At 50.5% G+C, this 120,970-nt stretch overlaps 3 protein-coding genes and 5 non-coding genes across 8 annotated transcripts; 5 read left to right on the forward strand and 3 right to left on the reverse strand.

The window, feature by feature from the left end:
• Positions 1–1,377: 1,377 nt before the first annotated feature.
• Positions 1,378–27,153, forward strand: DNAJC8 (DnaJ heat shock protein family (Hsp40) member C8). The gene is made up of 9 exons (XM_032944993.2): positions 1,378–1,524; positions 2,900–3,001; positions 4,132–4,188; positions 6,666–6,732; positions 11,527–11,621; positions 13,694–13,768; positions 14,773–14,864; positions 17,200–17,275; positions 23,311–27,153. The coding sequence occupies exons 1-9, from the start codon at positions 1,444–1,446 to the stop codon at positions 23,428–23,430; spliced, it is 765 nt and encodes a 254-aa protein (XP_032800884.1). The 5' UTR covers positions 1,378–1,443; the 3' UTR covers positions 23,431–27,153.
• Positions 27,154–35,052: 7,899 nt separating this feature from the next.
• Positions 35,053–73,591, forward strand: ZMPSTE24 (zinc metallopeptidase STE24). Its single transcript, XM_076054484.1, has 10 exons — positions 35,053–35,205; positions 38,723–38,872; positions 45,590–45,676; positions 48,470–48,586; positions 50,131–50,283; positions 51,258–51,399; positions 51,696–51,889; positions 67,966–68,061; positions 68,984–69,127; positions 72,387–73,591. The coding sequence occupies exons 1-10, from the start codon at positions 35,119–35,121 to the stop codon at positions 72,612–72,614; spliced, it is 1,398 nt and encodes a 465-aa protein (XP_075910599.1). The 5' UTR covers positions 35,053–35,118; the 3' UTR covers positions 72,615–73,591.
• Positions 73,592–74,452: 861 nt separating this feature from the next.
• On the forward strand, positions 74,453–108,187 carry LOC116956546 (uncharacterized). The gene is made up of 5 exons (XM_076054550.1): positions 74,453–74,458; positions 74,824–74,863; positions 96,513–97,545; positions 101,639–101,817; positions 104,313–108,187. Exons 1-5 carry the CDS (start codon positions 74,453–74,455, stop codon positions 104,363–104,365), a joined length of 1,311 nt encoding a protein of 436 aa, XP_075910665.1. The 3' UTR covers positions 104,366–108,187.
• TRNAG-UCC (transfer RNA glycine (anticodon UCC)) lies at positions 75,362–75,433 on the forward strand. The gene has a single exon. It is a non-coding gene; the product is annotated as a tRNA-Gly (tRNA).
• TRNAG-UCC (transfer RNA glycine (anticodon UCC)) lies at positions 75,814–75,885 on the reverse strand. The gene has a single exon. It is a non-coding gene; the product is annotated as a tRNA-Gly (tRNA).
• Positions 76,911–76,982, forward strand: TRNAG-UCC (transfer RNA glycine (anticodon UCC)). Its single transcript has one exon. It is a non-coding gene; the product is annotated as a tRNA-Gly (tRNA).
• TRNAG-UCC (transfer RNA glycine (anticodon UCC)) lies at positions 77,281–77,352 on the reverse strand. The gene has a single exon. It is a non-coding gene; the product is annotated as a tRNA-Gly (tRNA).
• On the reverse strand, positions 82,291–82,362 carry TRNAG-UCC (transfer RNA glycine (anticodon UCC)). Its single transcript has one exon. It is a non-coding gene; the product is annotated as a tRNA-Gly (tRNA).
• Positions 108,188–120,970: the final 12,783 nt, after the last annotated feature.

Genomic DNA, 120,970 nt, shown 5'->3' on the forward strand with positions numbered 1-120,970 from the left:
CCCCCCCCCTACCGTTCACTTGAATTGTCTTCTTCTTCTGGAAGATATGCTCGAGTTCAGAAATCGCCTCTCGGTAGAATCTTCTGTCACCCCAGACCAAGAACTCGCATTGTCTTTTACTTCTGGAAGATATGCCGTCGTTCAGAAACCCTCTCTCGGTAGAATCTTCCGTCACACCCCCCCCTACCGTTCACTTGAATTGTCTTCCTCTTCTAGGAGCTATGCTCCCGTTCAGAAACTCCATCTCGGTAGGATCTTCCGTCACCCCCCCCCCCCCACCAAGAACTCGCATTGTCTTCTACTTCTGGAAGATATGCCGGTGTTCAGAAACCCTCTCTCGGTAGAATCATCCGTCACCCCTCCCCCCTACCGTTCACTTGAATTGTCTTCCTCTTCTGGAAGATATGCTCGCGTTCAGAAACTCCATCTCGGTAGCATCTTCCGTCACCCCCCCTACCATGAACTCGCATTGTCTTCTTCTTCTGGAAGATATCCCGGCGTTCAGAAACCCTCTCTCGGTAGAATCTTCCGTCACACCCCCCCCCCCTACCGTTCACTTGAATTGTCTTCTTCTTCTGGAAGATATGCTCGAGTTCAGAAATCGCCTCTCGGTAGAATCTTCTGTCACCCCAGACCAAGTCTTTTACTTCTGGAAGATATGCCGTCGTTCAGAAACCCTCTCTCGGTAGAATCTTCCGTCACACCCCCCCCTACCGTTCACTTGAATTGTCTTCCTCTTCTAGGAGCTATGCTCCCGTTCAGAAACTCCATCTCGGTAGGATCTTCCGTCATCCCCCCCTACCATGAACTCGCATTGTCTTCATCTTCTGGAAGATATGCCGGCGTTCAGAAACCCTCTCTCGGTAGAATCTTCCATCACACCCCCCCCTACCGTTCACTTGAATTGTCTTCCCCTTCTGGAAGATATGCTCGCGTTCAGAAACTCCATCTCGGTAGAATCTTCCGTCACCCCCCCTACCATGAACTCGCATTGTCTTCATCTTCTGGAAGATATGCCGGCGTTCAGAAACCCTCTCTCGGTAGAATCTTCCGTCACCCCTCCCCCCTACCGTTCACTTGAATTGTCTTCCTCTTCTGGAAGATATGCTCCCGTTCAGAAACTCCATCTCGGTAGAATCTTCCGTCACCCCCCCCACCATGAACTCGCATTGTCTTCTTCTTCTGGAAGATCTCCCGGCGTTCAGAAACCCCCTCTCGGTAGACTCTTCCGTCACCCCCCCACCATGAACTCGCATTGTGTTCTTCTTCTTCTGGAAGATATCCCGGGGTTCAGAAACCCCCTCTCGGTAGACTCTTCCGTCACCCCCCCCACCATGGACACGCATTGTCTTCTTATTCTGGAAGATATCCCGGTGTTCAGAAACCCCCTCTCGGTAGAATCTTCCGTCTTCCGCGTCCCCCGTGGAAGCCGAGGCGGGCAACATGGAGGCGTCTTCGAGCGAGGCGCTGTTCAGCAACAGCGATAAGAGCGTGGAGGAAGCCTTCAACCAGTTCTACACAGAGGTGCGGGGCCCTCAGAGCGGCGTGCGGCGGCCGCTGCCATCGTCGAAGCCACCTTCGACTTTGGCGGCTGAGCGGCGGTTATCATTTTTTTCCCAGACGAACCAACTCCCGCCTCCCCCCCCCCGCACCACCACCCCTCCCCTACCGATACCCGCCCGCCGCCGGCGGTGAGCCCTGGCCGGCAGAGGAATTAGGAATGGCGGCGGGCTCCACCGATGAGCTAGGCCGCAAGCGTGATGTCTCTATGATTTTTATTCGGGGACAATTTGAATGCCCCCTTGCCACTAAAGCGAAGTGGAATTAAACGTGCGGTTTGAAATTGGAATCGTGCAAACGAGGTTGTGCAAATGTATTTAACGTTTTTTGTTTGCTAATTTGTTTTTAAAATGAATATATAATTGGCGGAACGTTTTAACGCGCTGAATGTATACGCTGCCCCGGGGGCTTTTATGCGGGATTCATCCAGCAGTGGATTGAGCTGTACGCGAAGCTTTGGGGAAGACGAACGTCGCACGGTCGTGAGCTCCTGGTGATGGTCAATGGGTGGAAACTGTTGTGGTTCGTAACGCTGCTGATGATGGCCAAGATGATGCTGTTCTGATGCTGTTGTGTGAGATGATGATAGTGGTGTAGATGATGATGGGAGTGTTGTGTATGATGATGATGGTGGTGGTGTAGATGATGATGGGAGTGTTGTGTATGATGATGGTGGTGTAGATGATGATGGGAGTGTTGTGTATGATGATGATGATGGTGGTGTAGATGATGGTGGTGGTGTAGATGATGGTGGTGGTGTAGATGATGATGGTGGTGGTGGTGTAGATGATGATGGTGGTGGTGGTGTAGATGATGATGGGAGTGTTGTGTATGATAATGGTGGTGTAGATGATGGGAGTGTTGTGTATGATGATGGTGGTGTAGATGATGATGGGAGTGTTGTGGATGATGATGGTGGTGTACATGATGATGGAAGTGTTGTGTATGATGATGATGGTGGTGTAGATAATGATGGGAGTGTTGTGTATGATGGTGGTGTAGATGATGATGGGAGTGTTGTGTATAATGGTGTGGATGATGTTGGTGATGTTGGTGATGATGGTGGTGCTGATGGTGCTGATGGTGATGTTGGTGATGATGATGGTGCTGATGGTGATGTTGGTGATGATGTTGGTGATGTTGCTTTTTGTGTTTAGTTTGTTGTCCTTCCCCCGCACCGCCGATTAGCACGGTTGGCTACGTACAGTGCGAACGAAGTTCAACGTACATGGACTACACTATACCACTACTATACACTACACTATACACTACACCATACACTACAATACACTATAGACTACATGAGTGATGATGATCAACATGATGCCTCCGTTTCCAGGTGAAACAAATCGAGAAACGCGACTCGGTGCTCACCCCCAAGCAGCAAATTGAGCGACTCACTCGCCCCGGCTCCACCTACATCAACCTCAACCCCTACGAGGTGAGCAAACCACCACAGTCAACTACCACAGTCAGCCTCCACAGTCAACTACCACAGTCAACCACTACCACCACAGTCAACCTCTACCACCACAGTTAACTACCACAGTCAACTACCACAGTCAACCACCACAGTGAACCACCACAGTCAACCACCACAGTCAACCACCACAGTTAACCACTACCACCACAGTCAACCACCACAGTCAACCACCACAGTCAACCTCCACAGTCAACCTCCACAGTCAACCACCACAGTAAACTACCACAGTAAACTACCACAGTCAACCACTACCACCACAGTCAACCACCACAGTCAGCCTCCACAGTCAACCACCACAGTCAACCTCCACAGTCAACCACCACAGTAAACTACCACAGTCAACCACCACAGTCAACCACTACCACCACAGTCAACTACCACAGTCAACCACCACAGTCAACCACTACCACCACAGTCAACTACCACAGTCATCTACCACAGTCAACCACCACAGTCAACCACTACCACCACAGTCAGCTACCACAGTCAACTACCACAGTCAACCACCACAGTCAACCACCACAGTGAACCACCACAGTCAACCACCACAGTCAACCACCACAGTCAACCACCACAGTCAACCACCAGAGTGAACCACCACAGTCAACTACCACAGTCAACTACCACAGTCAACCACCACAGTCAACCACCACAGTCAACCACCACAGTCAACCACCACAGTCAACCACCACAGTCAACCACTACCACCACAGTCAACCACCACAGTCAACCACCACAGTCAACCACCACAGTCAACCACTACCACCACAGTCAACCACCACAGTCAACCACCACAGTCAACCACCACAGTGAACCACCACAGTCAACCGCTGCCACTACAGTGAACCACACTAGTCAGTGATGTGCTGTGCATGAGTGCTGTGTTCCGTGAGAGACAGCTTTGAATTTACCTGCGTTGAACTTCTTTCGCACCGTGCGTAGCCCAACCGCGCTGATCGGAGGTGCGAGGGGATGACGACAAACACAACAACAACAACAAGGAGCAAGAGCCCTACACCAATGAGTTGTATTCAATGTTGTCTTGGTTTGTGATTGCTCCCCTGTGCTGTGTGCGTGTGCTGTCGCAGGTGCTACAGCTGGACCCGGAGGCCTCGGACACGGACATTAAGAAGCGATTCAGACAGGTGATGAGCCCACATCCTCCCGTTCATTCGGCCAGCTCCCAGCGCCGCGATGGCCCTAGCTCACCCAGTGCGTACGCTGCACATCCTTTGCACCGTACGTAGCCGACCTTGCTAATCGGAGGTGCGGCGTTGAGTCTACGGTGCAGCGTTGAGTCTGTGGTGCAGTGTTGAGTCTGTGGTGCAGTGTTGAGTCTATGGTGCAGTGTTGAGTTTATGGTGCAGTGTTGAGTCTATGGTGCAGTGTTGAGTCTATGGGCAGTGCTGAGTCTATGGTGCAGTGTTGAGTCTATGGTGCAGTGTTGAGTCTATGGTGTAGTGCTGAGTCTATGGTGCAGTGTTGAGTCTATGGGCAGTGCTGAGTCTATGGTGCAGTGTTGAGTCTGTGGTGCAGTGTTGAGTCTATGGTGCAGTGTTGAGTCTACGGTGCAGTGCTGAGTCTACGGTGCAGCGTTGAGTCTGTGGTGCAGTGTTGAGTCTATGGTGCAGTGCTGAGTCTATGGTGCAGTGTTGAGTCTATGGTGCAGTGCTGAGTCTATGGTGCAGTGTTGAATCTATGGTGCAGTGTGGAGTCTATGGTGCAGTGTTGAATCTCTGGTGCAGTGTTGAGTCTATGGTGCAGTGTTGAGTCTGCGGTGCAGTGTTGAGTCTACGGTGCAGTGTGGAGTCTATGGTGCAGTGTTGAGTCTATGGTGCAGTGCTGAGTCTATGGTGCAGTGTTGAGTCTATGGTGCAGTGTTGAGTCTATGGTGCAGTGTTGAGTCTATGGTGCAGTGTTGAGTCTATGGTGCAGTGTTGAGTCTACGGTGCAGTGTTGAGTCTACGGTGCAGTGTGGAGTCTATGGTGCAGTGTTGAGTCTATGGTGCAGTGCTGAGTCTATGGTGCAGTGTTGAGTCTATGGTGCAGTGTTGAGTCTATGGTGCAGTGTTGAGTCTATGGGCAGTGTTAAGTCTATGGGCAGTGTTGAGTCTATGGGCAGTGTTGAGTCTATGGGCAGTGCTGATTCTGTGGTGCAGTGTTGAGTCTATGGGCAGTGTTAAGTCTATGGGCAGTGCTGAGTCTATGGTGCAGTGTTGAGTCTATGAGCAGTGTTGAGTCTATGGGTAGTGTTGAGTCTATGGTGCAGTGTTGAGTCTGTGGGCAGTGTTAAGTCTATGTGCAGTGTTGAGTCTCTGAGCAGTGTTGAGTCTATGGGCAGTGTTGAGTATATGGGCAGTGTTGAGTCTATGGTGCAGTGTTGAGTCTATGGGCAGTGTTGAGTCTATGGTGCAGTGTTGAGTCTATGAGCAGTGTTGAGTCTATTGGCAGTGTTGAGTCTATGGTGCAGTGCTGAGTCTATGGGCAGTGCTGAGTCTATGGTGCAGTGTTGAGCCTATGGGCAGTGCTGAGTCTGTGGGTAGTGTAGAGTCTATGGTGCAGTGTTGAGTCTATGGGCAGTGTTGAGTCTATGGGCAGTGTTGAGTCTATGGTGCAGTGTTGACTCTATGGGCAGTGTTGAGTCTATGGGCAGTGTTGAGTCTATGGGCAGTGTTGAGTCTATGGGCAGTTTAGAGTCTATGGGCAGTTTAGAGTCTCTGGGCAGTGTGGAGTCTATGGTGCAGTGTTGGGTCTATGGGCAGTGTTGAGTCTGTGGGCAGTGTTGAGTCTATGGGCAATGTTGAGTCTATGGGCAGTGTTGAGTCTATGGGCAGTTTAGAGTCTATGGTGCAGTGTTGGGTCTATGGGCAGTGTTGGTCTATGGGCAGTGTTGAGTCTGTGGGCAGTGTTGAGTCTGTGGGTAGTGTTGAGTCTATGGGCAGTGTTGAGTCTATGGGTAGTGTTGAGTCTGTGGGCAGTGTTGAGTCTGTGGGTAGTGTTGAGTCTGTGGGCAGTGTTGAGTCTATGGGTAGTGTTGAGTCTATGACGCCTTTTAGCGTCATCTGGTTGAGCACCAATTGGATCGAGGCTCAAAAGAAAGCAGTCCCTTGGTGTGGACCAATCAGTTTCAAGGACAATGCATACATATATTATCATAGTATGTTTTTTTTGTATTTTGACTGCAGGTATTGTGGTTAATGCAGTGACATGAATCCTTGTAAAAAGGTTTCAGTTTTATTGCCAGAAAAAAGGGGAAAACCCCTATTATTATATTTTGGTACTGGCAAAGGAGGTCCACTGATGATCTATGGGCAGTGTTGAGTCTATGGGCAGTGCTGAGTCTATGGGGCAGTGCTGAGTCTATGGGGCAGTGCTGAGTCTATGGGGCAGTGTTGAGTCTATGGGGCAGTGCTGAGTCTATGGGGCAGTGCTGAGTCTATGGGGCAGTGCTGAGTCTATGGGGCAGTGCTGAGTCTCTGGGCAATGTTGAGTCAATGGGCATTGTGTTGAACTTATTTCGCACACCGTACGTAGCCCACCGTGCTAATTGGAGGTGCGAAAATAACTCGGAGGCTGCACGGGAGACGGCCGCGTGATGCTTTTATGTCGCTGTAATTTGCAGCTCTCAATCCTGGTTCACCCGGACAAGAACCAGGATGATGCAGAGAGGGCGCAGAAGGCGTTCGAAGGTGAGTGGCCCCCTCCCGGGCGGATGTGCCGTGACCGGTGCTCCCAAATGTAAACAAAAACTACCGACAATTTGCATTGATTTGGCCAGGTGAGGGCCCACTTCAGTTGCTATGTTTGCTCGTTTATCAGAGGTGACCTGGCCTATCGAGACCCATACTCACAGAGACCCACAGAGACCCACGGAGACCCTCAGAGACCCAAAGAGCCTCCCGGAGCCTCACGGAGACCCAGGAAGACCCACAGAGGCCCACAGAGGCCCACAGAGGCCCACAGACACCCACAGACACCCACAGACACCCACAGACACCCACAGACACCCACAGAGACCCACAGACACTCACAGAGACCCAGGGAGACCCTCAGAGACCCAAAGAGCCTCACAGAGTCCCACGGAGCCTCCCGGAGCCTCACGGAGACCCACAGAGGCCCACAGACACCCACAGATACCCACGGACACCCACAGACACCCACAGACACCCACAGAGGCCCACAGAGACCCACACTCATAGACCCATACTGAAACTAAACTTTTTATTTTACCAAATAAGGCCCACAGAACTGCTGTGTAGCTCTAGATCAGTGGTTCTTAACCTTGTTGGAGGTACCGAACCCCACCAGTTTCATATGCGCATTCACCGAACCCCTCTTTAGTGAAAAATAAAATGTGATTTTTTTCAAATTCAAGACATAGATATGTTTTTTACTGGTACACAAAATGAGCCGTGCATGAACATTACCTTGTTCAAAGAATAAAACCAACACAATGCATAAACTCACAACAAATTACATACCTGGAAATCAATGTGACTTCTGCTGTTGCCTTTGAGAGATCAGTTCAGATATGCGTGGCTTCACCTTGGCAAGTGCCACTCTCATGTCATTTTCACAGCAAAGTCTGTTCCTTTTCTTCGTTTTTATGTCCAGCATCCTCGAAAAGGATTGCTCACAAAGATATGTTGTAACAAATGGTATAAAAAAATCCAGGGCTTTCTTAGCAATAACTGGATACTTGTTCATTTGTCGACACCAAAACGTTGAGAGCGTTGTTGTTCTGAAGAGTTGCTGTTGAACCTGGCTCTGCTGAATTTCAATGATTTCGTCGAGGAATTCATCATTGACATCTGCTGTTTCAACAGCAAACGTGAACGGCTGTCTCACCCATGCTGGATATGACTCTCTTGTAGGGAAATATCCGTCGAGAGACTTTGCAAGCTCATCTAAGTGTGTGGCAATTGTTTGCTTCAGTTCCGTGGATACAGAAATATCTCCGATTCCAGACACATCTTCGATCTTACTTGCACAGTCGTCCAGAAGCGGGAAGTTTGCGAAGTTATTGTTCTCTGTTCGTCGTTTCCATAACGGTAGCTTTTTTTGAAAAGCCTTCAGGTGTTCTTCCGCTTCCATGATATTGACTCCACCACCCTGCATCTGCTGATTGAGATGATTGAGAGCTGCGAATATATCAGCCATGTACGCTAAAATGAGAATGAACTCAGGATTTTTGAAGCAATCTGCATGGCAGTGTTGGTGCTCTTGCAAAAACAGGGCTAATTCCACACGCATGGCAAAAACACGATTCAGCACCTGTCCCCGGGATAACCACCGAATATTAGAATGGAGCAGAAGTACCTCAAATTCAGAGCCCATTTCTTTACACAGCTCACTGAAGATGCGGTGCCTCAGAGCACTTTTTCGCACATAGTTCACACATTCCACCACAGTTTTTAATACTTCTGCCATTTTTGGAGGTAAGGTTTTTGTTGCCAACGCATGCCTGTGCAGAATACAATGCGTCACAATGATGTGTGGTGCATCGGCCTTTACTAGCGCACCAAAACCAGACTTTCTTCCCAGCATGACTGGAGCTCCGTCCGTACAAACTGCAGAAACCATATCCCATGAAAGATTGTTGTCTCTGAAGAAGTCATCCACAAGCTTCTTCACATCGGCTGCCTTCGTTGTTGTTGTAAGAGGCTTACAAAATAAAAACTCTTCTTTTATCATGTCGTCTTTCACATAGCGTACAAAAACAGCAAGCTGGCTTAGATCAGAAACGTCTGTGGTTTCGTCGAGTTGAAGGCTGAATTTTGCCGGGCTTGAAATCAGATCCGCGACTACTTGAGTCAAGATGTCTTTACTCATGTCTTCTATTCTGTCACTGACGGTGTCATTTGAAAGGGGAATTTGGGATAATTTACCTTCGGCCGCTGTTCCGAGTATCAGATTCGCCATCTTTAATGCAGCTGGTTTCACAAGTGTTTCACCAATGGTGTGTGGCTTGCCCTGCTTTGCGATCAGGTAAGCAACTTCGTACGATGCTGTCAGGATCGGTTTGTTAACAGGTACAAATCCAAGAGCAGGCAGAGTGGCCCTGTCATCGAATCTGGCTCTCTTCACCCTGAATTCAGCAAGTGTTGTGTTCTTGTATTCCCCGTCTCCATGCAGCTTCAAGAAGTGTTCCTTTAGTTTTGCCGGTGCAAGACTAGAGTTGCTCAACTTGGCGTTGCAAATCATGCAGATAGGACGCTCACTCCCATCACGTTCCGTGATACATGAGAATCCATGTTGTACATATTCGTCCGACCACTTTCTTCTTTTGCCCGACATAGTATGGATAAAATATTAAATAAATCACACGACGTACGACAACAACAGTCACACGTTGACTACTGAGTACGCACTAAATTCCCCGCAGCGCTGATTGGCCAAGCAGTGTAGCATGATCATCTGCAGCCAGTGATGGCCAAGCGGGCCATGTGTGTCATCACAAATTTACACAATAATTCAAGTGTGTCCGGACCTCCGTGGCGGGGGGCTCTGCCGAACCCCTGAGATCGACTCACCGAACCCCTGGGGTTCGATCGAACCCAGGTTAAGAACCACTGCTCTAGATGATTATCACAAATGAAAGCTCAACGAAGTGGCTTATCATCATCCAAATATACTCTAAACGCGTGGTGACTTTGATTCTAAATGTGGAGCGGACAAACCGGAGGACCTGGAGAAAAATCCTCGCGACCACGGGGAACGAGAGAGAGACGCAGACTCCAAATTTACAGCAGCAGGCGTCCTCAGGGTCGGGATCGCCCCCCCCACCCGGTCACGTCCCAGCAGCTGTTCACAGCTGCTGGGACGTCCTCACGCTGCCTTTTGTTAACATCCTGAAAGCTGCGATACAGCTGCGGAAAACGTGTCATCATCGCCGCTCTTTGTTGCGTAACTGCGTGTCTCCCTCCCCCTCCTCCCCCGTGTCTCCCTCCACCACCCCGTGTCTCCCTCCCCGTGTCTCCCTCCACCACCCCGTGTCTCCCTCCCCGTGTCTCCCTCCCCCTCCTCCCCGTGTCTCCCTCCACCACCCCGTGTCTCCCTCCACCTCCACCCCGTGTCTCCCTCCACCACCCCGTGTCTCCCTCCTCCACCCCGTGTCTCCCTCCACCACCCCGTGTCTCCCTCCCCGTGTCTCCCTCCCCCTCCTCCCCGTGTCTCCCTCCACCACCCCGTGTCTCCCTCCACCTCCACCCCGTGTCTCCCTCCACCACCCCGTGTCTCCCTCTACCTCCCCGTGTCTCCCTCCACCTCCCCGTGTCTCCCTCCACCACCCCGTGTCTCCCTCTACCTCCCTGTGTCTCCCTCCACCTCTCCGTGTCTCCCACCTCCCCGTGTCTCTCTCCCCATGTCTCTCCGTGTCTCCCTCCCCCTCCTCGTGTCTCCCCTCTCCTCCTCCCCGTGTCTCCCTCCACCTCCCCATGTCTCCTCCCCCACCCTGTGTCTCTTCCACCTCCCCGTGTCTCCTCCACCTCCCCGTGTCTCCTTCCACCTCCCCGTGTCTCCCTCCACCTCCCCATGTCTCCTCCCCCACCCTGTGTCTCTTCCACCTCCCCGTGTCTCCTCCACCTCCCCGTGTCTCCCTCCACCTCCCCGTGTCTCCCTCCACCTCCCCGTGTCTCCCTCCACCTCCCCGTGTCTCCCTCCATCTCCCCGTGTCTCCCTCCACCTCCCCATGTCTCCTCCCCCACCCTGTGTCTCTTCCACCTCCCCGTGTCTCCTCCACCTCCCCGTGTCTCCTTCCACCTCCCCGTGTCTCCCTCCACCTCCCCATGTCTCCTCCCCCACCCTGTGTCTCTTCCACCTCCCCGTGTCTCCTCCACCTCCCCGTGTCTCCCTCCACCTCCCCGTGTCTCCCTCCACCTCCCCGTGTCTCCCTCCACCTCCCCGTGTCTCCCTCCTCCCCGTGTTTCCTCCACCTCTCCGTGTCTCCCTCCACCTCCCCGTGTCTCCCTCCACCTCCCCGTGTCTCCCTCCACCTCCCCGTGTCTCCCTCCACCTCCCCGTGTCTCCCTCCACCTCCCCGTGTCTACCTCCACCACCCCGTGTCTCCCTCTACCTCCCCGTGTCTCCCTCCACCTCCCCGTGTCTCCCACCTCCCCATGTCTCTCTCCCCATGTCTCTCCGTGTCTCCCTCCCCCTCCTCGTGTCTCCCCTCACCTTCTCCTCTCCGTGTCTCCCTCCACCTCCCCGTGTCTCCCTCCACCTCCCCATGTCTCCTCCCCCACCCTGTGTCTCCTCCACCTCCCCGTGTCTCCCTCCACCTCCCCATGTCTCCTCCCCCACCCTGTGTCTCCTCCACCTCCCCGTGTCTCCCTCCACCTCCCCGTGTCTCCCTCCACCTCCCCGTGTCTCCCTCCACCTCCCCGTGTCTCCCTCCACCTCCCCGTGTCTCCCTCCACCTCCCCGTGTCTCTCTCCCCGCGTCTCTCCGTGTCTCCCTCCCCCACCCCTCCCGGCGTGTCTCAGCCGTGGACAAGGCCTACAAGTCGTTGCTCAACGAGGAGCACAAGACGAACGCCCTGGAGGTCATCACGGCGGCGCGGGAGCACGTGGAGCACAACGTGAGAGTCGCCATCACAGCCCCGGGCCGTGTCAGAAATGCCGAGCGGGAGGCTAACCGAGTTTCCTGGGTTTTGATTTCTGGAGTGGGTGTGTCTGTGTGGGTGTCTGTGTGGGTGTCTGTGTGGGTGTCTGGGGTCTCTGTGTGGGTGTCTGTGTGGGTGTCTGTGTGGGTGTCTTTGTGGGTGTCTGTGTGGGTGTCTGTGTGTGTGTCTGTGTGGGTGTCTGTGTGGGTGTCTGGGGTCTCTGTGTGGGTGTCTGTGTGGGTGTCTGTGTGTGTGTCTGGGGTCTCTGTGTGGGTGTCTGTGTGGGTGTCTGTGTGGGTGTATGTGTGGGTGTCTGTGTGTGTCTTTGGTCTCTCTGTGTCTGTGTGGGTGTCTGTCTAGGTGTCTGTGTGGGTGTCTGTGTGTGTGTCTGTGTGTGTGTCTGGGGTCTCTGTGTGGGTGTCTGTGTGGGTGTCTGTGTGGGTGTCTTTGTGGGTGTCTGTGTGGGTGTCTGTGTGTGTGTCTGTGTGGGTGTCTGTGTGGGTGTCTGTGTGTTTGTCTGGGGTCTCTGTGTGGGTGTCTGTGTGGGTGTCTGTGTGGGTGTCTGTGTGGGTGTCTGTGTGTGTGTCTGGGGTCTCTGTGTGGGTGTCTGTGTGGGTGTCTGTGTGTGTGTCTGGGGTCTCTGTGTGGGTGTCTGTGTGGGTGTCTGTGTGTGTCTTTGGTCTCTCTGTGTGTCTGTGTGGGTGTCTGTCTAGGTGTCTGTGTGGGTGTCTTGTGTGTCTGGGGTCTCTGTGTGGGTGTCTGTGTGTGTGTCTGTGTGTGTGTCTGGGGTCTCTGTGTGGGTGTCTGTGTGGGTGTCTGTGTGGGTGTCTGTGAAAGCATAGACCTACATAGAGACCCCGAGACTAGCATACACTTACATGGAGACCCTTAGACTAGCATAGACTTGCATAACGCTGTGTGGAAGCTACCTGGTCTGTCACTCCGCATGAAGCTTCGGGTCTTCTTGGCCACAGTCATGCACTCCCTTCTCTACGCTTTTGATGCATGGACCCCCCTAATGGAGCATCTTCGCCTGTTAGAAACATTCAGGGTGGCCTGCCTACGATCCTTCCTGGTTTAACTAGGCTGGGTAGTGTGAGGAGCTCACAGATCCTAGAAAGATCTGGACAAAGTCCCATCGGGGAGCTCCTCCGGCAGGCAAGGCTGCGTTATTTGGGTCATGTAGCCCGCATGCCCAGCCACCGCATGCCTAAACAGCTGAGTGGACTTGCCAATGACTGGTACCAGCGGTGTCAAGATCGGCCTCTGTGGAGGAGGCTTGTGAAGGACGCTACTGGGCAGTTGGAGGCAGTCGCCCTCCAACAACAACAGAGGGCGGAGGAGCGATGCTCACAACAACGAGCGGAGCGCCGGGTGGCTAAAGCACAGCAAGTTGGCACAATAGGGGGCACAGGTGGTGCACCAGCCAGTCATCTCAGTCAGTCGACCCGTGGCACCTGGGTCTGCCCCGTAACCTCCTGCCAGCGGGCGTTCGACACTTCACGTGGCCTCAGGTGCACATGGCCTGGCACAAGCGTCGTGGTGACATCACCGCCACTTAGTGGCGAATGGCGGTTGTTGTATCTGCGTGTGTGTCTATCTGTGTGTGTGTGTCTATTTGTGTGTGTGTGTCTATCTGTGTGTGTCTGTGTGTGTGTCTATCTGTGTGTGTGTCTGTGTGTGTGTGGGTGTGTGTCTGTGTGTGTATCTGTGTGTGTGTCTGCGTGTGTGTGGGTGCGTTTGTGTGGGTGTGTGTCTGTGTGTGTGTGTCTGTGTGTGTGTGTGTCTGTGTGTGTCTATCTGTGTGTGTGTCTATATGTATGTGTGTCTGTGTTTGTGTGTCTGTGTGTGTCTATCTGTGTGTGTGTCTGTGGGTGTGTTTCTGTCTGTGTGTGTGTGTCTATCTGTGTGTGTGTCTGTCTGTGTGTCTATCTGTATGTGTGTCTGTGTGTGTGTGTGTCTGTGTGTGTGTCTATCTGTGTGTGTGTGTCTATCTGTATGTGTATCTATCTGTATGTGTGTCTGTGTGTCTGCGTGGCCTTTCTCAGATCAAAGAGAAGAAGAAGCAGCTGAAGAAGCAGGGGAAGCCGCAGATCGTGGAGGAGGAACTCGACCCTGAAGCGGTGAGGGGCGAGGGTGGGGTAAGGGGGAGGAGGCGGAGTTTAACAGAGACTCATGTGGAGGAGGAGGATGGTGCTGTAGGGGTGTTAGGGTGTAGCTGTTGTTGCTGTAGGGGTGTGAGGGCGTAGCTGTTGTTGCTGTAGGGGTGTGAGGGTGTAGCTGTTGTTGCTGTAGGGGTGTGAGGGTGTAGCTGTTGTTGCTGTAGGGGTGTGAGGGTGTAGCTGTTGCTGTAGGGGTGTGAGGGTGTAGCTGTTGTTGCTGTAGTGGTGTGAGGGTGTAGCTGTTGCTGTAGGGGTGTGAGGGCGTAGCTGTTGTTGCTGTAGGGGTGTGAGGGTGTAGCTGTTGCTGTAGGGGTGTGAGGGTGTAGCTGTTGTTGCTGTAGTGGTGTGAGGGTGTAGCTGTTGCTGTAGGGGTGTGAGGGCGTAGCTGTTGTTGCTGTAGGGGTGTGAGGGTGTAGCTGTTGTTGCTGTAGTGGTGTGAGGGTGTAGCTGTTGTAGGGGTGTGAGGGTGTAGCTGTTGTTGCTGTAGGGGTGTGAGGGTGTAGCTGTTGTTGCTGTAGTGGTGTGAGGGTGTAGCTGTTGTAGGGGTGTGAGGGTGTAGCTGTTGTTGTTGTTGTAGTGGTGTGAGGGTGTAGCTGTTGTTGTTGTAGGGGTGTGAGGGTGTTGTTGTTGTAGTGGTGTGAGGGTGTAGCTGTTGTTGTTGTAGGGGTGTGAGGGTGTAGCTGTTGTTGCTGTAGTGGTGTGAGGGTGTAGCTGTTGTAGGGGTGTGAGGGTGTAGCTGTTGTTGCTGTAGGGGTGTGAGGGTGTAGCTGTTGTTGCTGTAGTGGTGTGAGGGTGTAGCTGTTGTAGGGGTGTGAGGGTGTAGCTGTTGTTGTTGTTGTAGTGGTGTGAGGGTGTAGCTGTTGTTGTTGTAGGGGTGTGAGGGTGTTGTTGTTGTAGTGGTGTGAGGGTGTAGCTGTTGTTGTTGTAGGGGTGTGAGGGTGTAGCTGTTGTTGTTGCTGTTGCAGTACAAGAAGGCGCTACACAAGCAGACCATGAAGCTGTTCGCTGACCTGGAGATCAAGAAACGGGAGAGGGCCACTCGTGACATGCACCAGAGGTGGGGGGGGGGCACGGGGGGTGTGACAGGGGTGAGAGACACACAGGGTGAGAGAGAGAGACACAGGGTGAGAGAGAGAGACACAGGGTGAGAGAGACACACAGGGTGAGAGAGAGACACAGGGTGAGAGAGACACACAGGGTGAGAGAGACACACAGGGTGAGAGAGACACACAGGGTGAGAGAGACACAGGGTGAGAGAGACACAGGGTGAGAGAGACACACAGGGTGAGAGAGACACAGGGTGAGAGAGACACACAGGGTGAGAGAGACACAGGGTGAGAGAGACACACAGGGTGAGAGACACACAGGGTGAGAGACACAGGGTGAGAGAGACACACAGGGTGAGAGAGACACACAGGGTGAGAGAGACACAGGGTGAGAGAGACACAGGGTGAGAGAGACACACAGGGTGAGGGAGACACAGGGTGAGAGACACACACAGGGGTAAGACACACAGGGTGAGGGAGACACACAGGGTGAGAGAGAGACACACAGGGTGAGAGAGACACAGGGTGAGAGAGACACACAGGGTGAGAGACACACACAGGGTGAGAGAGACACACAGGGGGAGAGACAGGGTGAGAGAGACACACAGGGTGAGACACACAGGGTGAGAGACACACAGGGGGTGAGACACAGGGTGAGAGAGACACACAGGGTGAGAGAGACACAGAGAGAGACACACAGGGTGAGACACACAGAGAGAGACACAGGGTGAGAGACACAGGGTGAGAGAGACACAGGGTGAGACACACAGGGTGAGAGAGACACAGGGTGAGAGAGACACAGGGTGAGAGAGACACAGAGAGAGAGTCACAGGGTGAGAGACACAGGGTGAGAGACACACAGGGGGAGACACGCAGGGTGAGACACACAGAGAGAGACAAACAGGGTGAGAGAGAGACACACAGGGTGAGAGAGAGACACAGGGTGAGAGAGAGACACACAGGGTGAGAGAGACACAGGGTGAGAGAGACACACAGGGTGAGAGACACAGGGTGAGAGACACACAGGGTGAGAGAGACACACAGGGTGAGAGAGACACAGGGTGAGAGAGACACAGGGTGAGAGAGACACAGGGTGAGAGAGACACAGGGTGAGACACACAGGGTGAGAGAGACACAGGGTGAGACAGAGACACACAGGGTGAGAGAGACACAGGGAGAGAGACACACAGGGTGAGAGAGACACAGGGTGAGAGAGACACACAGGGAGAGAGAGACACAGGGTGGGAGACACACAGGGTGAGAGACACAGGGTGGGAGACACACAGGGTGAGAGAGACACAGGGTGAGAGAGACACACAGGGAGAGAGACACACAGGGTGAGAGACACAGGGTGAGAGAGACACAGGGTGAGAGAGACACACAGGGAGAGAGACACAGGGTGAGAGAGACACAGGGTGAGAGACACACAGGGTGAGAGACACAGGGTGAGAGACACAGGGTGAGAGAGACACAGGGTGAGAGACACAGGGTGAGAGACACAGGGTGAGAGAGACACACAGGGTGAGAGAGACACACAGGGTGAGAGAGACACAGGGAGAGAGACACACAGGGAGAGAGACACACAGGGTGAGAGACACAGGGTGAGAGAGACACAGGGTGAGAGAGACACAGGGTGAGAGAGACACAGGGTGAGAGAGACACAGGGTGAGAGACACACAGGGTGAGAGACACAGGGTGAGAGACACAGGGTGAGAGAGACACAGGGTGAGAGACACAGGGTGAGAGACACAGGGTGAGAGAGACACACAGGGTGAGAGAGACACACAGGGTGAGAGAGACACAGGGAGAGAGACACACAGGGTGGGAGACACACAGGGTGAGAGAGACACAGGGTGAGAGAGACACACAGGGAGAGAGAGACACAGGGTGGGAGACACACAGGGTGAGAGAGACACAGGGTGGGAGACACACAGGGTGAGAGAGACACAGGGTGAGAGACACACAGGGTGAGAGAGACACACAGGGAGGGTGGGGGGCGGGTGGGACACCTCCGTCACTTGGCGTGGCCTCCAGGGTGCACCGAGCGTGGCACCGAGCACCGTGGCGACGTCACCGCCGCTGAGCTCGCGGCCAACAAAACAGTGGCGGGACGTTCGAACTTCGACCCTGGGCCTCCCCTAGGTCGACTCGGCCTCAAACGAATACCACGGTGCGGAGTGTGAACGTGGTGATGTCCGTACCCCCCTCCCCTGTGTGTCACAGCGCCGGTAGCCCTCCATAGCCGCCGCCGCCGCCGCCGCTAGCAAGCCCCTTGCCCCAACGGCGTGTTGGAGGCTACGCGGGGGAGCTTTGACCGCGCGTCACCACGTCTCTGTTGTGGCTCAGGAAGCGACAACGCGAAGAGGAAATCGAGCAGGAGGAGTCGGAGAAGAAGGAGAAGGAGTGGCAGAAGAATTTTGAGGTGCGTTGGGTTTGTGGACGGGAGTGAGTTTGTGGACGGGACTGCGAGGGAGTTTGTGAACAGGAGTTTTGAGTGAGTTTGTGGACGGGAGTGTGAGTGAGTTTGTGGATGGGAGTGAGTTTGTGGACGGGAGTGCGAGTGAGTTTGTGAACGGGAGTGCGAGTGAGTTTGTGAACAGAAGTTTTGAGTGAGTTTGTGAACGCGAGTGTGAGTGAGTTTGTGGATGGGAGTGTGAGTGAGTTTGTGGATGGGAGTGAGTTTGTGAACGGGAGTGCGAGTGAGTTTGTGAACAGAAGTTTTGAGTGAGTTTGTGAACGCGAGTGTGAGTGAGTTTGTGGATGGGAGTGTGAGTGAGTTTGTGGATGGGAGTGAGTTTGTGAACGGGAGTGCGAGTGAGTTTGTGAACGGGAGTGCGAGTGAGTTTGTGAATGGGAGTGCGAGTGAGTTTGTGGATGGGAGTGCGAGTGAGTTTGTGAATGGGAGTGCGAGTGAGTTTGTGAATGGGAGTGCGAGTGAGTTTGTGGATGGGAGTGCGATTGAGTTTGTGGATGGGAGTGCGAGTGAGTTTGTGAATGGGAGTGAGTGAGTGTGTGGATGGGAGTGCGAGTGAGTGTGTGGATGGGAGTGTGAGTGAGTTTGTGAACGGGACTGCGAGCGAGTTTGTGAATCGGAGTGTGAGTTTGTGAATGGGAGTGCGATTGAGTTTGTGGATGGGAGTGCGAGAGAGTTTGTGGATGGGAGTGAGTTTGTGAACGGGAGTGCGAGTGAGTTTGTGAATGGGAGTGCGAGTGAGTTTGTGGATGGGAGTGCGAGTGAGTTTGTGAATGGGAGTGCGAGTGAGTTTGTGAATGGGAGTGCGAGTGAGTTTGTGGATGGGAGTGCGATTGAGTTTGTGAATGGGAGTGCGAGTGAGTTTGTGAATGGGAGTGCGATTGAGTTTGTGAACGGGAGTGCGAGTGAGTTTGTGAACGGGAGTGCGAGTGAGTTTGTGAATGGGAGTGCGAGTGAGTTTGTGAACGGGAGTGCGAGTGAGTTTGTGAATGGGAGTGCGAGTGAGTTTGTGGATGGGAGTGCGAGTGAGTTTGTGAATGGGAGTGCGAGTGAGTTTGTGAATGGGAGTGCGAGTGAGTTTGTGGATGGGAGTGCGATTGAGTTTGTGAATGGGAGTGCGAGTGAGTTTGTGAATGGGAGTGTGAGTGAGTTTGTGAATGGGAGTGCGAGTGAGTTTGTGGATGGGAGTGCGAGTGAGTTTGTGGACGGGAGTGCGAGTGAGTTTGTGAATGGGAGTGCGAGTGAGTTTGTGGATGGGAGTGCGAGTGAGTTTGTGAATGGGAGTGCGAGTGAGTTTGTGAATGGGAGTGCGAGTGAATTTGTGGATGGGAGTGCGATTGAGTTTGTGGATGGGAGTGCGAGGGAGTTTGTGAATGGGAGTGCGAGTGAGTTTGTGAATGGGAGTGCGAGTGAGTTTGTGGATGGGAGTGCGAGTGAGTTTGTGAATGGGAGTGAGTGAGTGTGTGGATGGGAGTGCGAGTGAGTTTGTGGATGGGAGTGCGAGGGAGTTTGTGAATGGGAGTGAGTGAGTTTGTGGATGGGAGTGTGAGTGAGTTTGTGGATGGGAGTGAGTTTGTGAACGGGAGTGCAAGTGAGTTTGTGAACGGGAGTGCGAGTGAGTTTGTGAATGGGAGTGCGAGTGAGTTTGTGGATGGGAGTGCGATTGAGTTTGTGGATGGGAGTGCGATTGAGTTTGTGGATGGGAGTGCGAGGGAGTTTGTGAATGGGAGTGCGAGTGAGTTTGTGGATGGGAGTGAGTTTGTGAACGGGAGTGCGATTGAGTTTGTGGATGGGAGTGCGAGGGAGTTTGTGAATGGGAGTGCGAGTGAGTGTGTGGATGGGAGTGCGAGTGAGTTTGTGAATGGGACTGCGAGCGAGTTTGTGAATCGGAGTGTGAGTTTGTGAATGGGAGTGAAATGATGCAAGTGTGTGTTTGCGGGAGTGTGTGAGTTTGTGGGAAGAGACTCGTGAAGGCCGCTGCTGCTGCTACTGGTAAGTTGGAGGCAGTCGCCCTCTGAGAGAAAGATGAATTGGAGGGCAGAGGAACGACACTCACAACAACGAGCGGAACGCCGGGCGGCTAAAACGCAGCAAGTTGGCACAGTAGGGGGGTACAGCTGGTGGTGGTGCATCTGACGTTCGTCTCGGTCAGACGACCCACGGCACCATGATGAGTCTGTCCCGTGACCTGTCAGCCAGAGAGCCTTCGACACTTTCACATGGTAACCTCAAAGTGCACCTAGCCTAGCACAGGCGACGTGGTGACGTCGTCTGTGTGTGTGTCTGCGTGTGTATCTGTCTGAGTATGACGTCTCCTGGCCAAACCTGATCTGGTAGAGCCAGGAGATTTATTTTTTACCCTTGGGGTTCCTCCAGAAACAACAAAAATCCGCTACGTGTGGCCACGTGGAATGTTCGAACACTCACTGCGGAGGAGAGGCTGCCACTCCTCTGTCGGGAGCTGGACTGGTACCGCCTGGATCTCTGTGGCATTCAGGAGGTCCGGTGGACCGGCACTGGCTCCTGCCACCATGAGGGGTGGACAGTCCTCTACTCGGGGCAGCAGACTGCCAAACAACAGGGTGTGGCTCTTCTTTTGAACAAAAGAATGAAGTGGGCGTGGGAGCGTGGCGGTGAGGTGTGGGAAGCCGTAAGTCCCAGGCTACTTTGCACTCGCCTTTCCATCAACCGGAGGTGAGGAGTGGTGGTCGTGGCTACTTATGCCCCTACTGAAGACGAACACCCGTGGAGGGATGGAGGCAAGGCCGTTGAGTCAGATACCTTCTATGACCTGTCACAGGTGCTGGCTAAAGTTGCCCCTCGGGATAGAGTCATCTTGTTGGGTGACTTCAATGCCTGAGTTGGTCATGATGCTGGCACCTGGTCTGGAGTGATTGGAAGGCATGGGCCAGATCAGCTCAATAACAACGGTAGGAGGCTGCTAGATTTTTGTGCAGCCCATGGGCTTGTAATTACCAACACGCTGTTCCGGCATCGGCGCATCCACACAACATCATGGATACATGCCGGGTCCAAGCAAGAACATCTGCTGGACTACATAGTTACGGAACAACAGATGCAAGCCCATGTCCTTGACACCATGATCTACCGTGGAGCTGATCTGCCCTCTGACCATCGACTAGTCATCTGTAAGATGCGCCTGCAATTCTTCCGCTCCGGTGGTGGGTGTACACCCAGGACCCCATTCCAACATAAAGTGGCCTGGTCTCAGTTATCTGATGAAAGTTGCAAGCGAGAATTTCATCATCGCTTGCTGCTGGGGTTGGCATCGTCCCCCACTCCTCCTGATGTCGAGGGTAAATGGGCGAGGGTGGTGATCGCAGGTTGCTGAAGAGATGGAGTCTGCCTCAATGGCCCTTGATCACAAATCCCAATTTAACTCCATCAAAAAAGTAACCTGCAGCGCCACACCTGTTACAATCATTAGGGGAAAGAACGGTTATCCAATCTCCGACCCCCAGGAACAGGTTTGCAGATTTGCTGAGCATTTCTGTGATGTCCTAGGGGAGGGGGAATCCCTCAGCCTGGAAAACATCATGGGACAAAGTGGGGATGAGCCTGCTGAGGCTGCGGTTCCTTAAACATTGGAGGATGAATTCAACCCCTGTGAGTGGCTGGCTGAGGTGCCATCCGTTGAGGAAGTACTGAAGACGATCCAGAGTCTGAGACCAGGAAAGGCACCGGGCAGAGATGATCTCCCAAGCGAAATGCTGAGGGAGGGTGGCGTTTGTGCACAGACTGCCCTATATGACATCATAACAACGGTCTGGACCACTGGACGGGTTCCGCAGGATTGGAAGGATGCCCTGGTGGTCCCCCTCTTGAAGAAGGGGGACCGCACAGACTGTAACAACTACAGGGGAATCTCACTCCTCAGTGTGCTGGGAAAGGTCCTGGCAAGGATTATTCAACATCGCCTTGCTAGGCACACTGAGGAGAGGCTTGCGAAGCCCCAATGCGGTTTCAGGAAAGGGCGGTCCTGCACAGATGCCATATTTTCTGTCCGTCTGCTACAGCAGAGGTGTAGGGAATTCCAACAAGATCTACATCTCTGCTTTATTGACCTGGTCAAGGCCTATGATACCATCAGTAGGCCTGGGCTCTGGGTTGTTCTTCGTGCTTTCGGAGTCCCTGACTCTCTGCTCATTATCATTAAGGACCTTCATGATGGTGAGCGGGCCTGGGTAAAACTACGTGGCTGGGAGTCAGAGCCATTCCCTGTACACCTTGGGGTGCGACAGGGATGTCCTCTGGCTCCCACATTATTTAACATCTATTTCGACCACGTAGTTCGTGAAGCCTTCAGTAGCTGTGCTGGAGGAATTTCCATTCGGTACAGATACAATGGGAGGCTGATCGATGCCCGGGTGAGGTCAAGGGATGGCTCCCTATTGGTCAACCACGTTATGTATGCCGACAACCTGGTCATTGCAGCTCACTAAGAGGAGGAGTTGGAGGCGCTGCTGCTGAACCTGGAGTGTGCCACTAAGAGGTGGGGCCTTACCATCAGCCCCACCAAAACGAAGCACCTGCCTGGGTATGTTGTACCATTGGGCACTCCACCCCCACAACTCCCAATCGGTGTTGGGGCAGTTGTGGAGAGAGTGGAGAGTTTCCCATACCTCGGCAGTGTGCTCATAACCGGCTCCGGTTTAACATCTTCTTGGCCACAGTCATTCCCTCCCTTCTCTACGCTTGCGAAACGTGGACTCCCCTAATGGAACATCTTCGCCGGTTAGAAACATTTAGGCTGGCCGGCCTACGATCAATCCTGGGTTTAACCAGGCTGGATTGTGTGAGGAGCTAACAAATCCTCGAAAGATCTGGGCAAGGTCCCATCGGTGAGCTCCTCCGGCAGGCAAGGCTGCGTTGGCTGGGTCATGTAGCCCACATGCCCAGCCACCGCATGCCGAAACAGCTTTTGTTCGGCCGGATCGAGGGGACTAAATGGGCGCAGCACGGGCTAGAGAAGAGATGGAGTGATGTGGTACAGGAGGACGTGGAGCTGAGTGGATTTTCCGATGACTGATACCAGCGGTGTCAAGATCAGCCTCTGTGGAGGAGGCTCGTGAAGGACGCTCCTGGGCAGTTGGAGGCAGTCGCCCTCCAACAACAACGGAGGGCAGAGGAGTGACGCTCACAACAGCGAGCGGAGCGCCTGGTGGCTAAAGCACAGCAGGTTGGCACAGTAGGGGGCACAGGTGGTGCATCAGCCAGTCATCTCAGTCAGTCGACCCATGGCACCTGGGTCTGCCCCGTGACCTCCTGCCAGCGGGCGTTCGACACTTCACGTGGCCTCAAGGTGCACATAGCCTGGCACAAGCGTCGTGGTGACGTCTGTGTGTGTGTCTGTGGGGAGCGGTGGGTGTAGCGGTTAGCGCTACGAACCCGGCTACCCGAGTTCGACTCCCGCTCACGGCCACCACCAACGCCGGCAGTGACGATTATCTGATTGGGATCTGGGCCTCCCCTAGGTTTCTCGGCCTCAAATGAGTACCTGGTGTTGCGGTGTGTAGTGAACTGGGGATACAAAGGCGGCCGGGCGTGGTGCTGGCCACCCACCCCCTCGTGTGCCACAGCGCCGGTAGCCTTCACAGGTAGCGGTGCTGCTACTCACTAACGGCACTTGCCCCAGCGGTCTGATAAGGCTACACGGAGAATCTTTGTCTTTGTAGTGAGTGTGCATTTGTGCTTCTGAATTGTATGAGATAAAAAAATGTGTATTGATCATCTTCTTGCCTCACCCTCACCCTGACTCACCCTCACCCTGACTCACCCTCACCCTGACTCACCCTGCCTCACCCTGCCTCACCCTCACCCTGACTCACCCTGACTCACCCTCACCCTCACCCTGACTCACCCTCACCCTGACTCACCCTCACCCTGCCCCACCCTCACCCTGCCCCACCCTCACCCTGCCCCACCCTCACCCTGCCCCACCCTCACCCTGCCTGTGCGTGCAGGCGAGCCGTGACGGCCGCGTGGACAGCTGGCGGTCATTCCAGTCGCAGGGCAAGAAGAAGGCGTCCAAGGAGAAGAGATCCTTCCTGAAGCCCCCCAAGGTGAAGATGGAGAAGAGATGACGTGGACACGCGGTTACACACAGACACACACACACAGACACACACACACAGGCACACACACACAGACACACACACAGACACACACACAGACACACACACACAGGCACACACACACAGACACACACACACAGACACACACAGACACACACACACAGACACACACACAGGCACACACACAGACAAACAGATGTAGATACACACACACACATACACACACACATACGGAGAAGAGATCCTTCCTGAAGCCCCCCAAGGTGAAGATGGAGAAGAGATGACGTGGACACGCGGTTACACACAGATACACACACAGACACACACACAGGCACACACACACACACACAGGCACACAGACACACACACAGACACACACACAGGCACACAGACACACACAGACACACACAGACACACACACAGACACACGTAGATACACACACAGACACACATACGTAGATACACATACACACAGGCACACAGACTCACACAGACACACAGACGTAGATACACATACACACACATACGGAGAAGAGATCCTTCCTGAAGCCCCCCAAGGTGAAGATGGAGAAGAGATGACGGGCGGAGAGACACACACACACGCACACAGTATCACACTCACACAGTGTCACACGCACACAGTATCACACGCACACAGTATCACACGCACACAGTGTCACACTCACACAGTGTCACACAGTGTCACACGCACACAGTGTCAGTGTCACACAGTGTCACACAGTGTCACACTCACACAGTGTCACACAGTGTCACACTCACACAGTGTCACACAGTGTCACACTCACACAGTGTCACACGCACACACTGTCACACAGTATCACACGCACACAGTGTCACACAGTGTCACACTCACGCACAGTGTCACACGCACACAGTGTCACACAGTGTCACACTCACACAGTATCACACGCACACAGTGTCACACAGTATCACACTCACGCACAGTGTCACACTCACACAGTGTCACACGCACACAGTGTCACACTCACACAGTGTCACACGCACACTGTCAGTGTTACACTGTCACACTCACGCACAGTGTCACACGCACACAGTGTCACACAGTGTCACACGCACTCAGAACAACGTGGGTGGGTAAACTGAGCCCCCTAACAACTGGAGATGGAGGGCCCTCTAAATAAATAACCCCCCCTCTCAACTTTGCTCTGCCTCTCTCCCTCTATCTCTCACTCTCCCTATCTCTATCTCTCCCTATCTCTCTCCATATCTCCCTCTCTATCTCCCTCTCTCCCTGTATCTCCCTCCCTCTGTCTCCCTTTCTCCCTGGTATCTCCCTCCCTCTGTCTCCCTCCCTTTCTCCCTGGTATCTCCCTCACTCTCTCGCTCGCCTCATCCGTGCCTCCCCTGTAAAAAGTTCTAAATCCCGACTCCAATCGCAAGCTCGCTCGTTTGCAAGCCCGGGACACGGAATCAGCGTGCCAGAGTCTCCGCGCTGCGCTACCACGCAGGGCGTATGGCACCACGGTGGCTGGGAGATGTTGACTCCCTCGCCCGGTACGCAGGAGGTCGTTGATTCGATCCCGACCCAGACGCCCGTTGTATATTTTGAGTTTGCGTGTCTCTGTCATCATCATCATCACGGCGGCTCGGAGATGTTGGCTCCCCCCATGGATTTTTCTCCGGGTGCTCCGGTTTTTTTTTCTGCCCCCTCCACATTTAGGGTCGACATCGCGCGTGTCGAGAGCATTTGGCTGCCGCTATAATTGTCCACGCGATGATGATGATGATCCCACTTGGTTGAGCTGCTATCATTGGTGACGGTCGGGATCGCTTCTGAAAAAAGTGCCGCTACCGCAAAGCAGCCCAGTGGTTTGGGGGCCTTACCTGTTCAAATTAAAAACAAAAAACACGTTTTTTGTAGTTTAGTTAAAAACAAAAAAAATAGTTGAATGATGATGATGATTGATGAGACGCTCAAAAGTCAAAACCCGCTTTTGGGGAAAACTTGCTCGTGCCGATTGAATACGTTGACGATGAGGAACTTCCCCCCTCGCCTTCCCGGCCACCATCCCCCGGGAGGAAAGGGCCCCACCGCTCGCGGTATGCGCAACTGGGATTGGTCGTCGCGTGATGTGGAAACGGCTCGATTCCTTGGAAGCTGCTGCTTGTCGTCGTCGTCGTCTGTGTCGTCTGTTGCCGCATCGCCACTGGGCGCAGTTGGCTATGGTGCGGAAGAGGTTACGTACACACACGTACACACGCGTACACACACACGTACACGCACGCACGTGTACGCACACGCACACACAAACACGTACACAAGCACAATCGTACAACGACAAAGATCCCCCCCGCCCCGTATAGCCCGAACAGACCGTTGGGGCAAGTGCTGTTAGCGAGCTCACCTTCTGAAGGCCGGCACGGCACACGAGGTGGTGGGTGTCCCAACACCACGCCCGGCCGCCTTTTGTCTCCCCAGTGGCGATGCTCACTGCACACCGCCACACCAGGTAACTCATCGGAGTAGGCCGAGTCGACCTAGGGGGAGGACCGTGACCGGTTCAGATAAACGTCCACCGGCGTTGCCCCCGAGCGGGAATCGAACTCGGGTAGCCGGGTTCGTAGCGTAGCGCTAACCGCTCCGCCGCCGCTCCCCACGCACACACACACCCTGATACACCCACGCACCCTGATGCACCCACCCTGATACACCCACGCACCCTGCAAAAGATATAAATATTGGACGCTCTGCTGTTGTGTGGAAGTACCATGGAGATAGAACTTGTTGCCCACCCTGTTTGTCAAGATATAAACTAAACTGTTTTTAAACATTTTTTTTGGTTCATATTGCCAAGGGCTCCCACCACCGAGCTTGCGATGTAGTAGCGGCTCTTTTTAAAGAAGCGACCCTGGCCATCGCAAATGATAGCAGCTCAACCGCGAAGTGGGATCATCATCATCGCGTGGAAATGTAAAGCAGCAGCCAAATACTCTCTGAACGCGTTTTGCAGACGAGTGTATGCAATATATACTATATATGTTGCAGACGAGTGTACGTGTAATGACAACTTGACACGCTTGTCGTGAGATGGTTCCTTTATTGAAGACATTCACCCGAACAGGCGGAGACCCCACTGCAAGAGCCCCGAGTCTCCCGCGCCTCCCCTTCCGGAACATTCCCGCTCGCTAATCGCTCGCTCCACCAGCAGACTGTACCGCCCTCTTCCGTCACCTGGCCACGCTCCTATTCTCGATCATTCCAATAGCCACCAGTCTCTTCGTACTGCAAGCTGACTCCCCTGTCATTACCTCCCGTGGCCACCAGTCCCTTCGTACTGCAAGCGACTCCCCTGTCATTACCTCCCGTGGCCACCAGTCCCTTCGTACTGCAAGCTGACGCCCTTGTCATTACCTCCCGTGTCCACCAGTCCCTTTGTACTGCAGGCTGACTCCCCTGTCATTACCTCCCGTGGCCACCAGTCCCTTCGCACTGTAGGCTGACTCCTCTGTTATTTCCTTCCTTGGCCACCAGTCCCTTCATACTGCAAGTTGAATCCCCTGTCATTACCTCCCGTGGCCACCAGTCTCTTCGTACTGCAAGCTGGCTCCCCTGTTATTTCGTTGGCCACTAGTCCCTTAGCACTGCAGGCTGACTCCCCTGTCATTACCTCCTGTGGCCACCAGTTCACTCACACCACAGTCTCTACTGTCATATCCAAGATCTTACATATAAATGTAAATTTTTGACGACGTATGCCTTGCAATGCTTTTTAACTGACAAACTGTTGAGTTTGCGTTTCAACAAAGTACACAACACTCTAAGCCCCCCGGACGAAAGCGCGATATTTATTTTTCCCCTGTCAAACGTAAACGAATTCAACCACATGACTTAAAGCTTTCGTGACTGCAGGAATTCATACTCTTTGGGTATTTCGGTAAAGTCACGTGGTTAGAAAGAAAAAAATCACTACTTTTCGATCGCAACACAAGCAATCGTCTGTGTGACTTTACCGAAAGACCCAAAGAATATGAATTCAATCACACTTTACAAATTATCACGCTGATCGCGGTGGCAAAGCACGCATCTGCGCATGCACGGAAACGCTGAGCTTGCGGCGACGGGAGGGATGGTTCTCCTTCGTGTAAAAAAAGGCGAATAAGAAAAATCGAGCATTGTTACTGCTACACAACCACACGCCGAGGAAAATCCTGAACAGTGCGATGTCCTCTTCTCACCCCACCCCAATGTGTGCAGTTACTGCTATAGAGTCAGTATATACTACTATAGTCAGTAGATACTACTATAGTCAGTAGATACTACTGTAGACTCAGTATATACTGCTATAGAGTCAGTATATACTACTATAGTCAGTAGATACTACTATAGTCAGTAGATACTACTGTAGACTCAGTATATACTGCTATAGAGTCAGTATATACTACTATAGTCAGTAGATACTACTATAGTCAGTAGATACTACTGTAGAGTCAGTATATACTACTATAGTCAGTAGATACTACTGTAGACTCAGTATATACTACTATAGTCAGTATATACTACTATAGTCAGTAGATACTACTGTGGACTCAGTAGATACTACTGTAGACTCAGTAGATACTACTGTAGACTCAGTATATACTGCTATAGAGACAGTATATACTACTATAGTCAGTATATACTATAGTCAGTAGATACTACTGTAGACTCAGTATATACTAGTGTAGACTCAGTATATACTACTATAGTCAGTATATACTACTATAGTCAGTAGATACTACTGTAGACTCAGTATAGACTGCTATAGAGTCAGTATATACTACTATAGTCAGTAGATACTACTATAGTCAGTAGATACTACTGTAGACTCAGTATATACTACTATAGTCAGTATATACTACTATAGTCAGTAGATACTACTGTAGACTCAGTATAAACTGCTATAGAGTCAGTATAAACTGCTATAGAGTCAGTATATACTACTATAGTCAGTAGATACTACTATAGTCGGTAGATACTACTGTAGACTCAGTATATACTGCTATAGAGTCAGTATATACTACTATAGTCAGTAGATACTACTGTAGACTCAGTATATACTGCTATAGAGTCAGTATATACTGCTATAGAGTCAGTATATACTACTATAGTCAGTAGATACTACTGTAGACTCAGTATATACTACTGTAGACTCAGTATATACTACTATAGTCAGTATATACTACTATAGTCAGTAGATACTACTATAGTCAACCCGTGCAGCAGCATGGGTTGAAGAAAACCCTGAACATCGTGCATCTCGACAGGCCAGGGACCACACAGTCGCTGCAGCAGCAGCACAGGCTGAGGAAACCACAACATCAAACATGGCGTGCCAGAGGCAAGTTCGTCATGCTGCTGCATCGAGAGCAAAAATAAATAACCCAGACTGGAAAAGAGCAGCTTTAATTTACCAACCTGAGATCGATTTATCGTCAGTCCATGGTGATGTTAGGCTCTACAGTAAAACCTTGGATTGCGAGTAACTTTGGTCTGCGAGTGTTTTGCAAGGCGAGCAAACATTTAAATATTAATTTGATAAACGAGCGAGGGTCTTGCAATACGAGCAGTAGTACGTATACGCTTTGTACTGCCGTGCGTCACGTGATCACAACTGATATACGAGTGCTTTGGATTACAAACACGTTTCCGGAACGAATTATGCTCCTCACAGTCCAAGGTTTTACTGTATGTCAATTACTTGCGAAGAATGCGGTGCTAAAAAGTGGAAAGGAGAATCCAAGGGAATGTGCTGCTGTGATGGAAAAGTCAAAGTTTGTCTTGTGCAGACCCCCCCTGCCGCCCCGAGCCATTGAAATCCTTGGTATCTGGCCATAGCCCTGAATCTAAACACTTTGTGACCAACATCAGGGAGTACAATTCTTGCTTTCAAATGACTTAGTTTGGTGCAATAATGGAATATAGTGGACCCAAGATTTGTGTCCACCTTCAAAGTTCAAGGCCAGGTCTGTCATCGAATCGGATCCATTCAGCCACTGCCTGGCGAAGAGCACAAGTTTATTCAGATTATGAGACCTCCTTTGCCAGAAACAAGATATAGGAATAGGTTTTACCCTTTTAACTGGCACAAAAACTGACACCTTTATTCAAGGCATCATGTTTGCAATAACCACAACACAAGCAGTCAAAATGCAAACAAAAAAGACAACTCTGATAATATGCACTGTCCTTGAATTTAATTGGTCCACACCCGAGACAGCTTTAGGCTCTAAGAAAAGCTGTCTCGGGTGTGGACCAATCAAATTCAAGGACAGTGCATATTATCAGAGTTGTCTTTTTTGTTTGCATTTTGACTGCTTGTGTTGTGGTTATTGCAAACATGATGCCTTGAATAAAGGTGTCAGTTTTTGTGCCAGTTAAAAGGGTAAAACCTATTCCTACAAGTTTATTCAGATTTACTCATTGGTTCTTTTGTTAAAGTCACGTAGGTATAAAATAAACCACGACGTTTCTGGCACAACCCACAAGCATCCATCATCAGGTGGAAAAGCGGTTGACGGACGCTTGGTGTTGCGCCCCGGAACGTGATTTATTTTATTTTCTACCTACTGCGTGACTTTACCGAAAGAACCAAAGAGTATGGATTCCTGCAGTCACGAAAGCTTCAACGCTAGATTATTCAGATATGCTTCATGGGAGATGAAGGTCAGCAAGGCAACCAGCGATGCAGAAATGTGTTCCCAGTGCCAGATTAGAAATTGTCCTCCCCTCTCCAAGGGATGTTCCACCAACACAATTTATTGATTGCAAGTTGCAAACATGCAGCACAGCAAGTCACCTCCAATGATTACCAGGTTGTAATCTGTGTATCCAAGGTCCCAAGCGGGGAGCACGCACGGAGGTCCAATGCCCCAACTTGTGGTGAGGTTGCTGTTCTTATGGTGGGCGAGGAACATGGTAAGAGAGACATTGTGCTTCGATACCAAGACAACACCAAACGAATTCCTGAGACAAACAGAGGATATGATGCCCTACAATACCCCATGATACTGTGGCAAGGGCAAGATGGGTACCACTTCCAGATTCCTAAAATGGTCAAAGCAACGGGCCAAAATCATCCTCACAAAACCGTCTCCTCTAAGGACTTCTATTCCTTCATGATCATGGACAGAGAAGCAGGAAACCACACATTAACGTGCGTCAACCTCTTTCGCCAGTATGTTGTGGATGAGTCTGCCAAAATTGAGAGTGAGCACCTTCTTTACATTCAACTTGATAAAAAAAACGCCTGCGTGTAGAACAGTCTGCTCATCTCAGGGACGTTATCAATGCTGACTCAGATGCAAATGCTCAATGTCAGGAGATTATTCATTTTCCGCTTATCCTTCACACGTGGTCCAAGATGCAATGACCTATATCAGGTAATATGGCGGGTCCCGATCTCTTTATCACCATGATCGAATTGTTCACTATCCAGTTGAATTCTTCAATTATCTGCAGTTCCCTGGTGTTCCACCACACAACTTGTTACTAAAAATCGGGGCACCCGTCTTGCCATTGAGAAACTTGGACCCGCCTAGACTGTGCACCGGCACAAGGCGAATTGTGAAAGAATTACATTCAAATGTTATCAAAGCTACAATCATTACAGGCAAATCTCATGGTGAAGACGTCTTTCTCCATCGCATACCTATAATCCCAAATGACACCGTCTTTGAATTTAAGAGACTTCAATTCCCCGTCCACCTCAGCTTTGCGATGTCCATTAACAAGGTGCAAGGACGATCTTTAAAAGTGGTGGGACTGAATTTCGCAGCTCCGCGCCGTTCTCATGTGCAGCTTTATGTTGGATGCTCTCGTGTAGGCAATAAAAAAAAAACATTAACATTAAATTTTGAATTAAAGCTTTCGTGACTTGCAGGGATTCATATTCTTGGTTCTTTCGGTAAAGTCACCAGCACGTAGAAGGGAAACAATAAAATAATAAAAATATAAAACAATACAATTCTCACGACATTTCGACTACAACACAAGCAATCATCGTCAGGGTTGTGAAAACCACAGCAAGAACAATTTTTAAAAACCTGATGATGATTGCTTTGTGTTGCAGTCGAAACGTCGTGAGAATTTTATTGTTTTATATATTTATTATTTTATTGTTTCCCTTCTACGTGGTGGTGACTTTACCGAAAGAACCAAGAATATATATTTACATTACTTTGCACCAGCAGGCAAGGCCAGGAACATTATATTCTTGGTTCTTTCGGTAAAGTCACGTTGAATGGAAACAATAAAATAATAAAATATATATAAAACAATACAATTCTCACGACGTTTCGACTGCAAAACAAGCAATCATCATCAGGTGTGACGACTGCTTGTGTTGCAGTCGAAACGTGAGAATTTTGTTTTATATATATATTTGTATTATTTTATTGTTTCCCTTCAACGTGACTTTACCGAAAGAACCAAGAATATAAATCACTGCAGTCACCAAAGCTTTAAATCAAAACCAGGAACATTGTTTACAAAGAGGCTCTTTGAGAGGAGGGTGGGTGCCAGCTTCAGGTGGCAGTGTCGCGAAATCTGCCAGCACCAGACATCCGCTCCCTCCCCTTTCCAACCGTTCATCTCCCACCTTATTCTCCCCCCCCCAACCCCCAATATTTTAAGTTCTCTTCTCCGCAATTATTATTCAAACGTTCCCACGTGACTTTACCGAAAGAACCAGAGTTGGTTTCAGTTCAGTTTATTTTGGTATAGCCCTGTGAGCCATTCGGCTCTTGAATCGGGTGCAACCACAACAAACAAAAACACGAACACACGAACAAGAAAAACATCTTAACGTGACTACTATGTGACTGTGACTGTGCAAACAGAAAATCCATGGAAAAAAAAACAGCAAAAATATTCCTGAAAAAAGCACCGTACACCAACGCTGTGTGCAAAAAACTCCCAGTGGGATGCAAGTCAAACAACAAAAACCACAACTTAGATTAAGGCCGTCAGTCTAACTCCGTACTACAACGAAACAAACATGTCCAAACCAAAACAAACGTTTTCCAAATCACAAAAAAATAAAGCCGTAATTGCAACGTAACAGTGATCACAGGGACTGTGACCGAATTTTTTTACAATAAACTACGTAAATAATAACATGTAACACCAAATCCTAGAGCCGTAGCTGGCTGAATGAGTTACTCCACAACAAACAGAGGCATCAGTCGGAGAGTCCTGGCAGTCACGAAAGCTTCGAGTTAATTATTCTTCAGTTTTATTTGTTTGATTATCTTTTTTTAAGAGGCCCTATTTTGTCTTTCATTTGGAGAGCCTCTTGCTCTGGCTGGGAGCTGTCGCTCCCCTCCCACGGCGCGCTGCTTGACCCCCACGCCTGTCGGGTGCTTGCCGAGCCTCACCCACCCTGCCCACACAGTTGCATAGCGTGTTTAGTATTAGAGTTCATATTATATTCTCCTAAAAACCATAATATTCACACACAAACACTTGTTTTGTATTTGCGTATCTTTGCGTGCGTGTGTTTTTTAAGAGAAGACAAGTTTTTAAATATATTTCCCCCCCCGGGGCAAAGCCGGCTACATCCTGCTACGTTGATGAGGAAGGAATCCGTGGCAGAATTAATGACATAACGGGATGAATGATAAATTATGTTAATGAATTAGGCCCATACATGGAGTAATGGGGCGTGGCTTTGCCCATATAAGGAATAAAGGAACGGGAATCGACGTGTTTTTAAAGATCCAATGCTCGATTAAACTGGATGCGATGGATTTTTCACGATCCATGTTCGTGATTCTGTTTGAGAGGAGACCTGATGGCTCATTGGGGCATTCTGTCTACAGGAAACCCACTCACACAGATTCCTACTTGAAACCTGATTCCCACGACCACCCAGCCCAAAATAATTCTCTCATCAAAAGTTTATACCATAGGGCTCACTGCATTTCGGACCAACACCACCTGACCAGTGAATTAAAACATGTACACCTGGCCCTCAAAAGGAATGGTTACTCTGACCGTACCATCCGCCAAACTGCCTCTCCCTCCATACAGAAACAACCACTTGATACTCCGGTCAAAACCATCACACTTCCATATATAGCAGGCGTTACTAAAAAGATTTCCAAAATTCTAAACAAACACAAGATCCAGGTCCGGTTCAATACAGTACACAAAATTCGTGATCTGATCCCATCCGTGAAGGATGTCATTCCTGATTTACAGTACCCCGGGGTTTACAAATTGAGTTGTACCTGCGGTGATTGCTACATCGGTGAGACAAAGCGACATGTCTCTGACCGAATTCGCGAGCACAAATCAGATTTGAAACACGGCAAAATGAATTCTTCTGCCGTGGCTGATCACTGTTACAACGCTGTGGGTGATCACGATATAATTTTCTCCGATACCAAGGTTCTTTGCAAACCCACGGGCTTTTATCAGAGATTTGTTCACGAGGCAATTCAGATCTACAAACACAGACACAATTTCAACCGAGAGGATGGTTTCAAATTAAGCAACCATTGGAAAGATGTTCTAAATGGAACTAAACATTAAACTAATTTCAATGGTACAGTATATTTTTCAAGTAGTGGTACCCCAAACTTTCGCAGCTCTTATAAATTCCATTTTCACACCATCAATAGGTAAACTCCCCCCTTTCCCACCCCCCCCGCGCCAAACTGCAAGTCCACCGGCACGTACACCACCTCTTTCCTAAAATCCGCCAATCAAATGCTAATTTTTATGCTAATTTCTTTGTCAGAACACCTTGTTTGCTCGCACACAGTTTAAAGGTCCGATGTCTGAGCGTGGTTGTGTTTCGCTAAATTCTCCTGTTTGATGAGTACTAGGTGCCTCGGTGAATGTGTATGCTCTGACTTTAACATAGATATTTCTGTGACCAGTTACAAGCTAATCACTCAGCTATTTCAATGCTAAATTCTATGCTAATTCCTTTGTCAAGGGGTGCCTCTGCGGATGTGTACACTTTAACTTAGCTATTTCAATGAGCCATTTCAATGCTAAATTATATGCTAATTCCTTTGTCAAGGCACGTGGTCTTTTTCTTCTCACACAGCTTAAAGGTCGTGATCTAAGCGTGGCTTCTTCCACTCCAGCGCTGTCCTCCAGACAGTCTCGTCCCTTCACCTGATGAAGGCCGCTTGTGTTGTGGCCGAAACGTCGTGATTTTTCGTTATTTTATTTTCACCTAAGTGACTTTACCCAATAGAACCAAAGAGTATTCGGACAAAACTCCACCCATCCCGCGGGTACGGGGTTCTGATTGGCTCGCGATCTCCCTTAAACCACACCCCTCTTCTAATGCCTTCGCCACGCCCCCGTCTCATCATCACAATTTACTCAACGGCCACATCAGATTTGCTAGTGATCATCACGTGCTTCGAAGTGACCCCCGCCCATCTCGCGGGTACAGGGTTCTGATTGGCTCGCCTTATCCCTTAAACAACACCCCTCCCACAATACCTTCGCCTCTGTACCATTATCATAATTTATTCAACGCCCACATCGGATTGGCCAGTGATCAGCACGTAATCCATACATACCCCCCGCCCATCCCGCGGATGCGGGAGTTCTGATTGGCTCATCGTGGGCCCCGCCCCCTCCGACGCCCCCGCCCCCTCCGACGCCCCCGCCCCCCGTGGGGACCCGGGACACTCGCACCGTGGACCACAGCGATGGAGGCGGAGGCGGCGATCTTCGTCTCGGTGGTCGCCTTCTCGTGGCTCGCGTTCGCCTGGGAGGCGCTGCTCTACCGCCGCCAGGTGTCTGGGGAGTGCTGGCGGAGGCGGGCGGGGGGGGGACGGCGCTCCCTGTCGCACCACACACAGACACACACAGATACACAGACACACACACGAGGTGACACACACACAGACACACACACGAGGTGACACACACACAGACTCACACACACACGAGGTGACACACACACAGACTCACACACACACGAGGTGACACACACACAGACTCACACACACGAGGTGACACACACACAGACTCACACACACGAGGTGACACACACACAGACTCACACACACACGAGGTGACACACACACAGACACACACACACACACGAGGTGACACACACACAGACTCACACACACACGAGGTGACACACACAGACTCACACACACGGACTATGCACTGCTGTGTCCATAGTCTGGGGACCCACCCCGTGTGTGACCCCGCGTGTGTGTCTGTGTGTGTGAGTCTGTGTGTGAGTCTGTGTGTGAGTCTGTGTGTGAGTCTGTGTGTCTGTGTGTGTGTGAGTCTGTGTGTGAGTCTGTGTGTCTGTGTGTGTGTGAGTCTGTGTGTGAGTCTGTGTGTCTGTGTGTGTGTGAGTCTGTGTGTGTGTGTCTGTGTGTGTGTGTCTGTGTTTGTCTGTGTGTATCACCTCGCGTGTATGAGTCTGTGTGTCTGTGTGCGTCTGTGTGTATCTCCCTGTGTGTGTGTGTTTGTGTGTGTATCAGTTTAACAGCAGAGGTCTCACTCCGAATCAGTCGAGCGGCAATATCTTTTCATCGGTTGCGTAACGCTGTGTGGAAGCTACCTGGTCTGTCGCTCCGCACTAAGCTTCAGGTCTTCTCGGCCACGGCCATTCCCTCCCTTCTCTACGCTTGCGAAACGTGGACCCCCCTAATGGAACATCTTCGCCGGTTAGAAACATTTAGGCTGGCCTGCCTACGATCCATCCTGGGTTTAACCAGGCTGGATTGTGTGAGGAGCTCACAAATCCTTGAAAGATCTGGGCAAGGTCCCATCGGTGAGCTCCTCCGGCAGGCAAGGCTGCGATGGCTGGGTCATGTAGCCCGCATGCCCAGCCACCGCATGCCGAAACAGCTTTTGTTCGGCCGGATTGAGGGGGCTTAGCGGGCGCGGCACGGGCTAGAGAAGAGATGGAGTGATGTGGTACAGGAGGACGTGGAGCTGAGTGGACTTGCCGATGACTGGTACCAGCGGTGTCAAGATCCGTCTCTGTGGAGGAGGCTCGTGAAGGACGCTACTGGGCAGTTGGAGGCAGTCGCCCTCCAACAACAACGGAGGGCGGAGGAGCAACGCTCACAACAACGAGCGGAGCGCCGGGTGGCTAAAGCACAGCAGGTTGGCACAGTAGGGGGCACAGGTGGTGCATCAGCCAGTCATCTCAGTCAGTCGACCCGTGGCACCTGGGTCTGCCCCGTGACCTCCTGCCAGCGGGCGTTCGACACTTCACGTGGCCTCAGGGTGCACATAGCCTGGCACAAGCGTTGTGGTGACGTCACCGCCACTTAGTGGCGAATGGCGGTTGTTGTTGTATCACCTCGTGTGTGTGAGTCTGTGTGTTTGTGTGTATGTGTGTGTCTCCCTGTGTGTGTGAGTCTGTGTGTCTGTGTGTGTATCACCTCGTGTGTGTCTGTGTCTACCGGTGTGTCTGTGTCTCCCCGTGTGTCAACCCGTGTGTGCGTGTGTGTCCCTGGGAGTGGCTGGCTGAGGTGCGATCTGTTGAGAAAGAACTGAAGGCGATCCAGAGTCTGAGACCAGGAAAGGCACCGGGCAGAGATGATCTCCCAAGCAAACTGCTGAGGGAGGGTGGCGTTTGTGTGCCAACTGCCCTACATGACATCATAACAACAATCTGGACAACTGGACAGGTTCCACAGGATTAGAAGGATGCCCTGGTGGTCCCTCTCTTTAAGAAGGGGGACCGCACAGACTGTAACAACTACAGGGGCATCTCACTCCTCAGTGTGCCGGGAAAGATCCTGGAAAGGATTATTCAACATCGCCTTGCCAGAAACGCTGAGGAGAGGCTTGCGGAGCCCCAATGCGGTTTCAGGAAAGGGCGGTCCTGCACAGATGCCACATATTCTGTTTGCTACCGTAGGAGTGTAGGGAATTCCAACAAGATCTACATCTCTGCTTTATTGATCTAGTCAAGGCCTATGATATCAATATGCCTGGGCTCTGGGCTTCGTGCTTTTGGAGTCCCTTTATGCTCACAATGATTAAGGACCTTCATCATGGTGGGCAGGCCCGGGTAAAACTACGTGGCCGGGAATCAGAGTCATTCCTTGTTCACCTTGGGGTGCGACAGGCATGTCCTCTGGCTGCCACATTATTTAACATATTTTTTGACCACGTAGTTTAAGAGGAATCTCCATCTGGTACAGATACGATGGAAGGCTGATCGATGCCTGAGTGCGGTCAAAGGATGGCTCCCTATTGGTCAACCACGTTATATATGCTGATGATTTCGTGATTACTGCTCACTAGTTGGAGGTGTTGCTGCTGAACCTGGAACGTCCCACTAAGAGGTGGGGCCTTACCATCACCCCCACTAAAACTAAGCACCTGCCTGGGTATTTTGTACCATCAGACACCACCCCACAACTCCCAATTGGTGATGGGGCAGTTGTGGAGAGAGTGGGGAGTTTCCCATACCTGGGCAGTGTGCGGCAATATCTTTTCATCAGTTGCGTAACGCTGTGTGGAAGCTACCTGGTCTGTCGCTCCGCACGAAGCTTCAGGTCTTCTCGGCCAGTCATGCTCTCCCTTCTCTATGCTTGTGAAACGTGGACCCCCATAATGGAACATCTTCGCTGGTTAGAAGCATTTAGAGTGGTCTGCCTACGATCCATCCTGGGTTTAACCAGGCTGCATTGTGTGAGGAGCTCACAAATCCTTGAAAGATCTGGGCAAGGTCCCATCGGTGAGCTCCGGCAGGCAAGGCTGCGTTGGCTGGTTCATGTAGCCCGCATGCCCAACCACCGCATACCTAAAAAGCTTTTGTTCGGCTGGATAGAGGGGGCTAAACGGGTACAGCATAGGCTAGAGAAGAGATGTAATGATGTGATACAAGAGGACGTGGAGTTGAGTGGACTTGCCGATGACTGGTACCAGCGGTGTCAAGATCGTCCTCTGTGGAGGAGGCTCGTGAAGGACGCTACTGGGCAGTTGGAGGCAGTCGCCCTCCAGCAACAACGGAGGGCAGAGGAGCGATGCTCACAACAACGAGCGGAGTGCCGGGTGGTTAAAACACAGCAGGTTGGCACAGTAGGGGGCACAGGTGTTGCATCAGCCAGTCGTCTCAGTCGTTTCGGTTAGTCGACCCGTGGCACCTGCTGGGTCTGTCCCATGACCTACTGCCAGCGGGCGTTCGACATTTCACTTGGCCTGAAAGTGCACACAGCCTGACTCGAAGCGCCGTGGTGACGTCGCCGCCACTTAGTGGCGAACGGCGGTTGATGTTGTTGCGTCTCCCCCGGTATCTCGCCATGTCGCCCGGTGCGTCTCCCCCAGCGCCGTGTCCACCTGTCCACGCTCACGGTTCCACCGGAGTTGGTGGGCTCCTCGCTGACCCAGGAGACGCTGCTGAAGGCGCGGAGCTATCAGCTGGACAAGGGCTCCTTCGGCAGCGTCTCCAACCTCTACTCGCAGATAGAGTCCACCGTGAGGCTCTACACCACAACACCACACCAGACTATACTCCACTACACTAGACCACACTACACCAGACTATACACCATTACACTAGACCACACTAGACTAGACTATACTTTACTAGACTACACACCACTATGCTAGACTACACACCACTAGACTACACTAGACTCCAATAGACTATACACCACTACACTACACTATACACCACTACACTAGACCACACTACACCAGACTATACTCCACTACACTAGGCCACACTACACTAGACCACACTACACCAGACTATACTCAACTAGACTATACTCCACTACACTAGACCACACTACACTAGACCACACTACACTACACTATACTCCACTACACTAGACCACACTACACTAGACTATACTAGACTAGACTACACACCACTATGCTAGACTACACTAGACTCCACTAGACTATACACCACTACACTACACTTTACTCCACTACACTAGACCACACTACGCTAGACTATACTGAACTAGACTAGACTTTGCTAGACTATACTCCACTAGACCACACTGCGCTAGACTATACTCCACTAGACCACACTGCACTAGACTATACTCCACTAGACCACACTACGCTAGACTATACTCCACTAGACCACACTGCGCTAGACTATACTCCACTAGACCACACTACGCTAGGCTATACTCCACTAGACCATACTACGCTAGACTATACTCCACTACGCTAGACTATACTCCACTAGACCATACTACGCTAGACTATACTCCACTCCCAGCTGGACAAGGGCACCTTTGGCAGTCTCCAACCTGTACTCGCAGATAGTCCACCATGAGGCTCTACACCACTCGCTAGACCACACTAGACTACACGAGACTATACACCATCACACTAGACTATACACCATCACACTAGACAATACACCATCACACTAGACTATACACCATCACACCAGACAATACACCATCACACTAGACTATACACCATCACACGAGACAATACACCATCACACTAGACTATACACCATCACACCAGACAATACACCATCACACTAGACTATACACCATCACACTAGACAATACACCATCACACTAGACAATACACTATCACACTAGACCATACACCATCACACTAGACAATACACCATCACACTAGACAATACACCATCACACTAGACAATACACCATCACACTAGACTATACACCATCACACTAGACTATACACCATCACACGAGACAATACACCATCACACTAGACTATACACCATCACACCAGACAATACACCATCACACTAGACAATACACCATCACACTAGACTATACACCATCACACTAGACAATACACCATCACACTAGACAATACACCATCACACTAGACAATACACCATCACACTAGACTATACACCATCACACGAGACAATACACCATCACACTAGACAATACACCATCACACTAGACAATACACCATCACACTAGACTATACACCATCACACTAGACAATACACCATCACACTAGACAATACACCATCACACTAGACTATACACCATCACACTAGACTATACACCATCACACTAGACTATACACCATCACACTAGACAATACACCATCACACTAGACAATACACCATCACACTAGACTATACACCATCACACTAGACAATACACCATCACACTAGACCATACACCATCACACTAGACTATACACCATCACACTAGACTATACACCATCACACTAGACAATACACCATCACACTAGACTATACACCATCACACTAGACTATACACCATCACACTAGACTATACACCATCACACTAGACTATACACCATCACACTAGACTATACACCATCACACTAGACAATACACCATCACACTAGACAATACACCATCACACTAGACTATACACCATCACACTAGACAATACACCATCACACTAGACCATACACCATCACACTAGACTATACACCATCACACTAGACTATACACCATCACACTAGACAATACACCATCACACTAGACTATACACCATCACACTAGACTATACACCATCACACTAGATAATACACCATCACACTAGACTATACACCATCACACTAGACTATACACCATCACACTAGACTATACACCATCACACTAGACAATACACCATCACACTAGACTATACACCATCACACTAGACAATACACCATCACACTAGACAATACACCATCACACTAGACTATACACCATCACACTAGACTATACACCATCACACTAGACTATACACCATCACACTAGACAATACACCATCACACTAGACAATACACCATCACACTAGACTATACACCATCACACTAGACAATACACCATCACACTAGACCATACACCATCACACTAGACTATACACCATCACACTAGACTATATACCATCACACTAGACAATACACCATCACACTAGACTATACACCATCACACTAGACTATACACCATCACACTAGACAATACACCATCACACTAGACTATACACCATCACACTAGACTATACACCATCACACTAGACTATACACCATCACACTAGACAATACACCATCACATGAGACTATATACCATCACACTAGACAACACACCATCACACGAGACTATACACCATCACACCAGACTATACACCATCACACTAGACAATACACCATCACACTAGACAATACACCATCACACTAGACAATACACCATCACACGAGACTATACACCATCAAACTAGACTATACACCATCACACTAGACAATACACCATCACACTAGACAATACACCATCACACTAGACAATACACCATCACACTAGACAATACACCATCACACTAGACCATACACCATCAAACGAGACTATGCACCATTATACTAGACAATACACCGCGACACTATGCTATAATAATAACAATTTACACTTATGAAGCACGTGTCACCCAGAGGTTGCAAGGCGCTGCACAGAGCTAAAAGCAATTAACTAAATAACGAACGCAATTTTAAAACCTAACAATCACGAAGGCTCTTGATTTAACCACGGATACTGGCGTAGCAGAGAGATAGATGGTCCTCGTATGGTCGAGTGCCTTTCTGTAAATTGTAACCTGGTACTTGAAGATTCGCGAGCGGGATAGGAAGAGCAGATTTTCGCCACGATCGTTCCGCCTTGCGGACAGTTGTCTTCAGTGCATGAAGCTCGTCGTCATACCAGGGTGAGGAATTCACCACCCGAGATCCACAGCGTGATTTCAATCCAATTTACTTTTGATTTAAAGCTTTCGTGACTGCAGGGATTCATATTCTTGGTTCTTTCGGTAAAGTCACCACGTAGGAAAAAAAAACACGGCAAGAACATTTGAAAAAAGTGGCGGTTTTTAACGTTAGCACCACGGAGAGCGGTTTGACAGTCAACTGTCAGTCAACTGTCAACTGTCAGTCAACTGTCAGTCAACTGTCAGTCAACTGTCAACTGTCAGTCAACTGTCAACTGTCAGTCAACTGTCAAACTGCTCTCCGTGGTGTTAACGTTACAAACCGCCACTTTTTTCAAATTTTCTTGCTGTGCTTTTTTTCACACCTGATGATGATTGCTTGTGTTGCAGTCGAAACATCGTGATGATTTTATTGTTCAATATTTTTTTATTATTTTATTGTTTCCCTTCTACGTGGTGACTTTACCGAAAGAATCAAGAATAAGAGCAACATTGTCACGGGCTGGATAGCCTTCCATTCCAGAACTGGATGCCCTAGAACTAGATGCTCGAACAACTGGAAGGCCACAGGGTGGTCAATGAGCGATGGAGAACTGCAAGACCACCACTGTGGCCAGATGATCGGCCATTGCCCTCCACTAGACTATACTATACACCACTATGCTATACTATACACCACTAGACTATACTATACACCACTAGACTATACTATACACCACTATACTATACTATACACCACTAGACTATACTATACACCACTATACTATACACCACTAGACTATACCATACACCACTAGACTATACTATACACCACTATACTATACTATACACCACTAGACTATACTATACACGACTAGACTATACTATACACCACTAGACTATACTATACACCACTAGACTATACTATACACCACTAGACTATACTATACACCAATAGACAATACTATACACCACTAGACTATGCTATACACCACTATACTATACTATACACCACTAGACTATACTATACACCACTAGACTATACTATACACCACTATACTATACTATACACCACTAGACTATACTATACACCACTATACTATACTATACACCACTAGACTATACTATACACCACTAGACTATACTATACACCACTAGACTATACTATACACCACTAGACTATGCTATACACCACTAGACTATACTATACACCACTAGACTATACTATACACCACTAGACTATGCTATACACCACTAGACTATGCTATACACCACTATACTATACATCACTATACTATACTATACACCACTAGACTATACTATACACCACTAGACTCCACTATACACCACTAGACTACACTATACACCACTAGACTATACACCACTATACTATACTATACACCACTATACTATACTATACACCACTATACTATACTATACACCACTATACTATACTATACACCACTAGACTATACTATACACCACTATACTACACTATACACCACTAGACTATACTATACACCACTATACTATACTATACACCACTAGACTATACTATACACCACTATACTATACTATACACCACTAGACTATACCATACACCACTAGACAATACCATACACCACTAGACTATACTATACACCACTAGACTATACTATACACCACTAGACTATACTATACACCACTAGACTATACTATACACCACTAGACTATACTATACACCACTAGACTATACTATACACCACTAGACTATGCTATACACCACTATACTATGCTATACACCACTAGACTATACTATACACCACTAGACTATACTATACACCACTAGACTATACTATACACCAATAGACAATACTATACACCACTATACTATACTATACACCACTAGACTATTCTATACACCACTAGACTATACTATACACCACTAGACTATACTATACACCACTAGACTATACTATACACCACTAGACTATACTATACACCACTATACTATACTATACACCACTAGACTATACTATACACCACTAGACTATACTATACACCACTAGACTATACCATACACCACTAGACTATACTATACACCACTATACTATACACCACTAGACTATACTATACACCACTAGACTATACTATACACCAATAGACAATACTATACACCACTATACTATACTATACACCACTAGACTATTCTATACACCACTAGACTATACTATACACCACTAGACTATACTATACACCACTAGACTATACTATACACCACTAGACTATACTATACACCACTAGACTATACTATACACCACTATACTATACTATACACCACTAGACTATACTATACACCACTAGACTATACTATACACCACTAGACTATACCATACACCACTATACTATACTATACACCACTATACTATACTATACACCACTATACTATACACCACTAGACTATACTATACACCACTAGACTATACTATATACCACTATACTATACTTTACACCACTATACTATACACCACTATACTATACTATACACCACTAGACTATATACCATTATACTACACTATTCACCACTATACTATACACCACTATACTATACAACACTATACTATACTATACACCACTATACTACACTATACACCACTATACTATACACCACTAGACTACTATACACCACTATACTATACTATACACCACTATACTATACACCACTATACTATACTATACACCACTAGACTATACTATACACCACTAGACTATACACCACTATACTATACTATACACCACTAGACTATACTATACACCACTATACTATACACCACTAGACTACACTATACACCACTATACTACACTATACACCACTAGACTATACTATACATCACTAGACTATACTATACACCACTAGACTATACTATACACCACTAGACTATACTATACACCAATATACTATACTATACACCACTAGACTATACTATACACCACTAGACTATACTATACACCACTAGACTATACTATACACCACTAGACTATACACCACTAGACTATACTATACACCACTATACTATACACTACTATACTATACACCACTAGGCTATACACCACTAGACTATGCTATTCACTCCTACACTATACACCACTAGACTATACTATACACCACTATACTACACTATACTACACTAGACTATACTATACACCACTAGACTATATTATACACCACTAGACTACACTATACACCACTAGACTATACTATACACCACTATACTATACACCACTAGACTATACACCACTATACTATACACCACTATGCTATACACCACTATACTACTCCTACACTATACACCAATAGACATTACTATACACCACTATACTACACTATACACCACTATGCTCTAGATTATTAGACTATGCTAGACACCACCCACCCACCCTCTCGTGCGCCGTGCCACCCTTCACAGGTCCTGCTGCTACTGCTCACTGACAGCACTTGTCCCAGCGTCCTACAAAGGCTATCCGGGGGGCGGGGGGTATGTGCCTTTGTCTGTATGTGCGTTAGTTAATTCTCCTGCTGGGCGGAATCCCCTATCTGTGGAGCGTCACCGGGCACATCGTACAGAGGCTGGGCTACTCGGCCGACTACGAGGTAATGAAACATCAACAACAACAACAATCATTGGAAAGATTTGATAAACCATTTCAGGTCTTAATTGATTGTTCACGCTTACAGTGGCTTTCAGACAGCATACATTATAAAATAAACAAAAATAAAAATTCGTCTCCCCCCTCCTTTTCAGAATATAGATGGACTAGTCCGTCTAAATAAACTGCCAAATCGCTGCGCGTGGCGCTGACGTTTTTTTATAAATAAATAAATGCACCGTTTAAAAATAAATTAATGCAAACCAACACACCTGTAGACGACCGTTTGTGTTATGGTCGAAACGTCGTGAGAATTTTTATTGTTTTATATTTATTTTATTATTTTGTTGTTTCCCTTCAACGTGACTTTACCGAAAAAACTAAGAATATAATAACAACAACAACTCTTTGGTTTTTTCGGTAAAGTCACGTAGAAATAATAAATAATAATAAAATTACATAATAGCATACGACGTTTCGATTGCAACGCAAGCGATCATCGTCAGGCATAGAAGAGCTAAATTTAAGAGAGAGAGGAAACACAGAACCGCGGATATATATACAGACACCTAAGCGGAGGGAGTTAACACAGAGACACAAAGAGAGACACAACGTACGGAGCACAGAGAGACAGGGTCTCTGTGCCGACGCCCTAGGATGTAGGGGAGACAGAGAGAGAGATGGAGAAGCACATCAAATCGAACAAGATTTAGTAAGATTTGGAAACAACATAATGCAACACAGACGGTCGGTCAAAACACAATTAACGAATGGATCTGGCTGATTACGCTTTTTCAAAGATTGCTAAATTGTAGGTTAAGAGTGATGGAGTACAGATCGCAGACACATATATAGACATCTGAGCAGAGAGAGTTAGCACAGAGACACAAAGATAAAACAAAGATCCCCCATATAGCCTTAACAGACTGTAGGGGCAAGTGCTGTTAGCGAGCACCTATGAAGGCCGGAACGGTACACGAGGGGGTGGGTGGCCAGCACCACGCCCGACCGCCTTTGTCTCCCTAGTGGCGATGTTTACACACCGCACCAGGTACTCATTTGAGGCTGAGTCGACCTAGGGGAGGCCCGGGACCGGTTCAGATAATCGTCACTGGTGTTGGCCGTGAGCGGGAATCGAACCCGGGTCGCCAGGTTCATAGCGCAGCACGCTAACCGCTGCACTATCGCTCCCCACAGACACACACAGAGAGACACACAGAGAGACACACACATGGGACAATGGAAAAAAAACAGAGTAATTCCTGCAGTCACGAAAGCACCAAATCAACAACAACAACAACAACCACCACCACCGCAGCTGTTCGCCGCTAAAATATTTAACTGCTACCATTTTTATTTTGCCAGGCAAAGCCCGCACTTGAGCTCTCTATGTCAGAAGCGACTTTTTGCCATCACAAATTATAGCAGCTCAACGAAGTGGGCTCATCATCGTCGTCGTCATCATCATCACCACGTGGCGATTCACAGCAGCAGACAAATACTCTGAATGCGCAGCGACGACGCTTGATTCTGAACGTGGAGGGAAAAAAAACCTCAGGACCCGGAGGAAAATCCACGCAACCACAGGAGAGAGAGAGAGACGCAGACTCCAAATACACAGCAGCAGCAGCAGCAGGCATCGTCAGGGTCGGGGTCGAACCCACGACCTCCTGCACACCAGGCGAGGTAGTTAACATCTCATAGCCACCGTGATGATGATGATGAGAGAGAGACGCAGACTCCAAATCTACAGCAACAGCAGCAGGCATCGTCAGGGTCGGGATGGAACCCACGACCTCCTGCGCACCAGGCGAGGTAGTCAACATCTCATAGCCACCGTGATGATGATGATGAGAGAGAGAGACGCAGACTCCAAATCTACAGCAACAGCAGCAGGCATCGTCAGGGTCGGGATGGAACCCACGACCTCCTGCGCACCGGGCGAGGTAGTCAACATCTCCTAGCCACCGTGATGCCGCTACGTGGCGGTGACGACACCGCAGCGCCCTGTGCCAGGCTAGGTGCACTTTCAGGCCACGCGAAGTGTCGGAACGCCCGCCGGTAGGAGGTCACGAGACTGACCCAGGTTGCCGCAGTCTTTGTGTGTTCACAGGCGCTGCTGCTACTCGCTAACAGCACTTGCCCCTACAGTCTGTCTCAGGCTACACGGGGGACCTTTGTCTTTGTGTGTTCACAGGCTCTGCTGCTACTCGCTACTAACAGCACTTGCCCCTACAGCCTGTTACAGGCTACACGGGGGACCTTTGTCTTTGTGTGTTCACAGGCACTGCTGCTACTCGCTAACAGCACTTGCCCCTACAGCCTGTCACAGGCTACACGGGGGACCTTTGTCTTTGTGTGTTCACAGGCGCTGCTGCTACTCGCTAACAGCACTTGCCCCTGCAGTCTGCTTGAGGCTACACGGGGGACCTTTGTCTTTGGTGTGTTCACAGGCGCTGCTGATACTCGCTAACAGCACTTGCCCCTACAGTCTGTCTCAGGCTACACGGGGGACCTTTGTCTTTGTGTGTTCACAGGCGCTGCTGATACTCGCTAACAGCACTTGCCCCTGCAGTCTGTCTCAGGCTACACGGGGGACCTTTGTCTTTGTGTGTTCACAGGCGCTGCTGCTACTCGCTACTAACAGCACTTGCCCCTGCAGTCTGCTTGAGGCTACACGGGGGACCTTTGTCTTTGGTGTGTTCACAGGGCGCTGCTGATACTCGCTACTCACAGCACTTGCCCCTACAGTCTGTCACAGGCTACACGGGGGACCTTTGTCTCTGTGCCACCGCAGGTGTCACGGTCGTGTCTCTTCCTGCTGCTTGCGTCGCTCTTCTCCGCCGCCACGTCACTGCCCTGGTCCCTGTACGGCACCTTTGTGGTGGAGGAGCGTCACGGCTTCAACAAGCAGGTGGGATGGGGCTCTCACTGTCTTGCGATCGATTGATCGATTGATCGATCGATCGATTGATTGATTGATCGATCGCTCCCGTTAGATGCGCCATCTGCCTATTCGTACCGTTGTCTAGCTCCACCACCATCATCACCACCATCATCACCATCACCATCAGCATCATCACCATCATCACCATCAGCATCATCACCATCATCATCAACATCAACATCACCACCATCATCATCATCACCATCATCATCACCACCATCATCATCATCACCATCATCATCACCACCATCATCATCACCATCATCATCACCATCATCATCACCATCATCATCACAATCATCATCACCACCATCATCACCACCATCAACACCACCATCATCACCATCACCATCATCACCACCATCACCACCATCATCACCACCATCATCACCACCACCATCATCACCACCACCACCATCATCACCACCACCACCATCACCACCACCTCCACCATCACCACCATCATCACCATCGTCATCACCACCATCACCACCATCATCACCACCATCACCACCATCATCACCACCATCATCACCACCATCACCACCATCATCACCACCATCATCACCACCACCACCATCACCATCATCACCACCACCACCATCACCACCACCACCATCATCACCACCACCACCATCACCACCACCTCCACCATCACCACCATCATCACCATCATCACCACCACCACCATCGTCACCACCACCTCCACCATCACCACCATCGTCACCACCACCTCCACCACCACCATCATCGTCACCACCACCACCATCACCACCACCTCCACCACCACCACCACCTCCACCACCACCACCACCTCCACCACCACCACCACCACCACCTCCACCACCACCACCACCACCACCACCTCCACCATCACCACCATCACCACCATCACCACCATCACCACCACCACCACCATCACCACCACCACCACTACCACCATCACCACCACCATCATCACCACCTCCACCATCACCACCTCCACCTCCACCACCTCCACCACCACCACCATCACCACCACCACCACCATCACCACCACCACCACCATCACCACCACCACCACTACCACCACCACCATCATCACCACCTCCACCATCACCACCTCCACCACCACCACCTCCACCACCACCACCATCACCACCATCACCACCACCATCACCACCATCACCACCATCACCACCACCACCATAACCTGCTTCTTTAGTGCAGCGAGTCTATGGTCTCTGTTCTCTCCCTCTCCCTCCTTGTCCCTCCCTCCTTATTTTTGTTCAAATCAGAAGAAGCAAAATCGTGCTCGCCTATTTGCCCCTTGGCTTCGTTCGTCATCTCGGCTTTGTTTTGTTCTAAAAATTTGTGGCTTCGACGACCATTTAAAAAAAAAACCAAAAATAGAACACATTGACACATTTTCCATCCCTCCCTCCCTGTCCCTGCCTCCCTCTGCTCCCCCTCCCCGCTGTCCTTGTCCCTCCGTGTGCCTCTCTCCACACGGACGCACGGACACCACGCAGACTTTGGCGTTCTTCCTGAAGGATCAGCTGAAGAAGCTGGCGGTGATGCAGATGATCATGCTGCCCATCTCCTCGCTGCTGCTACACATCATCCAGCGGGGCGGGCCGCTCTTCTTCCTCTATGCCTGGGCCTTCACTCTGCTCGTCACACTCGTAAGCTCTCTGACGTTTCTGGGTGTGATGAGTCTGTGGGTCTCTGTGTGGTAAGTCTGTGAGTCTCTGTGTGATGAGTCTGTGGGAGTCTCCGTGTGAGCCACTGGTGACCGAGCTGACACCATTTGCTCACTTCACCTGAGAACCCGCTTGCATCACGGGCAGTTGCTGCAACCCGGGTTCGAACCCCCGGGTTCCCTCTCACTCACGCCCCCTGTCACCCACACATCTCTCACCCACAATCGAGGTTTTTTATTGGGTAAGGTCGCGTAAATATGTGAACGTTGTGTCGTCGTTAAACCCACGCCACCACCCGACACAGCCAACTAGTGAGGGGTTGTTACGTGAACAGAACGTGGCCAATTCGCCACTAGCACAGCACTCGTGTATAGTGTAGTGTATTTTGTAGTGTATAGTGTAGTGTATAGTGTAGTGTGTAGTGTATAGTGTAGTGTAGTGTGTAGTGTATAGTGTAGTGTCTAGTGGAGTGCATAGTATAATGTATAGTGGTAGTGTATAGTGTAGTGTATAGTGTAGTGGTAGTTTGTAGTGTATAGTGTAGTGTATAGTGTAGTGTATAGTGTAGTGGTAGTTTGTAGTGTATAGTGTAGTGTATAGTGTAGTGTATAGTGTAGTGTATAGTGGTAGTGTATAGTGTAGTGTAGTGTATAGTGTAGTGTATAGTGGTAGTATATAGTGTAGTGTACAGTGTAGTGTGTAGTGTAGTGTGTAGTGTAGTGTGTAGTGTATAGTGTAGTGTATAGTGTAGTGTATAGTAGTGTAGTGTATAGTGGTAGTATATAGTGTAGTGTACAGTGTAGTGTATAGTGTAGTGTATAGTGTAGTGTATAGTGTAGTGTACAGTGTAGTATATAGTGGTAGTATATAGTGTAGTGTACAGTGTAGTGTACAGTGTAGTATACTGGTGCAGCACGCCGGTGTGTCTCTCACCCCCTCCCCGCGTCTCCCCGCAGCTGCTGATCACGGTCTATGCGGACTACATCGCTCCGCTGTTCGACCGCTTCACGCCCCTCCCGGACGGCTCCCTCCGCCGTGAAATAGAGTCCATGGCGGCCGCCATCGCCTTCCCCCTCACCAAGATCTATGTCGTGGAAGGTGCCCCGCCCCCTCCCCGCGTGCCCCGCCCCCCTCCCCGCGTGCCTCCGCCCCCCTCCCCGCATGCCCCGCCCCCCTCCCCGCGTGCCCCGCCCCCCTCCCCGTATGCCCCGCCCCCTCCCCGCGTGCTCCCATAGGCCCCTCCCCTCCCACATCCCCCCCCCCTCCACACGTGGAATGGCTGCAACAGCAGTCACGTGGTGGCGATGACGAAGACGATGACGACGATCGTGACGACGACGACTGATTGGTCAATTGGTCATCCCCACCCCCCCACCCCCCGTGCCTCCCCCCAGGTTCCAAGCGGTCGTCACACAGCAACGCCTACTTCTACGGATTCTACAAAAACAAGAGGATCGTCCTGTTCGACACGCTGCTCGCAAAGGGGGTGGAGCCCCAGGGGGAGGGGGAGGAGCCCCAGGGTAAAGAGCTGCAGGGGGAGGAGCTCCAGGGGAAGGGGGAGGAGCCTAAGGAGAAGAAAGATGCCAAGGTGAGCATTTGTCTATGTACTTGTGTGTGGTGTATGTTGTAGTGTGTGTGTGTATGTTGTAGTGTGTGTGTGTATGTTGTAGTGTGTGTGTGTGTTGTAGTGTGTGTGTATGTTGTAGTGTGTGTGTATGTTGTAGTGTGTGTGTGTGTTGTAGTGTGTGTGTATGTTGTAGTGTGTGTGTATGTTGTAGTGTGTGTGTGTGTTGTAGTGTGTGTGTATGTTGTAGTGTGTGTGTGTATGTTGTAGTGTGTGTGTGTATGTTGTAGTGTGTGTGTATGTTGTAGTGTGTGTGTATGTTGTAGTGTGTGTATGTTGTAGTGTGTGTGTATGTTGTAGTGTGTGTTTGTTGTAGTGTGTGGTGTATGTTGTAGTGTGTGTGTATGTTGTAGTGTGTGTGTGTATGTTGTAGTGTGTGTGTGTATGTTGTAGTGTGTGTGTGTATGTTGTAGTGTGTGTGTGTATGTTGTGGTGTGTGTGTGTATGTTGTAGTGTGTGTGTATGTTGTAGTGTGTGTGTGTATGTTGTAGTGTGTGTGTGTATGTTGTAGTGTGTGTGTGTATGTTGTAGTGTGTGTGTATGTTGTAGTGTGTGTGTATGTTGTAGTGTGTGTGTATGTTGTAGTGTGTGTGTATGTTGTAGTGTGTGTGTGTATGTTGTAGTGTGTGTGTATGTTGTAGTGTGTGTGTATGTTGTAGTGTGTGTGTATGTTGTAGTGTGTGTGTATGTTGTAGTGTGTGTGTATGTTGTAGTGTGTGTGTATGGTGTAGTGTGTGTGTATGTTGTAGTGTGTGTATGTTGTAGTGTGTGTGTGTATGTTGTAGTGTATGTGGTGTATGTTGTAGTGTGTTTGTATGTTGTAGTGTGTGTGGTGTATGTTGTAGTGTGTGTGTATGTTGTAGTGTGTGTGTGTATGTTGTAGTGTGTGTGTATGGTGTAGTGTGTGTGTATGTTGTAGTGTGTGTATTTTGTAGTGTGTGTGTGTATGTTGTAGTGTGTGTGGTGTATGTTGTAGTGTGTGTGTATGTTGTAGTGTGTGTGGTGTATGTTGCAGTGTGTGTGTATGTTGTAGTGTGTGTGTATGTTGTAGTGTGTGTGTATGTTGTAGTGTGTGTGTATGTTGTAGTGTGTGTGTGTATGTTGTAGTGTGTGTGTATGTTGTAGTGTGTGTGTATGTTGTAGTGTGTGTGTATGTTGTAGTGTGTGTGTATGGTGTAGTGTGTGTGTATGTTGTAGTGTGTGTGTGTGTTGTACTGTGTGTGTATGTTGTAGTTTATGTGTATGTTGTAGTGTGTGTGTGTATGTTGTATTGTGTGTGCAAAACAACCCCCTACCTCCTCGCGGTGCCGGACGGGCAACTCTGTCGTGGACAGCGCTGTGGGGGGAGATCCAATTTTGATTGGCTCCTCCCCTCATGGCAAATGTGTCCACCACAGGGGCTAAACGGGGGCTCTGGACGGGTGCGAGGGGCTGGTAACCCCTCCACCTTCAATTAATTACCACGAAACTACGAATTCAACTGAAATATGTAACAACTAAGCTTGTGCCGGAGGCCCCGGGGGGCCAGGCGTCTATGACGTCTCCTGGCCAAACCCCAATTGGCGGAGCCAGGAGATTGAATACCTACCCTCGGGGCTACTCCAGAAACAACGAAAAGCCACTACGGTTGGCCACGTGGAATGTTCGAACGCTCACTGCAGAGGAGAGGCTGCCACTCCTCTGTCGGGAGCTGGACCGGTACCGCCTGGATCTATGCGGCATTCAGGAGGTCCGGTGGACCGGCTCTGGCTCCTGCCACCATGAGGGGTGGACAGTCCTCTACTCGGGGCAGCAGACTGCCAAACAACAGGGTGTGGGTCTTCTTTTGAACAAAAGAATGAAGGGGGCGTGGGAGCGTGGCGGTGAGGTGTGGGAAGCTGTAAGCCCCAGGCTACTTTGGGCTCGCCTTCCCATCAACCGGAGGCGAGGAATGGTGGTCGTGGTTACTTATGCCCCCACCGAAGATGAACATCCGTGGAGGGATGCAGGCAAAGCCGATGAGTCAGATGCCTTCTATGACCTCCTGTCACAGGTGCTGGCTAAAGTGGCCCCTCGGGATAGAGTCATCATGTTGGGTGACTTCAATGCCCGAGTTGGTCATGATACTGGCACCTGGTCTGGAGTGATTGGAGGGCATGGGCCAGATCAGCTCAATAACAACGGTAGGAGGCTGCTAGATTTTTGTGCAGCCCATGGGCTTGTAATTACCAACACGCTGTTCCGGCATCGGCGCATCCACACAACATCATGGATGCATGCCGGGTCCAAGCAAGAACATCTGCTGGATTACATAGTGACGGACCAGCGAATGCGAGCCCATGTCCTTGACACCAGGACCTACCGTGGAGCTGATCTGCCCTCTGACCATCGACTAGTCATCTGTAAGATGCGCCTGCCATTCTTCCACTCCGGTGGTGGGTGTACACCCAGGACCCCATTCCAACCTAAAGTGGCCTGGTCTCAGTTATCTGATGAAAGTTGCAAGCGAGAATTTCATCATCGCTTGCGGCTGGGATTGGCATCGTCCCCGACTCCTCCTGATGTCGAGGGTAAATGGGCGAGGTTTAGGACTGTGACTCATGCAGCTGCAATGGCTGCTTTGGGTACGCGGTCCAGACCTCCCCAGACACCCTGGATGACAGAGGAGTTGTTCACGATGGTTGAGAAAAAGCGACAGGCCCACTGTCATCGGCTACAGAATCCCACGTCAGAGAATGAGGAGGCTTACCGCAGCCTTCGCTCGGAGGTTCGGAGAGCCGTGAGGCGCTGCAAGGATGGGTGGTGGTCGCGGGTTGCTGAGGAGATGGAGTCTGCCTCAGTGGCCCGTGATCACAAATCTCTATTTAACTCCATCAAAAAAGTAACCTGCAGCGCCACACCTATTACCATCATTAGGGGAAAAAACGGTGATCCAATTTCCGACCCCCAGGAACAGGTTCGCAGATTTGCTGAGCATTTCTGTGAGATCCTGGGGGAGGGAAAATCCCTCAGCCAGGAAAACATCGTGGCACAAAGTGAGGATGACCCTGCTGAGGCTGCGGTGCCTCAAATATTGGATGAAGTCACCCCCTGTGAGTGGCTGGCTGAGGTGCCATCTGCTGAGGAAGTATTGAAGGCGATCCGGAGTCTGAGACCAGGAAAGGCAGCGGGCAGAGATGATCTCCCAAGCGAAATGCTGAGGGAGGGTGGCGTTTGTGCACAGACTGCCCTATATGACATCATAACAACAGTCTGGACCACTGGACGGGTTCCGCAGGATTGGAAGGATGCCCTGGTGGTCCCCCTTTTTAAGAAGGGGGACCGCACAGACTGTAACAACTACAGGGGCATCTCACTCCTCAGTGTGCCGGGAAAGGTCCTGGCAAGGATTATTCAGCATCGCCTTGCCAGGCACGCTGAGGATAGGCTTGCGGAGCCCCAATGCGGTTTCAGGAAAGGGCGGTCCTGCACAGATGCCATATTTTCTGTCCGTCTGCTACAGCAGAGGTGTAGGGAATTCCAACAAGACCTACATCTCTGCTTTATTGACCTGGTCAAGGCCTATGATACCATCAGTAGGCCTGGGCTCTGGGTCGTTCTTCGTGCTTTTGGAGTACCTGACCCTCTGCTCACGATCATTAAGGACCTTCATGATGGTGAGCGGGCCCGGGTAAAACTACGTGGCCGGGAGTCAGAGCCATTCCCTGTACACCTTGGGGTGCGACAGGGATGTCCTCTGGCTCCCACATTATTTAACATCTATTTTGACCACGTAGTTCGTGAAGCCTTCAATAGCTGTACCGGGGGAATCTCCATATGGTACAGATATAATGGGAGGCTAATCGATGCCCGGGTGCGGTCAAGGGATGGCTCCCTATTGCTCAACCACGTTATGTATGCTGATGACTTGGTAATAGCTGCTCAGTCAGAGGAGGAGTTGGAGACGCTGCTGCTGAGACTGGAGCGTGCCACTAAGAGGTGGGGCCTTACCATCAGCCCCACCAAAACTAAGCACCTGCCTGGGTATTTTGTACCATCGGACACTCCACCCCCACAACTCCCAATCGGTGATGGGGCAGTTGTGGAGAGAGTGGAGAGTTTCCCATACCTGGGCAGTGTGCTTATGACTGGCTCCAGTTTAACAGCAGAGGTCTCACTCCGAATCAGTCGAGCGGCAATATCTTTTCATCGGTTGCGTAACGCTGTGTGGAAGCTACCTGGTCTGTCGCTCCGCACTAAGCTTCAGGTCTTCTCGGCCACGGTCATTCCCTCCCTTCTCTACGCTTGCGAAACGTGGACCCCCCTAATGGAACATCTTCGCCGGTTAGAAACATTTAGGCTGGCCTGCCTCCGATCCATCCTCGGTTTAACCAGACTGGATTGTGTGAGGAGCTCACAAATCCTTGAAAGATCTGGGCAGGGTCGCATCGGTGAGCTCCTCCGGCAGGCAAGGCTGCGATGGCTGGGTCATGTAGCCCGCATGCCCAGCCACCGCATGCCGAAACAGCTTTTGTTTGGCCGGATTGAGGGGGCTAAGCGGGCGCGGCACGGGCTAGAGAAGAGATGGAGTGATGTGGTACAGGAGGACGTGGAGCTGAGTGGACTTGCCGATGACTGGTACCAGCGGTGTCAAGATCGGCCTCTGTGGAGGAGGCTCGTGAAGGATGCTACTGGGCAGTTGGAGGCAGTCGCCCTCCAACAACAACGGAGGGCGGAGGAGCGACGCTCACAACAGCGAGCGGAGCGCCGGGTGGCTAAAGCACAGCAGGTTGGCACAGTAGGGGGCACAGGTGGTGCATCAGCCAGTCATCTCAGTCAGTCGACCCGTGGCACCTGGGTCTGCCCCGTGACCTCCTGCCAGCGGGCGTTCGATACTTCACGTGGCCTCAGGGTGCACATAGCCTGGCACAAGCGTCGTGGTGACGTCACCGCCACTTAGTGGCGAATGGCGGTTGTTGTTGTTGTTGTGTGTGTATGGTGTAGTGTGTGTGTGTGTATGTTGTAGTGTGTGTGTATGTTGTAGTGTGTGTGTATGTTGTAGTGTGTGTGTATGTTGTAGTGTGTGTGTATGTTGTAGTGTGTGTGTATGTTGTAGTGTGTGTGTATGTTGTAGTGTGTGTGTATGTTGTAGTGTGTGTGTATTTTGTAGTGTGTGTGTATGGTGTAGTGTGTGTGTATGTTGTAGTGTGTGTGTATGTTGTAGTGTGTGTTTGTTGTAGTGTGTGTATGTTGTAGTGTGTGTATGTTGTAGTGTGTGTGTATGTTGTAGTGTGTGTGTATGTTGTAGTGTGTATGTTGTAGTGTGTGTGTATGTTGTAGTGTGTGTGTGTGTGTTGTAGTGTGTGTGTGTGTTGTAGTGTGTGTGTATGTTGTAGTGTGTGTGTATGTTGTAGTGTGTGTGTATGTTGTAGTGTGTGTATGTTGTAGTGTGTGTATGTTGTAGTGTGTGTATGTTGTAGTGTGTGTATGTTGTAGTGTGTGTGTATGTTGTAGTGTGTGTGTGTATGATGTTGTAGTGTGTGTGTGTATGATGTTGTAGTGTGTGTGTGTATGTTGTAGTGTGTGTGTATGTTGTAGTGTGTGTGTGTATGTTGTAGTGTGTGTGTATGTTGTAGTGTGTGTGTATGTTGTAGTGTGTGTGTATGTTGTAGTGTGTGTGTATGTTGTAGTGTGTGTGTATGTTGTAGTGTGTGTGTATGTTGTAGTGTGTGTGTATGTTGTAGTGTGTGTGTGTTGTAGTGTGTGTGTGTGTTGTAGTGTGTGTGTGTATGTTGTAGTGTGTGTGTGTATGTTGTAGTGTGTGTGTATGTTGTAGTGTGTGTGTATGTTGTAGTGTGTGTGTATGTTGTAGTGTGTGTGTGTATGTTGTAGTGTGTGTGTGTATGTTGTAGTGTGTGTCTATGTTGTAGTGTGTGTGTATGTTGTAGTGTGTGTGTATGTTGTAGTGTGTGTGTATGTTGTAGTGTGTGTGTATGTTGTAGTGTGTGTGTATGTTGTAGTTTGTGTGTGTATGTTGTAGTGTGTGTGTGTTTGTTGTAGTGTGTGTGTTTGTTGTAGTGCCGGACGGGCAACTCTGTCGTGGACAGTGCTGTGGGGGGGAGGTCTAATTTTGATTGGCTCCTCCCCTCATGGCATATGTGTCCACCACAGGGGCTAAACGGGGGCTCTGGACGGGTGCGAGGGGCTGGTAATCCCTCCACCTTCAATTAATTACCATGAAACCACGAGTTAAACTGAAATATGTAACAAATAAGCTTGTGCCGGAGGCCCCGGGGGGCCAGGCGTCTATGACGTCTCCTGGCCAAACCCCAATTGGTGGAGCCAGGAGATTGAATACCTACCTTCGGGGCTACTCCAGAAACAACGAAAAGCCACTACGGGTGGCCACGTGGAATGTTCGAACGCTCACTGCAGAGGAGAGGCTGCCACTCCTCTGTCGGGAGCTGGACCGGTACCGCCTGGATCTATGCGGCATTCAGGAGGTCCGGTGGACCGGCTCTGGCAGCAGACTGCCAAACAACAGGTTGTGGGTCTTCTTTTGAACAAAAGAATGAAGGGGGCGTGGGAGCGTGGCGGTGAGGTGTGGGAAGCTGTAAGCCCCAGGCTACTTTGGGCTCGCCTTCCCATCAACCGGATGCGAGGAATGGTGGTCGTGGTTGCTTATGCCCCCACCGAAGATGAACATCCGTGGAGGGATGCAGGCAAAGCCGATGAGTCAGATGCCTTCTATGACCTCCTGTCACAGGTGCTGGCTAAAGTGGCCCCTCGGGATAGAGTCATCATGTTGGGTGACTTCAATGCCTGAGTTGGTCATGATACTGGCACCTGGTCTGGAGTGATTGGAGGGCATGGGCCAGATCAGCTCAATAACAACGGTAGGAGGCTGCTAGATTTTTGTGCAGCCCATGGGCTTGTAATTACCAACACGCTGTTCTGGCATCGGCGCATCCACACAACATCATGGATGCATGCCGGGTCCAAGCAAGAACATCTGCTGGACTACATAGTGACAGACCAGCGAATGCGAGCCCATGTCCTTGACACCAGGACCTACCGTGGAGCTGATCTGCCCTCTGACCATCGACTAGTCATCTGTAAGATGTGCCTGCCATTCTTCCACTCCGGTGGTGGGTGTACACCCAGGACCCCATTCCAACATAAAGTGGCCTGGTCTCAGTTATCTGATGAAAGTTGCAAGCGAGAATTTCATCATCGCTTGCGGCTGGGATTGGCATCGTCCCCGACTCCTCCTGATGTCGAGGGTAAATGGGCGTGGTTTAGGACTGTGACTCATGCAGCTGCAATGGCTGCTTTGGGTACGCGGTCCAGACCTCCCCAGAGACCCTGGCTGACAGAGGAGGTGTTCAGGATGGTTGAGAAAAAGCGACAGGCCCACTGTCATCGGCTACAGAATCCCACGTCAGAGAATGAGGAGGCTTACCGCAGCCTTCGCTCGGAGGTTCGGAGAGCCGTGAGGCGCTGCAAGGATGGGTGGTGGTCGCGGGTTGCTGAGGAGATGGAATCTGCCTCAGTGGCCTGTGATCACAAATCTCTACTTAACTCCATCAATTAAGTAACCTACAGCGCCACACCTATTACCATCATTAGGGGAAAAAACGGTGATCCAATCTCCGACCCCCCGAACAGGTTTGCAGATTTGCTGAGCATTTCTGTGAGGTCCTGGGGGAGGGAAAATCCTTCAGCCAGGAAAACATCGTGGCACAAAGTGAGGATGACCCTGCTGAGGCTGCGGTGCCTCAAATATTGGAAGAAGTCACCCCCTGTGAGTGGCTGGCTGAGGTGCCATCTGTTGAGGAAGTACTGAAGGCGATCCGGAGTCTGAGACCAGGAAAGGCAGCAGGCAGAGATGATCTCCCAAGCGAAATGCTGAGGGAGGGTGGCGGTTTTGCACAGATTGCCCTATATTACATCATAACAACAGTCTGGACCACTGGACGAGTTCCGCAGGATTGGAAGGATGCCCTGGTGGGGTCCCCCTTTTTAAGAAGGGGGACCGCACAGACTGTAACAACTACAGGGGCATTTCACTCCTCAGTGTGCCGGGAAAGGTCCTGGCAAGGATTATTCAGCATCGCCTTGCCAGGCACGCTGAGGAGAGGCTTGCAGAGCCCCAATGCGGTTTCAGGATAGGGCGGTCCTGCACAGATGCCAGATTTTCTGTCCGTTTGCTACAGCAGAGGTGTAGGGAATTCCAACAAGACCTACATCTCTGCTTTATTGACCTGGTCAAGGCCTATGATACCATCAGTAGGCCTGGGCTCTGGGTCGTTCTTCGTGCTTTTGGAGTACCTGACCCTCTGCTCACGATCATTAAGGACCTTCATGATGGTGAGCGGGCCCGGGTAAAACTACGTGGCCGGGAGTCAGAGCCATTCCCTGTACACCTTGGGGTGCGACAGGGATGTCCTCTGGCTCCCACATTATTTAACATCTATTTTGACCACGTAGTTCGTGAAGCCTTCAATAGCTGTACCGGGGGATTCTCCATATGGTACAGATATAATGGGAGGCTGATCGATGCCCGGGTGCGGTCAAGGGATGGCTCCCTATTGCTCAACCACGTTATGTATGCTGATGATTTGGTAATAGCTGCTCAGTCAGAGGAGGAGTTGGAGACGCTGCTGCTGAGACTGGAGCGTGCCACTAAGAGGTGGGGCCTTACCATCAGCCCCACCATAACTAAGCACCTGCCTGGGTATTTTGTACCATCGGACACTCCACCCCCACAACTCCCGATCGGTGATGGGGCAGTTGTGGAGAGAGTGGAGAGTTTCCCATACCTGGGCAGTGTGCTTATGACTGGCTCCAGTTTAACAGCAGAGGTCTCACTCCGAATCAGTTGAACGGCAATATCTTTTCATCGGTTGCGTAACGCTGTGTGGAAGCTACCTGGTCTTTCGCTCCGCACTAAGCTTCAGGTCTTCTCGGCCACGGTCATTCCCTCCCTTCTCTACGCTTGCGAAACGTGGACACCCCTAATGGAACATCTTCGCCGGTTAGAAACATTTAGGCTGGCCTGCCTACGATCCATCCTGGGTTTAACCAGACTGGATTGTGTGAGGAGCTCACAAATCCTTGAAAGATCTGGGCAAGGTCCCATCGGTGAGCTCCTCCGGCGGGCAAGGCTGCGATGGCTGGGTCATGTAGCCCGCATGCCCAGCCACCGCATGCCGAAACAGCTTTTGTTCGGCCGGATTGAGGGGGCAAAGCGGGCGCGGCACGGGCTAGAGAAGAGATGGAGTGATGTGGTACAGGAGGACGTGGAGCTGAGTGGACTTGCCGATGACTGGTACCAGCGGTGTCAAGATCGGCCTCTGTGGAGGAGGCTCGTGAAGGATGCTATTGGGCAGTTGGAGGTAGTCGCCCTCCAACAACAACGGAGGGCTGAGGAGCGACGCTCACAACAACGAACGGAGCGCCGGGTGGCTAAAGCACAGCAGGTTGGCACAGTAGGGGGCACAGGTGGTGCATCAGCCAGTCATCTCAGTCAGTCGACCCGTGGCACCTGGGTCTGCCCCGTGACCTCCTGCCAGCGGGCGTTCGACACTTCACGTGGCCTCAGGGTGCACATAGCCTGGCACAAGCGTCGTGGCGACGTCACCGCCACTTAGTGGTGAATGGCGGTTGTTGTTGTTGTGTGTGTGTATGTTGTAGTGTGTGTGTATGTTGTAGTGTGTGTGTTTGTTGTAGTGTGTGTATGTTGTAGTGTGTGTGTAGTCGTGTGTGTTTGTTGCCGTGTGTGTGTATGTTGTAGTGTGTGTGTATGTTGTAGTGTGTGTGTGTATGTTGTAGTGTGTGTTTGTTGTAGTGTGTGTATGTTGTAGTGTGTGTATGTTGTAGTGTGTGTGTATGTTGTAGTGTGTGTGTATGTTGTAGTGTGTGTGTATGTTGTAGTGTGTATGTTGTAGTGTGTGTGTATGTTGTAGTGTGTGTGTGTGTGTTGTAGTGTGTGTGTGTGTTGTAGTGTGTGTGTATGTTGTAGTGTGTGTGTATGTTGTAGTGTGTGTATGTTGTAGTGTGTGTATGTTGTAGTGTGTGTATGTTGTAGTGTGTGTATGTTGTAGTGTGTGTGTATGTTGTAGTGTGTGTGTATGATGTTGTAGTGTGTGTGTGTATGATGTTGTAGTGTGTGTGTGTATGATGTTGTAGTGTGTGTGTGTATGTTGTAGTGTGTGTGTATGTTGTAGTGTGTGTGTGTATGTTGTAGTGTGTGTGTATGTTGTAGTGTGTGTGTATGTTGTAGTGTGTGTGTATGTTGTAGTGTGTGTGTATGTTGTAGTGTGTGTGTATGTTGTAGTGTGTGTGTATGTTGTAGTGTGTGTGTGTTGTAGTGTGTGTGTGTGTTGTAGTGTGTGTGTGTTGTAGTGTGTGTGTGTATGTTGTAGTGTGTGTGTGTATGTTGTAGTGTGTGTGTATGTTGTAGTGTGTGTGTATGTTGTAGTGTGTGTGTATGTTGTAGTGTGTGTGTATGTTGTAGTGTGTGTGTATGTTGTAGTGTGTGTGTATGTTGTAGTGTGTGTGTGTATGTTGTAGTGTGTGTCTATGTTGTTGTGTGTGTGTATGTTGTAGTGTGTGTGTATGTTGTAGTGTGTGTGTATGTTGTAGTGTGTGTGTATGTTGTAGTGTGTGTGTATGTTGTAGTTTGTGTGTGTATGTTGTAGTGTGTGTGTGTTTGTTGTAGTGTGTGTGTGTGTTTGTTGTAGTGCCGGACGGGCAACTCTGTCGTGGACAGTGCTGTGGGGGGGAGGTCCAATTTTGATTGGCTCCTCCCCTCATGGCATATGTGTCCACCACAGGGGCTAAACGGGGGCTCTGGACGGGTGCGAGGGGCTGGTAATCCCTCCACCTTCAATTAATTACCATGAAACCACGAGTTAAACTGAAATATGTAACAAATAAGCTTGTGCCGGAGTCCCCGGGGGGCCAGGCGTCTATGACGTCTCCTGGCCAAACCCCAATTGGTGGAGCCAGGAGATTGAATACCTACCTTCGGGGCTACTCCAGAAACAACGAAAAGCCACTACGGGTGGCCACGTGGAATGTTCGAACGCTCACTGCAGAGGAGAGGCTGCCACTCCTCTGTCGGGAGCTGGACCGGTACCGCCTGGATCTATGCGGCATTCAGGAGGTCCGGTGGACCGGCTCTGGCAGCAGACTGCCAAACAACAGGGTGTGGGTCTTCTTTTGAACAAAAGAATGAAGGGGGCGTGGGAGCGTGGCGGTGAGGTGTGGGAAGCTGTAAGCCCCAGGCTACTTTGGGCTCGCCTTCCCATCAACCGGATGCGAGAAATGGTGGTCGTGGTTGCTTATGCCCCCACCGAAGATGAACATCCGTGGAGGGATGCAGGCAAAGCCGATGAGTCAGATGCCTTCTATGACCTCCTGTCACAGGTGCTGGCTAAAGTGGCCCCTCGGGATAGAGTCATCATGTTGGGTGACTTCAATGCCTGAGTTGGTCATGATACTGGCACCTGGTCTGGAGTGATTGGAGGGCATGGGCCAGATCAGCTCAATAACAACGGTAGGAGGCTGCTAGATTTTTGTGCAGCCCATGGGCTTGTAATTACCAACACGCTGTTCTGGCATCGGCGCATCCACACAACATCATGGATGCATGCCGGGTCCAAGCAAGAACATCTGCTGGACTACATAGTGACAGACCAGCGAATGCGAGCCCATGTCCTTGACACCAGGACCTACCGTGGAGCTGATCTGCCCTCTGACCATCGACTAGTCATCTGTAAGATGTGCCTGCCATTCTTCCACTCCGGTGGTGGGTGTACACCCAGGACCCCATTCCAACATAAAGTGGCCTGGTCTCAGTTATCTGATGAAAGTTGCAAGCGAGAATTTCATCATCGCTTGCGGCTGGGATTGGCATCGTCCCCGACTCCTCCTGATGTCGAGGGTAAATGGGCGTGGTTTAGGACTGTGACTCATGCAGCTGCAATGGCTGCTTTGAGTACGCGGTCCAGACCTCCCCAGAGACCCTGGCTGACAGAGGAGGTGTTCAGGATGGTTGAGAAAAAGCGACAGGCCCACTGTCATCGGCTACAGAATCCCACGTCAGAGAATGAGGAGGCTTACCGCAGCCTTCGCTCGGAGGTTCGGAGAGCCGTGAGGCGCTGCAAGGATGGGTGGTGGTCGCGGGTTGCTGAGGAGATGGAATCTGCCTCAGTGGCCTGTGATCACAAATCTCTACTTAACTCCATCAATTAAGTAACCTACAGCGCCACACCTATTACCATCATTAGGGGAAAAAACGGTGATCCAATCTCCGACCCCCCGAACAGGTTTGCAGATTTGCTGAGCATTTCTGTGAGGTCCTGGGGGAGGGAAAATCCTTCAGCCAGGAAAACATCGTGGCACAAAGTGAGGATGACCCTGCTGAGGCTGCGGTGCCTCAAATATTGGAAGAAGTCACCCCCTGTGAGTGGCTGGCTGAGGTGCCATCTGTTGAGGAAGTACTGAAGGCGATCCGGAGTCTGAGACCAGGAAAGGCAGCAGGCAGAGATGATCTCCCAAGCGAAATGCTGAGGGAGGGTGGCGGTTTTGCACAGATTGCCCTATATTACATCATAACAACAGTCTGGACCACTGGACGAGTTCCGCAGGATTGGAAGGATGCCCTGGTGGGGTCCCCCTTTTTAAGAAGGGGGACCGCACAGACTGTAACAACTACAGGGGCATTTCACTCCTCAGTGTGCCGGGAAAGGTCCTGGCAAGGATTATTCAGCATCGCCTTGCCAGGCACGCTGAGGAGAGGCTTGCAGAGCCCCAATGCGGTTTCAGGATAGGGCGGTCCTGCACAGATGCCAGATTTTCTGTCCGTTTGCTACAGCAGAGGTGTAGGGAATTCCAACAAGACCTACATCTCTGCTTTATTGACCTGGTCAAGGCCTATGATACCATCAGTAGGCCTGGGCTCTGGGTCGTTCTTCGTGCTTTTGGAGTACCTGACCCTCTGCTCACGATCATTAAGGACCTTCATGATGGTGAGCGGGCCCGGGTAAAACTACGTGGCCGGGAGTCAGAGCCATTCCCTGTACACCTTGGGGTGCGACAGGGATGTCCTCTGGCTCCCACATTATTTAACATCTATTTTGACCACGTAGTTCGTGAAGCCTTCAATAGCTGTACCGGGGGATTCTCCATATGGTACAGATATAATGGGAGGCTGATCGATGCCCGGGTGCGGTCAAGGGATGGCTCCCTATTGCTCAACCACGTTATGTATGCTGATGATTTGGTAATAGCTGCTCAGTCAGAGGAGGAGTTGGAGACGCTGCTGCTGAGACTGGAGCGTGCCACTAAGAGGTGGGGCCTTACCATCAGCCCCACCATAACTAAGCACCTGCCTGGGTATTTTGTACCATCGGACACTCCACCCCCACAACTCCCGATCGGTGATGGGGCAGTTGTGGAGAGAGTGGAGAGTTTCCCATACCTGGGCAGTGTGCTTATGACTGGCTCCAGTTTAACAGCAGAGGTCTCACTCCGAATCAGTTGAACGGCAATATCTTTTCATCGGTTGCGTAACGCTGTGTGGAAGCTACCTGGTCTTTCGCTCCGCACTAAGCTTCAGGTCTTCTCGGCCACGGTCATTCCCTCCCTTCTCTACGCTTGCGAAACGTGGACACCCCTAATGGAACATCTTCGCCGGTTAGAAACATTTAGGCTGGCCTGCCTACGATCCATCCTGGGTTTAACCAGACTGGATTGTGTGAGGAGCTCACAAATCCTTGAAAGATCTGGGCAAGGTCCCATCGGTGAGCTCCTCCGGCGGGCAAGGCTGCGATGGCTGGGTCATGTAGCCCGCATGCCCAGCCACCGCATGCCGAAACAGCTTTTGTTCGGCCGGATTGAGGGGGCAAAGCGGGCGCGGCACGGGCTAGAGAAGAGATGGAGTGATGTGGTACAGGAGGACGTGGAGCTGAGTGGACTTGCCGATGACTGGTACCAGCGGTGTCAAGATCGGCCTCTGTGGAGGAGGCTCGTGAAGGATGCTATTGGGCAGTTGGAGGTAGTCGCCCTCCAACAACAACGGAGGGCTGAGGAGCGACGCTCACAACAACGAACGGAGCGCCGGGTGGCTAAAGCACAGCAGGTTGGCACAGTAGGGGGCACAGGTGGTGCATCAGCCAGTCATCTCAGTCAGTCGACCCGTGGCACCTGGGTCTGCCCCGTGACCTCCTGCCAGCGGGCGTTCGACACTTCACGTGGCCTCAGGGTGCACATAGCCTGGCACAAGCGTCGTGGCGACGTCACCGCCACTTAGTGGTGAATGGCGGTTGTTGTTGTTGTGTGTGTGTATGTTGTAGTGTGTGTGTATGTTGTAGTGTGTGTGTTTGTTGTAGTGTGTGTATGTTGTAGTGTGTGTGTAGTCGTGTGTGTTTGTTGCCGTGTGTGTGTGTATGTTGTAGTGTATGTGTGTATGTTGTAGTGTGTGTGTTTATGTTGTAGTGTGTGTGTATGTTGTAGTGTGTGTACGTTGTAGTGCGTGTGTACGTTGTAGTGCGTGTGTACGTTGTAGTGCGTGTGTATGTTGTAGTGCGTGTGTACGTTGTAGTGCGTGTGTACGTTGTAGTGCGTTTGTGTATGTTGTAGTGCGTGTATGTTGTAGTGTGTGTGTGTGTGTATGTTGTATGCTGGGTCATGTAGCCCGCATGCCCAGCCACCGCATGCCGAAACAGCTTTTGTTCGGCCGGATCGAAGGGGCTAAGCGGGCGCGGCATGGGCTAGAGAAGAGATGGAGTGATGTGGTACAGGAGGACGTGGAGCTGAGTGGACTTGCCGATGACCGGTACCAGCGGTGTCAAGATCGGCCTCTGTGGAGGAGGCTCGTGAAGGACGCTACTGGGCAGTTGGAGGCAGTCTCCCTCCAACAACAACGGAGGGCGGAGGAGCGACGCTCACAAAAACGAGCGGAGCGTCGGGTGGCTAAAGCACAGCAAGTTGGCACAGTAGGGGGCACAGTTGGTGCATCAGCCAGTCATCTCAGTCAGCTGACCCGTGGCACCTGTTGTTGTTGTTGTGTGTGTATGTTGTAGTGTGTGCGTGTATGTATGTTTTTGTGTGTATGTGTGTGTATGTTGTAGTGTGTGTGTACATATGTTGTAATGTTTGTGTATGTTGCAGTGTAGCGGTTCGCGTTTCGCTGCGCTACGAACCCGGTAACCCGATTTTGACTCCCGTTCACGGCCAACACTACCAGTGACGATTATCTGAACCGGTCCTGGAACTCTCCTAGGGCGACTCAGCCTCAAATGAGTACCTGGTGTAGTGGTGTGTAAACATCGCCACTGGGGAGACGTAGACGGTCGGGCGTGGTGTCGGCCACCCACCCCCTCGTGTGCCGTTCCGGCCTTCATAGGCTCTGCTCGCTAACAGCACTTGCCCCTACAGTCTGTTAAGGCTATTCAGAGGGTCTTTGTCTTTGTGTGTACGTTGAACTTCTTTCGGACCGTACCTAACCAACTGTGCTAATCGGAGGTGCGGGAGAAGAGCAACGAAGTCGAACACAAGAAGCAGTGGCGACTCATCACAATGTTGACGATACCGCCAGTGAATCCGATTGTGGCGGTGACATTGACAATAATCTTGGCCATGAACTTGATGACGATGTTAATGTTAATGACGATGTTCATGTTAATGACGATTTAAAGCTTTCGTGACTGCAGGGATTCGTATTCTTCGTTCTTTCGGTAAAGTCACGTAGAAGGAAAACAATTAAATATTAAAAAATATAAAACAATACAATTCTCACAGCAAATTTTCTTGCTGTGGTTTTCACACCTGATGATGATTGCTTATGTTGCAGTCGAAACGTCGTGACAATTTTATTGTTTTATATTTTTATTATTTTATTGTTTCCCTTCTACGTGACTACCAAAAGAACCACGAATATGTTAATGAGGATGTTAATGTTAATGACGATGCTAATGTTAATGACGATGTTAATGTTAATGATGCGATAATATTGATAATAATGATGATGGCGATGATAATGACGATGTTAATGGTGATGATGATGTCATCAGCTCGGCTGCTCCAATGAGGAGGTGCTGGCTGTCTTAGGGCATGAACTTGGCCACTGGAAACTGGGTCACACCACCAAGAACCTCGTCATCAGCCAGGCGAGTAGACGCGGAAGCGCCTGGGCACGTCTTGCACATGCGTGTACTCCGTGTGTTTGTATGTATGTGGTGGTGCTTCATGGAGGAGGCTCGTGAAGGACGCTGCTGCTGCTGCTGGGCAGTTGGAGGCAGTCGTCCTCCAGCAACAACGGAGGGCGGAGGAGCGACGCTCGCAACAACGAGCCGAGCGCCGGGTGGCTAAAACGCAGCGAGTTGGCACAGTAGGGGGGGGTACAGCTGGTGGTGGTGGTGCATCTAGCGGTCATCTCAGTCAGCCAACCCATGGCGCCACCTGGGTCTGTCCCGAGATCTCCTGTCAGCGAGCCTTCGACACTTCACGTGGCCTCAAAGTGCACCTAGCCTGGCACAGGCGCCGTGGTGACGTCACGTTCACTTAGTAGCGAATGGCGGTTGTATTGGTATTGGTAGCGGTGCTTTATGAAAAACTGGAAAACTATGAAACATAAAAAAACCGCACTCGCTACGACAGGGCTTCTCAAATGTCAGACCCCACAACCCATCGCTACGCATAATTTCACGTAGACCAATCATGAGGTGCGTGCAGCGTGTTATGTCACAATTTGTATCATAAAGGAAATTGGTTCAAGCGCAAAACCAATTCTCTAGCGGTTTCGCTACGCTGCGCTACGAACCCGGCCACCCGGGTTCGATTCCCGCTCACGGCCAACACCAGTGACGATTATCTGAACCGGTCTTGGGCCTCCTCTACGTCGACTCAGCCTCAAATGAGTACCTGGTGCGGTGTGACATCGCCGCTGGGGAGACAAAGGCGGTCGGGCGTAGTGCTGGCCACCCACCCCCTCGTGTACCGTTCCGGCCTTCATAGGTGCTCGCTAACAGCACTTGCCCCTACAGTCTGGCTACACAGGGGATCTTTGTCTGTGTGTGTCTGTGTGTGCAGGTGAACTCCCTGCTGTGCTTCTCTCTGTTCGCCGCTCTGATTGGCCGCCCCGAGCTCTTCGCCGCCTTCGGCTTTCACGACGAGCGGCCCACTCTGATTGGCCTCATCATCATCTTCCAGTTCGTCTTCTCTCCCTACAACGAGGTGCGCGCCGGCGGGTGGGGGCCCAGTGAAAGTCAACGTGTGTGACGTGTGTGTGTGAACGTGTGTGTGCGTGAACGTGTGTGTGCGTGAACGAGTGTGTGAGTGAACGAGTGTGTGAGTGAACGAGTGTGTGAGTGAACGAGTGTGTGCGTGAACGTGTGTGTGCGTGAACGTGTGTGTGCGTGAACGTGTGTGTGAGTGAACGTGTGTGTGAGTGAACGTGTGTGTGAGTGAACGTGTGTGTGAGTGAACGAGTGTGTGCGTGAACGTGTGTGTGAGTGAACGTGTGTGTGAGTGAACGTGTGTGTGAGTGAACGAGTGTGTGCGTGAACATGTGTGAGTGAACACATGTGTGCGTGAACGTGTGTGCGTGAACGTGTGTGTGAGTGAATGTGTGTGTGAGTGAACGTGTGTGTGAGTGAACGTGTGTGTGAGTGAACGAGTGTGTGAGTGAACGTGTGTGTGAGTGAACGAGTGTGTGCGTGAACGTGTGTGTGAGTGAACGTGTGTGTGAGTGAACATGTGTGTGAGTGAACGAGTGTGTGAGTGAACGAGTGTGTGCGTGAACGTGTGTGTGAGTGAACGCGTGTATAAATGAACGCGTGTGTAAGCGAGTGCGTGTGAGTGAACGCGTGTGTGCGTGAATGCGTGTATAAATTAACGCGTGTGTATGTGAGAGTGTGTGAGTGAACGAGTGTGAGTGAACGAGTGTGAGTGAACGTGTGTGAGTGAACGTGTGTATAAATGAATGCGTGTGTAAGTGAGTACATGTGAGTGAACGAATGTGAGTGAACGAGTGTGTGAGTGAACGAGTGTGAGTGAACGAGTGTGTGAGTGAACGAGTGTGAGTGAACAAGTGTGTGAGCGAACGCGCGTGTGAGTGAACGCGCGTGTGAGTGAACGCGCGTGTGAGTGAACGCGCGTGTGAGTGAACGAGTGTGTGAGTGAACGAGTGTGTGAGTGAACGAGTGTGAGTGAACAAGTGTGTGAGTGAACGTGTGTGTGAGTGAACGCGCGTGTGAGTGAACGAGTGTGTGAGTGAACGAATGTGTGAGTGAACGAGTGTGTGAGTGAACGCGCGTGTGAGTGAACGAGTGTGTGAGTGAACGAGTGTGTGAGTGAACGAGTGTGAGTGAACAAGTGTGTGAGTGAACGCGCGTGTGAGTGAACGAGTGTGTGAGTGAACGAGTGTGTGAGTGAACGCGCGTGTGAGTGAACGAGTGTGTGAGTGAACGAGTGTGTGAGTGAACGAGTGTGAGTGAACAAGTGTGTGAGTGAACGTGTGTGTGAGTGAACGCGCGTGTGAGTGAACGAGTGTGTGAGTGAACGAGTGTGTGAGTGAACGAGTGTGTGAGTGAACGAGTGTGTGAGTGAACTTGTGTGAGTGAACGAGTGTGAGTGAACAAGTGTGTGAGTGAACGCGTGTGTGAGTGAACGCGCGTGTGAGTGAACGAGTGTGTGAGTGAACGAGTGTGTGAGTGAACGAGTGTGAGTGAACAAGTGTGTGAGTGAACGTGTGTGTGAGTGAACGCGCGTGTGAGTGAACGAGTGTGTGAGTGAACGAGTGTGTGAGTGAACGAGTGTGTGAGTGAACAAGTGTGTGAGTGAACTTGTGTGAGTGAACGAGTGTGAGTGAACAAGTGTGTGAGTGAACGCGTGTGTGAGTGAACGCGCGTGTGAGTGAACGAGTGTGTGAGTGAACGAGTGTGTGAGTGAACGAGTGTGAGTGAACAAGTGTGTGAGTGAACGTGTGTGTGAGTGAACGCGCGTGTGAGTGAACGAGTGTGTGAGTGAACGAGTGTGTGAGTGAACGAGTGTGTGAGTGAACAAGTGTGTGAGTGAACTTGTGTGAGTGAACGAGTGTGAGTGAACAAGTGTGTGAGTGAACGCGTGTGTGTACGATTGAGTGGTGGCGCAGTGGTTAGCGCTACGCTGCGCTTCGAACCCGGCAGTTACCCGAGTTCGACTCCTGCTCACCCCCACCGGTGACGATTATCCGGTTCTGGGCCTCCCTTAGATCGACTAGGCCTCAAATGAGTGCCCGGTGTGGTGTGTCGTAAACATCGCCACTGGAGAGACAAAGGCGGCCGGGCGTGGTGTTGGCCACCCACCCCCTCCAATGGGAGGCTGATCAATGCCCGTGTGCAGTCAAAGGATGGCTCCCTATTGGTCAACTATTTTACGTATGCTGATGATCTGGTAATTGTGCTCACTCAGAGGAGCAGTTGGATGCTCTGCTGCTGCTGAATCTTGAACGTTACTAAGAGGTGGGGCTTTACCATCAGCCCCAACAAAACTAAGCACCTGCCTGGGTATTTTGTGTTCGCAAACACTCCACGCCCTCAACTCCCCATTGGTGATGGGGCAGTTGTGGAGAGAGTGGAGAGCTTCCCATACCTGGGCAGTGTGCTCCGGTTTGACAGCAGAGGTCTCACTCCGAATCAGTCGAGCGGCAATATCTTTTCATTGGCTGCATAACGCTGTGTGGAAGCTACCTGGTCTGTCGCTCCACACGAAGCTTCAGGTCTTCTCGGCCCGAGTCATGCTCTCCCTTCTCTACGCTTGGGCAATGTGGACACCCCTAATGGGACATCTTCACCAGTTAGAAACATTTTGGGTGGCCTGCCTACGATCTATGCTGGGTTTAACCCACAGGCTGGATTGTGTGAGGAGCTCACAAATCCTTGAAAGATCTGGGCAAGGTCCCATCGGTAAGCTCCTCCAGCTGTGTTTGCTGGGTCATGTAGCCCGCTTGCCCAGCCACCGCATGCCTGAACAGCTTTTGTTGGGTCAGATAGAGGGGGCTAGAGGGGGCACGGCACGGGCTCGAGAAGAGATGGAGTGATGTGGTACAGGAGGACGTGGAGCTGAGTGGACTTGCTGATGACTGGTACCAGCGGTGTCAAGATCGACCTCTGTGGAGGAGGCTCGTGAAGGACGCTACTGGGCAGTTGGAGGCAGTCGCCCTCCAACAACAACGGAGGGCGGAGGAGTGACGCTCAGAACAACGAGCGGAGCGCCGGGTGGCTGAAGCACAGCAAGTTGGCACAGTAGGGGGCACAGGTGGTGCATCAGCCAGTCATCTCAGTCAGTCGACCCGTGGCACCTGGGTCTGCCCCGTGACCTCCTGCCAGCGGGCGTTCGACACCTCACGTGGCTTCAAGGTGCACCTGGCCTGCCACAGGCTCCTTGGTGACATCACCGTCACTTAGTGGCAAATGGCGGTTGTTGTTGTTGTTGTTGCGCGTTGGACATGCAGCTGCTGTCCGTGGTGCTGACGGTGCTGAGCCGGCGTTTCGAGTTCGCCGCCGACGAGTTCGCGGCCTCGCTGGGGCGGGCGGCGGCCCTCCGCTCGGCGCTCGTCAAGCTGAGCAGCGACAACCTGGGGCTGCCCGTGGCCGACTGGCTCTACTCGGCCTGGCGATACTCGCACCCGCCGCTCCTCGAGAGGCTGCGCGCGCTGGGGGACGCTCACAAGGACGACTGACGGTCGTCCCCCCCCCCGTACAGCACGCATTGACACACGCGCACGGACACGCACGCTCACTCAAACTCGGGCGGCCGGGTTCGGAAGGGGGCAACCGCGCTTACCGCTACACCACACCGCTCCCCAATACCAATACAACCGCCATTCGCCACTAAGTGACTGCGACGTCAGCACAGCGCCTGTGCCAGGCCAGGTGCACGTTGAGGCTATCACGTGAAGTGTCGAAGGCTCGCTGGCAGGAGGTCATGGGACAGACCCAGTTTGCTATGGGTTGGCTGACTGGTAGATGCACCAGCTGTACCCCGTACTTGCTAACTTTCTGCATTTTGGCCGTCCGGCGCTCCGCTTGTTGTTGTGAGCGTCACTCCTCTGCCGTCAGTTGTTTTTGGAGGGCGACTGCCTCCAACTGCCCGGTAGCATCCTTCGCGAGCCTCCTCCACAGAGGCCGATCTTGACACCCTTGTTACCAGTATACGGCAAGTCCAATCGGCTCCACATTCTCCCGTACCGCATCAGTCCATCTCCTCTCCAGCCCGTGTGCCCATTTAGCCCCCCCTGTATGCGGCCAAGCACGCACATGCATACAAACGCACAATTATACATATGCCTGCTTACGAACGCACACACAAGACAAAGATCAACCCGTGTAACCGTATTCGACTGTTGGGGCAAGTGCTGTTAGCGAGCAGCACTACCGATGAAGGCCGGCACGGCACATAAGGTGGCCAGCACCACTCCCAGCCGCCTTTGTCTCCCCAGTGATGATGTTTACACACCGCACCAGCTACTAATTTTAGGCTAAGTCGACCCAGAACCGGTTCAGATAATCGTCATTGATGTTGGCCGTGAGCGGGAATCGAACTCGGGTCGCCGGGTTCGTAGCACAGCGCGCTAACCACGACACCACCGCTCCCCACAAAGGCACCAAGACACACACAGTGTTCAAACTTGAATCAAATAAAAATGTAAAGCATTGACGTGCCACTATTACGATTCCTAATCGGTTTAACTTGTGAAATGTTATTTTTCCCTCCCTGTTTTGTGTTTCGTCAGACTCCCGCTTAGTCGTGTACGCGGCTTGGCCGTTAGATTATCGTTTTGTCCTAAGATGGCTTTTGTTGAGCTTGGCTTAAATGAGCAAATGAAAAACATACAATTGCTTTACTGTGCAAGTAAAGAATGCGTGTGTTTGAATATTTATAACAACATATGCTACAGACCCCGCACTCAGCTTCATCCGGCACTGGACATTACACGGGATGTATCTGCGCTTGCCTCGGGCGCCTTCGTGCCGTGGAGTCGCGATCCTGCGGCTGGTGCGGTGTAGGGGAGCGCAGACACCGTCGCGTGGCGCGGGCGGTGGTGCGGTGGTTGGGGTGCCTGTGTAGTGTTGACAAAGGAGGCAGAGGCTTCTTCGTAGGCAACGCTGTCTATTTACTCTAACGTCAGAGAACGCCCCTAACACGGAGAGGTAACGGCCTCTCCCTCCCGATAGCCTAGAGGACGATACGTCCTCACACTTGGCGTGCCCTCCTCACGCATTACTCTGCTTAACGGGTAACCGCCACTGGGCCGTTCGGACCTGGCACTGACAAGGGCCGGAGGTCGGAAGTCCCAGGGGGCAACTATCTGGGATGTCTTGAGTCTTGAGGTGAGTGCGGACCGACTCACGCTGGGAGAGCTGCTGCTGGGCTTTATATCCTTGTCTCTCCCAGGCGTCGTCCTGTCTCTCGAGAGGGTCTGGGTCCAACCGTTGCCCCAGCCCCATTCCTCAGAGGGCTGCGGCCCCCTCACCCCTGGTCAACGGTTATTGTAGTCGTGACTCACACAATACTGCTATGCAGGTAAGTATACACGTTGCGCGTAACAATGCCGCTACACTTGCGTCAGGAGAGCGAGGGGAGAAGTGCTGCATGAAGCTGAGTGCGGGGCCTGTAGCAAATGTTAATAAAGGGGCCCTAAATAAAAAAAATATATTAAAACACGTTTGTTTAACTTGCACAGTAAAGTAATTGTGATTTTTTCATTTGCCATACAGCCAGATAATACGACAAATCGCCCGCCTTAAACTCTCCACTCGTTCATGAGAGTTGAAGGCGGCATAGCACTGTAGTGACCGAGCGAGTGCAGACTCACCGAGACGGAAGTGATGGCTTGAAAGCGTTCAGCGTGGGGCCCTTGAAAGTGCGTGGCCCCGTTGCATTCGCAGGCACTTTTTGCCGTCGAGGACAATCCGGCACGAGAAGGGGGTAGGGGTGGGGTGGGGACAGTCTGTGGCACGGTGGCTTAGCTCGCTGTGGTTTATCCCGTGCGGCCTAGCGTGGCTTGTGCGGTGTGGGCGTGGCCGTGCAGCGGCTTAACGCGTCACAACACCCCCCCCGTCACGTGCCGCCGGCGTCTGGTGGTGCTCGTGGGTCTCGCGCGCGCCCCCGTGTGGCTGACTGGCGGCACTGCGGCTGGTTGGGGGGGTGTGCAAGCACGCGGGACTCGGAACAGCTCCATCGGGGGTGGGGGAGGGGGGTGGTGACGGAGGTCTGCTGCCGAGCCTCCTCTGCCACCTCTACCTGTGCCGGCATCCCGGGGGGTCCGATGCGATGCGGGATTTAGGAGGTCATCTCCGAGTGGTGATTTTTTTTTTTGCTCCATCGCAGGATCGAGAGGGTAGCAACGGATTTTTGGCAAGAGGAGGCCTTCATCTAGCAGTGGATTGAGCCTGGCTGATGATGATGATGATGAGTGGGTCAACAGCGACAGTGGTATAGTGGTGAGCATAGCTGCCTTCCAAGCAGTTTACCCGGGTTCGATTCCCGGCTGTCGCAAGCTAAAATTTAATAGATTTTTTGTATTTAAATAGAGGCGCCTCATCCACGACGCGTGAACAAACACCGACCGCGTGCAACACAAAGCGATGGTTCGTTAAAATTTGACAAATTATTGTGGTGGTGACGCTGCCGCTCCATTGGTGTGACGAGCACAATCGACAAAAACTCCGCTCGTGAAGTGACGTCACCAGGCCTTCATCCAGCAGTGGATTGATCGCGGCTGCTGATGACGACGCAGGATGGGGAGTCCTACTTGCTGTGCCGCCTTGCACGAGGCCACCCGTAGCAGCAGCTCCTGCGACTCCCACTGTGACCTCTCTCTCCCCCTCTCTCCATCTGAGTTCAACTCGGACAAATTTAAAATAATAAATAACCCCTGCGACAGCCGGGAATCGAACCCGGGTCAACTGCTTGGAAGGCAGCTATGCTCACCACTATACCACTGTCGCTGTTGCTGTTGAGCAGCTTGCTGTTGACCCACTCATCATCAACATCATCATCAGCCACATCATTATCATCACCATCATCCATGCTCAATCCACTGCTGGATGAAGGCCTCTGCCATCCCTTTGCCAGGCGAGAGTGCAGCCCCACGAGGTCCCCGACCGCACGGCAGGGGCTGTGGAGGAGCGGACACGAGACGGAGCATCGCCAGACAGCCACGGATGATCATCACCACCATCACAATTATCACCATCATCATCACCATCACCATCATCACCACCATCATCACCATCATCATCATCACCACCACCATCATCACCATCATCATCACCACCACCATCATCATCACGATCATCACCACCACCATAATCACTACCACCACCATCATCATCACCACCACCACCATCATAATTACCAGCACCGTCACCACCACCATCATCACCACCATCACTACCACCATCATTATCACCATCACCATCATCACCACCATCATCATCACCATCATCATCACGATCATAATTATCACCATCATCACCATCATCATCACCACCATCACCACCACCACCATTATCACCACCACCACCATCATCACCACCATCACCACCACCATCACCACCCTCAGCAGCAGCCTCGAGTCACTCGGCGAGTCTCTCACGGACTCTGTGCATCACCACTCACAGAGGGATATTTACCCCCAGCACTGCTGGGTCAAGTCACCTGCTGTGAGTGTGAGCTGCTGTGATGCTGTAGTGGCGATCAGAGCTGTCTTCCGTAGCAGTTTCAACCCGGTTCGACTCCTGGCCATCGCAAGGCCTATACAGGGTAGACATTTATTTATTTATTTACAGCTGAGATGGATTTAGGAGGTCACCTCCGAGTGGTAATTTTGTTTTTATTTTCATCGCAGGATCGAGAGGGGGGCAACGGGTTTGGGAAAGAGGAGGCCTTCAATCCAGCAGTGGATTGAGCCTGAGTGGTAATGGTGGTGATGATGACGACTGTGTCAACAGCAAGCTGCTCAACAGCAACAGCGACAGTGGTATAGTGGTGAGCATAGCTGCCTTCCAAGCAGTTGACCCGGGTTCGATTCCCGGCTGTCGCAGGGGTTATTTATTATTTTAAATTTGTCCGAGTTGAACTCAGATGGAGAGAGAGAGGGGGAGAGAGAGGTCACAGTGGGAGTCGCAGGAGCTGCTGCTGCTACGGGTGGCCTCGTGCAAGGCGGCACAGCAAGTAGGACTCCCCATCCTGCGTCGTCATCAGCAGCCGCGATCAATCCACTGCTGGATGAAGGCCTGGTGACGTCACTTCACGAGTTGAGTTTTTGTCGATTGTACCACACACAGCTGATCTCCTGATTCCAGCTGTTAAAATAAATATAAAAAACAACATCTCAGACTTGCGACAGCCGGGAATCGAACCCGGGTCAACTGCTTGGAAGGCAGCTATGCTCACCACTATCCCACTGTCGCTGTTGCTGTTGAGCAGCTTGCTGTTGACCCACTCCTTATCAACATCATCATCAGCCACATCATTATCATCACCATCATCCATGCTCAATCCACTGCTGGATGAAGGCCTCTGCCATCCCTTTGCCAGGCGAGAGTGCAGCCCCACGAGGTCCCCGACCGCACGGCAGGGGCTGTGGAGGAGCGGACACGAGACGGAGCATCGCCAGACAGTCACGGATGATCATCATCACCATCACCACCATCACCATCACCACCACCATCATCACCATCATCACCACCATCATCACCATCATCACCACCACCATAATCACCACCACCATCATCACCATCACCATCATCACCACCACCATCATCACCATCATCATCATCACGATCATCACCACCACCATAATCACTACCACCACCATCATCATCACCACCACCATCATCATCACCAGCATCATCACCACCACCATAACCACCATCATAATCACCAGCACCGTCACCACCACCATCATCACCACCACCATCATCATCATCACCACCACCATCATCATCATCACCATCACTACCACCATCATTATCACCATCACCATCATCACCACCACCACCATCATCATCACCACCATCACCACCACCATCATTATCACCATCATCATCATCACCATCATCATCACCACCATCATTATCATCATCACCACCACCACCATCACCACCACCATCATTATCACAATCACCACCATCATCACCACCATCACCACCACCATCATCACCACCACCATCACCATCATCGCCATCACCACCACTATCACCACCACCACCATCACCACCCTCAGCAGCAGCAGCCTCGAGTCACTCGGCGAGTCTCTCACGAGCTCTGTGCATCACCACTCACAGAGGGATATTTACCCCCAGCACTGCTGGGTCAAGTCACCTGCTGTGAGTGTGAGCTGCTGTGATGCTGTCGTGGTGAGCAGCAGAGCTGCCTACCGAGTCGTTCACCCGGGTTCGACTCCTGGCCATCGCAAGGTCAATATAGGGTACACACTTTATTATTCATTCATTTATTTTACAGCTGAGATAGGAGGGCAGAACACTTTGGAATTAAAAGCTGCCGTTTCACAATCCTCTGGCGTGTCCCTCGGTGAAGTCATTCGACCCTCAAGACGAGGGCAGAACACTTTGGAATAAAAGAGTTTCAAAACCAATGCCATAGATTATTATTAAAGACAATGCATACATAAGTAATAATATACTATTATACTTATCTACTGACACTGGTCGTGCGACTAGGCCATAAAGATGGCTGCTGTCTCTGCTGTTGGCCAATCGGTTTCCAAAGGCAATGGCACGTGACAATATAGTTAGATTATTATTCTTGGCTCTTTCGGTAAAGTCACGTAGAAGGGAAGCAATAAAATAATAAAAATATAAAACAATACAATTATCACGACGTTTCGACTGCAACACAAGAAGCAATCATCAAATTTTCTTGCTGTGGTTTTCACACCTGATGATGATTGCTTGTGTTGTTTCCCTTCTACGTGACTTTACCGAAAGAACCAAGAATATAAAATAATTATTTTTGTATTCTCTTTACATACTCTTTGGTTCTTTCGGTAAAGTCACGTAGGTAGAACAACAATAATAATGATATTTAATTTTTATCTTATTATTTTTCTACCTTTGTGACTTTTACGAAATAAAAAAAGAATATTATTTCCTCCAGTCACGAAAGTTTCAAAGTCAAGATTGTCAGCCAACTTCATTGAGCTGTTATCAGTTGTGATAGCGAGGGTCGCTCCTGAAAAGAGCTACGACACCTGGTAACAATGAATACATTTAAAAATATAAATATATTTTGGTTCTTTCGGTAAAGTCACGTAGAAGGGAAACAATAAAATAATAAAAATATAAAACAATAAAATTATTGTAAATCAATAAAATTATTATTCTTGGTTCTTTCGGTAAAGTCACCACGTAGAAGGGAAACAATACAATAATAAAAATATAAAACAATAAAATTCTCACGACGTTTCGACTGCAACACAACATAGATGGACTCGTCCATCTGAATAACTGACAAATCTCTCTCCGTGGTGCTAACGTAAAAAAAATGCCACTTTTAAAAAAAATTCTTGCTGTGGTTTTCATACCTGATGGTGATTGCTTGTGTTCCGGTCGAAGCGTCGTGAGAATTTTATTGTTTTATATTTTTATTATCTTATTGTTTCCCTTCTACGTGGTGACTTTACCGAAAGAACCAAGAATATGAATCCCTGCAGTCACGAAAGCTTTAAATAAAAAGTTACATTATTATTAAAGGTAGGCCTCGGCAAGGTAAGATAAAAGGCAAAAACAACGAGCCTACCGTTACCCTACCTTCTACCCTTACCCCATACAAATTACCAGATTACAGGGTAATTACTGGGGTACTACTACACGTGAAAACGGTTTATAACAGGTAAATGCTAGCTAGAGCGCTTTATTCATATAGAATACTCTCAATGATTCCAATTTACACGCTTTCTTTAAACTCTGTCTGTTGTTGATGTTGTATCCTCAAATCTTGTAACTCAATTTAAACCCACTTACCAATGTGGTTTCGACTGCAAACTTGGTATACGTATGTCATACTGATAACAATACTATATTCTATCATTAAAAATTCAATAAAAATATTTTAAACATTATTTTTTATAAACTTAGTTTTTTCGGTAAAGTCACGTTGAAGGGAAACAACAAAATAATAAAATATATAAAACAATAAAAAAATGCTCACGACGTTTCGACCATAACTCAAACGGTCGAAACGTCGTGAGAATTTTTTATTGTTTTATATATATTTTATTATTTTGTTGTTTCCCTTCAACGTGACTTTACCGAAAAAACTAAGAATATGAATTACTGCAGTCACGAAAGCTTTAAATCAAAATTATTTTTTATGTTATATTTCGGCTTGGGTCTAATTATCCACGGTCAACTGATGTTGGCTGTAATTGGCCACGGCCCCCCTTACGTTGTGGCGAGCTTCGGGGCCACTTCCTGGAGTCGTGGAGTTCTGAGAGTACTAGTACATTTCTTAAAAGCGTGTTTTAAAAAAAAGTTTCGTTTAAAATATTACTTATTAAATGGAGGCCACGGACTGCACCACGGAGCTTTTAGCGGTGAACAAGGCACCGTATTTACCGGGTTAATTCTTCCGCGCTATCTTTACCCTACCCTTTACCTTACCGCTTGGGATGTCGACAACTTTACCCTTACGTTGCCGAGGCCTAATAAAAGACAATGCATATATTACCAGAGTGTGTGTTTGTTTGCATGTTCGCCACAAGTACCGCGTGCGGTTAATGCGGTCACTTGATTTCTTGCAAAAGGTTTGTGTTTGGTGTTCGAGCATCTGAACACAACGCCCGTTTTATTATGGCCAGGAGGGGTAAGAAACGATTCATATTTTTTTTTCATACTTTGATAATGGCAAAAAAAGGGTCCCGTTTTGTAATACGCCTTTCTAGTCGTGGCCTAACACACATTAATGTCGAAATGTGAGAATAGGGTTTACCCTTTCTGGCAATAAAACAGGTGGTACTCTTTGGTTCTATTCGGTAAAGTCACGTAGGTAAAAAATAAAACAACAAAAAAATCACGACGTTTCGGCCACAACACAAGCGGCCTTCATCAGGTGAAGGGACCAGGCTGTCTCGAGGACAGCGCTGGGGAATCTTTTTTTCTGCAAAGGGCCATTTGGATATTTGTAACATCATTCGCGGGCCATACAAAATTATCAACTTAAAAATTAGCCGGTCATATTTGGGCAAACATTTCATTGACTCGCCCCTAATGCGATGGCTGGAACAGACCAAATGATTTCGCGGGCCTTGTACGGCCCGCGGGCTGGAAATTCCCCCGCCGCTGTCAGTTAAGATGTTAAAACACCAAACTGAAACCTTTTGCAATGAATCACGTCACTGCATTGACCACATGCGGTGCTTGTGGTGAGCATGCAAACAAAATAAACCACGCTCTGGTTGATGCAGTGACACCACGATTCCTTGCAAACGGTTTCAGTTTGGTGTTTTAACATCTTAACACAATGCCAGAAAGCGTAAACCCTATTCTGATATGTTGATACTGGCAAGGGAGGTCCCATGATGGAGCTGCTCACCCCTGAGCTCTCAATGTCCTGAGAGTGGCGTTGTCTTGATCTGAAGCTTTCGTGACCGCAGGGATCAATACTCTCTGGTTCTTTCGGTAAAGTCACGTCGGTAGAAAAAAATTAACAAGAGAAAACACGACGTTTCGGTCGCTACACAAGCATCCGTATTCAGGTGTCACGTAGATAGAAAAGATTATCAAAAGAAAACACGACGTTTTGGTCGCTACACAAGCATCCGTCTTCAGGTGTCACGTAGATAGAAAAAAGATATCAAAAGAAAACACGACGTTTCGGTCGCTTCACAAGCGTCCGTCTTCAGGTGTCACGTAGATAGAAAAGATTAACAAAAGAAAACACGACGTTTCGGTCGCTACACAGGCGTCCGTCCTTCATTTCGCAACACCTGAAGACGGACGCTTGCGTTGCGACCGAAACGTCGTGTTTTCTTTTGTTATATATTTTTTCTACCTACGTGACTTTACCGAAAGAACCGGAGGGTATGGTGGCAATCGTCTTCGTGCTGTTCACCTTTCGGCGCCGTCCTCTGGTCTAACACCGTTTTGAGACTCGGCTCTAAAGCAGCAGCAGGAGCTGCTGCTGCTGCGGGTGGCCTCGTGCAAGGCGGCACAGCAAGTAGGACTCCCCATCCTGCGTCGTCATCAGCAGCCGCGATCAATCCACTGCTGGATGAAGGCCTGGTGACGTCACTTCACGAGCGGAGTTTTTGTCGATTGTACCACTCACAGCTGATCTCCTGAATCCAGCTGTTAAAATAAATAAAATAAAAAACAACAACTCAGACTTGCGACAGCCGGGAATCGAACCCGGGTCAACTGCTTGGAAGGCAGCTATGCTCACCACTATACCACTGTCGCTGTTGCTGTTGAGCAGCTTGCTGTTGACCCACTCATCATCAACATCATCATCATCAGCCACATCATTATCATCACCATCATCCATGCTCAATCCACTGCTGGATGAAGGCCTCTGCCATCCCTTTGCCAGGCGAGAGTGCAGCCCCACGAGGTCCCCGACCGCACGGCAGGGGCTGTGGAGGAGCGGACACGAGACGGAGCATCGCCAGACAGTCACGGATGATCATCACCACCATCACCACCACCATCATCACCATCATCACCACCATCATCACCATCATCACCACCACCATAATCACCACCACGATCATCACCATCACCATCATCACCACCACCATCATCACCATCATCATCACGATCATCACCACCACCATAATCACTACCACCACCATCATCATCACCACCACCATCATCATCACCAGCATCATCACCACCACCATAACCACCATCATAATCACCAGCACCGTCACCACCACCATCATCACCACCACCATCACCACCACCATCATCATCACCACCACCATCATCATCACCACCATCACTACCACCATCATTATCACCATCACCATCATCACCACCACCACCATCATCATCACCACCATCACCACCACCATCATTATCACCATCATCATCATCATCACCACCATCATTATCATCATCACCACCACCACCATCACCACCACCATCATCATCACAATCACCACCATCATCACCACCATCACCACCACCATCATCACCACCACCATCACCATCATCGCCATCACCACCACTATCACCACCACCACCATCACCACCCTCAGCAGCAGCAGCCTCGAGTCACTCGGCGAGTCTCTCACGAGCTCTGTGCATCACCACTCACAGAGGGATATTTACCCCCAGCACTGCTGGGTCAAGTCACCTGCTGTGAGTGTGAGCTGCTGTGATGCTGTCGTGGTGAGCAGCAGAGCTGCCTACCGAGTCGTTCACCCGGGTTCGACACCTGGCCATCGCAAGGTCAATACAGGGTAGACACTTTATTATTCATTCATTTATTTTACAGCTGAGATAGGAGGGCAGAACACTTTGGAATTAAAAGCTGCCGTTTCACAATCCTCTGGCGTGTCCCTCGGTGAAGTCATTCGACCCTCAAGACGAGGGCAGAACACTTTGGAATAAAAGAGTTTCAAAACCAATGCCATAGATTATTATTAAAGACTGCATACATAAGTAATAATAAACTATTATACTGATCTATTGACACTGGTAGTGCGACTAGGCCATAAAGATGGCTGCTGTCTCTGCTGTTGGCCAATCGGTTTCCAAAGACAACGCCACGTGACATTATAGTTAGATTATTATTCTTGGTTCTTTCGGTAAAGTCACCACGTAGAAAGGAAACAATAAAATAATAAAAATATAAAACAATACAATTATCACGACGTTTCGACTGCAACACAAGAAGCAATCATCAAATTTTCTTGCTGTGGTTTTCACACCTGATGATGATTGCTTGTGTTATTTTCCTTCTACGTGACTTTACCGAAAGAACCAAGAATATAAAATAATTATTTTTGTATTCTCTTTACATACTCTTTGGTTCTTTCGGTAAAGTCACGTAGGTAGAACAACAATAATAATGATATTTAATTTTTATCTTATTATTTTTCTACCTTTGTGACTTTTACGAAATAAAAAAAGAATATTATTTCCTCCAGTCACGAAAGTTTCAAAGTCAAGATGGTCAGCCCACTTCATTGAGCTGTTATAAGTTGTGATAGCGAGGGTCGCTTCTGAAAAGAGCTACCACACCTGGTAACAATGAATACATTTAAAAATATAAATATATTTTGGTTCTTTCGGTAAAGTCACGTAGAAGGGAAACAATAAAATAATAAAAATATAAAACAATAAAATCATGGTAAATCAATAAAATTATTATTCTTGGTTCTTTCGGTAAAGTCACCACGTAGAAGGGAAACAATACAATAATAAAAATATAAAACAATAAAATTCTCACGACGTTTCGACTGCAACACAACATAGGTTGGCTCGTCCATCTGAATAACTGCCAAATCGCTCTCCGTGGTGCTAACGTTAAAAAAACGCCACTTTTTTTAAATGTTTCTTGCTGTGGTTTTCATACCTGATGGTGATTGCTTGTGTTCCGGTCGAAACGTTGTGAGAATTTTATTGTTTTATATTTTTATTATTTTATTGTTTCCCTTCTACGTGGTGACTTTACCGAAAGAACCAAGAATATGAATCCCTGCAGTCACGAAAGCTTTAAATCAAAAGTTACATTATTATTAAAGGTAGGCCTCGGCAAGGTAAGATAAAAGGCAAAAACAACGAGCCTACCGTTACCCTACCTTCTACCCTTACCCCATACAAAGTACCAGATTACAGGGTAATTACTGGGGTACTACTACACGTGAAAAAGGTTTATAACAGGTAAATGCTAGGTAGAGCGCTTTATTCATATAGAATACTCTCAATGATTCCAATTTACACGCTTTCTTTAAACTCTGTCTGTTGTTGATGTTGTATCCTCAAATCTTGTAACTCAATTTAAACCCACTTACCAATGTGGTTTCGACTGCAAACTTGGTATACGTATGTCATACTGATAACAATACTATATTCTATCATTAAAAATAAAATACAAATATTTTTAAACATTATTTTGCATGTGTTTATGTTTCGGCTTGGGTCTAATTATCCACGGTCAACTGACGTTGGCTGTGATTGGCCACGGCCCCCCTTACGTTGTGGCGAGCTTCGGGGCCACTTCCTCGAGTCGTGGAGTTCTGAGATTACTAGTACATTTCTTAAAAGCGTGTTTTAAAAAAAAGTTTCGTTTAAAATATTACTTATTAAATGGAGGCCACGGACTGCACCACGGAGCTTTTAGCGGTAAACAAGGCACCGTATTTACCAGGTAATTCTTCCGCGCTACCTTTACCCTACCCTTTACCTTACCGCTTGGGATGTCAATAATTTACCCTTTATCCTTACGTTGCCGAGGCCTAATAAAAGACAATGCATATATTACCAGAGTGTGTGTTTGTTTGCATGTTCGCCACAAGTACCGCGTGCGGTTAATGCGGTCACTTGATTTCTTGCAAAAGGTTTGTGTTTGGTGTTCGAGCATCTGAACACAACGCCCGTTTTATTATGGCCAGGAGGGGTAAGAAACGATTCATATTTTTTTTTCATACTTTGATAATGGCAAAAAAAAGGGTCCCGTTTTGTAATACGCCTTTCTAGTCGTGGCCTAACACACATTAATGTCGAAATGTGAGAATAGGGTTTACCCTTTCTGGCAATAAAACAGGTGGTACTCTTTGGTTCTATTCGGTAAAGTCACGTAGGTAAAAAATAAAACAACAAAAAAATCACGACGTTTCGGCCACAACACAAGCGGCCTTCATCAGGTGAAGGGACCGTGCTGTCACGAGGACAGCGCTGGGGAATCTTTTTTTCTGCAAAGGGCCATTTGGATATTTGTAACATCATTCGCGGGCCATACAAAATTATCAACTTAAAAATTAGCCGGTCATATTTGGTCAAACATTTCATTGACTCGCCCCTAATGCGATGGCTGGAACAGACCAAATGATTTCGCGGGCCTTGTACGGCCCGCGGGCTGGAAATCACCCCACCGCTGTCAGTTAAGATGTTAAAACACCAAACTGAAACCTTTTGCAATGAATCACGTCACTGCATTGGCCACACGCGGTGCTTGTGGTGAGCATGCAAACAAAATAAACCACGCTCTGGTTGATGCAGTGACACCACGATTCCTTGCAAACGGTTTCAGTTTGGTGTTTTAACATCTTAACACAATGCCAGAAAGCGTAAACCCTATTCTGATATGTTGATACTGGCAAGGGAGGTCCCATGATGGAGCTGCTCACCCCTGAGCTCTCAATGTCCTGAGAGTGGCGTTGTCTTGATCTGAAGCTTTCGTGACCGCAGGAATCAATACTCTCTGGTTCTTTCGCTAAAGTCACGTCGGTAGAAAAAAATTAACAAGAGAAAACACGACGTTTCGGTCGCTACACAAGCATCCGTCTTCAGGTGTCACGTAGATAGAAAAAGATTAACAAAAGAAAACACGACGTTTCGGTCGCTACACAAGCGTCCGTCCTTCATTTCGCAACACCTGAAGACGGACGCTTGCGTTGCGACCGAAACGTCGTGTTTTCTCTTGTTATATTTTTTTTCTACCTACGTGACTTTACCGAAAGAACCGGAGGGTATGGTGGCAATCGTCTTCGTGCTGTTCACCTTTCGGCGCCGTCCTCTGGTCCAACACCGTTTTGAGACTCGGCTCTAAAGAAAGCCGTCTCTGGTGTGGGCCAATCAGTTTCAGAGACAATGCATCTCCATAAATGAACCTGACGCCGGGACCCCCGGGGCCCCCCGAATAAACGGCAGTCAAAAATCGCAATTGACTAATTTATTTCTGGCGACTCCCTCCCACCGCGTGCACAACAAACGCCCCGATCCGCCTGGCGCGGGATCGTTCTGTCGTCACGTCCCGTCCCAGCGCAGCGGCGAGGACGGATGCGCACAGGAGCTGAACAAGCGAATGCGTTCCATGCTCGGGTTATGTGCCGGGGTCATGACGAACCTTATCCATTGCCGTTCAAACTTCCTACACGACTTCAGTCCTTTGTTTGCCACAACGGTTTTGCATAACACAGCGAAATCGCTCCCTTGTCTTCAACAGATTCTCCCCGCGGAGGGAGCTGGTAGTAGGAACGTTGGGTTGCTCGGTCAGTGGCCAGGGTCAACGGCACCACGTGGTGCGTTTCGCACAAATATTGCCGACTGTGAGGGCGGGCACAAGCCGGCGTGAGTAGGTTAAACGTTGAGTTTTATAAGGGCACCACGGGGTGACCAGCCCCTCCCCACCCAGCCCCACCCCCCACCCAGCCCCACCCCTCCCACCCCCCACCCAACCCCTCCCTCCCACGTGGACAGACATCCACAGACATACACAACAATTAATCCCCTGCCTCCTGTGAGAATTAATCCCGGTTGGGCTTCCAGTCCACTACGTTTCCTACCAGTATTATTATTATTTGTGACCTTCCAATGTCTAGCAGCCAGAATCAATCGATGACGATCATATTACCTGCAGAGGGTTAACAGATGAGATGCATTGCACCGTTAATTCCTCCTGTTTGACAATACTTCTCTTGTCCGTATGCATCTGTGCAGATATTTTTTTTTGCTGGTTAAGCCAAAGCCCCCCGCACACCGCTCATATCAGTGCGGATAAGAGGAGCGGCGACGCACTGCTCTGTAGAGTAACATTGATACAAACGCTTGTTACGATGTGAACGGCACATTGAAAACGCGTCCTATTATACTGTGCTGTTGACAAAGTGTGTTCACAGATCCACACCGAGAAACGCGATGACTGACAGAGGGGGTGTGCGCATTTAAAATAGAGAGGCACTGCAGGGTAAGGGGCCGTCCATAAATGACGTCACGCGATTTTGGAGGATTTTTGACTCCACCCCCCCCCTCTCTCTCTTCGTCACACGACGTCACAAACAAAAAGTCAGACCCCCCCACCCCCTAAAATATGACGTCACAAAGCTCTGCCCTCCCACGTGGTGTGAGCGAGTAGCAATAACAAATGAAACACGCTTCAAATCGCTTTAAACTATTGTTTGTCATTGTAGTGCGTGTTTAACGCGGCGCTGCAACTCTGATGTTGTAGGAGAAAACATTTATTTAAAAAAAAGGTCCATTCAATTAAGTAGAACGTGTGTTGTCTATATTTATTTATTTAAAGCTGCGCATTTTTACGTGACGTCACATTTCTCAAACACTCCCCCCCCCTCCTCTAGGTGCGTGACGTCATTTATGGACGTTTCATTATGGCCAGAAAGGGGTCAAACCTCGTCTGACACGTGTTAGTGTACACGGGTTGAACAAACACATCCGCAGACCCCCCCTCCTCCCGCTAGGTGCATTGTTCCCGTTCCGAGAACAATAACACGAATGGGCAACTTCCCCTTCTGCCTCGATGTGAAGATGAAAAATCCCCACCACCGTCCGCCAATAGCCTGAAACAAGTTAAATTGGTGCAAATGTTATCACGGAGAGCCACACTATACCGAGACAGCCGCGACCGCTAAAGACAAAGGTCCCCCGTGTAGCCTCAAGCAGACTGCAGGGGCAAGTGCTGTTAGCGAGTAGCAGCAGCGCCTGTGAACACACAAAGACAAAGGTCCCCCGTGTAGCTTGTAACAGACTCCTGGGGCAAGTGCTGTTAGCGAGTAGCAGCAGCGCCTGTGAACACACAAAGACAAAGATCCCCCGTGTAGCCTCAAGCAGACTGCAGGGGCAAGTGCTGTTAGCGAGTAGCAGCAGTGTCTATGAACACACCAAAGACAAAGGTCCCCCGTGTAGCCTGTAACAGACTCCTGGGGCAAGTGCTGTTAGCGAGTAGCAGCAGCGCCTATGAACACACAAGACAAAGGTCCCCCGTGTAGCCTGTAACAGACTGTAGGGGCAAGTGCTGTTAGCGAGCAGCAGCACCTATGAAGGCCGTAACGTCACACCAGGGGGTGAGTGGCCAGCACCACGCGGTCCACGCCCGGCCGCCTTTGCCTCCCCGGTGGCGATATTTACTACACACTGCCACACCAGGTACTCATTTGAAGCTGAGTCGACCTAGGGGAGGCCCAGGACCGGTTCAGATAATCGTCACCGGCGTTGGCCGTGAGCGGGAATTGAACTCGGGTCGCCGGGTTTGTAGCGTAGCGCGCTACCCACTGCACCACCCGCTACAATACCGCAACCGCTCCCCTCCCCACTCCACCCCATCAAAGCGTGGAAATCTCTCGCGTGCAGGATTTCGTCAGCGTTGAGAAGAAGCCACAACAATGACATGGCTTGCATCGCCACGGTCATCATCATCGGCAGCAGCGGCGGTGTTAACTACCTCGCCCGGTGTGCAGGAGGTCGTGGGTTCGATCCCGACCCTGACGATGCCTGCAGCTGCTGTAGATTTGGAGTCTGCGTCTCTCATCATCATCATCACGGTGGCTAGGAGATGTTAACTACCTCGCCTGGTGTGCAGGAGGTCGTGGGTTCGATCCCGACCCTGACGATGCCTGCAGCTGTATATCATCATCATCACCACGTGGAAATGTATAGCAGCAGCCAAATGACTCTAAAAGACGCGATGTTGATTATGAATGTGGAGGGAAAAAACAGAGGACTCGGGAGGCAAATCTACGCAACCCACGGGGAGAGAGAGAGACGCAAACTCCAAATCTACAGCAGCAGCAGGCATCGTCAGGGTCGGGATCAAACCCACGACCTCCTGCACACCAGGCGAGGTAGTTAACATCTCATAGCCACCGTGATGATGATGATGATTAGAGAGACACAAAATCCAAATATATAGCAGCAGGCATCATCAGGGTCGGGATCGAACACACGACCTCCTGCACACCAGGCGAGGTAGTTAACATCTCATAGCAACCGTGATGATGATGATGAGAGAGAGAGACGCAGACTCCAAATCTACAGCAGCAGGTATCGTCAGTCGGGATCGAACCCACGACCTCCTGCACACCAGGCGAGGTAGTTAACATCTCATAGCCACCGTGGCGCTCAACTTGCCCCAATGGTCTGTCGAGGCTATACGGGGGGGGATATTTTTTCTTTGGTGTCAAGCTGCCAGCGGGCGAGAGATTTGACCAATTCTTGGTAAGGGAGAGGAGGTGGGTTGGAGGGGAGGGGGGGGATTCCCGTGGGGGGGGGGGGGGGACAGCGTGGGGACAGCGCGTGGGTGTGGAGAGCGCGAGCCGTGAGATGTGATGGGGAAGTGACGGATTTAGAAACTGAATCTCTGCAAATAAAGTCTGTGTGTGTGTGTCTGTGTGTGTCTGTGTGTGTGTTTGGGTGTGTGTGTCTGTGTGTGTGTGTCTGTGTGTGTGTGTCTGTGTGTGTGTCTGTGTGTGTGTCTGTGTCGGTGTGTGTCTGTGTGTGTGTGTCTGTGTGTGTGTCTGGGTGTGTGTCTGTGTGTGTGTCTGTGAGTGTGTATCTGTGTGTGTCTGGGTGTGTGTCTGGGTGTGTGTCTGTGTGTGTGTCTGTGTGTGTGTCTGTGTGTCATCGGTGAGCTCCTCCGGCAGGCAAGGCTGCGATGGCTGGGTCATGTAGCCCGCATGCCCAGCCACCGCATGCCGAAACAGCTTTCGATCGGCCGGATCGAGGGGGCTAAACGGGCTTTCGGCACGGGCTAGCGAAGAGATGGAGTGATGTGGTACAGGAGGACGTGGAGCTGAATGAACTTGCCGATGACTGGTACCAGCGGTGTCAAGATCGGCCTCTGTGGAGGAGGCTCGTGAAGGACGCAATTGGGCAGTTGGAGGCAGTCGCCCTCCAACAACAACGGAGGGCGGAGGAGCGACGCTCAGAACAACGAGCGGAGCGCCGGGTGGCTAAAGCACAGCAGTTTGGCACAGTAGGGGGCACAGGTGGTGCATCAGCCAGTCATCTCAGTCATCTTAGTCAGTCGACCCGTGGCACTTGGGTCTGCCCCGTGACCTCCTGCCCACGGGCGTTCGACACTTCACGTGGCCTCAAGGTGCACATGGCCTGGCACAAGCGTCGTGGTGACGTCACCGCCACTTAGTGGCGAATGGCGGTTGTTGTTGTCTGTGTGTGTCTGGGTGTGTGTGTCTGTGTGTGTCTGGGTGTGTGTGTCTGTGTGTGTGTCTGTGTGCGTGTCTGTGTGTGTGTGTGTCTGGGTGTATGTGTGTGTATCTGGGTGTGTGTCTGGGTGTGTATGTGTCTGTGTGTGTGTCTGGGTGTGTATGTGTCTGTGTGTGTGTCTGACAGAGTTGCCCGTCCGGCACCTCCTAGCGGTGCCGGACGGGCAACTCTGTCGTGGACAGTGCTGTGGGGAGAGGGTCAATTCCGATTGGCTCCTCCCCTCATGGCGTCTGTGTCCACCACAGGGGCTAAACGGGGGCTCTGGACGGGTGCGAGGGGCTGGTAACCCCTCCACCTTAAAAAAATTACCACTAAACCACGTCTAAAATATCTAACTAATATGCTTGTGCCGGAGGCCCCGGGGGGCCAGGCGTCTATGACATCTCCTGGCCAAACCCCAATTGGCGGAGCCAGGAGATTGAATCTCTACCCTCGGGGCTCCTCCAGAAACAACGAAAAGCCACTTCGTGTGGCCACGTGGAATGTTCGAGCGCTCGCTGCGGAGGAGAGGCTGCCACTCCTCTGTCGGGAACTGGACCGGTACCGCCTGGATCTCTGTGGCATTCAGGAGGTCCAGTGGACTGGTTCTGGCTCCTGCCCACCATGAGGGGTCGACAGTTCTCTACTCGGGGCAGCAGACTGCCAAACAACAGGGTGTGGCTCTTCTTTTGAACATAAGAATGAAGGGGGCGTGGGAGCGTGGCAGTGAGGTGTGGGAAGCTGTAAGACCCAGGCTACTTTAGGCTCGCCTTCCCATCAATCGGAGGCGAGGAGTGGTGGTAGTGGTTACTTATGCCCCCACCGAAGACGAACATCCGTGGAGGGATGCAGGCAAAGCTGATGAGTCAGATGCCTTCTATGACCTCCTGTCACAGGTGCTGGCTAAAGTGGCCCCTCGGGATAGAGTCATCTTGTTGGGTGACTTCAATGCCCGAGTTGGTCATGATGCTAACACCTGGACTGGAGTGATTGGAGGGCATGGGGCAGATCAGCTCAATAACAACGGTAGGAGGCTGCTAGATTTTTGTGCAGCCCATGGGCTTGTAATCACCAACACACTGTTGCGGCATCGGCGCATCCACACAACATCATGGATGCATGCCGGGTCCAAGCAAGAACATCTGCTGGACTACATAGTGACGGACCAGCGGATGCGAGCCCATGTCCTTAACACCAGGACCTACCGTGGAGCTGATCTGCCCTCTGACCATCGACTTGTCATCTGTAAGATGCGCCTGTCATTCTTCCACTCCGGTGGTGGGTGTACACCCAGGGCCCCATTCCAACCTAAAGTGGCCTGGTCTCAGTTACCTGATGAAAGTTGTAAGCGAGAATTTCATCATCGCCTGCGGCTGGGGTTGGCATCGTCCCCCACTCCTCCTGATGTCGAGGGTAAATGGGCGAGGTTTAGGACTGTCACTCATGCAGCTGCAATGGATGCTTTGGGTACGCGGTCCAGACCTCCCCAGAGACCCTGGCTGACAGAGGAGGTGTTCAGGATGGTTGAAAAAAAGCGACAGGCCCACTGTCATCGGCTACAGAATCCCACGTCAGAGAATGAGGAGGCTTACCATAGCCTTCACTCGAAGGTTCGGAGAGCCGTGAGGCGCTGCAAGGATGGGTGGTGGTCGCGGGTTTCTGAGGAGATGGAGTCTGCCTCAGTGGCCCGCGATCATACATCTCTATTTAACTCCATCAAAAAAGTAACCTGCAGCGCCACACCTATTTCCATCATTAGGGGAAAAAACGGTGATCCAATCTCCGACCCCCAGGAACAGGTTTGCAGATTTGCTGAGCATTTCTGTGAGGTCCTGGGGGAGGGAAAATCCCTTAGCCAGAAAACATCTAGGCACAAAGTGAGGATGACCCTGCTGAGGCTGCGGTGCCTCAAATATTGGAAGAAGTCACCCCCTGTGAGTGGCTGGCTGAAGTGCCATCTGTTGTGGAAGTACTGAAGGCAATCCGGAATCTGAGACCAGGAAAGGCACCGGGGAAAGATGATCTCCCAAGCGAAATGCTGAGGGAGGGTGGCGTTTGTGCACAGACTGCCCTATATGACATCATAACAACAGTCTGGACCGCTTGCCGGGTTCCGCAGGATTGGAAGGATGCCCTGGTGGTCCCCCTCTTTAAGAAGGGGGACCGCACAGACTGTAACAACTAAAGAGGCATCTCACTCCTCAGTGTGCCAGGAAAGGTCCTGGCAAGGATTATTCAACATCGCCTTGCCAGGCACGCTGAGGAGAGGCTTGCGGTGCTGGCCACCCACCCCCTCGTGTACCGTTCCGGCCTTCATAGGTGTTCGCTAACAGCACTTGCCCCTACAGTCTGTTAAGGCTATATGAGGGCTCTTTGTCTTTGTATGTGTTAAGCACAGAGATTTGGTACAGTAGGGGGGGCAAAGGTGGTGGTGCATCGGCCACTCATCTCAGTCAGTCGACCCTTGGCACCTGCTGGGTCTGCCCCGTGACACTTCACGTGGCCTCAACGTGCACCTAGCCTGGCACAAGCGTCGTGGTGACGTCACCGCCACTTAGTGGCGAATGGCGGTTGTTGTTGTCTGCGTGTGTGTGCATCTCCCTGTTTACCCAGGGAAACCCTTAGAGTCTCTTGCTTCTTATTCTACCGATGCTGCTGCTGCTGCAATTGAGTGATTTGCAGCGGGGTTTTTGATCAGCAATGGGATGCTGTTTTTGGCCGACACCGGCTACACTGTGGGCTTTGTTTTAACTGTGAGAGGACACCGGGAAACACAGAGGAAACCCCATGCAGAATAGGGGGAGGTCATACAGACTCAAATCACTCACTCTGTAGAACAGGGGGAGATCATACAAACTCCACTCACTCTGTAGAACAGGGGGAGATCATACAGACTCAAGTCACTCACTCTGTAGAACAGGGGGCGATCACACAAACTCCACTCACTCTGTATGACAGGGGGCGATCACACAAACTCCACTCACTCTGTAGAACAGGGGGAGATCACACAAACTCCACTCACTCTGTAGAACAGGGGGCGATCACACAAACTCCACTCACTCTGTATGACAGGGGGCGATCACACAAACTCCACTCACTCTGTAGAACAGGGGGCGATCACACAAACTCCACTCACTCAGTCTGTAGAACAGGGGGCGATCATACAAACTCCACTCACTCTGTAGAACAGGGGGAGATCACACAAACTTCACTCACTCACTCTGTAGAACAGGGGGAGATCATAGAAACTCCACTCACTCACTCTGTAAAACAGGGGAAGATCCTACAAACTCCACTCCCTCTCACTCTGCAGAACAGGGGGCGATCACACAAACTCCACTCACTCACTCTGTAGGACAGAAGGAGATCATAGAAACTCCACTCACTCACTCTGTAGAACAGGGTTCGATCACACAAACTCCACTCACTCTGTAGAACAGGGGGCGATCACACAAACTCCACTCACTCTGTAGAACAGGGGGAGATCACACAAACTTCACTCACTCACTCTGTAGAACAGGGGGCGATCACACAAACGCCACTCACTCTCACTCACTCAGTCTCATGGCAGAACAACAGCCGCCGACTGTAAACTCGCGACTAGCGAGGACATCCTGTGCGACGCTGCACCACCACACCAGGCGCTCGCTCACAGGCAAACAGCGCGCGCACCGTCCCCACATTCCCCGGCACGCGGTGCAAGCTGCTTTGTACCGAGACATCTGCGTGGCCGGGCGTGCCAAACGCCGGCTCTTCTGGCTTACGCCCCGCGCGGGAATTGAGGCGCGCTCACTCTGAAAAGCGCGTTCGTGTCAACAAGTGAACCATCAACGACGTTTAGCAGAAACGCTCGCGGCATTTCCTGTAGGACACAAAGACAAAGCCCCCCCCCCCCAACCCTCCCTGGGGGAAGCCTTCAATGGGGATGTTGGGGCAAGTGCCGGTAAGTGAGCCGGAGTTCATCATCATCGTCGTCGTGTGGAAATCTACAGCAGCAGGCGTCGTCAGGGTCAGGATCAAACCCACGACCTCCTGTATACCAGGCGAGGTAGTCAACATCTCCTAGCCACCGTGATGATGATGATGAGAGAGAGACGCAGACTCCAAATATACAGCAGCAGGCGTCGTCAGGGTCGGGATCGAACCCACGACCTCCTGTATACCAGGCGAGGTAGTCAACATCTCCTAGCCACCGTGATGATGATGATGAGAGAGAGACGCAGACTCCAAATATACAGCAGCAGGCGTCGTCAGGGTCGGGATCAAACCCACGACCTCCTGTATACCAGGCGAGGTAGTCAACATCTCCTAGCCACCGTGATGATGATGATGATGAGAGAGAGACGCAGACTCCAAATATACAGCAGCAGGCGTCGTCAGGGTCGGGATCGAACCCACGACCTCCTGCACACCAGGCGAGGTAGTCAACATCTCCTAGCCACCGTGATGATGATGATGAGAGAGAGACGCAGACTCCAAATCTACAGCAGCAGCAGACATCGTCAGGGTCGGGATCGAACCCCGGTGTAGCCTGTGACAGACTGTTGGGGCAAGTGCTGTTAGCGAGTAGCAGCAGTTTCTATGAACACACAAAGACAAAGGTCCCCCGTGTAGCCTGTGACAGACTTTTGGGGCAAGTGCTGCTAGTAGCGAGTAGCACCAGCGCCTATGAACACAAAGACAAAGGTCCCCCGTGTAGCCTGTAACAGGCTGTAGGGGCAAGTGCTGTAAGCGAGTAGCAGCAGCTTCTATGAACACACAAAGACAAAGATCCCCCGTGTAGCCTGTGACAGGCTGTAGGGGCAAGTGCTGTTAGTAGCGAGTAGCAGCATCGCCTATGAACACACAAAGACAAAGATCCCCCGTGTAGCCTGTGACAGGCTGTAGGGGCAAGTGCTGTTAGTAGCGAGTAGCAGCAGCGCCTATGAACACACAAAGACAAAGGTCCCCCGTGTAGCCTGTAACAGACTGTCGGGGCAAGTGCTGTTTGCGAGCGCCTATGAAGGCTACCGGCGCTGTGGCACACGAGGGGGTGGGTGGCCAGCAGCACCACCACGCCCCGTCCGCCTTTGTCTCCCCCAGTGGGGACGTTTACTAGACACCGCACCAGGCACCACTCATTAATATTTTTTTTTTCTCCAAGGCTGAGTCGACCTAGGGGAGAGGCCCTGGAGCGGTTCCGATACAATCGTCACTCATCGCTGCCGGTGGCCGCGATCGGGAATCGAACTCGGGTTTCTGACGGGTTCCCCGCAGCGCTGCGCTAACCGCTGCGCCACCACTCCCCACCCCCCTCTCCTCCCCCCTCCTCCCCCCTCCTCCTCCTCCTCCCCCTCCCTGCCACCCCCACACCCAAAAGTCGCCGCTTTCACGCGAATTTCATTTTTCTTCCGTTTCCCGGGAAGGAAGCCACAGATACACACGGGAGGGGACTTTCTGTTGAGACCCCGGGTGTGCTGGGAAACCAAACGAGCCGCCTCCTCCTCGTCCCCCTCCTCCTCCTCCTCCACCTCCTCTCGCGCCGCTGTTGAGACTCGATGGGGATCGGTGGAGGGGGAGGGAGGGGAGGGGGGCAGAGGATGTCACGGCGAGAGGGACCTATAAAGCGAGGGGCAATCTCCCACCAGAACCCCACTTGTGGCTCGAGTCACTCTCTACAAGTCTCTCTCCATCTCTCCAAGTCTCTCCATCTCTCTCTCTCTACAAGTCTCTCCATCTCTCTCTCCAAGTCTCTCCATCTCTCTCTCTCTACAAGTATCTCCATCTCTCTCTCTTTCTCCATCTCTCTCTCTCCATCTCTCTCTCTACAAGTCTCTCCATCTCTCTCTCTCTGCTCCTCTCTCCATCTCTCTCTACAAGTCTCTCCATCTCTCTCTCTCTCCAAGTCTCTCCATCTCTCTCTTTCTCCATCTCTCTCTCCAAGTCTCTCCATCTCTCTCTCTGCTCCTCTCTCTCTCTCTCTCCATCTCTCTCTCTACAAGTCTCTCCATCTATCTCTCCATCTCTCTCTCTCTCTCTCCAAGTCTCTCCATCTCTCTCTGCTCCTCTCTCTCTCTCTCCATCTCTCTCTCCAAGTCTCTCCATCTCTCTCTCTCCATCTCTCTCGCTCCATCTTTCTCTCCAAGTCTCTCCATCTCTCTCCAAGTCTCTCCATCTATCTCTCCATCTCTCTCTCTCTCTCCAAGTCTCTCCATCTCTCTCTCTGCTCCTCTCTCTCTCTCCATCTCTCTCTCTCCAAGCCTCTCCATCTCTCTCTCTCCATCTCTCTCGCTCCATCTTTCTCTCCAAGTCTCTCCATCTCTCTCCAAGTCTCTCCATCTCTCTCTCTCCAAGTCTCTCCATCTCTCTCTCTCTCTCCATCTCTCTCGCTCCATCTCTCTCCAGCCCTGCGACTTCTCCTTCCCAAGACGACGATGAACGTGAAGGCGACTCTCCTGCTCGCACTGCTGTGCCTGGCTCTGTTCCACGAGACGTGCGGTAAGTGCACACACGGGGGAGCTCTGTAAACTAAAACTAAACTAGTTTAACACGTTGGAGGCTTTCGCGACCAATATTATTCATAATAAAGGTTTTTGGGTTAGATCGCGTTTATTTATAAATGTGTCGTAACCCTCCACCACCCGACACGGCCAATCAGCAAAAAAAGTGTCACGTTGACAAAAGACAAAAATAGTTCACTACTTTAGCCCACCGGTGTGTTGAAGAGTGAATCCACAACGTTTACAGTTTGAGTACGACGTTTCGCTGGTAAATACATCCAGCATCATCGGGCAATTCACCAGAATTGTAAAGCCCTCGCTTGCTCCCGGTTTTATATAGAGCAGCAGGGTGACGTCATCACTTAACTCATATCAGGTGCAGAGATTAGAGGCGGAGGGGGGTATTGTAATTATATAATCGATTAGTAATCAGTCATTGGTTATGATTAGTAATGAGTTGTAGATTAGTAATTCTTTAATCAAAATGTAATGTGTATTATTTAATAATACGCTTCCAGGCCGCACTAAGCCTGTAGCTGTCAGAGCGATTAAAGTTATTCTTGTTCCTCTCAATTTCAATAGCAAAGACTAATTAGAGAGACACGTGACCACGGGGAGAGAGAGACACGTGACCACGGGGAGAGAGAGACACGTGACCACGGGGAGAGAGAGACGTGACCACGGGGAGAAAAATCTCAGTGACCACGGGAAGAGAGAGACACGTGACCACGGGGATAGACAGACACGTGACCACGGGGATAGACAGACACGTGACCACGGGGAGAGACAGACACGTGACCACGGGAAGAAAAATCTCCGTGACCACGGGGAGAGAGAGACACGTGACCACGGGGAGAGAGAGACACGTGACCACGGGGAGAGACAGACACGTGACCGCGGGGAGAGAGAGACACGTGACCACGGGGAGAGAGAGACACGTGACCACGGGGAGAAAAATCTCAGTGACCACGGGAAGAGAGAGAAACGTGACCACGGGGAGAGACAGACACGTGACCACGGGGAGAGACAGACACGTGACCACGGGGAGAGAGAGACACGTGACCACGGGGAGAGAGAGACACGTGACCACGGGGAGAAAAATCTCAGTGACCACGGGAAGAGAGAGACACGTGACCACGGGGAGAGACAGACACGTGACCACGGGTAGATAAAGACACGTGACCACGGGGAGAGAGAGAGAGAGACGCAGACTCCAAATCTACAGCAGCAGCAGGCGTCAGTGTCGGGGTCGAACCCACGACCTCCTGTATACCAGGCGAGGTAGTTAACATCTCCTGTGCCACGACCACCTGCACACCAGGCGAGGTAGTTAACATCTCCTGTGCCACGACCACCTGCACACCAGGCGAGGTAGTTAACATCTCCTGTGCCACGACCACCTGCACACCAGGCGAGGTAGTTAACATCTCACAGCCACTGTCCACACAAATGATAGCCGCCCAACGAAGTGGCTTTATCGCCATCGTCATCATCGCCGTCACGTGGACGTTGACAGCCAGCGAAACAATCCTCGTGTTCCCACATCAATCTCAATGCGCGTCTCTGAACGTGTGGGGGAGGGTGAATGGAAACCGGACGAAGCGCAGGCGAGTGGGCAAGGGAAAGCCCGAAGCAGCCTGCTGGAGCTGTGACGAGGGCTCGGCGCTGCTCGCAGTTGCCCGAGATCTGCGGTCCTCCGCGTGTATAAAATCCTCTGGAGCAGTGGTGCTTAAATTTCGACTTAAAGCTTTCGTGACTGCAAGGTATTCATCTTCTTTGGTCCTTTCGGTAAAGTCACGTAGAATGAGAATAAAATAATAAATTGATAAAATAAAATAGCGCGATAATATTCTCACGATGTTTCGGCCACAACACAAGCGGCCTTCATCAGGTGAAGGGACGAGACTGTCTGCTAGGACAGCGCTGGAGTGAAAGAGCCACGTTCAGATCGCGACCTTTAAGCTGTGTGAGAGGAAACAAAGCGCCTTGACAAAGGAATTAGCATAGAATTTAGCATAGAAATGGCTGAGTGATTAGCTTGTGACTGGTCACAGAAATGGCTATGTTAAAGTCAGAGCATACACATTCACAGAGGCACCCCTTGATAAAGGAATTAGCATGTAATTTAGCATTCAAATAGCTAAGTTAAAGCATACACATCCGCAGAGGCACCCCTTGACAAAGGAATTAGCATAGAATTTAGCATTGAAATAGCTGAGTGATTAGCTTGTAACTGGTCACAGAAATAGCTACGTTGAAGTCAGAGCATACACATTCACAGAGGCACCTAGTACAAATCAAACAGGAGAATTTAGCATTGAAATAACTAGGCGAATTTAGCATTGGAATAACTGAGTGATTAGCTTGTGACTGGTCACAGAAATGGCTATGTTGAAGTCGAGGCCTACACATCTGAGCTGCTTAGCCTTGGCCGCAGTGTTCGCAAAGCAATGCTAACAGACACGTGGGAGGGGAGTTGATGAGACGACGGAGGGTTGTTAGCGACGTCGCCCCGTGCTTTATTTGTGATGTCGACGGTTTTACAAATCTGGCCGTGTCTCTCACCCCCAGGTGGGTGCGTGATGCACCCCAGGTTAAGAAGAACCACCGTCTCTGTACACACATATATATATGAGGAAGCCACTTTTCAATCTCGATTGAAAACGCATTTATTTAGAGCTGCTTGTTGTTGTTGTTGTGTTTAGTTGGTTGTCCTTCCCCTGCACCTCCGATTAGTCTGGTTGGCTACGTACGGTGCGAATGAAGTTTAATATCCATACATACTACTCAACTATACACTACATTATACACTACACTATACACTACACTATACACTACACTATACACTAGTGCTGTACTAGTACACTACACTATACACTACACTATACACTACACTATACACTAGTGCTCTTCTAGTACACTACACTATACATTACACTATACACTACACTATACACTACACTATATACTACACACTACACTATACACTACACGATACACTACTTTACACTATACACTACACTATGTACTACACACTACACTATACACTACTATACACTACACTAGACACTACACTACACTATACACTACTATACACTACACTATATACTACACTATACACTACACTACACACTACACTATGCACTACACTATACACTACACTATATACTACACACTATACACTACACTATACACTACACTATACACTACTATACACTACATTACTATACACTACACTACTATTCACTACACTATACACTACACTATACACTACACTATATACTACACTATACACTACACTACTATGCACTACAATATACACTACACTACTATGCACTACACTACAATACACTACACTACACCACGATACTCAAGTCCAACATACACACTACACTATACACTACACTACACCACGATACTCAAGTCCAACATACACACTACACTATACACTACACTACTATGCACTACACTATACATTACACTACTATACACTACACTATACACTACACCACGATACTCAAGTCCAACATGCACACTACACTATACACTACACTACACCACGATACTCAAGTGTAACATGCACACTACACTATACACTACACTACACCACGATACTCAAGTGCAACATGCACACTACACTATACACTACACTACACCACGATACTCAAGTCCAACATGCACACTACACTATACACTACACTACACCACGATACTCAAGTCCAACATACACACTACACTATACACTACACTACTATGCACTACACTACTATACACTACACTATACACTACACCACGATGCTCAAGTCCAACATACACACTACACTATACACTACACTACTATGCACTACACTACTATACACTACACTTAACACTACACCACGATGCTCAAGTCCAACATACACACTACACAATACACTACACTACTATGCACTACACTACACACTACTATGCACTACACGCAACAAACAAAAACACGAACGAAGAAACTTCCTAGAGTGACTACGCGCAACAGGAAAAATCCTGTGGAGTCACCCCGTGAATATCTCTCCATCCCCCTCCCCCTCCCCCCGATCCACTTTCCCTCTCTACAGCTGCCCCAAAGCCCAGGCCCATGCAAGGCCGCCTGGTCCGTCGGCCCCACGGACCCAGGCCAGACGGTGGCCACCCCCGAGCGGGAGTCCTCATGCGGGGCCACTACTCCAAGAGGAGGCGCCCTGCGGTGGCATACAAAGTTCCCATCGCTTGAGGAGCCGTCAACCCCCTTGCACGGGTGAGCACGCGTGTCTGGTGCCTGTGCGAGCGCACTTGCCCCAATTGCCTGTCGCGGGCTATACGGGGGATCTTTGCCTTTGCACTTGCCCCAACTGCCTGTCGCGGGCTGTACGGGGGATCTTTGCCTTTGCACTTGCCCCAACTGCCTGTCGCGGGCTGTACGGGGGATCTTTGCCTTTGCACTTGCCCCAACTGCCTGTCGCGGGCTGTACGAGGGATCTTTGCCTTTGCACTTGCCCCAACTGCCTGTCGCAGGCTGTATGGGGGATCTTTGTCTTTGCACTTGCCCCAACTGCCTGTCGCAGGCTGTATGGGGGATCTTTGTCTTTGCACTTGCCCCAACTGCCTGTTGCGGGCTGTACGGGGGATCTTTGCCTTTGCACTTGCCCCAACTGCCTGTCGCGGGCTATACGGGGGATCTTTGCACTTGCCCCAACTGCCTGTCGCGGGCTGTACGGGGGATCTTTGCCTTTGCACTTGCCCCAACTGCCTGTCGCGGGCTGTACGGGGGATCTTTGCCTTTGCACTTGCCCCAACTGCCTGTCGCGGGCTATACGGGGGATCTTTGCCTTTGCACTTGCCCCAACTGCTTGTCGCGGGCTATACGGGGGATCTTTGCCTTTGCACTTGCCCCAACTGCCTGTCGCAGGCTGTACGGGGGATCTTTGCCTTTGCACTTGCCCCAACTGCCTGTTGCGTCCTGTACGGGGGATCTTTGCCTTTGCACTTGCCCCAACTGCCTGTCGCGGGCTATACGGGGGATCTTTGCCTTTGCACTTGCCCCAACTGCCTGTCGCGGGCTATACGGGGGATCTTTGCCTTTGCACTTGCCCCAACTGCCTGTCGCGGGCTATACGGGGGATCTTTGCCTTTGCACTTGCCCCAACTGCCTGTCGCGGGCTATACGGGGGATCTTTGTCTTTGCACTTGCCCCAACTGCCTGTCGCGGGCTATACGGGGGATCTTTGCCTTTGCACTCGCCCCAACTGCCTGTCGCGGGCTATACGGGGGATCTTTGCCTTTGCACTTGCCCCAACTGCCTGTCGCGGGCTATACGGGGGATCTTTGTCTTTGCACTTGCCCCAACTGCCTGTCGCAGGCTATACGGGGGATCTTTGCCTTTGCACTTGCCCCAACTGCCTGTCGCGGGCTATGCGGGGGATCTTTGTCTTTGCACTTGCCCCAACTGCCTGTCGCGGGCTATACGGGGGATCTTTGTCTTTGCACTTGCCCCAACTGCCTGTCGCGGGCTATACGGGGGATCTTTGCCTTTGCACTTGCCCCAACCGCCTGTTGCAGGCTACACACAGAGACAAAGATCCCCCGTATAGCCTGTAACAGACTGTTGGGGCAAGTGCTGTTAGCGACCACCTATGAAGGCTGACACGGCACACGAGGGGGTGGGTGGCCAGAACCACGCCCGGCCGCCTTTGCCTTCCTTGTGACGGCGATTTTACACATCGCACCAGGTACTCATTTGAGGCTGAGTTGACCTAGGGGACGCCCAGGACCGGTTCAGATAATTGTCACTGGCGTTGGCCGTGAGCAGGAATCGAACTCGGGTCGCCGGGTTAGTAGCGCAGCGTAGCGCAGACTGCTACAATACCGCTCCCGTACACACACACACGTACACACACACACACAAGTACATACACACACGTACACACACACGTACACACACACAGGTACACACACACACGTACACACACACGTACACACACACGTACATACACACACGTACACACACACACACACAAGTACATACACACACGTACACACACGTACACACACACGTACATACACACACGTACACACACACGTACACACACGTACACACACACGTACACACACACATACATACACGTACACACACACACGTACATACACACACGTACACATACACGTACACACACACGTACATACACACACGTACACACACACGTACACACACACGTACACACACGTACATACACGTACACACACACGTACACACACACGTACGCACTTACACACACGTACACACACACGTACACACACACACGTACACACACACGTACACACACACGTACACACAAACATACACACACACCTACACATACACGTACACACACACGTACATACACGTACACACACACGTACATACACGTACACACACACGTACATACACGTACACACGTACACACACACGTACACACACACGTACACACAAACATACACACACACGTACACACACACGTACACACACACGTACACACACGTACATACACGTACACACACACACGTACACACACGTACACACTTACAGACACACGTACATACACGTACACACACACGTACATACATGTACACACACGTACACACACACGTATACACACGTACATACACGTACACACACACACGTACACACACACGTACATACATGTACACACACGTACACACACGTACACACACACGCACGCGCGTTAGTAACGTGATCTCCCATTCTCTTCGCAGCCTCTCCCTCTCTGTCTCTGGCCGTCTCATCGTCACCACGGCGAGGGTCGTGACCCACGTGACCCACGTGCGGCACGTGACCCACGTGACCCACGTGCGGCACGTGACCCACGTGCGGCACGTGACCCACGTGACCCACGTGCGGCACGTGACCCACGTGACCCACGTGCGACACGAAGCCGCCACCTGGAAGGAACCCGGTGCCCAACCCCCACGTGCGTTCCTCCCGGGCCACCTACCCACCTACCCACCTGCCCACCAACCCACCTACCCACCTACCCACCTCCCCACCTGCCCACCCACCTACCCACCTGCCCACCAACCCACCTACCCACCAACCCACCTACCCACCTGCCCACCCATCTACCCACCTACCCACCTGCCCACCTACCCACCTGCCCACCTACCCACCTGCCTACCTACCCACCTGCCCACCCACCTACCCACCTGCCCACCTACCCACCTGCCCACCAACCCACCTCCCCACCAACCCACCTACCCACCTGCCCACCCACCTACCCACCTACCCACCAACCCACCTACCCACCTACCCACCTACCCACCTGCCCACCTACCCGTCGTCGTCACCTGACCGTGCACCTGTGGCGGTACCTACAGCCGTACCCCGCCTCGGCCGACTCAGCCTCTAATGAGTACCTGGGGGACTGGCGTGGAGTACACATCGCCAGTGGGGGGCGTGGTGCTGCCCCCCCCCTCGTGTGCTGTCTGCATGGTCACCCTAGCCTGATGATTGGTAAACTGCGCGTTAACCTGGTCTTTTGCGTAAGAACATGGATTTCTGGTCACCTATGCGAGCCATTCACACGTTTAGCTGGTTCGCTGATTACCGGATTATCTCGTTATGTGGTTACATGGCTCTTTTGTTAACCTGTTTACCCGACCATCATGTAAAATGGTCATCCTGTCACCCGGTTGTCTCGTTACGCGACTACATTACTATCTCATTACCTGGTTACCCGGTTACTTGGTTGTCTTGTTACCGGTCACTCGACTACCTGGCTATCTAGTTACCCAGCTACCTGGCTATCCAGTTGCTCGACTACCTGGCTATCCAGTTACTCGACTACCTAGCTATCTAGTTACCCAGCCACCTAGCTATCCAGTTACTTGACTACCTGGTTATCCAGTTACTCGACTACCTGGCTATCTAGTTACCCAGCCACCTAGCGATCTAGTTACTCGACTACATGGCTACCTAGTGACCTGTTGAACTCACTCCCTGACCATTAATCTATAAACTAAATTTCTGTACCAGCTAAGGCCCCACTGAGCCGATCCGTAGCTTATTTTTCAGAAGCGGACCTGGCCATCACAAACGATAGCAGCTCAACCTAAGTGGCGGCTTATCATCGTCGTCATCAGCGTCACGTGGGAACTATAACAATATATTCCATTGCCACTGGCGTTGCTGTAGCGGCCCCTAGTGGCTGCAGATGTCACTGCGAAACTCTTAACACCGTGTACGAGGTATGTATGAGACCGTTCGGACCCAGCGGGTTGAAGTCAACGTTGATTTTTTTTTAATTCACACGCCCGTGGCGGCTGTCTGGCACAAATCTCAGAATGTTGATTTAAGAATGTATGAGTTAGGAGGAATCCGATTAGCTAGGAAGCTCTTTGATTTGTCCACAGATGTCCCAGTATGGGGCACAGAGGCCAGCGAGTTCTAACAAACACAACACAACACACGCGAGCGAGCACGTCGCAATAGGAGCGCAACATAGATCACATGGTGAGCGAGTCATTAAATATCAATAACTTCTGGTCCAACACCAATGGAGTCTAGGCTCTAAGAAAAGCTGTCTCGGGTGTGGACCAATCGAATTCAAGGACAGTGCATATTATCAGAGTTGTCTTTTTTGTTTGCATTCTGACTGCTTGTGTTGTGGTTTTTGCAAACATGATGCCTTGAATAAAGGTGTCAGTTTTTGTGTCAGTTAAAAGGGTAAAACCTATTCCTATATCAATAACTCAATTATATATAAGTCCGATTTATCGAAATTGGGCAAGGCATCAAAAAACAACAGCACATATCTACCACTCAAAGCGCCATCATCATCATCACATCGATACTCAAAACTAAAAGCACACGCAATTCTATAGTAAAATGAGATAACATAATATTAATATATTACGTAATAATATATATACACAACTCCTTAATCGCCGCGTATACACGAGTCTCTCGGCAGGGTTCGATTCTTCGCCCAGGCGGCTACCTAGCGGGCATTGTTACCACTTGTGGGCATGGATTGATGTGGCACGGCGTCGTGATCATCAACAATAACAACAACAATGCATTGCGATGTTTGCAAGTCCTTCAAGGTCCCTCGCTTTGATAGCTGTACGATTCATAAGAAAGGTTTTTGGGTTAGATCGCGTTTATTTATAAATGTGTCGTAACCCTCCACCACCCCGACACGGCCAATCAGCAAAAAGTGTCACGTTGACAAAAAGACAAATAATTCACTACTTTAGCCCACCGGTGTGTTGAAGAGTGAATCCACAACATTTACAGTTTGAGTACGACGTTTCGCTGGTAATTACATCCAGCATCATCGGGCAATTCGCCAGAATTACCAACAGCAGCAGCAGCAGCGACAGCAGTAAACCCCACTGCTCAGAGATTAAGAAACAAAATCGAGATTGAGTGAACCGGCGGACTCGTCGTGACTATCAATGCGGACCCCTTTTTTGGGGGGGTCACCATAAAAACAAAATCGTGACAAAAATCGTCAGGGCTGTTGCACCCTTGCCGGCAATCAACACAGGAGCTGTTTTAGATGTTCAAACACCATACAGACTGCATTTTGCAAGGCATCATCAAGTCCGCATTAGCCACACACGAACTTGTGGCAAAGCATACAAACAAACATGCTCTGATAATAATAATAACAACACCATATGCATTGTCTTTGTACTGTTCGCCTCTTGGCGGTGTTCTCTGGTCTAACAATTGAAGTGAGATTAGGCCATGAGGAAGGCTCCTGTCTCTAGTGTAGGCCAATCGGTGTCAAGGACAATGCATCATCATACTATCGGAGTGTGTTTTTTGGTTTGCATTTTCACCACAAGCATTGTGGCTAATGCAGACACGATTCCTTGTTAAAAGGTTTCAGTTTGGCATTTTAACATCTCAACACAGCTGTTTTGTTGCCGGAAAAAAATGGGAAAAACTATTCTCACCGGAGCATGTGTGTTTGCATGGTTTTTTTCCCGCAAATGTGTGGTTATTGCAGACTTGATGATGCCTTGCAAAAGGCAAAATCTATTCGGTGTTTGAACATCTTAACACAACTCCTGCGCTATTGTGGCCATAAAGGTTAAAAACAACAACCTATTGTTATTGCTCCATCGTTGTCGATTCGTCATCACATCCAAAAATGGGGGCATTACCTCCTGGACCAGACAAATTGAAAATAACCCAGCCAACATTCACAACAAACTTAAAGCGTAAAACGAGTCTAACGGCGTACACGCGTAGCAAATCTACGCCGGTATCTCATATAACAATAGAAATGATAAATAATCAACTTTATTTTTGCGTATACTCATGTTCGGATTTCCCCCCCCCCACCACCGTATATATCGAACTATTTTAATAGTCCTATCGATGGACTTGTGCGCCAGTCACGACCGAAGATGATGCATAATCAGGATACACACTGTGATATTATTTAACATTAATTTGCACTTTTTTCCTTTTGAAATGGTTTTTACATATATACTCTTTGGTTCTTTCGGTGGAGTCACGTAGGTATAAAATAAAATAAATCACATGTATGTTACGTACACTTTCGCTACGCCATCGCTCCCCGTGTGCTCGTTAGCGGAAGTAAAGACTTCGTTTGGAAGTTGTGTCATCATTGTTTTTGCCGTTCAACGCAAATGTAGCATTCGATGGTGCACATGGAGTGCTGTGTCCCACGGGCACGCCCCTGTCCGTCGCTGCTGTGTAGGATAAACCATCGTGACGCGAACTCCGCTCATCATCCTCGCAAGCAGCAGCCGCGGCTTTTGGTTCAACCGTCGAACAAAGACGGTCACCGCACCGCGCGCTTTCAGATGCTGTATACATTTCACTATACACTACACTATACACTACACTATACACTACACTATACACTACACTATATACCTTACTACACTATACACTACACTATACATTACACTATATACTACTACACTATACACTACACTATATACCTTACTACACTATACACTACACTATACACTACACTATATACTACACTATACACTACACTATACACTACACTATATACTACACTATATACTACTACACTATACACTACACTATACACTACTACACTATACACTACACTATACACTACACTATACACTACACTATACACTACACTATATACCTTACTACACTATACACTACACTATACACTACATTATATACTACTACACTATATACTACTACACTATACACTACACTATACACTACACTATATACCTTACTACACTATACACTACACTATACACTACACTATATACTACTACACTATACACTACACTATACACTACACTATACACTACACTACACTATATACCTTACTACACTATACACTACACTATACACTACACTATACTGCACTATACACTATACTATATACTACACTATATACCATACTACACTATACACTACACTATACCCTACACTATACACTACACTGTACACTACACTGTACACTACTATACACTACACTGTACACTACTATACCCTACACTATACACCACTTTACACCGCACTATACACTACACTACACACTACACTACACACTACACTACACACTACACCGTACACTACACTGTACACTACACTATACACTACACTATACACTACACTATACACTACACTTTTGGCTCGCCGTCGAGCAAAGGCGGTGGTCACCGCATCATCGCGCGGCGCTTTCAGAAGCGGCTTCCGCGGCCGTCTGGAACGCTCTTCCTTCCTTCCGATATCAGGAAGCCACTGGGAGCTGCGATGCACTTTGAAATCATCATCATCATCATCTCGATTGACGAACGCGTTTCTTTAGAGCTGCTTGTTGTTGTTGTGTTTAGTTTGTTGAACTTACCCCGCACCTCCAAATAGCCCGTCGAACGCGAAAGAGGTTTAACGTACATCGTGCGGAGCGGAAGTGCAGCGGTCCGAGTCGTGCTCGCTACGAACTCGGCAGAGACCCGAGATCGAATCCCGCTCACGGCGGCAGCCACCACCACCACTACCACCACTCACAGCGATTATCACCACCACCACTATCACCACTACCACCACCACCACTACCACCACCACCACTACCACCACCACCACTACCACCACCACTACCACCACTATCACCACCACCACCACTACCACCACTACCACCACCACCACTACCATCACCACCACCGCCACCACCACCACCACTACCACCACTACCACCACCACTACCACCGCTACCACCACTACCACCACCACTACCACCACCACTACCACCACCACCACTACCACCACCACCACCACTACCACCGCTACCACCACCACTACCACCACCGCCACCACCACCACTACCACCACCACTACCACCACCGTCACCACCACCACTACCACCACCACTACCACCACTACCACCACCACTACCACCACCACCACTACCACCACCACCACCACTACCACCGCTACCACCACTACCACCACCACCACCACTACCACCGCTACCACCACCACTACCACCACCGCCACCACCACCACTACCACCACCACTACCACCACCGTCACCACCACCACCACTACCACCACCACTACCACCACTCACAGCGATTATCTGAACCGCTCCTGGGGCCCCTCTCCTAGGTTGACGCAGTCTAAAATAAATCCCTGTTGCGGTAAAAAAAAAAAACATCAGCACTGGGGAGACAAAGGCGGCCGGGCACAATGATGGCTACACCCCGCCCCACCCCTCCCCCTCATAGGTGCAGTGCCGTAGCGGCCTTCGTAGGTGCTCGTCGCTACTCATCTGAGACTCAGTGGACACGTGACAGCTGCTGTTGGGTTAGATTAGACGTCGGTAACGTGCGGCTCCGGAGCCACAAACAGCGGCTCTTTAGCTGTGCGCTAGGGGCTCTTTGGCTGCGCCCTAGGGGCTCTTTGGCTGCGCCCTAGGGGCTCTTTAGCTGCGCCCTAGGGGCTCTTTGGCTGCGCCCTAGGGGCTCTTTGGCTGCCCCTAGGGGCTCTTTAGCTGGCCCCTAGGGGCTCTTTGGCTGCGCCCTAGGGGCTCTTTGGCTGCCCCTAGGGGCTCTTTGGCTGCCCCTAGGGGCCCTTTAGCTGCCCCTAGGGGCTCTTTAGCTGGCCCTAGGGGCTCTTTGGCTGCCCTCTAGGGGCCCTTTGGCTGGCCCCTAGGGGCCCTTTGGCTGCCCCTAGGGGCTCTTTGGCCGCCCCTAGGGGCTCTTTAGCTGCGCCCTAGGGGCTCATTAGCTGCGCCCTAGGGGCTCTTTAGCTGCGCCCTAGGGGCTCTTTAGCTGCGCCCTAGGGGCACTTTAGCTGCGCCCTAGGGGCTCTTTAGCTGCGCCCTAGGGGCTCTTTGGCTGCCCCCTAGGGGCTCTTTAGCTGGCCCCTAGGGGCCCTTTAGCTGCGCCCTAGGGGCTCTTTAGCTGCGCCCTAGGGGCTCTTTAGCTGCGCCCTAGGGGCTCTTTGGCTGGCCCCTAGGGGCTCTTTGGCTGGCCCCTAGGGGCTCTTTGGCTGGCCCCTAGGGGCTCTTTAGCTGCGCCCTAGGGGCTCTTTAGCTGCCCTCTAGGGGCTCTTTAGCTGGCCCATAGGGGCTCTTTGGCTGCGCCCTAGGGGCTCTTTGGCTGGCCCCTAGGGGCTCTTTGGCTGGCCCCTAGCGGCTCTTTAGCTGCGCCCTAGGGGCTCTTTAGCTGCCCCTAGGGGCTCTTTGGCTGCCCCTAGCGGCTCCCTGGCTGCCCCTAGGGGCACTTTAGCTGCCCCTAGGGGCTCTTTAGCTGGACCCTAGGGGCTCTTTAGCTGCCCCTAGGGGCTCTTTAGCTGCCCCTAGGGGCTCTTTGGCTGCCCCTAGGGGCTCTTTAGCTGCCCTCTAGGGGCTCTTTGGCTGCCCCTAGGGGCTCTTTAGCTGGCCCCTAGGGGCTCCCTGGCTGCCCCTAGGGGCTCTTTAGCTGCGCCCTAGCGGCTCTTTAGCTGCCCCTAGGGGCTCTTTGGCTGCCCCTAGGGGCTCTTTAGCTGCCCCTAGGGGCTCTTTGGCTGCTCCTAGGGGCTCTTTGGCTGCCCCCTAGCGGCTCTTTAACTGGCCCCTAGGGGCTCTTTGGCTGCCCCTAGGGGCTCTTTAGCTGCGCCCTAGGGGCTCTTTAGCTGCTCCCTAGGGGCTCTTTGGCTGCCCCTAGGGGCCCTTTGGCTGGCCCTAGGGGCCCTTTGGCTGGCCCCTAGGGGCTCTTTGGCTGCCCCCTAGGAGCTCTTTAGCTGCCCCTAGTGGCTCTTTAGCTGGCCCCTAGGGGCTCTTTAGCTGCCCCTAGCGGCTCTTTAGCTGCCCCTAGGGGCTCTTTGGCTGCTCCTAGGGGCTCTTTAGCTGCCCCTAGCGGCTCTTTAGCTGCCCCTAGCGGCTCTTTGGCTGCCCCCTAGCGGCTCTTTAGCTGCCCCTAGGGGCTCTTTGGCTGCCCCTAGGGGCTTTTTGGCTGCCCCTAGGGGCTCTTTGGCTGGCCCCTTGCGGCTCTTTAGCTGCCCTCTAGGGGCTCTTTGGCTGGCCCCTAGGGGCTCTTTGGCTGGCCCCTAGCGGCTCTTTAGCTGCCCATAGGGGCTCTTTGGCTGGCCCCTAGCGGCTCTTTAGCTGCCCTCTAGGGGCTCTTTGGCTGGCCCCTAGGGGCTCTTTAGCTGCGCCCTAGCGGCTCTTTAGCTGCCCCTAGGGGCTCTTTAGCTGCCCCTAGCGGCTCTTTAGCTGGCCCCTAGGGGCTCTTTGGCTGCCCCCTGGCGGCTCTTTAGCTGGCCCCTAGCGGCTCTTTAGCTGCGCCCTAGGGGCTCTTTAGCTGCCCCTAGCGGCTCTTTAGCTGGCCCCTAGGGGCTCTTTAGCTGCGCCCTAGGGGCTCTTTAGCTGCCCCTAGCGGCTCTTTAGCTGCGCCCTAGGGGCTCTTTGGCTGCCCCTAGGGGCTCTTTGGCTGGCCCCTTGCGGCTCTTTAGCTGCCCCTAGGGGCTCTTTGGCTGGCCCCTAGGGGCTCTTTAGCTGCCCTCTAGGGGCTCTTTGGCTGGCCCCTAGGGGCTCTTTAGCTGCCCCTAGCGGCTCTTTAGCTGGCCCCTAGGGGCTCTTTGGCTGCCCCCTGGCGGCTCTTTAGCTGGCCCCTAGGGGCTCTTTAGCTGCGCCCTAGGGGCTCTTCAGCTGCCCCTAGCGGCTCTTTAGCTGCGCCCTAGGGGCTCTTTGGCTGCCCCTAGGGGCTATTTAGCTGGCCCCTAGGGGCTCTTTGGCTGGCCCCTAGGGGCTCTTTGGCTGCCCCCTAGCGGATCTTTAGCTGCCCATAGGGGCTCTTTGGCTGCCCCTAGGGGCTTTTTAGCTGCGCCTTAGGGGCTCTTTAGCTGCTCCCTAGGGGCCCTTTGGCTGGCCCCTAGGGGCTCTTTGGCTGCCCCCTAGGAGCTCTTTAGCTGCCCCTAGTGGCTCTTTAGCTGGCCCCTAGGGGCTCTTTAGCTGCCCCTAGTGGCTCTTTAGCTGGCCCCTAGGGGCTCTTTAGCTGCTCCTAGGGGCTCTTTGGCTGCCCCCTAGCGGCTCTTTAGCTGCCCCTAGGGGCTCTTTGGCTGCCCCTAGGGGCTCTTTGGCTGCCCCCTAGCGGCTCTTTAGCTGCCCCTAGGGGCTCTTTGGCTGCCCCTAGGGGCTCTTTAGCTGCCCCTAGGGGCTCTTTGGCTGGCCCCTAGCGGCTCTTTAGCTGCCCTCTAGGGGCTCTTTGGCTGGCCCCTAGGGGCTCTTTAGCTGCCCCTAGCGGCTCTTTAGCTGGCCCCTAGGGGCTCTTTGGCTGCCCCCTGGCGGCTCTTTAGCTGGCCCCTAGGGGCTCTTTAGCTGCGCCCTAGGGGCTCTTTGGCTGCCCCTAGGGGCTCTTTGGCTGGCCCCTTGCGGCTCTTTAGCTGCCCCTAGGGGCTCTTTGGCTGGCCCCTAGGGGCTCTTTAGCTGCCCTCTAGGGGCTCTTTGGCTGGCCCCTAGGGGCTCTTTAGCTGCCCCAAGCGGCTCTTTAGCTGGCCCCTAGGGGCTCTTTGGCTGCCCCCTGGCGGCTCTTTAGCTGGCCCCTAGGGGCTCTTTAGCTGCGCCCTAGGAGCTCTTTAGCTGCCCCTAGCGGCTCTTTAGCTGTGCCCTAGGGGCTCTTTGGCTGCCCCTAGGGGCTATTTAGCTGGCCCCTAGGGGCTCTTTGGCTGGCCCCTAGGGGCTCTTTGGCTGCCCCCTAGCGGATCTTTAGCTGCCTATAGGGGCTCTTTGGCTGCCCCCTAGCGGCTCTTTAGCTGGCCCCTAGGGGCTCTTTGGCTGCCCTCTAGGGGCTCTTTAGCTGGCCCCTAGGGGCCCTTTAGCTGGCCCCTAGGGGCTCTTTAGCTGCCCTCTAGGGGCTCTTTAGCTGCGCCCTAGGGGCTCTTTAGCTGCCCCTAGGGGCTCTTTAGCTGCGCCCTAGGGGCTCTTTAGCTGCCCTCTAGGGGCTCTTTAGCTGCCCCTAGCGGCTCTTTAGCTGCCCTCTAGGGGCCCTTTGGCTGCCCTCTAGGGGCCCTTTGGCTGCGCCCTAGGGGCCCTTTGGCTGCCCCTAGGGGCTCTTTAGCTGCCCTCTAGGGGCCCTTTAGCTGCGCCCTAGCGGCTCTTTGGCTGCGCCCTAGGGGCTCTTTAGCTGGCCCCTAGGGGCTCTTTAGCTGCCCCTAGCGGCTCTTTAGCTGCCCTCTAGGGGCTCTTTAGCTGCCCCTAGGGGCTCTTTAGCTGTCCCCTAGCGGCTCTTTGGCTGCCCCCTAGCGGGCCCTTTGGCTGCCCCCTTGCGGCTCTTTGGCCACGTAGTTACGAACCAGAATCTTTATTTTGACCGCAGGAATCCGAAGAGCTTCCAAGCTCTTTGTCACAGATGCCCGGCATGGGCGGGTCGGCGAGTTACAACAGCAAAGCAACGCGAGTGGAGCGCACGAATAGAGCAAACGGTAAGCAAGTCACCTAGGGGTGGTGGGTGGGGGGTCAGACATTTGTGACGATGTGTGACGAGGGTGGGGGAGGTTTGAGAAATGTGACGTCACATCAAAATGCGCAACTTTATAAATAAACGTAGACAAACACGTTCTACTTAAATTTCGATTTAAAGCTTTCGTGACTGCAAGGATTCATCTTCTTTGGTTCTTTCGGGTAAAGTCACCACCACCACCACCACGTAGAATGAGAATAAAATAATAAATTGATAAAAATAAAATAACACAATAAAATTCTCACGACGTTTCGACCTTTTAATAAGTGTTTTCTCCTACAACATCAGAGTTGCAGCGCCACATTAAACACGCGCTACAATGACAAACAATAGTTTAAAGCGATTTGAAGCGTGTTTTATTTTTGGTGGGGGTGTGGGGGCAGAGCTTTGTGACGTCATATTTAAGGGGGGAGGGGTCTGACTTTTTGTGACGTCGTGTAACAAAAATTGTCCAGAATCGCGTGACGTCATTGGTGGATGGGCCCCAAAACGCAGCAAAAACAAGAACAGTCCCGGAGCACGCCAAGATAACGCCACCCATTGGTCCCTCGTTACAATGGCACATTAACATCGAACGGTTGACGCCGTGGCTGAAGGCGGAAGTGAAATAAAAGCGGAGGCTTGGTAGCGGCCGTGTCTTTGCCCATCTACGGTGTATGGCGTCACAGGAGGAGGGGCGGGGGCGTGGTTGAGGCGTGATGGATCGCGAATTACGATCCAAAGAACACTCGATTCTGACCCAAATGATCGATTCCGCCGCGCGTCTCCTCGGGGCCGCCATCTTGGAAATGTCCGCTTTTATTTCAACTTTTAAAAATCGGCGGTTTTCCCAGAGACAAAGTAATGGCGTTTTAATGAGATGTTAATGAGATGTTAATGTGAGTCTGTCCTAACACTAGGCGATACTGTTATGTTTAACTGCTCTAGAGGAGTTGTACATCCCTAGCTGCCACTGCTATTCAGTGGCCTAAAATATGGCTTTAGATTTTTGGTGTTATATAATTTATTTATGTAGTTTATTGTTAAAAATTCGGTCACAGTCCCTATGATCACTGTTACATTGCATTTATGGCTTTTATTTTGGTGATTTCGAAAAGTGTTTTTGGTTTGGCCATTGTTTTTGTTTATTGCAGTACGGAGTTAGAATGATGGCCTTAATCTTAGTTGTCTTGTGGTTGTTGTTGTTGTTGTTTGACTTGCATCCCACTGAGATTTTTGCACACAGCGTTGGTGTACGGTGCTATTTCAGGAATATTTTAATGTTTTTTTCCTGGATTTTCTGTTTGCACAGTCACATAGTCACTTTAAGATGTTTTCTAGTTCATGTTTTTGTTTGTTGCGGTTGCACCCGATTCAAGAGCCGAATGGCTCACAGGGCTCTACTACATAAATGAAACTATGATTTGCTATGGCTTTAAAAAAAAGTGTTTTTAAGATATATTATATTCTTAGTTTTTTCGGTAAAGTCACGTTGAAGGGAAACAACAAAATAATAAAATATATATAAAACAATAAAAAATTCTCACGACGTTTCGACCATAACTCAAACGGTCGTCTTCAGGTGTGTTGGTTTGCATAAATGTATTTTTAAACGGCGCATTTATTTATTTATAAAAACGTTAGCGCCACGCGCAACGATTTGGCAGTTTATTTAGGACTAGTCCATCTATATTCTGAAAAGAGGAGGGGGGAGACGAATTTTTTTTTATAATGTATGATGTCTGAAAGCCACTGTAAGCGTGAACAATCAATTAAGACCTGAAATGGTTTATCAAATCTTTCCAATGATTGCTAAGATAGAATCCATCTTCTCGGTTGAAATTGTCTCTGTGCTTGTATATGTGGATAGCCTCATGAACGAATCTCTCATGGAAGCCAGATGGCTTACAAAGAACCTCTGTCTTGGAAATGTCAATGGCATGTGAGCCTACTGAATTAGAACAATGATCTGCCACGGCCGAGGTGTTGGTCCTACTGTGTTTAAGGTCTGCTTTGTGTTCACGAATGCAGTCCGAGACATGGCATTTGGTTTCTCCAATGTAACTACTACCACAGAGGCAACTTAGTTTGTAGACACCAGGGTATTGTATGTCCGGAATAACATCTTTTACAGACGGAACCAGATCACGGATTTTATGTAATGTGTTGAAACGGACCTGGATCTTGTGTTTATTCAAGATTTTGGAGATCTTTTTTGTGATCCCCGCAATCAGCTTCTGTGAGGACTGCTGTATCCCAACACGTACCAGGGTGAACTTTAACAACAATGAGCCCTGGTTCTCAGCAAAGCTCAGAAGGTTGAGGTTGGAAAAGGAGGAAGCGTTTAGGAGTGGAGATAGAGACAGATTCAAGGAGTCGAAGAACAGGTTTAGCAAAGCGGTGAGAGAGGCTAAACGACTGTACTCAGAGAGACTAAAACACCAGTTCTCTACAAACGACGCTGCTTCTGTCTGGAGAGGGCTCAGGCAGATCACCAACTACAAACCCAGAGCCCCCCACACCACTAACGACTCCCGCCTAGCCAACGACCTGAACGAGTTCTACTGTAGATTTGAAAGACAATTGGACTGTCCTGAACCACCCCTTCCCACCCAAGAGGCCCCACCCCCCACCCATTCTACAGAGACGATTCTCTCCTTTCAGGAGGGAGAAGTTAATAGACTTTTCAAGAGGCAGAATCCACGCAAAGCAGCCGGGCCGGACTCTGTCTCTCCAGCTACCCTCAGGCACTGCGCTGACCAGCTGTCTCCAGTGTTCACCAACATCTTTAACACCTCCCTGGAGACATGCCATGTACCAGCCTGTCTCAAGTCCTCCACCATCATCCCTGTGCCCAAAAAGCTAAGGCCAACAGGACTAAATGATTACAGACCGGTCGCCCTTACATCTGTGGTAATGAAGTCTTTTGAGCGCCTGGTCCTGGCACACCTCAAAGCCATCACAGACCCTCTCCTGGACCCCCTTCAGTTTGCCTACAGAGCCAACAGGTCTGTGGACGATGCAGTTAACATGGCCCTCCACTTCACCCTACAGCATCTGGACGCCCCAGCATCCTACGCCAGGATCCTGTTTGTGGACTTCAGCTCTGCCTTCAACACCATCATCCCTGCCCTGCTTCAGGACAAGCTCTTCCAGCTGAACGTGCCATACACCACCTGTAAATGGATCACAGACTTCCTGTCTGACAGGAAGCAGTGCGTTAAGCTGGGAACACAAGTCTCTGACTCCAGGTCCATCAGCACCGGAACTCCTCAGGGCTGCGTCCTTTCCCCTCTGCTCTTCTCCCTGTATACCAACAGCTGCACCTCCAATCATCTGTCCGTCAAACTATTGAAGTTTGCGGATGACATCACCCTCATTGGGCTGATCTCTGGTGGGGATGAGTCTGACTATAGGTGGGAAGCTGACAATCTGGTGACCTGGTGTAGCCAGAACAACTTAGAGCTAAATGCTCTAAAGACAGTTGAGATGGTTGTGGACTTCAGGAAGAATACGGCACCACTCACCCCCATCACCCTGTTAGACTCCCCAGTCAAAATTGTAGAGTCCTTCCGCTTCCTGGGCACTATTCTCTCCCGGGACCTCAAGTGGGAATTGAACATCAGCTCCCTCACCAAGAAAGCTCAACAGAGGATGTACTTTCTACGGCAGCTGAAGAAATTCAACCTGCCAAAGACAATGATGGTGCAATTCTATACAGCGATCATTGAATCCATCCTCACCTCCTCCATAACCGTCTGGTACGCTGCTGCCACTGCCAAGGACAAGAGCAGACTGCAGCGTATCATCCACACTGCTGAGAAGGTAATTGCCTGCAATCTACCAACCCTCGAGGCCCTGCACACGACAAGGTCCATGAGGCGAGCGAGGAAGATTATGGCCGATTTCTCCCACCCTGGACACTCTCTGTTTCAGCTACTCCCCTCCGGCAGAAGGCTTCGGTCCATCAGGACCAAAACCTCACGCCATAAAAACAGTTTCTTCCCATCTGCTGCTGGCCTGTTAAACAAGGCCAAGGGCTAATACTGTTTTTAACATTTGATCTACATAACGACACCTTGCCGATATTAACTATGTTACCCTATTTGTATTTTTTTATTTTTAAATTATATCTTAAAGCTATTTTATATTCGATATTTATTTAATTTTATATACTTCAGCCCCTTGGTGTTAGACTTTTAACCCTTATAATAGTAAGACTTGTTTAAAACTTATTTAAGATTTTAGATTCCTATATGTTGAATGTATGCACCATCCTGCCAAAGTAAATTCCGTGTCGGTGTGAACTTACATGGCGAATAAAACCCTTTCTGATTCTGATTCTGATGTAGGGTAAAGTGATGGTTTTGAAAGGCTCCTCAAGAGGGTTCTTCTTCATGGTTTGAGTGATAGCTTTGCGGATTGTATAGTCGGAGTAACCATTAGCCCTAAGAGCTTGGTGTACGTGCTTGAGTTCACTGCTTATGTGTTCCTGGTCGGATATGCATTGGGCTCTATGATACAGAGTCTTGATGAGAGAATTCTTCTGTAATGGATGGTGGTGGGAATCCGGTTTCAGATAATCATCCGTATGGGTAGCTTCCTGTAGACAGAGTGGCTCATTGAACTATCAGGTCTCTTTTTTATTAGGACATCCAAAAAAGGTAGCTTGCCATCTTTTTCAACTTCCATGGTAAATCTGATGGCTGGGTGTACGGAATTGATTTGGTCGATGAATTGGTCTAGACCAGGCCGGCCATGTGGCCAGATGACAAAAGTGTCATCCACGCACCTCTTCCATAAGGTTGGGCGCAGAGTGGCAGTCTGGATGGCGTCAGTCTCAAATTTCTCCATGAAAATGTTTTTAAGATGTCCGATTTCATAATCGCAAGTATATTCTGACCCAATTGGTGCTCAACCAGATGATGCCAAAAGGCCTTTCCTCTGGTCGAGCACCAATTGGATCGAGTCTCAAAAGAAAGTCGTCCCTTGGTGTGGACCAATCAGTTTCAAGGACAATGCCACATATATTATCATAGTATGTTTTTTGGTTTGCATTTTGACTGCAGGTATTGTGGTTAATGGAGTAACATGAATCCTTGTAAAAAGGTTTAAGTTTGGTTGCCAGAAAAAAAGGGGGGAAACCCCTATTATTACATTTTGGTACTGGCAAAGTAGGTCTAATGATGAGCTTTACGTTATTTATATTCTTAGCTCTTTCGGTAAAGTCACGTTGAAGGGAAACAATAAAATAATAAAATATATAAAACAATAAAAATTCTCATGACGTTTCGACCATAACACAAACGGTCGTCATCAGGTGTGTCGGTTTGCATTAATTAATAAAGGTGTATTTATTTATTTATAAAAAACGTTAGCGCCACGCGCAGCGATTTAGCAGTTTATTTAGAAGGACTAGTCCATCTATGTTCTGAAAAGAGGAGGGGGGAGACGAAAAATTAATGTATGCTGTCCTAATAAAAAAGAAACCTGATGGTTCAATGAGCCACTGTCTACAGGAAAGCTACCCATACGGATGATTATCTGAAACCGGATTCCCACCACCATCCATCACAGAAGAATTCTCTCATCAAGACTCTGTACCATAGAGCCCAATGCATATCCGACCAGGAACACATAGGCAGTGAACTCAAGCACGTACACCAAGCTCTTAAGGCTAATGGTTACTCCGACTATACAATCCGCAAAGCTATCACTCAAACCATGAAGAAGGACCCTCTTGAGGAGCCTTTCAAAACCATCACTTTACCCTACATTGCGGGGATCAAAAAAAAGATCTCCAAAATCTTGAATAAACACAAGATCCAGGTCCGTTTCAACACATTACCTAAAATCCGTGATCTGGTTCCGTCTGTAAGAGATGTGATTCCGGACATACAGTACCCTGGTGTCTACAAATTAAGTTGCCTCTGTGGTAGTAGTTACATTGGAGAAACCAAACGCCATGTCTCGGACCGCATTCGTGAACACAAAGCAGACCTTAAACACGGTAGGACCAACACCTCGGCCGTGGCAGATCATTGTTATAATTCAGTAGGCTCACATGACATTGACTTTTCCAAGACAGAGGTTCTTTGTAAGCCATCTGGCTACCATGAGAGATTCGTTCATGAGGCTATCCACATATACAAGCACAGAGACAATTTCAACCGAGAAGATGGATTCTGGCTTCGCAATCATTGGAAAGATTTGATAAACCATTTCAGGTCTTAATTGATTGTTCACGCTTATAGTGGCTTTCAGACAGCATACATTAATTTTTCGTCTCCCCCTCCTCTTTTCAGAACATAGATGGACTCGTCCTTCTAAATAAACTGCCAAATTGCAGCGCGTGGCGCTGACGGTTTCTAATAAATAAATAAATACACCGTTTAAAAATAAATACATTAATGCAAACCGACACACCTGATGACGACCGTTTGTGTTATGGTCGTGAGAAT

The sequence above is a fragment of the Petromyzon marinus genome, chromosome 66 (genome assembly GCF_048934315.1).
Source record: "Petromyzon marinus isolate PM22_M1 ecotype Great Lakes invasive population chromosome 66, UKy_Petmar_22M1.pri1.0, whole genome shotgun sequence".
NCBI classification, from domain to species: Eukaryota; Metazoa; Chordata; class Hyperoartia; order Petromyzontiformes; family Petromyzontidae; genus Petromyzon; species Petromyzon marinus.

Excerpts from the sequence above, each read along its gene's own strand:
- DNAJC8 (XM_032944993.2), top strand. The coding sequence starts at position 1,444 with ATGGAGGCGTCTTCGAGCGAGGCGCTGTTCAGCAACAGCGATAAGAGC. Across the intron at positions 4,189-6,665 it reads TTAAGAAGCGATTCAGACAG|CTCTCAATCCTGGTTCACCC; the intron begins GTGATGAGCCCA and ends TGTAATTTGCAG. Across the intron at positions 17,276-23,310 it reads AGTGGCAGAAGAATTTTGAG|GCGAGCCGTGACGGCCGCGT; the intron begins GTGCGTTGGGTT and ends CTGTGCGTGCAG.
- ZMPSTE24 (XM_076054484.1), top strand. The coding sequence starts at position 35,119 with ATGGAGGCGGAGGCGGCGATCTTCGTCTCGGTGGTCGCCTTCTCGTGG. Across the intron at positions 35,206-38,722 it reads CGCTGCTCTACCGCCGCCAG|CGCCGTGTCCACCTGTCCAC; the intron begins GTGTCTGGGGAG and ends CGTCTCCCCCAG. Across the intron at positions 51,890-67,965 it reads AGGAGAAGAAAGATGCCAAG|CTCGGCTGCTCCAATGAGGA; the intron begins GTGAGCATTTGT and ends TGATGTCATCAG.
- LOC116956546 (XM_076054550.1), top strand. Across the intron at positions 97,546-101,638 it reads TCTGTTCCACGAGACGTGCG|CTGCCCCAAAGCCCAGGCCC; the intron begins GTAAGTGCACAC and ends CCCTCTCTACAG. Across the intron at positions 101,818-104,312 it reads CCGTCAACCCCCTTGCACGG|CCTCTCCCTCTCTGTCTCTG; the intron begins GTGAGCACGCGT and ends TTCTCTTCGCAG.